Raw genomic sequence first — 141,376 nt, 5'->3', positions numbered from 1 at the left:
AGGATCATGGGTAGGACCTGCTTCTACCCTCCAAAAGTTAGAATCCACTGGAAGTGATAATAAGGTATTCAGAACTATCGGTGGCAGATGGATGAGAAGGGGTGGAAATAAGGGAACCAGTGCCCTCTGCTGTTAAAATTGTCATCCCTGAACCCAGAAACAATACTTCTTTCAGATTTCCTAGTTTAAAAAATAGGAACAGTTACTGAGGGCCAGAGCCCAGGGACCAGCACATTTTCTAGCCTTTTCTGGCTCATACATTATGTGATGCTTAGGCTTGTCCTTGTCCAGGATTCTCCCATGGAGAATGAGTATAGAAAGCTAGTCAGTATACAGCATGGCCCAGGCAGGGAATAACTATTCATTTCCTATACAGAAAAGAATTTTGGGGGGTTACTTTTTAAATTTTAAGTTGCCTCCCTCCCTCCCCACCCTGCACTGAAGAAGGCCACTTTTGACACAGATATATAAAACTGAAGTACTACGCACTACTTGGCAGTTCTTTCTTCGGAGATGGATAGCATCTTCCTTCATAGCTATGTATAGTTGATTTGCATATCTATAATACTCACAATAGCTTAGATATTCAGTTATTGTTCAAACAATATTGCTGTTACTCTGACATGCTTTCTCTTGGTTCTACTTGTTTCACTCATTTCATGCAAATCATTCCATGTTTTTCTGAAATCAACCTGCTCATTATTTCTGACAGCACAGTAGTATTCCATCATAATTATGTACCATATAGCCATTCCCAAACTGGTGTACATCTCCTCAATTTCCACTTCCTTGCCACCACAAAGAGCTGCTATAACTATTCTAGAACATAACGGTTCTTTTCCTTCTTCCCTGAAAATGTTGAGAAAAAGACCTAATAGTAGAATTGCTGGGTCAAAGAGTACACGCAGTTTTAGAACTCTTTGGGCATAATTCCAGATTGCTCTTCAAAATAATTGGATCAGTTCACAGTTCCACCTACAATTTATTAGAAAAGTCTAGTATCTACTTCTTAGCCAGTACCAGATAGTTTTGATAATTACTGCCTGGTTTTAGCTAGATGTTTCTTATCATTTTAAGGAAAAATCCATTTATACCTATGCTTTAAAGTGATTTTAATAGGAGTGAGCACTGTATTTTGTCAAAAGCTTTTTCTGCATCTGTGAAAATATTTATGATTGTTGTTACTTTTCTTATTGCTACTATAATCAATTGTATCAATAGTTTTCCTTACATTAAACCATTCCTACATTTCTGGCTATAAGTCCCTCTTGGTGACAATATTACAATATTTGTGCCATATTGTTTTAGTTGGGATTTTATTGAGGTTTTTCACATGCTTCATTAGTGAAATTGGTCTATAATTTTCTGGGTTTTTTGCACTTTCTTGTTTAGTATCAACATCATATTTATTTCATAAAAAGTTCGGTAGGACTCCTTTGCCTATTATTCCAAATAATTTATTTGATATTGGAATTAATTAATCTTTAAATGTTAGGAAGAATTCACTTGTAAATCCATCTGATCCTGATGCCTTTTTCTTATGAAGCCACTATTTGACCTGTTCAATTTCTTTTTCCAAGATAGGTTTATTTAGATATTCTATTTCCTCTTCCAATAATCTAAGCAGTTTATAGTTTTGTAAGTATTCTTCCATTTCATTTAAATTATTAAACTTATTGGCATATAATTGGGCAGAATAACTCCTAAAAATTTATTTCATCTTCATTAGTGATATATTCACCCTTTTTCAATGTTGATCCTACTGTTTTGGATTTCTTTTCTTTTTTTCAGCATTTATTTTTTTGATTTTTTAATAAAACCAACTTGTATTATTTTTAATTTAGTGGTTTTCTTACACTCATTTTTATTAATCTCACCGTAATTTTTAGAATTTGATGTTTAATTGTGAATTTTTAATTTGTTCTTTTCCTAGATTTTTAATTGCTACCCAATTAATCATCTGTTCCTTTATTTTATTGATGGAAGCAGATAAACATTTTCCTTGGATTACTGCTTTTGCTGCATTCCATAGGTTTTGATATATTATCTCATTTTCTTTAATAAAATTGTTTTATTATTCTGTGGTGTCCTATGAAGTTTCTCCTTGCCCAATTCCAATTTTTACAGTTATTTTCTTCCATAAGTTTTTGGATTTATTTTTCCAATTGATTGACTTTTTTCATAATTTTGTTGCATTACTCTCATTTTTTCTAATTTTTTTAAATCAACCTCTCTAACTTTATTGTTAAACTTCTTTTTAAGCTCTTAATTCTTTTTGGCCTTGTGACCATTTTACATTTTCTTTGATGCTTTTTAAACAAGTAGCTGTTTTGACTTCATTATCTTTTTCTAAGTTTAAATCCTTATCTTTTCTATCATCAGAGTAACTTTTTGTGGTAAAGCCCTTGCTCTTTTGCTTACTCTTTTTTTTTCTCGAGGCAGCTAGGTGGCATAGTAGAAAGAACACTATACCTGGCACAAGTAAATCTGAGTTAAAATCTGGCTTCAGACACTAGCTGAGTGACCCTGGGCAAGTCACTTAATCCTTTGTGAAAAAAGGATTGGAATAGTACCCAGGCTTGTTTTAAGGATCAAAAGAGATAATTTTAGAACATGCTTTGCAAACCTTAAAGTGCTATATAAATAAATGCTAGTTATTCTCATCAATGATGTCACATCTTAAATGTGTGCTCAAGAAAGACCACCTGCATGTACCTGTCACCTCCATCTAAGGCTGACCCAGGGTCCCCTTTCTCCTTTGGACCAGCACTGAGCAGCCTTTCTCTTGGCAGCCCATGTGGATTCTTAACATTCCACAAGGAAAATGGAACCAGAAGCAACAAAGGGAAGTCGAGAGAGAGCAAGATATAGGGCTTCTGAGAGCTGGAAGAATTTTATCCCTGACTATCTCAAGTTCTGTCCTAGGACAGGTCATTTACCTGCTTTCAGGAGCAATTTCCTCATCTGTAAAATGAGAATAATAATACTTGGCTCCCCTGCCTCTCAGAGTGGTAGAATTTAAAAAGAAACAATGGTAAGGAAAATGTATCATTTTATTTAATTCCTTCCAGAAGTAGTTTTAAAGAAACTGCCCTTGGTTATGTTGGAGTTGTGTCTTGGGCTAAAACACCTTACTGGGCACATATTTGCCTCTTTCTCCTCTGTTTGGACAAATAAGACAGCTTCTATACCTCTGCCTTTCATCTTTGCTGTCACAGTCTTTTCCAAAATCATAAGGCTTCCACTTCTTATTTAGATCAAAATACTCAGCAGAGATAAAGTGAACATAGTCTGGAGCCCACTAGTTTTTCTTTGTCCTTATGTGTGGACACTTCCTAATTCAAAAAGTCCTAAGAGCTTCATTTGATGAAACATTTCTTCCCTATGGAAGAATCTTAGAGCAGAAAAAGGATCTCAGAAGCTATCTCTTCCTGATCCTGCAATCTCTGGGTGATAGAGACCCTCCTCTACCACTCCACCTTTTTGAGGCTGCCCCATCTGTTTTGGGTCTGCTCAGATCAGCAGGAAGTTTTCCTTTATATTGAGCCTAAGACTACTTCTTGGTCTCTACCCCTTGCATCTGGTTCTGCCTTCTCATGTCAAACAGAACAAAGCTAATTAGTCTCTGGTATTGCGGCTCTTGTGTTGTATTGCAGTCTTTGGTTGTATAATGCTAGACTATCAGACGCATACCAAAGAGTGTAAAGTGGAAAAAATAACTTTGTATTTAACATATATATCATAAAAGTGGCTGCTTCAAATGAGAGTCCTTTTCCCATTAAGATTTTTTTATTTCTTTTTCTTCTCTAATTGCTACTGCGAGTATTTCTAGTACAATGTTAAATAATAGAGGTGATAATGGGCATCTTTGTTTTACTTCTGATCTTATTGGGAAGGCTTCTAGTTTATCCCCATTGCAGATGATGTTTGCTGATGGTTTTAGATATATACTGTTTATTATTTTTAGGAAAGTCCCTTCTATTCCTATGCTTTCTAGTGTTTTCAATAGGAATGGGTGTTGTATTTTATCAAAGGCTTTTTCTGCATCTATTGAGATAATCATGTGATTTTTGTCGGTTTGCTTGTTAATAATGGTCAATTATGTGGATGGTTTTCCTAATATTTAACCATCCTTGCATTCCTGATATAAATCCTACTTGGTCATAGTGAATAACCCTCGTGATCACTTGCTGGAGTCTTTTGGCTAGTATCCTATTTAAGATTCTTGCATCTATATTCATTAAGGAGATTGGTCTATAGTTTTCTTTCTCTGTTTTTGACCTGCCTGGCTTTGGGATTAGTACCATGTTTGTGTCGTAAAATGAATTTGGTAGAACTCCTTCTTGGCTTATTCTGTCAAATAGTTTGTTTAATATTGGGATTAGTTGTTCTTTGAATGTTTGATAGAATTCATTTGTGAACCATCTGGACCTGGGGATTTTTTCTTCGGGAGTTCTTTGATGGCTTGTTCAATTTCTTTTTCTGATATGGGGTTGTTAAGGTAATTTATTTCTTCCTCTTTTAGTCTAGGCAATTTATATTTTTGTAAGTATTCATCCATATCACCTAGATTGCCATATTTGTTGCCATATAATTGGGCATAGTAGTTTTTAATGATTGCCTTAATTTCCTCTTCATTAGAGGTGAGGTCTCCTTTTTCATCTTGGATACCGTCAATTTGGTTTATTTCTTTTCTTTTCTTAATTAGATTGACTAGTACTTTGTCTATTTTATTTGTTTTTTCAAAGTACCAGCTTCTAGTCTTATTTATTAAATCAATAGTTCTTTGACTTTCAATTTTATTAATTTCTCCTTTGAGTTTTAGGATCTCTAATTTAGGCTTCACCTGAGGATTTTTAATTTGTTCGCTTTCTAATTTTTTAATTTGCATGCCCAATTCATTGACCTCTGCCCTTCTTAATTTGTTAATATATGAACTCAAGGATATAAATTTCCCCCTGAGTACTGCTTTGGCTGCATCCCATAGGTTTTGAAAAGATGTCTCATCATTGTCATTTTCTTCAATGAAGTTATTAATTGTTTCTATGATTTGTTCTTTAACTGGTTTTGGAGAATCATATTGTTTAATTTCCAATTAATTTTCTATTTACCTCTCCACATTAAGATTTTTGAAAAGAAAGTTTGGACCTAGAACTGCTTTCCCCCCCCTCCTTTACAAAAAACTTTTCTGTGTGTATACAGGTCTGTAAAGTTCTACTTTTCTAAAGTCTATTTTTTTTTCAGGTTACAAAGCTTGTGAAGAACTACAGGTCCCATTCTGCATTGCTCTCATTGCCATCTAAGCTCTTTTACTATAAAGAACTGGAGTTCTGTGCTGATACTGAAGTGGTCAACTCCTTGTTGGGTTGGGAAAAACTACCCAAGAAAGGCTTCCCTCTCATTTTCCATGGCATGAGGGTAGGTTTAAAAAAAGAAAAAAAAAGATTTCTAACCTACAGTGAGAATAGCTGAGGGGGCAGAAAGGAAAGAAGCTGGATTTTGCTACCATGTCTTTATGGGTATAGATATTATCTGAATGTCTGATGACATTCAGTTAATCAAAATTTATTTCATCAAACATATTAAAACCATGCTGTGTTTATAGCCATATAATGTGTAAGATGTCCAGTGCTGTAGCCAGTTTAGACTTTGAGGACCAAAGTCAGCCCTCCTATAAAGTACCAATTGTGATTATTTTGCTAGTGTTGGTCATAGGAAGTCTTCCAATAAAGGCTCATAGATTCTTGCCCCCCACCCCCAAGGATATTGTGGAAGGGTTTCTTTCCTACATGGAACTGTGAACCTCCAAGACCCTTTCTGACTTCAGATTTCATGTGCTATGAGTTTGGAGAGGTAAGATAAGACTAAATTCTACTCCAAAAATTTCTTAAGTATTGTTGTATACTGGGGGCAGCTGGGTAGCACAGTGGATTGAGAACCAGTCCTAGAGACGGGAGGTCCTAGGTTCAAATCTGGCTTCAGCCACTTCCCAGCTGTGTGACCCTGGGCAAGTCACTTGACCTCCATTGCCTAGCCCTTACCACTCTTCTGCCTTGGAGCCAATACACAGTATTGACTCCAAGACGGAAGGTAAGGGTTTAAAAAAAAAAAGTATTGTTGTATACTAGATACAATGGTAGATACAATGGAAAGACAAACTGAAAAAAATAGCCTCCTCCCTCAAAGAACTTAAATTATACTCAAGAAGAAAACATGTAGAAACAGGTTAAATGTCTTTATGATCATTTGATAAGGGAAGGAGTACTAATAACAGAGGAGATCAGGAAAGACCTCTTGTTCCAAACCTATTTATTGATGGGGAAACTGAGGCCGAGAGGTTTTGACTTGTTTAATGTCATATAAATGGCAAAGCTGAGTCATGAATTAAGCCAGAGATTCTGAAAAAAGTGGGGCAAGGAAGGAGAATATTCCAGGCATGGGGATGGCCTGGGCGAAGAAGCCCCTCAGAGGCATCTGTTGTGGAGAAAGTGCCCACCATGTCCACTTCTATTGATGCCATCTGCCAGTGTTGGGGCAAGCAAACCAGCCTGCCCCTTCTGAGGTCAAGAGACTGCTTGGGCCAGACTGACTAGTCTATTTCCCTCTGTCTCACCTTCCAACATGGTGAATGGATCAGGACCCTGAGCCCAAGAGCCCTGGGGAAAACAGTCTCCTTCATACCTCCTTCCAGCTCAGCCCTTGCAAAGCTGTCTTCAAGGGAAAAAACTTGTGGAAAAGCTCTACCATCAGAGCTCACCCCTCAGGTCCAGGGCTCTTCATTTTCTTAAGTTCTGGCCCATTAATGCCTTTCACAATTGCAGATCATCCCCCCAGGCTGAATATCTCTTCTGGTTTTGCAGCAACAGATAACAGCATGGTGGCTGGATCTCTGAAATTGGGTGCAGTAACAGAGAGGCTGGAGACAGCTTGGTCTTTGAAGATTAGCTTCCAGCCATTGGAGTGACTCCAGTCTTCAAATAAGAATGGGACAGAAGGACCTGGACAGAGCTGTGGGTCAGGGCAGGCTCTGGATGGTGAGAGCTGTGGAGTGACAGCAGAAGTGATTTATAAAACAACTGATCTGGCTGCCATGACAACTATATTACAGGACCAGTCTGAAATACTGGCTGGGGTTTATTGGCACTAAGAAACCCGGGGTTTGATTAATGCCAACAGCTCTACAGACGACTCAGGGACATGCTTCATCCAGGAGACCATTCTTCAAATCTTTGGAATTTTGAAGACCCCTCTTTAATCACCCATTTTGATTCCCCAGATTGAGAAAACATTAAAGATTTTTCTAAACCAGGATTAACTCATGACTTTCCTAAATATCACATAGCAAGAAAGAAGGAATCCTGGATGTCATTCGGAGTATTTGTGATGTTCTCATTCACAATCATTTTTCTCTCTTTCTACTCTTACCTTTAACGTAGGGTAGTGAAACACGAGAAGGAAGAAGTCCATCCTGGTTCAATCCGGCTGAAGCAGTTCAAGTGATGCGTTACTGCTGCCTCCTCACAAAACACATTTCCAGTGTAGTGTCAGTGATGGACATTGGAGTGATCACCCCCTACAGAAAGCAGGTAGGATCTGCCTTTCAAAGACTCCCTCACACGCTGAGTCTTCACCTTCTATCTTCTTTGATTTGGTCCCTTCTGCTTTTTGGGCCCTTCCAACATGGTGTCTCCTGGACCACTGACTTCCCTCTTTGGTTCCACTTGAGCCATATGGAGGGATGGTCAGTCACACATAGATTTGACTCTTCCTCACAAGTTGTTTGAGTTCTCTAATTAGAATAAAACCTCATATGGCCGCAACTTCCCTGTTCTTCCTCCTCTCTGTAAGCTTCCTCTGACCTGGTCCCTCAGGACTTTTTGAGGCCATTACCTTGTTGTGGCTTCCCTCTGCTTCCTCTTCAGCTTTCTCTCTCTTAGATTCTTTGCCCTTTTGTCTATGTTGCCCAACCTCAGCCCTGAATCATTTCCACCATTCATCTCTTCTGCTGCACACACAGCTGTGCTGGTATATCACAGATCCATAGTGTTTAGCCTTATCTTTTTATTCCCAATTCTGTGCCTCCATTTCTCTCAGCAGAGGACCTAACCTCTTTATTGAAAATATTCAGAAAAAAAATTCAGGTCATTAGGTGTGAGCTGCTACACGTAAAATGAGGAATATGGAAAATGGAATATATGTATTAGAACTCCTAGGAATAAGATAGAAAATCATATTCTTAAGCATGATATAGGCAGCTAGGTGGCACAGTGGATAGAGAGCCAGGCTTTGAATCCTGAGGAAGAGTTTAAATCTGGCCTCAGATACTTACTAGCTATGTAACCCTGGGCAAGTCACTTAACCCTTTTTACCTCAGTCTCCTCAGCTATAAAAATAAACTGGAGAAGGAAATGACAAATCACTCCAGGATGTTTCCCAAAAAAAACCATAAATGGGGTCACAAATAATCAGAAACAACTAAAACAATTGAAGAACAAAAGGCCATAGGAACAGAGATTAAAAATCAATTGAAAGCTAAATCTAATCCTAAAGAACAAGTGGATCAGAGAACAAATCATAGAAACAATCATTTCATTAAAGAAAAAGACGTTATGTCAAAATCTATGGGACATCACCAAAATACCACTTAGGGGAAAGTGTTTGTCTCTAAATGCTTACCTCAGTTAAAGAGAGAAAGAACAGATCATTGAGTTGGGCATTGCGATCTTTAAAACAAGAAAAAAAGAACAAATTTTCAATCTCTAATTAAAAGCCAAATTGGAAATCCTAAAAAATGAAGGAGAAATTAATAAAATTGAAAGAGCTAATAAATAAAATGAGCTAGTTTTATTTTTAAAAATAAAGAAATCATTGGTTAATTTGATTTTTTTAAAAAGAAAACCAAATTCCTAAAAATAATAAACAGTATATATCTAAGACCATCAGCTAATATCATCTGCAATGGGAATAAACTAGAAGCCTTCCCAATAAGATCAGGAGTGAAACAAGGATGCCCATTATTACCTCTATTATTTGACATTGTACTAGAAACACTAGCAGTAGCAATTAGAGAAGAAAAAGGAATTGAAGGCATTAAAATAGGCAAGGAGGAGACCAAGTTATCACTCTTTGCAGATGACATGATGGTCTACTTAAAGAATCCTAGAGATTCAACCAAAAAGCTAATTGAAATAATCAACAACTTTAGCAAAGTTGCAGGATACAAAATAAACCCACATAAGTCATCAGCTTTTCTATATATCTCCAACACAGCTCAGCAGCAAAAACTAGAAAGAGAAATCCCATTCAAAATCACCTTAGACAAAATAAAATACCTAGGAATCTACCTCCCGAGACAAACACAGGAACTATATGAACATAACTACAAAACACTCGCCACACAACTAAAACTAGACTTGAGCAATTGGAAAAACATTAACTGCTCATGGGTAGGACGAGCCAATATAATAAAAATGACCATCCTACCCAAACTTATTTATCTATTTAGTGCCATACCCATGGAACTCCCAAAAAATTTCTTTACTGATTTGGAAAAAACCATAACAAAGTTCATTTGGAATAAAAAAAGATCAAGGATATCCAGGGAAATAATGAAAAAAAAAACACAAATGAGGGGGGCCTTGCAGTCCCAGACCTCAAACTATATTACAAAGCAGCAGTCATCAAAACAATTTGGTACTGGCTAAGAGACAGAAAGGAGGATCAGGGGAATAGACTGGGGGCAAGTGACCTCAGCCAGACAGTATATGATAAACCCAAAGATCCCAGCTTTTGGGACAAAAATCCACTATTCGATAAAAACTGCTGGGAAAATTGGAACACAGTGTGGGAGAGATTAGGAATTGATCAACACCTGACACCCTACACCAAGATAAATTCAAAATGGGTGAAAGACTTAAACATAAAGAAGGAAACCATAAGTAAATTGAGTAAACACAGAATAGTATACATGTCAGACCTTTGGGAGGGGAAAGACTTCAAAACCAAGCAAGACATAGAAAGAATCACAAAATGTAAAATAAATAATTTCGACTACATCAAATTAAAAGGCTTTTGTACAAACAAAACCAATGTAACTAAAATCAGAAGGAAAACAACAAATTGGGAAAAAATCTTCATAAAAACCTCTGACAAAGGTTTAATTACTCAAATTTATAAAGAGCTAAATCTATTGTACAAAAAATCAAGCCATTCCCCAATTGATAAATGGGCAAGGGATATGGATAGGCAGTTTTCAGATAAAGAAATCAAAACTATTAATAAGCACATGAAGAAGTGTTCTAAATCTCTCATAATCAGAGAGATGCAAATCAAAACAACTCTGAGGTATCACCTCACACCTAGCAGATTGGCTAACATGACAGTTATGGAAAGTAATGAATGCTGGAGGGGATGTGGCAAAGTGGGGACATTAATTCATTGCTGGTGGAGTTGTGAATTGATCCAACCATTCTGGAGGGCAATTTGGAACTATGCCCAAAGGGCGATAAAAGAATGTCTACCCTTTGATCCAGCCATAGCACTGCTGGGTCTGTACCCCAAAGAGATAATAAGGAAAAAGACTTGTACAAGAATATTCATAGCTGCGCTCTTTGTGGTGGCCAAAAATTGGAAAATGAGGGGATGCCCTTCCATTGGGGAATGGCTGAGCAAATTGTGGTATATGTTGGTGATGGAATATTATTGTGCAAAAAGGAATAATAAAGTGGAGGAATTCCATGGAGACTGGAACAACCTCCAGGAAGTGATGCAGAGCGAAAGGAGCAGAACCAGGAGAACATTGTACACAGAGACAAACACACTGTGGTATAATCGAACGTAATGGATTTCTCCATTAGTGGTGGTGTAATGTCCCTGAACAATCTGCAGGGATCTAGGAGAAAAAACATTATCCATAAGCAGAGGACAAACTGAGGGAGTAGAAACAGCGAGGAAAAGCAACTGCCTGACTACAATGGCTGAGGGGACATGACAGAGGAGAGACTCTAAACGAACACTCTAATGCAAATACTAACAATGTGGCAATGGGTTCAAATCAAGAACACATGTGATACCCAGTGGAATCACGCGTTGGCTACGGGGGGTGGGAGGGAGGAAAAGAAAATGATCTTTGTCTTTAATGAATAATGCATGGAAATGATCAAATAAAATACTATAAAATTAAAAAAAAAAAGAAAAGAAAACCAAATTATCAGCATCAAAAATGAAGAGGGCAAATTCACCACCAAAGAAGATGAAATGAAAGAAATTATTAGGATCTATTTTGTCCAGTTACATGCCAGTAAATTTGACAATCTGAGTGAAATGGATAAAAATTTGCACAAATATAAATTGTCCAGATATAACAGAAGAGAAAAGTAGATTACTTAAATGACCCTATCTTAGGAAAAAATAATTGAACAAGCCATCAATGAGTTCCTATGAAAAAATCCTAGGATCAAATGAATTCACAAGTCATTTTCAATTATGACCAACTCTTTGTGATCCCCATGGACCATAGCATGCCAGATCCTTCTTTTCTCCACTATCTCTGAAAATCTGTCCACATTCATACTTGTTGTATCCATGACATGCTCTATCCATTTCTTCCTCTGCTGTCTTCTCCTTTTGCCTTCAATCTTTTCCAACATCAGTCTTTTCCACTGAATGCTCTCTTCTTATGTGGACAAAATATTTAAGCTTACATTTAAAGAACAATTTCATTGTTATGTAAATATTTAGGAAAATGAGCAAAAAAGGAGTCCTACTAAAATTTGTTTTATGATAACAAATATGGTGCCGATACCCAAACCAGAAAGAGCAAAAACAGAAAACCTAAAGACCAATTTCCCTGTTAAATATGGATAAAAAATTTTAGATAAAATACTAACAAAAAGTTATTGCAATGTATCACAAAGATTACGCACTATGACCAGGTAAGATTTATAATCCAGGGCTGATTCAATATTGGGAAAACTATCAGCATAATTGACCATATCAATAACAAAAAAAAAACAAAAATTACGTGATTTATTTCAATAGATGCAGAAAAAAGCTTTTGACAAAATACAACTCATTCCTCTTTAAAAAAAAAAAAACAGTGGAATCTCGCGTTGGCTATGGGGGGGTGGGGGGGAGAAAATGATCTTTGTCTCCAATGAATAATGTTTTGAAATGACCAAATAAAATATTGTTTAAAAAAAAACACTAGAAAACATAAAAAAACACTAGAAAACATAGGAATAAATGAAGCTCTCCTTAAAATAATAAGTAATATTTACCTAAAACCATCAGTAAGCATTATCTATAGTTGAGGATGAACTAGAAGCCCTTCCAGTAAGATCAGAAACAAAGCAAGGGTGCCCATTATCACTATTTAATATTGTCTTAGAAATGGTAGCTATAGCCATAAGAAAAAGAAACGGAAGGAGTTTGAATTGGCAATGAGGAAACAAAATTTGTAAAAGATATGGGAGTATAGAGCATTAGTCAAAAAACTAGGTACAACAATAAACAACTTTTAAGTTTCAGGATATAAAATAAAACCTACATAAGTCATTAATATTTCTTTATATTACCAACAAAGTCCGGCAGGAAAGAGAGAAAAAGAAATTCCATTTAAAATAACTACAGAATATAAAATGTGTGGCATTACTCTCACCAAGACAAACCCAAGAACTCTGTGAACACAGTTACAAAACATGTCCCACAAATAAAGTGAGATCTGAACAACTGGAGAAATATTCATTGTTCATGGGTAGTCTGGGACAATAAAATAAAAATGGTAATTCTGTCTAAAATAATTTATTCAGTGCCATTTATAGCTACCAAGCTACCAGAAAAATCACAGAGCTAGGAAAAAAAGAACAACAGAATTCATCTGAAAAAACAAAAGGTCAAGAATATCAAGGAAATCAATGAAACATGTGAAAGAAGATGATTTCATAGTATCAGAAATCAAAGTATATTACAAAGCAGTAATCATAAAAACATAGTGCTAAGAAATAGAGGGGCACACCATTATCTAGTAATAATGGACCATGGTAATTTAGTGTTTGGGGATAACAAATTTTCAGGGAAAACGGGAAAGCAATTTGGCATAAAGTTAGGTATAGATCCAAATCCTCACACAATACACCAAGATAAGGTCAAAATAGGTACATGATTTGGACAAAAAGGGTGTCATCAATAGCATATAAGGGGAGCATGAAATATTCCACCTGTTAGAACTATGGATAAAGGAAGAATTTATGACCAAACAAGACAGAGAGCATTATGGAATGTGAAATGAATAATTTTGGTCACATAAATTTAGAAGATTTTGTACAAACAAAACCATTATAGCCAAGACTAAAAGACAAGAAGAAGGGGGGTAGAGGAGAAGAATTTTTACAAGTTTCTCAAATTATAGAGAGCTTAGTCAAATTTATAAGAATACATAAATTATTTTCCAATTAGTCAAAGAAATCAAAGCTATAGTCATATGAAAAAATTCTCTAAATCACTATTGATTAGAGAAATGCAATTTAAAACAGGGCAGCTAGGTGGCACAGTGGATAGAATGCTGGGCCTAGAGTCAGGAGGCTTGACTCCAGTTCAAATTTGACCTACACAGGTCATTTAACCCTGTTTGCCTCTATAAAATGAACTAGAGAAAGAAATGGCAAACTGCTCTAATGTCTTTGCCTAGAAAAACACAAATAGGGTCATAAAGAGTCAGAGGCAACTGAAACAACCAAACAACAAAATTAAACCTATCAGATTGGTTAATATATTAGAAAAGGGAAGTGAAAACTTTTGGAGAAAATATCGGGGGGGAGGGGGGGGAAGCACTGATAACTGGTTGGTGAAGTTATGAACTAATCCAACCATTCTTTTTTTTTTTTTAAACCCTGACCTTCTATCTTGGAATCAATACTATGTATTGGCTCCCTAGCAGAAGAGTGATAAGGGCTAGGCAATGGGGGTCAAGTGACTTGCCCAGGGTCTATAATATTTAAATTAGTTGTGGGGCTTAAATTGTTGTAGATAAAAGAGTGGTCGCCATAAACTGTGAGATTTAAAATGTTTGAGGTCTTAAACTGTAGTGATTAAAATAGTGGAAGATATAAATTGTGATAGATATAAGAGAGGGTGAGTAAATTTGACCGCAGAAATATGTTTCACTACAGTGTCTTGGGTTTAAAATCAAATATAAGGTGGTCGCCAGGGAAATATTCCCAATTATTCAAATACCCAAGTTAATTGGGTTTTATAGAGATTTTAATTAACAATACAATGAGTAATCAAAGAAAAAGAGAGTAAGAAAGGAAAAAGAATGAAGGGCCTCAAACCAATATGGCCTAGACCTGAGTCTTAAAAGAGAAATCAGTCAGTTTTTTATAACTCACCATAAGATCTGTCTAAGTAAGGATTTCTAATGACACCAGGCCAGCAGCATCTCAGCTGCTTTCACCAGCTCCCTCCTCCATCTGAATGTTTCAGAATCAGTCTCCTCAGAATGAGTCTCTCCAATCTGAATGTTTCAGAATGACTTCCCAGCTCTTCCCTGAGCTCTTATTTTTAAGGGCAAAATCTCTGTCACCTCCCCTAAGTCCTTACATCTACCAATCACTGTAGATGTTTCTAAAGGACCGCCCATTCTTAGTCCACACCTAAGAAGGTGTGGAATTTTGAGTAATTCACACCAGGAAAGCTCTGAGTAAGTTTTCCAGTTCTTTGTTCCTTGTAAATTCACAAGTTGCTTGACCTTTATAGGTACTTAGCTTAAGAAAAGTATAGGTTTAAGTACTTTTTGTTGTTCAGAAAAGAGTTTACAACTTTATCTTCCCCTAGGGCAGACCTAAGTAGGTAAAGTAGAATTCTCACATTCCTGCTTTAAGTAGAGTTCACTGCCCAAATGGGGAATGGTCTTAATTCAATCTTATAAAGTAGGGTCTGGGAAATTTTAAGGTTTACAGGTCACACAGCTGGGAAGTGTCTGAGACCAGACCTCTAGGCCTGGATCTCAATCCACTGAGCCACTCAGCTGCCCCCCTCCAACCATTCTTGAAAGCAATTTGGAATAGGCCGAAAGGACTTTAAAACTACATACCCTTTGACCCCAAAATAACTATCCTAAAGAAACCAAAGGAAAAGGACCCATACGTACAAAAATATTGATAGTAAGCAGCTCTTTTTGTTCTGACAATCAAGGGGATGTGCATCATGTTAGGGAATGGCTGAATAAACTGTGGTATGTGGTTGTGTTGGAATATTGCTGTGGGACTTCCGGTTAAGATGGCGGCTTAGAGAAAGCTAAAGTTCAGATCTCCGGAAAACCCTTCCCGACCAATCTCAAACTATAAGCTCCTAAGGCGCCGAAATTCAAAACGATCAACAGCACAGACCCTGGGAACCCCCCTCCTGGACCTGGACCCGGATCAAAAGGTACGGCTCCCCTCAAAAGCCAGAACCCGAGATCCCTCGGACCTCAGGGGTAGGAGCGCAGAGTCCAAGGCTCCCGGAAGCCGCAGCCCGGGCTCAGAGAGCAGAGTCCTCCGAACCACAACCCTCAGGGCCTTCTACCCGAGTCCAGGTGAAAGTTACTGCCTGGGGCTTCCGCTGCAGAGAGCTGGACAGCAACCCTCAGGGCGGGCAAGACAGCCTCACGGGCTGGATCCTGCTATCCAAGTCTCAGTGAAAGTCCTTGCCCTCGGAGCTTGGGGAAGCTGCAGCCCATCCCCCCGCAGGCCTGCGAAACAGCCTCACGGCCAGTGATTCTGAAGGCAACTTCCGGAAAGCAACGTGGTCCGACCCTTCCATTCCAGTTCCAGTGAGGCATATTCAGTTTAACCCAGGGAAAGCTCATAGAACCATCTGCCCAGGACTAAAGCCTCTGAACACCAGACAGAGACAAGAAAAGCTAATCCTCCACATTCAGAGATGGCAAACTCCATAGAACCACAGAAGCCCCAGAATACCAAGAAAAATAAGAAGAAAGGGGCGACTTTGGACACATTCTATGGAGCCAAAATACAAAATACAGAGCAGATAGAAGATAATATAAAAGAAAATGCTCCAAAACCTTCCAAAGGAAATGGAAACTCTCCACAAACCTATGAAGAATTTGAATCAGAAATGACCAAAAAGATGGAAGCCTTCTGGGAGGAAAAGTTGGAAATAATGCAAAAGAAATTCACGCATCTACAAAACCGGTATGATGAAACTGAAAAGGAAAACCAGGCTTTAAAGGCCAGAATCAGGCAGCTGGAAGACAACGATCGTGTAAAAGAGCAAGAATTAATAAAGCAAAGCCAAAATACCAAGAAATTAGAAGAGAACATAAAATATCTCACCGACAAGGTGATCTGGAAAATAGAGGGAGAAGGGATAATTTAAGAATAATTGGACTCCCAGAAAAGCCAGAAATAAACACCAAACTGGACATGGTGATACGAGATATAATCAAAGGAATACTGCTGTGCTTTAAGAAATGACCAACAGGACACCTGGAAGACCTGGAAAGACTTACATGAACTGATGCAGAGTGAACCAAGCAGAACCAGAAGAACACTGTACACAGTAAATGCAGTACTATATGGTGATCAACTGTGAACGACTTGGCTACTTTCAGCAATTCAGTGATCAAAGACAATTCCTAAGGACTCATGATTTTAAAAAAATGCCATCTACCTGCAGAGGAAGAACTGATGGAGATCCAAGCTTATTTGTTAACTTTGTTTCCTGTTTTGATCTGGTTTTTTGTTTTGCTTTTGGTCTGTGTTTTCTCTTGCAACTTGTGGAATATGATTTCCTTCTCATGTATTAATACATATCAAATTGCTTACTTCTTAAGGAGGGAAGGACTTCCAGGCCTTGCCATGGCCAGATTAGTTAGGGTCCTTGGCCACATAGTCCTTCCATGTGTGCTTCACTACTATCGAGCTCTCATTTTGTGCCCACTCCTCCTATAGACACTATATGTATTAGTGACAGAATAGGTTTGGAGAAGGTGGAGTGAGGGGGAATCTGTGAATGTTGTGTAACCATCATAGTTAAATGCCTTTGCTAAGATCTAATTGTTAATGGCAGGGACACAGGCAGACCCACAGAGTTATTTCTAGAATTTGTGATAATCATTTCCCTTTTGTTGACCCAAGACTTGAGTATATGAACAAGCTGGGGAAATATCCCAACCAGCGTGTCTAAAAAGAAATTATGTGGAAGACCATAAAGAAAGAGGGCAAATTCTGAGGGGAGGTCTGTTCTGTCCTGCTTGATTCAGTAAGGCTAGACAGAAGGTGTGTGTTCGGATATGTTCTAAAAAGCACTCTCATTTCTTCCTGGTTTCGTTCCTGTTTTGAGGTGGAGAAAATCCGAGTTCTTTTACGCAATGTCGATCTGATGGACATAAAGGTTGGCTCTGTGGAAGAATTTCAAGGACAAGAATACTTGGTTATTATCATCTCAACGGTAGGTGTCCATTCAGGGGGCAAATAACTAGACTTGCAGGTCAGTTCATTCACCAGAGAGGTTGATGTTAGTGCAGGAGGGCAGTTAGTGCTTCTGCCACGAGGGCCCTACAGATACAATGAAGACTTTGCCCCCAGTCCTCACCACCATTGGCAAGCAGTTGCATACCAAGGAAAGTAGAAAACAGCAGGAGGGAAATGTCAGAGAAAGCAGAAGAAAAGGGGAAAGATGGCAGGAGGAAGAAGACCCAAAGAGGAAAAGTGCTGAGCTTCTGGGCAGCCCCTGTAAAGGGAGGACCCAGGAACAATAGAGGATGCTGAGAAAGCACCCCGGAGAACTGGGAATGGAGAGTCAGAGGAGGATACTCAAAATAGTTAAATCCTGACTCCTACAGCCTACCCTGCCAGATGCAGAGATATTACACCATCTCTACAACTGGAGAAAGAAAATGGATTTAAATGTTTGGGGGAAGGGGGTGAACAGGTCTTTTGGACACAAGAGAGTCCCAACTAACCACTCCACTCCTTCCCTTCTCCAATTGGCTTTGCCTTTACGATCAGATCACCTTCACCAGCATTGCACCCTCCAAATGTCTCTCCCAGGCAATGTAACTGAGTATGAGAGGTAGCGAGCCCTGGGCCCACGTGGGGTCAGGAGACAGGATCAGGTCCCAGTCCCACTTGTCCTGGATCAGGCCGCCTCCACCATCACTGAGGGAGAGATACGGCCCTCTGGAGCGTAGCCTTGGCCCTGGGCTGCCTTGTGGCAGTCATGGCACTGTAAAATGACCAGTAAAGGTTCTTCTATCCAGAAAACTCACTGCTGCTCAGGATCAAAAGCTTTTATTTGGAGCTCATGGCTTGATGGTAGGAATCTGTCCCCCGCCCTTTTTTTGGCCCTGACGTTCCCTTTGCACAAGGCATAACTGGTGCTCATCCCTCGTTCATCTTCCTGGATTTTGGGTTGAATTTTAGGTACGGTCAAATGAAGACAAGTTTGAGGATGATCGATTTTTTTTGGGCTTCTTGGCCAACTCGAAAAGATTTAATGTTGCAATCACCAGACCCAAAGCTTTGTTGATTGTGCTGGGAAACCCTCATGTCCTTGTCAAGGTGAGTTTCCAGAGCATGTGGAGTGTCATCTGGCTATTGGAATGGGTAGAGAAGGGGAGGGGGAAGGAGCCAAGTCTGGGGATGGATCTACCTGAAGATACTTATTGCAGACCTCTGGGATAGGGATTTCCCAACCAGTCTAGCCAAGCTCCATCTGATTTGACGGTTGCAAAGTAACTCTCTTAGCCTGGAGACAGCTGAGTAGTGCTGGAGCCTTATTTGTGTTTAAGATTCAACTCTTGTTCGCCAACATTAATCCATGTACTAGTAAGCTCCGTTTGACGGTTGGTGCTGGAAACCTTCTTGCTCGCTCCTTTTAATGACTGGATTCGTGTGCATCTCCACATCGATCTGTTTTCATTTACAACAGGATCCTTGTTTCAGTGCTTTGCTGGAATATAGCTTAACCAATGGGGCCTACATAGGCTGTGATTTACCTCCTGAACTACAGGCCCTCCAAGGGTAAGCATTCCCACAAACAGCTGCCTTGTACCCCGAGACATGGGTGTCCTGTCCGACCCCGAGAGCCACAGACACAACCTCTCCCTTGGTCTCTGCTCGATCTCAGCCAGGACTTGATCAGTCTTCTCTCATTCATGAACTTAGTCGTCAGGCTTCCGTGGCTTCCACTGCCTAAGGCTGGTGAAACAGTCAGCCAGGCTAAGAGGAGCAGGAAAAGGGAGGGACGGCGGAGGCAGGCCCCCATTTATGCTGGGTCCTTTACTCCGGGGGGAGGGGGAAGCATCCATTCCTTTCTCTGCGAAGATTCAGCTGCTCTCCTCTCTTGTCTTTTCTCTGCTGACCTCAGCCAGGACTAGGGCCGAGATGGGCCTGTGCACGCTTTCTCCACTGCCGCTGAGCCTGGCAGCTCGAGCGTGAGACGAATCATGAGTGTCTCCATCGGCAGGAAATGGCAGATGGGCCCCCGGTCTACTGTTCCCCCGTTTATTTCTGCCTCCTCTTGCCGGCCACCAGTTGTGGGCTTTTGGCCTCGTTTTTGTGGCTTCATCCACAGTCAAGTAGCTGGGCCAAGGGCGCCGAGGAGTGTGGCGGGCGCCCCTTCCTCCCGGCCAGCACTGCCACTTGGGCAAGTCGTGTCAGAAATGAGCAGCTGCTCTGAACGGTGCTCTCGTCTCCGAACGCGTTCTGTTCAGCCTTTACAAATAAACACAATCACAGGAGCCTGGTGAGCCCCTTGTGCATTCTGTCTTACCTTCCATCACAGAATCATGTTAGAGAATTAGAGTCAGGGAGACCCATGTTCAAAGGAGGCCTCACACACTGACTAGCTCTGCTTGTCTCAGGTTTCCTCAGCTAGAAAACGGGGGTGAAAACAGCATCTACCCCGTAGGGCTGATGTGACGGTATAGCCACGAAGTGCTTGGCACAGTGCACATAGTGGGTGCTTAAAATGCTTGTTCATGAAGTGACTTGGAGAGGAATACCCAATGCACATTGGATAGCGCCCTGGAGGAAGCTGGCACTAACATTTGTGACCCTAGACATCACCCAGTCTCTTCTCCCTCCCAGGGTGCTTGTGAGGCTGCCAAACAAGAGATTTATCAAGTGCTTTGCCCACCTGGAAGTGCTGCAAATGATCAAGTTTACTCTTTCAATGTGAGGTGGTTGTTATTTACTAAGTATAATTAGTAATGATGTGAGATAAATAAATGAAAAATTAAGAAAGTATTTATTATATAGGATTAAATCATCATAAAGTGAGCAGAGCACAGAGCCAGAGAGACCCACACCTGCCCCACTTTACCAAAAACCCAAGCTCAAAAAGAGCCCCACGGCCTCCGTGTGTAAAATGAGGACTGCGGACGTAACTTAAAAGGATGCTGGGTAAATGTAGTTCAAGTGCAGCAAATTTCTATTTGCACAATGTGAAGCACCGAGTTTATTTTTTAGAATAAGGAAAAATCAGTATTGGACAAACCAGAGAAGAGAAATTACTTAGGAAAGAGCCCAACAGGAAGCTCTTTCCTGAGAAAACTGGAAAAGACCAATCTGGGGTAGATTTAACAAGCACTTGTGTCCCAGTCCCTGTACTGAGTTTCCCAAATATCTCACTGGATCCTCACAAGAACCCTGTGACAGGCAGGTGCTGTTATGACCCCCATTTTAGAGGTGAGGAAACAGAGGCCAAGATGAAGTGACCTGTACTATGGTCAGGTAGCTAGGAAATGTTGGGTCACATTTGAATCTGGGTCTTCCTGATTCTAACCCCAAGGTTCTACCACCCTGTGTCCTCTGAGCTTCCTCTGCACTACATAAATGATCCATGCCAAGGGATGTTAGCCACAACTGGTGCTGGGGGAGAATTGGGGGCACACCCTTCTCAGACACTCATTGGCTCTGGGATGCTGGGCAAGTTTCCTCACCTTCCTGAGCTTTGGTTTCCTCATCTGTAAAATGGGAATGATAATAGCAACCTAACTGAGGCTTTTGAAGGAAACACAAAGAGCCTCATGAACCTTTCCTCTAACTGACCATTTTGATGATCTGATGTTACAAAATTGAGATGAACAAAATTAACTATGAATAAGAAGGGGAAAAGATAATGGGGACCATGTTCTCACCGCCTGTGTCTCGAGTCCAATACCCAAAATAAGGCAACATCCCCCATGTGGCAGCATTAGGTGGCCAAGTAGATGGAGAGCCAGGCCTAGAGATGGGAAGTCCTGGGTCAAATCTGGCCTCAGACACTTCCCAGCTAGGTTAACCTGGGCAAGTCACTTCACCGTCATCACCTACCCCTTGCCACTCTTCTGCCTTGGAACCAATGTACAGTAGTGACTGAGACAGAAGATGAGGGTTAAAAAAAAATTGTGAACCTAACACTGACGTTCTACCTCACCCCCACTCACAAGCTTGGTGGGGAAGGTGCCAAGGGGGCTGCAGAGGAAGCTCTTCGTGAATGCCCTGCTGCAGTTGGGAGCTGGTCCAGCCATTTGGGAAGCAAGAGAATTCTACGAAAGGCATCCCAAATGCCCATACCCGGGGACCCAGAGATGCCGCTGTTAGAGGTTAGCGAAATGAAGGCATTCTATCAGGAACTTCCTCACTCAGCCTGCTGGTCACCCAGGATGCCCCTCTGAGCACTGGTCTAGCTTTTTAGCTTGGCCCTAGCCTGCCAGAGCTATGAGAAGCAAGGAAGAAGAGCCCTCCTATCCCAGCACCAAGTGTCAGCTTGTAAGAGCAGGGTGGAAACCACTGCCATTGCCACCTCGAATCCCCAGACGAAGACAGCCCCGGAAGCTGCTTCCAGGCCATCAGATCTGAGTCATCTGTAGCTCTGCATAAAGTGATTAGTGTTCCAGGCACTGGGCCAAGCACGGAAAATACAAGCCAGAGAGAGTCCCTGCCTTCAGGGAACTTGCATTCTCACAGAAAAGGGAACAAAAACTGGAGAGGGAGAATGGTGGTTAAGGCCAGTCCCCCACTGGGATGACCCATTTAGGCCTTCTTCAAAATGGGGGGTAGGGGAGGTTCTAGAAGTCCCCAATGGGAGGAGGGACCCACAGGGGGAGGACAAGATTCATAAAGAAGGAAGGTGGGTGCCCCATAGAGATGATGAATTAAGGCAGAGGCGAGAGGACAAGAATCCAGAGGCCTGTTCTAAAGGGCCAGTAAAGGCTCCATACCTCTGAGCAGAGCCCATTGGCTTGGTGACGAGAGCATCTTCCCAAGTGGCCTTAGGGGAGGTGATATATAGATGAGCCTATCGGTAGGGTCCAGGGAAAGGGTTTTCTGACTCAGGTTGAACATGAAGCTAAAAGGGGTGAGGTTAGAGGCTTTGTGGCAGGGGCTTGGACAAGCCTGTGCTCCCAACAGGCCAGGGGGTGACTGGACCATCACAGTAAGTAGGTGCATTCGCCTCCATTCCTGAAAAGCCTATATGACAGGCTGCCTCAGGGTGCACACACAGGCCCGATTTACTTAGTCGTGGTCTCTTCCTAACATGGTAGCCCCCCGAAAGCCAAGATGCCTTCCCTACATTGGGATGCTCACATTCCTCCATTCACAGTTCACTGGGAGCAAAAGGATCGTCAGCCTTCCCTTGTCTGGCACAAAGGAAGCACTCCTCATGCCTGGTTGGTGGCATTTCCAGAAGCTTTGGAATGAAGGATGCTGGGGATGGCACTAGACCAAGGCTCTGGGCGAGGGCAGAGTTCCTGGTGATGTCTAGGCAGCTGTCAGAACTTTGCCTTTGTGCCCACTCCCAGCTGTCCCCTTAGATGGGGAGGGGCCTCTCCACCCCAAAGACTGCAGCCACGTCATCACTGCCACAGAAGATTAGGGGCACACACACACCTGTCCCAGGGGTTTCTCCCTCATCTAGGCCTAGACAGCCCCCTGTGATATTCCCTGTCCAGTCCCCCCTCCCCACCGGTTGGGCAGGATCCCTCCTTCCAAACCACTTGAAGGGTATTTGGGTTTATTCACTTGTGGCGCATCCATCAGCTCTGAGCAGGGACATCTCCATACCGCAGGTGCTTAATAAATGCATGACTGATTGAAAGAAAAACTTTATTTCCAAATCAAAGGATTCCATTTGCAGGGGCAGAGCCTGGCATTGCCAGACTCCTCCAAAGGGATTTGTCTCCCAAAGAGGCATTTATAAAAATAAGTCAATCTCCCTGCAAGACTGGGCCCAGAGAAGCCGGCCAATGGGAGAAGGCTGCCCCAGGGCAGCATCCTGCGCCTGTCTGAGGTAAGGTTGTACATCGTGCTCAGCTCTTGCTAAATGGAAGCCTGGTGATGAGGCCCAAGTGAGGCTAATCTGTAGGCACCAATCCCACCCTTGGTGGGTGGCTCCCTGCCAGCTCAGGCACTGTCCTGCAGCCCCATGAGGCAGGGGTGGTACGAACAGGTCTCTCCCTTCATCGTTGCTGCCCCAGAGCCAAAAGGGACCCATCCGTGCCCACCCTCTGAGGCGCCACCACCCCTAGGGGAGATGGGCTGCCCTCATCCTGACTGCCGAGATCCTATGGGTGCCAACAGCATTTCTGGCTGCCTGCGGCCCAGCCGGCCTCCAGGATAGAACCAAGTCAAGCCGCCTCTCCCTTGCCACAATTGAGACTCAGACTAACACGTGGTGCCCACCATCACTCCCAAGCCCTCATGTACCAGTGCCCCCAAACAGGAAAAAGCCCAAATACGGTTCTTATCCAGCTGAGCCAGTAAAATCTCATGGAACCACTGAAGAGAGCAACTGCTCCAGGCTGGCCTACCCTGGGCAGTGGTGTTCCACGCTCCTCCCAAATGACCTTTCCAGCCAGGGCTGAGCCGTGGAGGGAGGGAGGGCGGGCATGCATCTGTCTGTCCGTCTATCCAGCCAGGGCACCCCTCACCGGGAAGCAGGCACGTGGGGTGCAGCATGTGCCTCCTGGACCTCCCGGACCATGAGGATTCGGGTAAGCATCTGCTCCATCAGCTCCACGCCCACCGGCTGGCCCGAGTACCAGATGGGGCTGTTGGGGGCCACAACGAGCTCCGGAACCAAGTAGAAGGCGTCACTGGGCCCTTTGGCACTCTGCGGGCTAGAAGGCAGGAGAGTGAGTGCAAAGCCCACCCCTCCCCCATCCCAGCCCAGCATCAGGACGGGCCACCTCCGGGCTTACCATTTAAAGCGGTAGAAGTCGTAGAGCTTGATGGGGCACTGCAGAGGGTTCTCGGGGTTCTCCAGCTGTTCTCCATACATCTCTTCTGTCACAAAAGGGGAGAGAGGAACCCCAAGGGTCAGTCAGAGGAAGCCCACTCCTGAGGCCTAGGAAGGCACGTGTGATCCCCCCTCGGGAAGCTTCTGGAAGCAGAAGGCCTGCGGCAGCAGCCCAGCTCCAGGCACTCGTGCCAAGGAGAAGCCCTGTGCCAGCCCGGAGGTGGCCTCTCTGGCCCAGGCAGGCTGGCCGGCAGAGCGTCCGCCCATCTCCCTTGAGCGGCGGCAGGGCAGGGGGCGGGTCCGCACACGCGGTCAGTCGCCTCCCTCCCCCAGGTGCACACGCACAACTCCCTGGGACGGCCAGCCAGGCCGCTGCTTGGCTTCAGCCCGCTGTGCCAGGGAGAAGGAAGACTGGCCGCCGGGAGTGGCACCGCAGCCCAGGATCGGCCCCTTCAGAAATGGGCACACGAACAGGGTCCCCACCTTTCAGGCCACCCAGAATCTGTCCATAGAGCCGAAGGAATCTGACGGTGGGGCTCTTGTCTTTGCCCACGCCGGCATTCTTCCGGGTTTGCTTGAGCACTTTGGAGAAGGCCAGCTGGGAGTGCTGCTCCACCGTCTTCAAGATGAAGTACCTGCAGGGGCAGAAGTCGCTGGCGCCCGGGGCAGGCCGGCTCCCCGCACCCACTTCTCCCACCTGGCAGCACAAGAATGTGCCCTGACGTTCCCCAGCACTAGATGTCAGCCACATAAACAGAAGCTCTTTGGGGCCCTCGATAATTCTGATGCGAATAGAGACCGGCTTGGGCGGTCTCGGGTCCCTCCCAGCTCTGACAGCTGCCCCCGAGTCTGTCCCCGTGTGAATAAGGGAAGCACAAAGGCAGGGAGGACGGATAAAGTCCTGGAGGGCAGAAGGAAGGCCGGACAGCTTCTCCTGGGGCTCCTCCCCCCCCCATACCCAGGCAGCAGTGGAGGCCTTACTTGGTGTTGAAGTACATCAGGGTGAACAGGAGTGTGCTGGGCGAATGAGCTCCCAGCTGCCGGCAGTCCCACAGCATCTGCTCCATGATGCAGCTGGACAGGACGCGCCCTGTGAGAGACCCCGGCCAGTGAGGGGGGGCACCTGGGCGCCGCCCCCCGCCCCGCCCCGCCAGCCCTGCAGCCACAGACACTGACCCAGGGGGCTGACGCGAGGGCTCCATCCTTTCATCACCTGGTGAAGCCTTTCCAGAAACTTCAGGTAGTAAAGGTCCGTGAAGATGTTGTCGATGCGGTTGTTGTCAAACATGTACTGCGAAGGAAAGCAAAGAAGGCCCTTCCCGGGTCAGTGACAGACTGGCCTCCGGGACGACATCATCGCCGGCCCATCTCGGGAATGCCGCCGCTGGGACACGTGGCCAGGCTCACCTCCTCCAGGCAGGCACTGCGCACACAGCTCCTGCACTGCTGGGGGCGGGCGTGTGTGTGTGTGTGCGTGACCGTGTGACTGATGTGTGCACACACGTGTGGATCAGGTGACATGTGCGACTGCATCCCCAAACACTCCATCATCTCCTCTTCCCAACCAGGCTGGGAGCCCTCTGTGGATGGCGAGTCTAACTCGGCTGTGGGAACGGACGTCCATCCAAGGATGCTGGATGCAGGAAGGCATGGAGAGTCCAGGCTGGCATCACTGTGTACACCTACTGACTTCCTAGATGGGAGACCCCAACCCCGGAGAACCAGAGACGTTGCACAGGAAGCCCTCGCAGGGCACAAGCATCTGGTTTCCAGTGGAGTACAATGGGAAACGGGTTAGGTTCGCAGCTGGAAGACCAGGGTTCTTACTCCCTGTGTGACCTAGTCCCTTGCCTTGCTGGACTCTGGGGTCTCTAAGGTTCCCCCAGTTCTAGATCAAGAATGCTGGGTGCTCCATGAGCTGAGGAATTGCCCCAGTTTCTGCAGGAAGAAAGAGAATTCCTATATGAGGCTGGGCCAGGCCAGACACTCATCATGTTCCAAAGCTTCCCAACCAACACCAAGTGCATTATGGGAAAAGATGAGTACAGGCTGTATCCAGACCTTTAAGCAGCAGCCTTGTGCCCAGGGTCCAGGCTTCTGGCACAAGGTGGACTCTAGATGTCAAGGCTGCTCTCCTTTGCTGGGTCCCAGACTGTAGCTGAGCCTCCCAGAGTACAAGCCATGCACAAGGGCCAGCAGAGCAAACCACATGGGAAGAATGCCCAACACGGGCACTGAGGCTCCCCTGAAAGAAAGCAGCCTGTTCAAAAAGTCCTCTTTTCAACTGGGACCAGGAAAAGCTTGGCATCCACTACCTAGCAAGGATCCAGCATTCAAGTATCCAGGGAACCAACAGAAACCTCTAAGACACAGTCACTGCCAGTGAACAAATGGTCAAAGGATATGAACAGACTATCAGCAACCACGGGAAGCATGGCGAGGCACTGGGCTGAGTGCTTTGCCATTATTTCATTACAATAATTATCTTACTGACTGGAGCCAGAGTCAGGATGGCGGCTTAGGAGCGGCAAAAGCCAAAACCTCTCTCTTTCCAAACCAGTCTTTAAAAAGTGCTTCAAAAAGACAGGAACCCAAACCCAACAACAAGACACTGCGGAACACAACTTGAAAGGTAGGCAGAGAGAGTCCATTTTCATGGAATAAGGTGAGGGACCAGAAACAAAACTGCCCACAGAAAAGTCCAGGTCGGCCACCCCACCCACCACTCTGGGTTCTGCCATTAGAGGTAGGCTGATTTGGGGATCCCGGGACAGAGATTGTGGAGGAGCACCTCAGACACAACCTTTGAAGTCCTATGCCCTAACAACAGCTGGTAAAGAGGACCAGAGGTCTATCTCACTGGGAACCTTTGAGCCTCAGCAGCTGGCTACATAACAACAGCCCCAGGGCAGATTCCCTCAACCAGCATAATCCGGTAAACCAGCAGAGGAGAGTTTACAGCCCACAAGCAAAAAAAAGAAAAGAAAAAAAGAAAAAAAATTGTAAATAAAAGGGGCAGCTGGGTGGCTCAATGGATTGAGAGCCAGCCAGGGTTCAAATCTGACCTCTTCCTAGACATTTCCTCGCTGTGTGATGCAGGGCAAGTCACTTAACCCCCATTGCCTAATCTTTACCACTCTTCTGCCTTGGAACCAATACATAATATTGATTCTAAGGCAGAAGGGTAATTTTTTAAAAAATGTTAATAAAATAACAAAAGCCTGAGAAAATGAGTAAACAACAGAAAAAGAAGGTAACTATCAAAAGCTTCTAGGGGGAAAAGGCCAGAGAGCAGAACCAGAGGATGACAGAATACAAGGAACTACAAAAGCAAAACCTCAAAAAACATGGAAATTGTGCTCACACTCTGGAAGAGCTAAAAAAGGAATTCAGAAATCAAATAAGACAGGTTGAAGAAAACTGGGGGAAAACTGCTTAAAAAGCAAAATTGCTCAACTGGCAAAGCACAAAAATCAAACGAAGAAAACAGTGTCCTAAAAATCAGAAATGAACTGCTGGAAAAAGAGGCAAAAAAATCAAAAAAAGTGACATGAAAATATGAACCAAATGGAAAAGGAGAATCAAAAGATCATGAAAGAATTCAGGCTTTAAAAATTAGAATTGATGCCCAAAGGGCTTTAAAAGAATGTATACCCTTTGACCCAGCAATACCTCTACTAGGTTGGTACCCTAAAGAGATAATAATGAAAAATGTTTGTACAAAAATATTCATAACCTCATTCTCTTTGGTGGCAAAAAATTGGAAAATGAAGGGGAGTCCCTCAACTGAGGAATGGCTGAACAAATTTAGGTATATAATAATAGTGAAGGAATACTATTGTGCTATAAGGAATAATGAACTGGAGGATTTCTATATAAACTGGAAGAAACTCCAGATGCAAAGTGAAATGAGCAGAATCAAGAGACCATTGTACACAGGAAGTGAAATACTGTGGAACAATCCAATGTAGTGGACTTTGCTACTGCAAGGTAATCCCAAAGGATTTATGAGAAAGAATCTACATTAAGAGGAAAAACTGTAGGAGTAGAAACAGAAAAAAAAATATGACATATCATATGTTTACATGGATATGTGTTTGGGGTTTTGGTTTTAAAAGATTGCTTTATTGAAAAAATGAATATGGAAATAGATATATGTGATAATATTTGAATAACCCTGCAGAAGGGCTTATTGGCTCTGGGAGTGGGGAGAGAAGAGAGGAGGGAAAGAAGATGAATCATGTAAACATGGAAAAAATTTTTTTAATTAGAATTGGACAAATAGAAGCTAATGAATTCACAAGACATCAAGAAATAATTTTTTAAAAGAATGAAATAGAGGAAAATGTGAAATACCTCATTTAAAAAACTGACCTGGAAAATAGATTCAGGAGAGACAATTAAAGAATTATTGGACTACCCTAAAGTCATGACAAAAAAAAAAAAGCCTAGACATATTACAAGAAATTATCCAAGAAAACTGCCCTGACATTCTTGAACAAGAGATTAAAATAGAGATTGAAAGATCCATAGATCACCTCCTGCAGTAAATCCCCAAAAGACAACTCCCAAGAATGTTATAGCCAAGTTCAAGAGCTACCAGGCCAAGGAGAAAATAATGCAAACAACCAGAAAGAAACAATTCAGATACCATGGAGCTTCAATCAGGATTTACATAGGACCAGAAGGCATGGAATATAATATTCCAGAAGGCAAGGGAACTGGGTTTACAACCAAGAATCACCTACCCATCAAAACTGATAATATTCTTTCAGAGGATAGTATGGTCATTTAATAAAATAGAAGATTTCCAAGCATTCCTGAAGAAAAGACCAAACAGAAAATTTGATGTCCAAATACAAAATTCAATAGTATATTCAAGTATAAAAAGGTAAATAAGAGAAAAAAAATTAAGAGCTTCAATAAGTACAAATTGTTTACATTCCTATAAGGAAAGATGATATCTGTAACTCTTAAAAATTGTTATCTTTATCATAGTAGTTAAAAGTATACATAAAGTAAATTGTTTAAGATATGTTAAAAGAAAAATAAAACTAGGGGGAAAAGAAAAAAATGGGAAGACAAAGTAAATTATATACTATAAGAACTAGATAAATCAAACCAAAAAAAATTAGAAAGAGAAGTGAATGAAATTTTAGAAAAATTAAGAGTTTATATATATATATATATATATCTGGAGAAAAGTAAATAGGGATAAAAAGGAATATACCTTCTTTTTAGCAGCACATGGTACATATACAAAGATGGACCATTATAATAGGGCATAAAAACATCACAACCAAATGCAGAAATAATAAATGCAACCTTCTCAGATCATAATGAGATAAAAATTATAATCAATAAAGGTACATGGAGAGGCAAATTAAAATTTAATTGGAAACTAAACAATCTAATTCTTCAAAACTGGTAGGTCAAATAACAAATCACAGAAACAATCACTGATTTCACTGAAGAGAATGACAATGAGGAAAACAACGTATCAAAATTTATTGGATAAAGCCAAAGTAGTACTTGGGAAAATTTATATCCCCAAGTGCTTATATCAACAAAATAGAGAAAAGGGAGATCAATGAATTGAGCATGCAACTAAAAGAACTAGAAAAATAACAAATTAAAAATCCCCAGATAAAGACTAAATTGGAAATCCTAAAAATCAAAGGATAAATTAATAAAATTTGAAAGATAAGACTAGGAGCTGGTTCTATAAAAAAAAATTTAATTTGATTTAAAAAAGAAAGAAGAGAATTAAATTATCGGTATCAAAAATGAAAGGGGGGATTTCACCTCTAATGAAAAGGAAATTAAGGCAATTATTAGGAGCTATTTTGCCCAATTATATGTCAATCTAGGTGAAATGGATGAATACTTTTTAAATTATAAATTGCCTAGATTAACAAAAAAGGAAATAGAATTAAATAACCCCATCTCAGAAAAAAAGAAATTGAACAAGTCATCAAGGAACTTCCTAAGAAAAAGTCCCCAAGGTCAGATGGATTCACAAGTGAATTCTATCAAACATTTAAAGAACAACTAATCCCAATACTATAAAACTACTTGACAAAATAAGCAAAGGAGGATTAGGAGTCTTACAAAATTCATTTCATGACAGATAAAATACTGATAATCAAGCCAGGAAGACCAAAAGCAGAGAAAGAAAACTACAGACCAATCTCCTTAATGAATATAGAAATCTTAAATAAAAGACTAGCAAAAGGACTACAGCAATATATCACAAGGATTATTCACTATGATCAGGTGGGATTTGTGCCAGGAATGGAAAACTTTGGTTTAAAGAAAAACCATCCACATAATTGACCATATCAATAATCAAGCTAACAGAAATCACATGATTCTCTCAATAGATGCAGAAAAGGCTTTTGACAGAATGCAACACCCATTCCTATTGAAAACACTAGAAAGCATAGGAATAAAAGGGCCTTTCCTCAATAATTTTCTTATTGGGTCTCCCACATCAACCCGGGGGGAGGGGGAGGGGGAAGTACTGTATAGTTGTTAATCCTATTTTATAGATGAGGAAACTGAAGCAAATAGCAATGAAGTCGAGGTATCACCTGGCTAGAAATGTCTAAGGCCTGCCTTATACTTGGCTCTTCACTTGTACTTGTATCTTGAACTTGACTCCAGGCCTAGTGGTCTATCCACTGTGATGCCCCCAAAGGTCCCAAATGACCAATAACAGGATAAATGCACATATGCATAACTCATACCTAGCAAATTGGCAGAGGGGAAGAACAGCTGGCATTGGGGGCTGGGGCAAATCCAGTTGTGACCCAGGCCCTAAGGAGAAGACCACACAGGGCCACAAGACATGAACAAAGCAAAGAATGGGAAGGCCTGTGCGCCCCAATACAAAGGGATGTTGGCAAGACCAGGAAAACACAAGGCCTATGACCATAATTGTGGACGCCAAAAAGGCTATGACAGCCAAACCCTCTAAAGCAAACGTTGTGAAATCAGAATGCAAGAGCTTGGCCCCAAAGAGGAAACATAGTAGAGTTCCTCATCCTTCTTTGTGGACAAAGTGGGTGGCACTGGTGGTGAGACCTGGAAGAAAATGGCGGTTTGGTCAAGATGGTTAGTTTGAATGAACTGGGATTTTTTTCTTGTTATTCTTTGCCATGAGGGATTGCTACCTGTGAAGGGAATAGGAGGACTTCTCAGGATACATAGAGAATGAAGAAACAAGATATCCTTATTTGCAAATTTAAAGATCTGTTTAAAAAAAAATCAGTAAAAAGAGGTTCCCCAGTGACTTGAACCCTAGTAGGAGTTTGGGGAACAAAAGCAGACAATTTACCTACAAATATAACTGAGTCGAATGTTTGGGCCCATCAGATGCGATTGCTCTCTCAGCACCTGGGGCTCTCCGACCTGTGGCACCCTCTGAAGAATTGTCAGACTCGGCGTTGGAGGGGTCATCCCCTCAGAGGCCAACAAACTGCCCTGCCAGGTGTGTGCCAGGCATGGGGGATGCAAAGCCAAAAAGGCAGAGTTCTGTCTAGAAAAACCAAGAGTCAAGTTGGCAAACACTGATAAATGCCTGTGAGCCAGGCCCTGGTCAACAGAGTGCCCCAGCCTCAAGGAGCTCCCAGGCTAATGGGGTGCCAAGTAGCACAGGGGCTGATCCCTCCCTTCACAGCCGCCTTCACAGGCCACTTCTCTCCCTCTCAGATGTCCCCATTTCAAAGGCCTTCACCCTGAGTTACTCTATAGCCCCTCAAATGCGGTGCCCAACCCAGAAACAGAACTCCAGCTGACTAGGCACAGGTCTGGATGGGGGCCGGCGACAAAGCATCACTTGCCTCTCTAGGCCTGGTTTTGCTTCCTCGGAGGGACAGGATGGGTTGGATTTTGTGCCTTCTATTTTAAATGTTTAATTGATTGCTATTGTTGACTCAAGTCTAACAATTGAAAAAATCTTTTTTCCATTTTTGAAGTTCAAAATCAAATCAAGTCCTAATTCTCCAACTTCACTAGATCGAAATCTGTGCCTTTGATTATAACCTCTGGTGAGTTAATGTGGCCAAAGGAGCCAGATGCCACATTACCTCTGAAGGAGGCATCTGGGGACCTTGTAGTGGCTATCTGGCTCACACTAGCAGGGAACACCCAGCTGTCCCATCCATCCCTGCCCCGAACTCCATGTAGCTTTTTCGTAATCCACATCTGCCTGCCCAAAGGAACAGTTGGACTTGCTTCTGTCATAGGAATTTGGAAGAACAACGCTTTCCCTTCCAAGACTCCAAATGGCATTGGGGCACTTGCTCAGACCCTCAGCTTGGTGTAGGAGACGACGCATCCTCATCCCCACCCCTGGCAGTTCAGAGTCTGGCCATCCAACGCTCCCTCCTTGGCCATGTTATTGTTCACATCATTAATGTCAACAAAAATGGCAGCAGTTCCTCAGACGGGGGGAAGACTGGGTCAGGATGACAGAAGCCCCTCCATATCTAGCCCATCTATACCATAGCAGGATAGGGACCACAGGCTGGGTCTGCCAGGGTGGGTTCCAGCCCCTCCAGTCAAGCCAGCCTGAGCCCCCCCTTCCCACCCTCAGAGAGCCCACCTCCTCACCTTCTGAATGCAGAGGAATAAGTAATAGAGTACGTCTGCCTCATAACTGGAGCCATCTGGCCTCCTGGCCTCCCGAGTCATCAGGCAGAGGCCTTGGTTGAGCTCGGCTATTGGCACAGAAAGGACGTCTTCCTGGAAAAGGGCAGGTTTCCTTCCTAGAACACCAGAGAGCACCTTTCAGTCAACCTGAGCCTTCCTTGCTGACTCCCTCGCTTCAGTAAAGCGATGCTTCACTGTGTGGAGTGGATCTACTCCACCCACAGCTCTGATCTCTTCCTACTGAAAATGGACCAAACCCACTGCCAGCTCCAGGCCCTGCCCCCATAGTAGGTAAATCTGAGTCCAACTGGCCAGGAAACTAGAGCCCTTTGCCCAGTACCCAGCACACAATAGGTGCCTAATAAATGCTCATTAACTACCTCCTCCAAAAACAAAGAAGTGCCCTGTCAAACATGGGTGACTGGGCAGAACCCGAGGCAAGGAAGCATCCCTACTTCCCACTCCTTGAGGGTCCTTTTCAGCCTTCTTCAGGATGCCTTCATTTTTGGTTTGGGCCCAGGTCCTCCAGAATGCAGCTCCTTCTTGGGGCTTGAGAGTTGATGGTGGGGCAGAGTCAGTCTCGATCAGGGAGCTTGCCTCAGGGAGACAAGGCAGCTCAGCTGGGGGCTGTATTCAAACAAAGGAACATGCAGTTGGTGAAAGCCCCCAGAGATGGCCCAAAAGGTCATCGACCTTTTGGGAACCCATTTTTAAAATGAAAACCTAGGGAAATTCCGTCCCTAGCGAAGGGAAAATGCATCCCAATGCAAACAACATTCATTTTTAAAGAGTTATAACCATTTCAAGTGTAACATGCTGGGAATCCTGCTCAAGACTCCCAAAAAAAGTAGGACCATGAATCCCAGTTCATTATCCAGCCAGTCGGCTGCTACAGACTGTCTCATTTCCAGAATCATCTTCCACCTCGGCACTGACCCTTCCAAGGACTCCAAGGTGGCCCCATAGCCCCAGGGTACCTGCCCCCCAAGAGAAGAGTCAAGGAAAGGGTCAGCTTCCAGCTTGTGGCGCTCAAACAAGACAAGTCTCAGGATTCGAATTTTCAACACAATTCCTTTCCTTCCATCACAAAGCCAAGCACTGCTGCTACAAAGAGCTACCATCTAAAGAGTGCCTGAAGGCTTAGTTTCCTCACAATCCCATGAAACAGAGTGTAAGAATTCTATTTTGCAGATAAGGAAACTGAGGCTCAGAGAGATGACATGACCAGTCAGGGCTGTACAGTGAAGCATCGGAGCTGAGACTCATCTCTTAGGCCTCTGGTCCCAGGACTCCTTCCTTCATGCAACCCAGCCTCATCTATCAAGAGAAAACTCATCATCCTCACGGACTGCCCTTCATCCATTCGCCTATTCACCTGCTCAGCACAGGACATCGTACACCACACACTGGTCTTTGAAAGAGCAAAAAGGCAGCCATGGCTAGAGAGACAAGCCCCCCTGCATCATCTACACTGAATATTTGGGGTTATGCTTATGCAAATACAGGTGTCTCCCCCAACACTAGACACACGCCTTGAGGTCAGTTTTATGAAAGCTTAATTTGGGGCATCCTACATAATTACCAGGACTAAGTGCTGGGGTGTGCAGAAATAAAAGCAAAATGGTCCCTGCCCTCAAAGCACCAACACACGTTTCTGCCTGTGGAGGCCAACGACCAGCAGAACCTCAACGCCCAGCCACTTAATGCTTGCTGTTTGACTGAGAGCACCTGTTTTGCTTATTTAAGAGGGGAAAAAGCAGTACTAGAAACTGAATCAGCCCCAGGTGGAGTAGCCTAGAACAAGCATTTTCTTTGCTTATTTGCTGCTTGTTAGTCCATTCGCCTTCTTAAAAGCTAAGGATTTCAGGGGTTGTTTTACTGTTTTGTATATTTATCAGTTCATAATGGAAAGACAGAAAGAAGAAAAAAGAAAGCCAGGTGTGGCACACTGTCTCCGAATGGACCGTGAACAATCCTTACAAAAACATGTGGGGCTGGTAAAAAGGAGGCAGACACAGACAGATGGGCAAAGAAAGGGGGAGACACAGAGAGAGAGAGAAAGAGACAAATGAATGTCTGCTGAACTGAATCAATCAATCAGAGCCCAGAAGCATCGAGCCCAACTTAGAGCTATGCATGTACTCACATACAGATAGAAAAGGTTAGTGTTTAGGAAACCACATTTTTAAAATGCTGGAAAAGGGAAGATCTATTTGGTTTAAAATGGTCTGGCCAAATTGGCTGGCCAGAGCCCAATCTTGGACCTTAGTTGCCCATTTTAATAAATGACCTGAGGTGGTGACGTTTTTTTTTTAAACTAAAAAAAAACAAAAAGGAAATAAGAGACTACTTAGAAAAGGATGAATATTTTTACCAAACAGAAGAAATCACTGCCAACAAAATTCATGGGCTTAATTCTACAAAGACAAAAAGATTTCATATGGCCAAAAAAAAAATCCAAAAATTTTTAAAGGCAGGAAAAATATTTTATTAATTTCTCTGACATCCAAAATCTATAAGGGGACAGCTATCTATCCCCAATAATATCTAATCCCTAAGAATGCAGTTATCAAAAGAATATGCCTTAGCAAACAATTTGCAGAGTGTTTGCAGAAAACAATAAATGTTGTTCACAATCTCTAATCATCTAAGAAAAGGCACCAGAACAGCAAAAAAGTGGCAAAAAGCTATTAAGTCCCAGTGTTGGCAGTGATTGACACATTGTTGGTGGTACTGCAGCACCCAGCAGAAAATGTGAGGCGGGGAAATAAGGAACCAAACCGATCCTATTTTCCAGTTATTGCAGCCAGAGCTTCATTCCAAAATATAAACAAGAAAAAAAGAACCAAAGTGTTTGTGGGTGTTCTCTTTGTAACCACAGAAAAAATGCAAATAACACATCCACCAAAGGGGCAGAACAAGTGGGACATGATGGCACGCTTGTGCCCCTGTCTATGCTGAAGTGACAAATGTGAAACCAATGTGAGGAAGCTTCACAGAAGACCTGTAAGCACAAGAACAGTGGCAGAAGTCAGGCCAAAGCACTTGCTGGCTCATGAAAAGTTGTTCTTCCTCCTTAAATACTGGATTTGTAAGAAATGTTTTGCCCCTAATTTTTTGCACCTTTGTTCACCTGCTGTTGTTGCCAGTTACCTGGGGTAGGTTTTCCACATTTACGCTCATGATACTTTTTTTTAAAAAACCCTTGCCTTCCCCCTTAGAATCATTACCAAGTATTGATTCCAAGAGTGGTCAGAGTGGTAAGGGGTAGGCAATGGGGGTCAAGAGACTTGTCCAGAGTCACCCAGCTAGACATCTGAGGCCAGATTTCAACCCAGGACCTCCCATCTCCAAGCCTGACTCTCAATCCACTGAGCCACCAGCTGCCTACTATGATACATTTTTTAAAAAAGAAAAAGGAGCCACAGGCTCACGGGTTCAGCCATCAGCTCATCCTGAAAGGCTGGCATCCCCCAAGAGCACCTGTGCTGCCACCAATCAGTGCTCCTTCCTGCTCAGCTCTCTTCTGGGGGCTGTTTGACTATAAATACAAAGCCTTCCCTGGGCACCCTGGACTCACCAACCCCAAAACCCAGGGCTTTTCTACCTTTTCTGCAGGGCCAAGCAAGAGGCCTTTTCATCAAGGAAGGATCCCACATGCAAATTCTTTGGGGATAAATCCCCACAAAGGCTCCCCCTGAGAAAAGCACCCTCACAGCCAGGCAGCTCAGTGGATGGAGAGCCAGGCCTAAAGATGGGAGGTCCTGGGTTCAAATCTAACCTCAGACACGTCTAGCTGGGCGACCCCAGGGGCAAGTCATTTGACCCTCATTGCCTAGCCCTTACCACTCTTCTGCCTTGGAACCAGTACACAGCATTTTTAAAAAACCCTTACCTTCTGTCTTAGAAGCAGTTCTCAACATTGGTTTCTTCATCTGTCCCAGGAACTCGCCCCACCAAGTCACACTGCTAGAGTACCGCCGCCCCCCCAGTGAGCCCCCAAACCCCATGGAGGAAATGACCTGAGACAGCAGGTCCTAGCGTTGGCTGAGCCCAGGGGCCGGAGCTAGTGACGAGAAGCCGGTTGTGCCGGTAGGAGCTAAGGTTCAGCTCCTGGCTCTGACAGATACAGCCACTCTACCCCGCCTGGCCCAGAAGCACCAGGTCCAATCAGGGAAACACTTACTAGCATCTGCCCAGGAGCCCAGTATGGAGCTGAGAGGCAGCTCCTTTCTCCCACTTGGCCCAAAATGGGGATGGGAACGCTGGTGTCTACAAACTCCTCTGGGAAGCTTGAGGAAGCGAGGGCAGACGGGGTCTGAATCCTCTTCCTGGACCCTGACCTGTCCGGCAGGTTCTCAAGGCCTCCTTCGAGATCCATCAAGAATCCTTCCCCGGGCAATGCCCTCCCAGGAAGCCCCTCGTAGACAGCGGGAGAAACAGGAGGAAGTGGAATGGCATGGGTCTCTGGGCCAATGCCAAGTGTGGGGAAAGCTGACCAAGAATCCACACTAAGCAGCTGACCCATGGTGGGGCCAGGGTCGAGCCCATGGTCATACAGCTGACTGCTGTCCACCGTCAGCAACTCTGGGAGGAGTGATGCCCCGAGGAGCGGCAGGGGGCTCTGGGACAAAGGGGGCCTCAGCAGGGAAGGGTTGTCCCTGGGCAAGTCGAGCTTCCTTCTCTTCAGAGGCTGGGAAATGTCCTGAGCACCAGGTTCACCATCCTGCTGCATCTGCTTTTCTGAGGGAGGCCAAACAGCCACATGCAGCTGCCCCAGAGTGACCTCCTGGCCGGACGGGAACCACCGAGGTGGCGAGGAGGGCGGACAGACTTCCAAGGAAACTCCCTGGGCCCCTCCTGGATGAGGCAAGGGCAAAGTGACAGATCGAGCCAACTCCAGGAGAGAATCTGCCACGGCCGTGGAATCGATGTACTCGAGGGGTCCTTCTGGATAGAACGAAGCTGAGAGATGGCCAGACTGCTGCCCAGCCTCCGATCCCGGTGCAGAGAAAGTGGCCAGCCACTCAGGGAGGGACTGCTGAGGCATCAGGGGGGCTGTCATCCTGACCGGGTCCTCAGAAAGGACAGAATTCTCCAGGGAATGCCTCATCCTCTGGGCAACTGAAAACAAGCATGGAGAAGAAGAGGCTTAGAATCCCCATGTGGGGACCTCCCACCAAACCCCCTCAAGCATGGGGCATTCATAAACAGAACTGCGTCCCTGCAGAGGCCACTCCCTACTCTAATGGCGGCTCTCCAGATCACAGCCAGCTTCTGCTCCCAACACCCTTTGCTTCCAGATGAATTTGTTACCATGCTTTCTAGTTCTAGAATTCTTCAGTATTTTGACTAGTAGAACCCTGAATAAGTAAGTTAACTTGGTAGAACTGTCATTTTTATTACATCAGCAGAGGTTAAGTGATTTCCTATAGGTCTGAGGCAGACTTGGAACTCAGGTCCTCCAGTACTTGACTTTATCCACTGTGCCACCTAATTGTTCCCAGGGCCCAAGGCCAGGTCCGCTGACTCCAGAGCCAGTGTCCTTTCCTGCCTCTGCAATGTCTTCTGTCCCTAAGATTGAACCATCCTATCCCTCCTTTCTCTAAATGCTTTGAAATCCACACTCTCAAAACAGATGTGCCATGACATCTCTCCCAAGTCCCAGATTTCTTATTCTGAAACAGATTTGGGAGCAACATAATCCCTCCCTCATTTCTCTTTGCAGCTGAGGATCAGAGACAGATGTAGAACTGGTTCTTGGACCTGGAAGGGCAGGCTACCATTAATTCTGAATGTCTGTGGTCTCTTCCAGCTTCTCAGACTAACACGGCAAAGCCCTCTCTCACCCAAAATTCTAAATCCCATTCTCCATTCCTTCCCCTTACTCCCAAGCCTGAACACACACTGACCTCAGACATAAGTCGGCAACGTGTGCCAATCAAGAAACACTTCTGGAGCATCTAAGCCAAGTCTTGAAGTCTAAGAGCCAGTCAGAGCCCCCACGGGAGCTTGCCATCAAGTCTATTGGAGGAGACAACACAGAAAAATAAGAACATCAACCCTGGTTCTCAGGAACAGCAATGGCCAAGCCCTCTGCCACAGAACTTTAAGGTGGGCAAAGCTGTGACCTCACAAACAGTCCTGTGAGGCAGGAGAGGCTGGCTCGCCAATTTGCACACATCACAAAGCACTCTGTGCTGACCTGCCACCAAAGGTATCTGAAGAAAGAAAGAGGCCAGCCTCTGGGTCAAATCAGGAGAGAGAAGATGAGCTCTAAGGCTCTTTTGAGCTTTTGACTTGTGCTGGAACTTGGTTTTCACAGTGTCTAAGGGCGGGACATTATCCTCTCTACAGCATATCAGACCACCGACACTGAGGAGGCACTCACAACTCCTGGACTTTCTAGCCCTGGTTCCAGCCTCATCCTCCTTCACCCTTCCAATTCCCAAAGGCACTGTTTCAGGGTCCCCTAGATCTCCTCCAAGGCAAACAGCCTCCTTCCCTCCTGAGTTGGGTCAGCACATTTATGAAGCACCTACTCTGCACTGGCTCTTTGCTCTGCTGGCTGCCCCCCTTTAAAGAAAGAGCCTCAGTGTCAGAACTGAACCAAAGACTCAAGGTATCACCTGTCTGCCTCAGGGGGGAAACTGGACCTCTCCAGATTCAGTCTGAAATGTCCTGAGTTCTTCTGTCTTGTCTCAGCTGACTCAGTAAACTAGCATAAACACAGAGACCTTTTCCACATGTACTATTATCTGCCAGGCCTGCAAGCAGTTCAAATCTGGCCTCAGCTGCTTCCTGGTGACAGGACTCTGGGAAAGTCGCCAAACCCTGTTTGCCTCAGTTTCCTCATCTATAAAATGAACTGGAAAAGGAAATGGCCAACCACTCCGAGATTGCTACAAGAAAACCCCAAAATGGGATTACAAAGAGTGGGATTAGACTAATTTATTACCCACATTACTTGGCTCCAGCCACCCCTTCCCTGTCTTCTACTGGTGAAGCTAACTTTTGGGAAGCCAAATATTCCATCCTATTAGATCGAGCCTATTGTTCCAGCCCAGCAAGAGCTTTTTGGATCCCACGTGTGACCCTGTGATAAGTCTGGCTCAGCCACCCCTCCCCACTTTGTGCCACCTGCAATGCCAGCAAAATCTTAAGTGAAGTCACTAATAAAGTTTCAGATGGGTTAAATAGCATGAAGCCAAGGGCAAAGAGACTCCTTTAGAGACCAGCCTGGTCTCTAATACCAAGCTGGTATTCAGCTATTTCACTGAGCCCACAGCAGCTCTCCAGCTTGTCCACAGAAGAGCACTGAATAGGGCAGCAAGGGACTCAGTGGGTAGAGCCAGGCCTGGAGATGAGAGGTCCTTGGTCTAAATCTGGCCCCAGACATTTCCTAGCCAAGTGACCCTGGGCAAGTCGCTTTACCCTACTGCCTAGCCCTTACTGCTCTTCTACCTTGGAACTGATACTTAATATTGACCTTAAGACAGAAAATAAGGAAAAAAAGAGAACATTTAACAAATATTTAACAAAGCCAAATATTTCCCCAAAACCTGCAGCACCCAGGAACTCTGTCAGAGAAGGAGAGGAAGTCTGCCTAACCTAACTCTGTTGAGCTCTGCTGGCCCTCTCTCAGAGACCACCACTCTCTTTTCCATCTGCTAAACATAACTTTACTCAGATGTTCTGGAATTTGACCAGAGAAGTTCAAAGGCCACAGTCTGCTAACTCTGTTCACTTGCCTTTAAAAAACCAGAGCAGCAGCCCACTAGTCTTTCTCCAGTCTATGGACCCTTGGCCCTTCCTTCAGGTGTTCAGGAGATGGGAGCTAACTCCAGGGCATGTACTTCTCTTCTATTCCTTGTGACCATGGGAAAGTGGCAAGGGGCCTGACTGATGTACCCTCCATGTGATTTACTAATGAAGGATGGGCAGAGCTGATGGGCCTCAGCCAGAGCGCAGTCAGAAATGAAAGGAAAGGTCAAGGCTGACAATCAAGGTCTGGAAGGAGGCATCCACCCAGAGGGAGATGAGTAGCAGGTGTGGTCCTGGTGTGGTCATAGGGGCTAAGTCATCTCAGCTGGGGCTATGGGCCCAAACTACAGAAGCTGCCCTCTCTAAAAGGCCCTGGAGCTCTGGACTGATTTGTTGTTCCCCTTCAGGGCCTGCTGCCTATAAGATCCCCTCATGGGGCCCCAATGGAAATAACCTGGAGCTGGTAACTTCATTAACTGCCTGCAGTCCCTGAGCCTGTTCCACAGAAAGAGGAACCAGGTTTCCTGGCCCCAGATTGTCCTTGGGGCTTGTTCTCAGCTGCCCTTATTACATCTACCTGGGGGGTGGGATGGGGGTGGCACCGGTAGGGGTGCCTGTGAGGAGAACATCTTCTAAAGCACAAAGGGTCACTGCAACACGAGTTTCATCCGCTGTACAGGCCTTTCCCACCTTCAAGTCCAGGTGCAGGCACCATGAGATGAGCAAAGCCAATAAGCCCCTATGGAAAAATGTTCTTCCTGCACACTTCAACCCAAGGAGTCCTCTTGACAGCCCAAAGGGGACACCCTCCCTGCCATACTCAAAGCTGTTTAAGACATGTGGGGTGTGGAGAGCCAATTGTTCCAGCTCTTGGATGTCCCCTAAAACTTGGTGGTCACAAGGCCAAGGTTCAAAGTCCTCAGATTCCAGGTGCTGTCCAGACAGTGACTCAGCCAGAGTGCCTTCCACACCCACATACGACCAGCATGAACTGGCCCAATTCCCTCAATGCCATCCTGATGCAGCCCAAACCTGAGAGGCGACACCAAAACACTATTATACCTGTGGACAAGTCCCTTGTGACCTCCGTTGGAACACGAGGATGATACTAGAGGACCTTTAAGTTCCCTTCCAGCTCTAATCAATGATCCTAGCACCTTTGATAATGGGGAACTCCCAGCCTGCATTCCACTTGGGGACAATTTGAATTGTCAGAAACCTTGCCCCAACACTACTCTTGAGAATCAGAATCAGACTAATCCCTTTCACAAATAATAGGTCCCTTGGACTAAGGCATCTCTCTCTCTCTCTAGGTGCCAAGGCATACCCCAACATAGCTGCCCTATCTCAATGCTTTCATTCATTTAAAGGGCCCTTCGAAACTCACTTTGCCCAACAACCTGCTGTTTCCTGCCAGGTAAATGAGCATTCAAAAAAAGAAACAGCCCAAACACAAAGAGTAGAACAAAAGAAAAGATTTCATTTGCTCTTCTATAGGAGACTCCCAAGAGTGTTTAAGATCTAAGGCCTCAGAGCAAAAGGCCTTTTCATTTCTGCATAAAACTGCGGGGGGCCTCTGAAAGTTTAGCCTCTTGGCCAGGTTTTACAGAACACAGAATTGCTGAATTTGAGCACTCTAAGAGAGGTTAGAGGTCACCTGGTTCAACCTATGCACTGAGGGAAAGGAATTCCCACTATGACATACCCAACCAGCAGTATGATGAAGAAACAAGTCCAAAAGGGGGAAGGGACTTGATCAAGGTGTCTCCGGAAGTACCAAAGCCAGGAGTCTAATATACATCCTTTATTCCCAAATCCAGTGATATTTCAAACCTGAAATAAATACACATCCCCTGACTGTCAAGAGACTTCCCACCTTACAGGCAATTATAGCTGGAAACAAGTACTTCAGCCCCCACTGTGTACTTGGGGACAAAACTCCTGGGGGACTCCAAAACATGAGTCCCGAAGCACTATTTTAAACCCTTACTAAACCATACTAAGTACTGACAATACAGTAGAACAGTAAAGGTTAGGCAATGAGGATTAAGTGTCTTGCCTTTAAAAAAAATTTTTTTTTTTTAAACCCTTGTCTTCAGGCTTAGAATCGATACTACGCATTGGTTCCAAGGCAGAAGAGTCGTAAGAGCTAGGCAATGGGGGTCAAGTGACTTGTCCATGGTCACAGAGCACTTCCAAACAGGGAGCTTGTCACCACTCATTTGCTGTTCGTTTTATCTGCTTTCTGCATTCAGACTGCTACACTCATGGGACTAGAAAAGCAGAGGCTTCTTTCAAAGGGGGAACATGCTGGTGAGAAGGCATAAAAGCGGGGAGAGGCGACCCGGCGACAGAGGAGATAAAGTGATAGAAAGTGTCAGGGAAAAGGTGACAGCGAGAAAAAAGTGACAAAGGAGGAAAGTCACAAAGAGAAAAAGCGACAAAGGAGGGAAAATAATGGGAGAAGAATGACCCGGGGGCGACAGAAGCTGAGACTTAGAGCAATTCCGCTTCAGGTCAACCCCACCGCCCCATCCGCTCGGGTGCCCGCACCCTCCCCGCACCCCCAGCACCGGCAGGAGGAGGCCGGCAGACGGAGAGACGGACGGCGGAAAGACTGGGGCTGGAGACATATGGAGAGACGGAGACAAGCAAAGACAGGGAGAGAGACGAGCACAGACGCGCCCCGACTGTAGGCCTCTCTGTGGCCCTCAGGGTAGCGGCTTCCTGTGCTCGTGGGGTCTCTGGCTCGCGGGGATTGGGGGGCCAGGGAGGGTCTCAGGGCGTCACCTCAGCTCCGGTCCGACGCCACGGCCACCGCCATCTTGTTCGCCCGCTTCTTCTCGCGGACTCCCACCCCCTCGGCTGCTGACCAATCGGTTGCTCTAAACTGCGCCAATAGGCAGGGCCGGGGAAACTTCCTCAGCCAATCCACATCGCCCGCTCAGAGAGAGGCGGTGGAGGGGCTGGAGCGTAAAAGACTGGGCGGAGACACCATAGCCAATCAGCAATGGATTCAAGAAACGTGCCTGGTCACGCGGAGACGCTTTGCCCAATTAGAAGTGGTCCCCTGGCGCGGGGCAGAGCGAAGGGGTTCTTACATCCAATCACCGGCGACTGGAGGCGGGGCCAGGCCTTTGGCGGGCCGGTGTCCGTGAGCTTCAGACAGTGGGCAAAGGGACTCTCGTCCCGTGGGAGTCGCTTAACATTAGCGGAGTAGCGAATGGAATTCCTTAGGACTCAACTTCGAGTCCTGCCCCTGGCCCAGTGTGGAACCCCCGGCCCGGTGCTGCCCCTCTGTCCAGGTGGACTGATCCCTAACAACGACCAAAAGGGGAGATAAAACCTTGACCTCAATTCCCGACACAACCCCGCGCCATAATCTCCCTTCCCACTCTGTCGACATTGATTAAGATGCTTACTGTGCGGTCGCAAACAAAGACTCCAATCCTAGGACCACCCCTTCCTCAGGGGCCAGCCGAGTTGTGCCCCTCCTCCTACGGAGGGAGAAACTGAGGGAAAAGCCATATCCTAATGGGGGGCCCTTCATCCCCATCGTCTCCCACCGATTTTCTCCTTTCCCTCCTCCACCCAAGATTCCCAGAAGGAGAGCACCCTGACTTGGCCCTTTTGAAGGGATAGCGCTCAAGGGTCCCAAGGAAGCCCCTCCTGAAGTCTGGGTAGCTCTGCTTTAGACCCTACCATCAGGAGCTGAGGAAGAGGAGAAGGGAGGGTCCTCTGAGCATCATTCTGAGGCCCTTCACCCAGACAAAAATAACACAAGGTAGGAATAACAGGAACCAAAGGGAGAGCCCAATAGAGCACCCTGAGAAAACTGGTTGCAGGAAACCAAGAAAGGTTACCCAGAGCTGGTGGAGGCTGAGCTGAGGTAGCATTGCAGGTGGGCTTTAAAAACACAGAGGAAGGAGGAGGCATCCCACTAAAAAGCATTTGTTAACAACCTACTGGATATTAGGACCCAGGACCACAGATAGAATTGCTCCCAACCTTAAGGAGCTTACATTCCTCTGGGGAAAGTCAAAGATTACTCATACTGATAAGATTAGTTTAAAAAGTCATTGGGGGAGGGTGAGTACCACAAACAGAGGACATTAGGAGGGACCTCCTTGAGGTGAGCCTTGAAGGGAGCTTTGGATGACAGGAAGTGGGAGTGGAGAAAGAAGATTATTCAAAGCATAGAGGATAGGTGTGGAGATCAAGGTCAGGGAATGCTTTGAATGTGCTCAGGGCAGGCAGGTGGTGAAATAACTGGCAAAGCAGAGAAGGATCCGATTGGGAATGGGCTTATTGTCAAACTAGGCAATAGTACTTCATTATAGTAAGTGATAGAGAAGTAGATTGGCACAGTGGAGTCCCAATAACTGGTTTCAGGTCCTGCTTATACCTATTGGGTGATGGGCACACCACTTGGCTTCCTAGGCCTCCTCCAAAATGAGGAGTTCAAAATGGGAAAGGACCTGTTTGTACAAAAATATTTATAGCTGCACTTTTTGTGATGGCAAAGAACTGGAAACTATGGGAATAGCAGGACACATTGTGGTATATGATGGTGATGGAATACTGTGGTGCTATTAGGAATGATGAATTGATGTTTTTCTATAAAAACTGAGAAAATCTCCCTGGATTGGTGTAGAGTGAAATAAGCAGAACTAGGAAAACTTTATACACATTAACTGAAATATTGTGGAATGATCAAATGTGATTGACTCTGCTACTAAAAGCAATAAAATCCAGGACAACTCTGAGGGACTTATGAAAAAGAATGGTATCCACAGCTAGAGAAAGAACTGTGGGAGTAGAAATGCAGAAGAAAACATGATTTATCTCTTGTTTATACAGGTATAGTATTTGGGGTTTAGGTTTTATAAGATTACTCACAAAAATGAATAATATGGAAATATGTTTTGCATGAAAATACATGGCTAACCCAGTGGAATTGCTTGTCTTCTCCAGGAGGGGGAGGGAATGAGAGAAGGAGATAACATGAATCATATAACTTTGGAAAACTTATGTGGAAATTTGTTATTAAAATAAAATAAAGATAAAGCTGAAAAAGTAGAATTGGCCAAATGAAAAGGGAAGTAGAAAAACTCACTGAAAAAAATAAATAAAATTAAATTCAGGCAAGTGGTAACTAATGATGCCATGAGACATCAAGAAACAATCAAAGTGGAGGCAGCTAGGTAGCACAGTAGATTGAAAGACAGGCCTAGAAACAGAAAGTCCTAGGTTCATATCTGGCCTCAGACACTTCCTACCTGTGTGACCCTGGGCAAGTCACTTAACCCTCATTGCCTAGCCCTTACCATTTTTCTGCCTTGGCACCAATACACAGTGATTCTAAGGGAGAAGTTAAGAGTTTAAAAAAAAAGAAAGAAAATAAATTATCAAAGTCAAAAGAATGAAAATATAGAAGAAAATGTGAAATATCTCTTTGGAAAAACAATTGACCTGGAAAATAAATTCAGGAGAAATAATCTAAGAATTATTGGACTACCTGAAAGTCATGATCAATAAGAGTTTAAACATAATCTTTCAAAAAATTATCAAGGAAAACTGTCCTAATGTTCTAGAACTTGAAGACAAAATAGAAATTGAAAGAAACTACCAATCACTTCCTTAGAGATCCCAAAAAGATGACCCAAAAAAATATTATAATCAAATTCCAGAACTCCTCGGTCAAGGAGAAAATATTGCAAGCAGCCAAAAAGAATTAAACTATCTTGGAACCATAGTACTGATAACCCGAAATCTAGCAGCTTCTACATAAAGGAATCAGTGGGCCTGGATATGATATTCCAGAGGGGGAGAACTGAGTATAATCCTTCAGGAGGAAAATGGGTATTCTATGAAACAGAGGACTTTCAAACATTCCTGATGAAAAGGACAAAGCTGAATAGAAAATCTGACTCTCAAATACAAGACTCAAGAAAATAATTTTAAAAATCATAAATATGAAAGAGAAATCAAAAAGCATTCATTAAAGTGAAACTGTGTACATCCCAGCATAAAGAGATAATTCTTCTAACTCTTGAAAACTGTCATTATTAGGGTAGTTAAAAGGAGTGTATAGACAGAGGGCCAGAGTGTGAGTTAAATATGATGGGATGATATCTAAAAAAGAAAAATTTGCAGTTGCAGCAGTGGAGACACTCCATAGTTCCCCCTCCCCTTCCCAAGGTTTTGGCCTCAGGGCACATCCAGCAACCCAGCCAGACTTAATTCCATCAAAGCCTTCCGAGGACAAGGAAGCTCAAGCTCCAACACCCCTCCCCCACAAAACTCCAAGGGTGAAGGTGGAAAGAAAATCCCCAAACTACAAAAAAATGAGAGGAGCAAGAGCTCAGGCAACTTCAGGGAGTAAAGAAGGTAAAGAAAGGGTAAATAAGAACAAACAACAGAAAAAGAAAAAAGAAATTACAATCGACAGCTTCTATCCAGGCAATGAACAAAGAGCAAATAGAACAGAGAAGGATGAGGGAACACCAAGCAAAAAAAAACAGAAAACCCAGCCAATTGGATACAGGCTCTGGAAGAACTCAAAATACAATTCAAAACACAATTAAGAGAGGCTGAAGACAACAGGGAAAAGAACTTGAAAACTAAGATGAGTCTTCTGGAAACAGAGGCACTTGAACTAAAACAAGAAAATAGTGTTTTGAAAGCCCAAATCAACCAGCTTGAAAATGAGGCAAAGGAGATGAAAGATGAGGCAAAGGAGATAAAAGATGAGGCAAAGAGGATGAAAGATGACCTCCAAAGAAAATCAGACCAGGAGAAGGATGACCAAAATGCCAGGGATGAAATCCAGTCTTTAAGAACCAGAATACAACAACTAGAATCAAGTGACTTCACAAGGCAGCAGTATTACAGACAAAAGAATGGTTGCCATAAACTGTGACTGAGAAAATGTGGGTTCAAGACTGTGAATTGCCAAACTGTAAAGATAATTTTTAGTGTCTTGATTTAAGTCAAAAATAAGTGGTTACGCCAATTGTAATGGGGAAAATTTTAGCTTTTGGGATTTATGTAATATTGAACAATGGCCACCAAGGAATTTACTTATGAAATTCCTAAAAATGAAACACTCAAGTCAGAATGGAGTTTATGGAGGTTTAATCACACTGGGAGTAGGGAAAAGAGAGGGAGAGAAGGAGAGAAGAGAAAAGGGAAAGGGTCTACTCAACCTCTGACCAAGGCAGAGTGAGTTCTAGGCCCAAAGGGCCAAGGTGGAAAGAATCAGTCCTTAACTCACGTGAGTGATCTGAAGGAAAGCTGTCCTCTCCCTTCAAGCTCCTAACACCAACTCCCATCTAGCTCTCTCCACAGGAAGTGAGCGAAATCCAGAGGCTGTTCCTTACCTCACTTCCTGTCTCTCACAAGTGCCAATGGTTGGCTTTAGCTTAGCTTAGGACAGCCCAGGTGGGCAGTTAGTTATTTCTGATTTGTCATTGACTAGCACATGCCAGTGTAGTGTGGGTGTGCACAATTTTTTGGTGCTATACCAAGATGGAGACTTTTAAAATTCACAGTAGCTCAGTGGATTGAGAGCCAGGACTAGAGACGGGAGGTTCTAGGTTCAAATCTGATCTCAGACACTTCCCAGCTGTGTGACCTTGGGCAAGTCACTTGACCCCCATTGCCTAACCCTTACCATTCTTCTGCCTTGGAGCCAATACACAGTATTGACTCTAAGACGGAAGGTAAGGGTTTTAAATAAACTTAAAAAAAAAAGACTGTAAAGAAAATAAGGAGGAAATAAGAAGGGAGGGGATAGAAAGGAAAGTAAAATAAGGGTGGGAACTAGGGGGACTGATTAAAAAACAAAACATTGGTGTAGAAGGAAATAGTGAAAAAAGAAAAGGCAGGACTAGGAGTAGAAATCAAAATGCTGGGAAATACATAGCTGGTAATCATAACTCTAAATGTGAATGTAATGAACTCACCCATAAAACACAAACAAATAGCAGAGTGGATTAGAAACCAAAATCCTACCATATGCTGTCTCCAAGAAACACGCATGAGGAAGGTAGACATGCATAGGGTAAAAGTAAGAGGATGGAGCCAAATCAATTAATTGGGCATCAACTGATAAAAAGAAGGCAGGAGTCGCAATCATGATATCTGACAAAGCCAAAGTAAAAATAGATCTAGTTAAAAGAGATAGGGAAGGTAATTATATTCTGATAAAAGGCAGTATAGACAATGAGGAAATATCAGTACTCAATATGTATGTTCCAAATGACATAGCATCCAAATTCCTAAAAGAGAAACTAGTGGAGTTCAAGGATGAAATAGAAAAACTATACTAGTGGGAGACCTGAACATTCCTCTATCAGAACTAGATAAATCAAACCAAAAAATAAATAAGAAAAAGGTAAGAGAATTGAACGAAATCTTGGAAAAATTAGAGTTAGTAGATACATGGAGAAAAATAAATAGGGACAAAAAGGAATACACCTTCTTTTCAGCAGCGCATGGTACATTCACAAAGATTGACCATGAATTAGGGCATAAAAACATTGCAAACAAGTGCAAAAGAGAAGAAATAATAAATACAACCTTCTCAGATGACAATGCAATGAAAATAATAGTAAGGGTATATGGAGAGGCAAATCAAAAATTAATTGGAAATTAAACAATATGATTCTCCAAAATCGGTTAAAGAACAAATCATAGAAACAATTAATAACTTCATTGAAGAAAATGACAAGAATGAGACATCCTTTCAAAATCTATGGGATGCAGATGTTCTCAGGTGGAAATTCCCATATCCTTGAGTTCATATATTAACAAATTAGAGAGGGCAAAGGTCAATGAATTGGGCATGCAAATTAAAAAACTAGAAAGTGAACAAATTAAAAATCCTCAGATGAAGACTAAATTAGAGATCCTAAAAGAGTAATAACACAGAGTAGTCATGATGGTGCAGAAAAATTTTACAAGTCTCCCTAATAAAGGCCTTATTTATCAACTACATAAAGAAATGAGTCACGTGTATAAAAATACAAATCATTCTCCAATTGGTAAATCATCAGAGGATATGATTAGACAGGTCTCAAAGTAATTAAAGCTCTCTAAAGTCATGCATAAAATGCTCTAAGTCACTATTAATTAGAGAAATGCAAGTTAAAACAATTCTTGAGATATTTCCCCCACACCTATCAGGTTTGCTATTAGGACAGAAAAGGAAAATGACAAAACTTGGAGGGGACATGGGAAAATTGAGACACTAATGCTCAGTTGTGGGACTTGTGAACTGGTTCAACAATCTGGAGCGCAATTTAGACCTATCCCAAAGAGTTATAAAACAGTACATAACCTTTGACCCACAATACCATAACTAGATTTGCATCCCCAAAGAGACAAAAAAATAACTTGAGAAGACTTACAGTACTGAAGCAGGGTGAAGTAAGCAGAAACAGGAGAGCATTGTACACAGGGACTGAAATACTGTAGGATGAACTATGAATAACTTAGTTATTCTCAGCATATAATAATCCAAAACAATCCCAAAGGTCTGATGCCATCTGCTTCGAGAGAAAGAAGTGATGGAGTCTAACTCCAGAGCAAATTGAAATTTTTCCAATTTCCTTATTAACTGTGTGTGTGTGTGAGTTTCCTTCCACAAAAGGATTAATATGGGAAAATGTTTACATGATTGAACATGTAAAATCTATATTAAATTGCTTGTCATCTCAGTGGATGGGGCAGGAGGAAGGCAGAGATTCAAGACTCAAAATTCTTTTTAAGATGTTGGAAACTTTTTACATGTAATTGTGGGGAAATTAAAATTGTAATTTATTTAATTTAATGGATTAAGCAATATTCTGACATGTCCCCTTGCTTCTCCTTAACTTTGCTTCTTCCCCACCCCTTTACTCTAGAACACTGTAATTAGTAACCAGGAACAGTCTGTCTTTGAGCAGCTGAGACTCTCACTGTTCCCCATACAAGTAAAGTAGGCTCTCACTGTTCTACATGCATGTACTCTCAGAAAATAAACACCTTTTGCCTTCCCAGTAAGATCAGGAGTGCAGAATGAATGCCCATTATCACCACAATTGTTCAATATTATTCTAGAAAGGTTAACTATAGCAGTAAAGGAAGAAGAAATTAAGGAATAAATAATAAGAAAATAAAACTCTTACTTTGCAAATGATATGATGATATACAAGAATCAACAACAAAAAAACAATAAAAAGCAATGAACAATTTTAATCAAGTTGAAAGATATAAAATAAACCCACATAAATTGTCAGCATTTCTCTATACTACAAATAAAATCCAATAGCAAGAGATTCCATTTAAAACTATAGACAATAAAAAATACTTGAGCATCTACTTGAGAGGACAAACCCAGGAACCATATCATCAAAACTACTAAACAATTGGAAAAGCATTAATTGTTCATGGGTAGGCTAAGCTAATTGTCTAGTTAGTGCCATACCAATCAAACTACCCAAAAATTATTTCACAGAGCTAGAAAAGATAATAAAATTCATCTGAAGAACAAAAAGCCAAGAATATCAAGGGAATTAATTTTAACAAAATGAAGGAAGGTGGCTTAGCCGTGCCTGATCTCAAACTATGATAAAGTGGCAATCTTCAAAATGATCTGGTACTGAGCCATAGCACTGCTGGGTGTGTACCCCAAAGAGATAATAAGGAAAAAGACTTGTACAAGAATATTCATAGCTGTGTTCTTTGTGGTGGCAAAAAAATTGGAAAATGAGGGGATGCCCTTCAATTGGGGAATGGCTGAACAAATTGTGGTATATGTTGTTGATGGAATACTATTGTGTTCAAAGGAATAATAAACTGGAGGGATTCCATGTGAACTGGAAAGACCTCCAGGAAGTGATGCAGAGTGAGAGGAGCAGAACCAGGAGAACATTGTACACAGAGACTGACACACTGGCACAATTGAATGTAATGGACTTCTCCATTAGTGGCAATGCAGTGATCCTGAACAACTCGAAGGGATCTACCAGAAAGAACACTATCCACATTCAGAGGAAGAACTGTGGGAGTAAAAACACAGAACAGCTTGATTACATGGGTCGAGAAAATATGTCTGGGGATGTAGACTCTAAATGAACATCCTAATGGAACCAACAACATGGAAATGGGTTCTGATCAAGGACACATGTAAAACCCAATGAAATTGCTCCTCTGCTAAGGGACGGGTGGGGAGAGGGAGGGAAGGAAAGAATATGATTCTTGTAACCAAGGAATAATGTTCTAAATTGACTAGTTTTTAAAAAAAAATAATCTGGTACTGGTTGAAAAAATAGTGGATCGGTGGAATGGATTTGGGACTCAACACAGTAACCTAGTGTCTATAGAAAATTAGTGTTCAACAAACCCAAAGATCCAAGTGTTTGGAAGAAGAACTCACTTCAAAAAAAAAAAGAAACAAACTCTGGTAAAACTAGAAAATGACATGGCAGAAACCACGCATAGACAAACACCTCCCACTATATACTAAGGTATATATCAAATCAAATCAAAATGGATACATGATTTAGAAATAAAGGGTGGAACCATAAACAAATTAGGGCAACTAGTTAACCTGTCAGTTCTATGGATCAGGGAAATTTTTTTGACCAAATAAGATATAATGAAAAAAATATAAAACAGATAACTTTGACTACATTTAATTTAAAAGGTTTTGCACACACACAAACACAAAACCAGTACAACCAATTAGAAGGTAAACAACAAACAGGAAGAAAAAATTTTAGAGCAAATACCTGACAAATATGTCATTTCTCAAATATATAGAAACCTGAGTCAGGTGCATAAGAATACAAGTCATTCACCAATTGCTAAATAGATCGAAGGTTATGAAGAAGCAATTTTCAGTTAAAGAAATCAAGACTATCTTTAATCATATGAAAAATGCTCCAAGTCACTATTAATAAGGAAAATGCAGATTAAAACAACTTTGAGGTACCACTTCACCCCTATTAGACTGACTAATAAAACAAAAAAGGAAAATGACATGTTGAAGATGTGGAAAAAATGGGATCCTAATATATTGTTGGAGCTGTGAACTGATACAGCCATTCTGGAAAGCAATTTGTCACCATACCGAAAGGGCCATCAAACTGTGCATACCCTTTGACCTAGCAATACCACTACTAGGGCTGTATCCCAAAGAGATCAAATATAAAGGGAAAGGACCTACTTGTACAAAAAAATTTATAGCAACTTTTTTTTATGGTGGCAAAGAATTGGAAACTGAGGGAATAGCTAAACAGATTGTGGTATGTGATTGTAATGGAATACATAGTACCATAAGAAATGACGAACAAGACAATCACAAAAAATAAAATAAAAACCCAGCCTGGAAAGACTTATATGAAGTGATGCAAAACGAAATGAGCAGGACCAAGAGAATGTTGTATACAGTAACAACAATAGCATACAATGATCAACTGTGAATGGCTTAACTATCATCTGCAAGGCAAGGATCCAGGACAACTCCAAGAGACTTATAATGAAAAAGGCTATCCATTGCCATAGAAAGAACTGGCAGAATCTGAATGCAGATAGAAACATGCCATTCTTCACTTTATTCCTCCATGAATTTTCCCTCTAGTGCGTGAGGTCTTTTTTCAGAATATGATGATCATGGAAATATGTATTGTATGATAATACATGTACAACCTTTATCATATTACTTTCTGTCTTAGGAAAGTGGAGGGAGAAAACATAGATCACAAAATATCAAAAACTGATTATTAAAAATTATATCAGTGTCTGGAAATTTTAACTTAAAAAAAGAGGATAAGTGCCTTTTCTTTTGCATGAACAGGACTCTGTTTTCCCTCCATTGGCTCTTTGGGGTCAGTCAGACCCATGTTATTTGACAAAGATAATTGAACCTAAGGGAACAAATGGTGTCCCCAAGGGAGGGAAAAGACAAGAACCCAGTAAAGAGCTTTGGAGTGAGCAATTAGATTAATTGGTGGAGAGCCAGAAGAAAGCAGTGGCTCCGAATCTAGTAGGCTGAGGAGTGGTCAATAATGCTAAAAGCTTCAGAACAGTCAAAGGTGACACCTGAAAAAAGGTCATATAATTTAGCAATGAAGAGATTATCGGTTATTTGTGTCAGAACAGTTTCAATAGAGTGATGAGGCCAAAAGCTAAATTGTAAGAAGTAGAAATTAAAACGTTTGTTAAGAAAGTGCATTTAGCCATTGTAAACTACTCTTCCTAGGAGTTCAGTAGTCACAGGAGGAGAAATACAGGATATTTTCTGGACTCCAAAAAGGTAACAACTGTGCTTGAAGATTGAACTACTTTGTAAAAAAAAAAAAAGAGTATGGCTAGGACAGGGGTACTGAATGGACAGGAAGAGATTTGAGGTCACAAGAAGAATTCTGGACAGGCTTTTTATTATCATGCAAAACACAATTCCATATTCGTCATTGTTGTAAGAACACACTCATACATAACCAAATCTCCAAAATAAAACCAAAGGCACATTGATGTGAAAGACCACTCCAGCCTTTCTCTGGAGGTGAAGAGCTTTCTCCATCATAAACCTTTCAGGATTATCTCAGGTCAGTGCAATGCAGAATAGTCAAGTTTTCACAAATAATTCGGGCCCAATATTGCTGTTTTAGGTACCATGTTCTCCCAGTTCTGCTTATTTCGCTCTGCATCAGTTCCTGCAGATCTTTCCAGCTTTTTCTGAAATCATCTTGCTTATATCATTTCTTATAGCACAATAGTATTCCATCACCAGCAGATACCACAATTTGTTCAGCCATTCTTCAAATGATGGACATCCCCTCAATTTCCAATTCTTTGACACCACAGAAAAGCAGTTATAAATATTTTTGTACAAGTAGGTCCTTTCCCCTTATTTATTATCTCTTTGGGATACAGGCCTAGGAGTGATATTACTGGATCAAAGGGTACAGAGTGTTATAGCCCTTTGGGCATAATTCCAAATTGCCCTCAGAATGGTTGGATCAGTTCACAACTCCACCAGCAATGCATTAGTGTCCCAATTTTGCCACATCCCCTCCAACATTTATCATTTTCCTTTACTGCCATATTGGCCAATCTTATAGATGTGAGGTGTTCAGTGTTGTTTTAATTTGTACTTCTCTAATCAAAAGTAATTTCGTATATTTTAATATGATTATTAATGGTTTTGATTTCTTCATCTGAAAATTGCTTGTTCATATCCTTTGACCATTTGTCATTTGGGGAATGGCTTGTATGCATACAAATTTGACTTTTTTTTTATAAATTTGAGAAATCAGACTTTATCAGATGTTTATTATAAATTTTTCCCAGTTTGTTTTTCCCTTCTAACCTTGATTAAATTAGTTTTGTTTGTACTAAAGTTTTTTAATTGAACATAAAGTCAAAATTATTCATTTTGTATCTTATATAATATTTTCTCTCTCTTGTTTGTTTGATCATAAGTTCTTCCCTTCTCCAAAGATCTGCCAGGTCAACTATTCTGTGTTCCCCTAATTTGGTTGTGGTATCATTATATCTAAATCATGTATCCATTTTGACCATATCTTGGTCTAGGGTGGGAGATATTGGTCTACAAGGACAAGTTCAAGAGAGGCTGGGAGAAGTGAAGGACAGCAACTGTTCAGAGTTAAAGCTGTTAGAGGCACAATGATCTCTACTAACAATGAGGTCTAAGGTCTAAGCACCTTTGTGGGTTACTGAGGTTGAACTGGAAAATGGTATTTGAAAGGGCCTAAACATTTATATCCTTCCCTTCAGTGGCCTCAAGATATGAAGGCTGGAGCCACTGAAAGGAAGGGGACGTTATAAATTTGAGGGGGAAGAGTGTGTGGCCTGAAGGCAGATAATCAAAGCAAGAAGACTCTGTCTAGGCCACCTTGAGAGAGGAAATTGACCCCAGAGGAAAAGAAGGTACTGAGTGAGATAGCAGAGAGAGGGTCTCGATGAGAGCAGTGGTGGACCTGGATCTGTGTATCTGATGGCCTGAAGAAGAAGCCAGAGATACTGAGGTGATGTCCCAGGAGGGAGGTGTCTTCAGGATAGCCCCAGGCTTCCATAGGCATCACAAAAGATGGAAAGGGAAGCCTGGAATAGGGTTTTCAGGGGGAAGAAGAAAGAGGGAGAATGAAAGGGAAAAGCCTTTTCATCTCCAAAGTCAATAATTCTGACTGAATTCTGTTGGACTGCAATCCTTGTTACCAGAGAAGTCTTGCTGAATAAGAGAAGAGCTATATTTGAAAACAAAAAAGCATTCATAAAACTTTGAGAGAGAGAGAGAGAGAGAGAGAGAGAGAGAGAGAGAGAGAGAGAGAGAGAGAGAGATTCAGTTTGGGGTCAGCTATGAGGCTCAGTGAATTGAGAGCCAGGTCTAGAGATGACAGGTCCTGGATTCAAATGTGGCCATAAAGATTTCCTAACTGTGTGTGACCTTGGGCAAGTCACTTAACCCTTATTGCCTAGCTCTTAATGCTCTTCTGCTCTGGAACTAATACACAGAATTGATTCTAAGACAGGAGGCAAGGTGTATGGTTTTTTTTGTTGGGGGGCAGTGTGTTTTTTAAGATTCAGTTTGCACAAGTTTGCTCTACATTCAGCTTTTCAATTCAAGAAATGCTTACTAACTACTTTATGCTTAAATAAGAGGCTCTTTCTGCTCTCCTGGGCACACACATAGATAACTAAATATGCAATGAGTTCATCATAAGAGGGATACAAAACAAAGCACTATATGAAGTCCCAGGGGCAAGGAGGATTAGGGAAAACCTCATGGCATTTGAATTGAGCTTTAAAGAATAAGAAGGAATCAAAGAGAAAATGAAGGGCAGGGAAGGCACCCCAAGCTTAGGGAACTGTGAGCAAATGCATAAAGGTAGAAATGAGCCTACTATGTGCAGGGGATACTGAGACACATGGCTTGGAGTAAGGGAAGAAAAGGCAAGAGCCCCTAATAAATTGGAGAAAAAGAGAAACAGAGTCAGAAACAATTGCAATGAGGAAAGGGGACAGATAGAAGTGTTTCAGCAATCCATGTGAAAGCCAAAGAAACTCTTCAGACAAGTTAGCTTTTTAACTTAACAGGATGTAAAGGCATAATAGGACACTTACACAGCAGAGCAAGATGCTGAAAGAAGAGAATCAAATCCTAGAGCCAAGAATAAATTGAGGCTACCAAGGAAGACAGAAACACACACATCAGGCTTTGCCTCCAGGATGGACCATTGGGCCCCAGATCCTTCCTCAACAGTCCGAGCCTTCCATACCTGGAGATCCCAGCCTAAAGGAAGGGCGACAAATAGCATACCCAATGTCCCTTCTACCCTAGTACTTGAAAGAGAATTAACGTTAGTCCTTGCTAGTCTCAAGACTCAAGGCTGGGAGATCCAGTAAAAATGTGTCCTGTTCCCCTCTTAGGGCTAGTGGGTTCCCAGTGCTCATGATGCCAAGTTCCCAACCCTGGTGTTATCTCCCATTTTCTCCTCCCATCTACCTCTGTCATCCTCCTTCCAAATTTCCATTCCATTCTACCCTCTTTCCTTGTGCCCTCAGGAACCCTATTGTACCATTAATGAACTTCCCTTCCACTTAGATGTCTTCTCCCATTGCCTCCATCTTCTGGCACCCCCGACCATCCTTTCTAACTGGAGGCACCTTTTCTCATGCCCACAATAACCTGGTTCAGGAGGTTACATCTCCTAAGGGACTAGTCCTGCTAACTCACCCTTCTTATCCCTTTCTCCTGCCCAAGGAATTCCAAAACTACTCCTTTAAGGTTCACCCCAGACGCATCACCCTGCTCAGTAGCTCATCTTCTGTTTTCTCCCTACCCGAGCTCCCCTGTTGATTGCATCAGCTCCCAAGGTTCACTTATTATCTCTGTCTATATCTCCAGCTGTAATCTCTCTCCTGAGAGATCTCTGGGCCTGCGCCTCCTCTGCCTAGTGGCCATTTTGAGCTGGGTGTTCTGTAGACAGCTGACATCATGTCCAAAGTAGAACTCATTGTCCTGCCCCCAAACCATCCCATCCCATCCCATCTTCTGATGGGGTTCCTGCAAACTGTTAAGGGAACCACCCTCCTCACAGGAGCTCAGATTTGCAAACCTGCCTGTCCTCGACTCCTCCCTCACATTCACCCCCAATATCTATTCTCTGTCAAATATGGTTATTTTGGTCTTCCCAAATTCCCTCTTATATGTCCCTTTCTCTCCATTCATATAGCCACCTCCCTCGTTCAGGCCTTTATCACAGTGGATAGAGAGCCAGGCCTGGAGACAAGAGGTCCTGGGTTCAAATCTAGCCTCAGAAACTTCCAAGCTTTGTGACCCTGGGCAAGTCACTTAACCCCCATGACTTAGTCCTTACCATTCTTCTGCTTTGGAATCAATATACAGTCCGATGGGACTTCTTTGAGAACGCATATTCTTTTATTTTTTATTTTTTAAACTCTTACCTTCTGCCTTAGAATTGATACTGTATGTTTCCAGACAGAAAAGCAGTAAGGTCTAGGTAGATAGGGTTAAGTGACTTGCCCAGGCTCACACAGCTGGTCATGCTTAGCAATTCTAAGACAGAATATATAGGGTCTGGCCTTTTTCCCCAGTCTGTTGTTTATAGAACTTAAAAAAAAAAAACCCTCATTGTAAGAGAGCCCTTCCCAATGGGCTTCCTGGCTTCCAGTTTCTTCCAGGGCCACATTATTTCCAGCAGCACCCATACTTTCTACCAAAAGAAGCTTCTGCAGACAGCACGAGTGGAAGCACATCACTCCCCTGGGTAGCTTCCCACCAGCTTTATAAGATGTGAACCCCTTAAAGCAGGTTTGAAAACCCCCTGACGATCTAGCTCCACCACGACAGTCAGCCTGGTGACTTTGATCCCTGCCTAGCTAGTTCCCAGACCTAATACTCCATTTGTTATCTCTGTGCATCCCCGACACCTAAAAAAGTGTGGCTTCATCATCTCTGCCTCCAGAAGCCTTCTCTCCTCTCTGGGCTTGGCTTATCTGCTGCCCCCTCCCTGAAGCTTTCCTTCATCCCCAGATTGCTTGTTGGTGCTCTCTCCCTCCTGGATTGCTGTGGATCCTAGTTCTCAACTATATGATATAGTACATGCTGTGCCCCCCCCCCCCCGGGAAGGGAAGCTTGGGGGCAAGGTCTTCGTTTTGCCTGCACTTCTGCATCTGGGGGTTCCAACTTGCAGCTTTCAAAGCATGAGAAACTCCCCTTGTGGAAGCTCCCTCTGCAGATACAGATCAGCTGCTACAACTCAGTAACTTAGTCTTAGACAGTGGACTCTTCAAGTCTTTGAAAGGCGGCCTGCCACATGAAAGAGGGATGAGACTTCTATGCAGTCCAGAGAGTAGAACTGAGAGCAGGCTGGGAATGAACGGGATGGCCTAATAATGAGGGGTTCCCCAAAGTGGGCTGCCTCTCCTCTCCTTGCCCCGGCCATACCCTGGAGCTGAGGACTTGGAGGGTGGCTGCCCAATATCGGGGATGTTGTAGCAGGGCTAGTCCCGAAGAGCCCTTGAGCTGCCCTCGGTGCCTTCCATACACATTCCATATAGGTTTTACCCAGCCTTTGCTGGAAGGTAGCCATTGAGAGGGAGCCCACTGCTCCCACTACAGCCCATGCCACACTGGGACCCATCTGATGGCCTTAGTATCAAGTCCAAAGTGGCTGCTTTGCACTTTTCCTCCCTTCCTCCAACTCTGGGGCCCGGCAGAACAAGTCTGATGCCCTGGTACTAGTAGAACACAGCTACAGTGCCCCATTCTCAGTCTTCTCTCCAGGGTCTCCATCCCCTCTTCTTTCTTGAGGCATGATCTCAAAGTACTTTACATTTATGTTCAAACAAGACAGAGAACATTAACAAGATATAAAATCGATAACTGACTACGTTAAATTTAAGAGGTTTTGCCCAAACAAAGTCAACGTGGCCACGATTAGAAGGGAAACAACAAACTGGGAAAAGATCTATAGCCAGTGTCTCTGATAAAAGCTTCAGTTCTCCAAATATATAGAGAACAGAGTCAAATTTATAAGAATATAAAACATTCCCCAACTGACAAGTGGTCAAAGGATACGAACAGGCAATTCCGGGTGAAAAAATGAAAATTATTTTTAATCAGAGGGAAAATGCCCCAAATAGCTATTAGAGAAATGCAACTCTGAGGTACCACCTCCCACGTATCAGACTGGCTAATCTAACAAAAAAGGAAATGATCAGTGTGGGAGGAGATGTGGGAAAACTGGGGTACAAACACACTGTTGGTAAAACTGTGAATTGATCCAACCATTCTGGAAAGCACAACAAGCCATCAAATTGTGCATAACCTTAGACCCAGCAACACAATTCTAGGCTTGTATCCCAGAGATCACAGAGAGGAGGAAAGGACCTACTTTTTCAAAGACATTTTTTTAAACCCTTACCTTCCATATTAGAAACAAAACTGTGTATTGGTGGTTCCAAGGCAGAAGAGCGGTAAGGACTAGACACTCGGAGTTAAGTGACTTGCCCAGGGTCACACAGCTTGGAAGTTTCTGAGGCTAGATTTGAACCCAGGGCCTCTTGTCTCCAGGCCTGGCTCTCAATCCACTGAGCTACCCAGATGCCCCCTTGTTCAAAAATATTTATAGCAGCTCTTTTTTATAGTGGCATAGATGTGGAAACTGATGGAGGAGTGCCCATCAATTGAAGAATGGCTGAACAAGTTGTGGTATGGGATTGTGATGGAATTCTATTGTACCCTAAGAAATAACAAACCAGACAATCACCAAAAAACCTGAAAAGACTCAAGGCACCTGCTTGCTTTACTCTGGACTCTGTCCAGCCAAGCTGATCAATGAACTTCCCGAAGTACATCAAAATTGAGCATGATACTCTGAGGTATATACCAACAGGGACAGACAGCTGCTGCATGGATGCCAAGCCCCTCTGGACAGTCTGAGATCATACTGACTTTCTTGGCTGCCATCTCACAATGATTACTCACATTGAACTTGTAGGTCACCCAAACCCCTAGATCTGGTACAAATTAACTTCAATCTGGGCATTCCTTTCTCATCTTGCATTTGAACCATTAACATTTGGAATTTATAGATAGATTAGATCCTTCATATCCATGGCCTTTCTCCTACAAAGGGACAATCCTACCCTGGGCCATCAGAACCTAAATTTTTGAAAGTCAATTGTATATAAGTGAGTCCTGAGTTAAGAAAACCCAGCCTTTACATTAAATTAAAAAGGATTTGTACAAATAAAACCAATGCAACCAAAATTAGAAGGGAAGCAACAAATTGGGGGAAAAAATCTTTATAACAAAAACCTCTAACAAAGGTCTAATCACTAAGATTTATGAGGATCTAAATCAATTGTACAAAAAACTAAGTCATTCCCCAATTGATAAATGGGGAAGGGACATGAATAGGCAATTTTCAGATGAAGAAATCAAAACTATTAGTAAGCACATGAAAAAGTGCTCTAAATCTCTTATAATCAGAGAGATGCAAATCAAAATGACTCTGAGGTATCATCTCATACCTAGCAGACCATCTAACATCGCAGCAATGGAAAGTAATGAATGCTGGAGGGAATGTGACAAAGTTGGGATATTGATACATTGCTGGTGGAGTTGTGAATGGATCCAACCATTCGGGATGGCAATTTGGAACTATGCCCAAAGGACACTAAAAGACTGTCTGCCCTTTGATCCAGCCATAGCACTGCTGGGTTTGTACCCCAAAGAGATAATAAGGAAAAGGACTTGTACAAGAATATTCATAGCTGTGCTTTTTGTGGTGGCAAAAAATTGGAAAATGAGGGGATGCCCTTCAATTGGGGAATGGCTGAACAAATTGTGGTATATGTTGGTGATGGAATACTATTGTGCTCAAAGGAATAATAACCTGGAGGGATTCCATGTGAACTGGAACAACCTCCAGGAAGTGATGCAGAGTGAAAGGAGCAGAACCAGGAGAACATTGTACCCAGAGACTGATACACTGTGGCACAATCGAATGTAACTGACTTCTCTACTAACAGCTATGCAATGATCAAGGACAATTCTGAGAGGCTTATGAGAAAGATGCTATCCACATTCAGAGGAAGAATTGTGGGAATAGAAACACAGAAGAAAAACAACTCCTTGATCACATGGGTTGATGGGGATATGATTGGGGATGGAGACTCTAAACCAGGAGCCCCCAAACTATGGCCCGAGGGCCACATGCGGCCCCCTGAGGTCATGTATCTGGCCCCCACTGCACTTCTAGAAGGGTCACCTCTTTCATTGATAATTAGTGAAAGGAGCATTGTATGTGGCAGTGCTGCAAAGGGAGGCATCACTCACATTCAGTACTACTTCCAGTGACATAATCCTTTGGCTGTGGTGCCTTGTTCTGAGAGTAACTGAATGAGAACGAGGTGCCATGCAAAGGATTATGTGGCTGCACAATGGAAGACATCAGCATGGTGAGCAGTGATCTGGGGGAGGGGATTCTGCACTGTGTATGCTGCTGCCTGGTATAGTGGTGGTGGTGATGGGCCTGTGCAGGGTGTGACAGACCCATAACAGCCAGTGCTGCAGCCTCTGCTATCCCAGACAGCCATATACAGATTTGTTCATAGTTGTTTTTTTTTTAAATAGTCTGGCCCTCCAATTCTCTGAGGGACAGTGAACTGGCCCCCTGTGTAAAAAGTTTGGGAACCCCTGCTCTAAATGATCATCCTATCAAATAATATGGAAATAGTTCTTGATCCATGACACAAGTAAAATCCAGTGAAATTGGGCATCAGCTATGGGAGGGGGGTGGGGGGAGGGGAGGGAAAGAACAAGAATCTTGTAACCATGGAAAAATATTCAAAATATTAAGTAAAATTTCCCAAATAAATAAATAGATGATCTGACAAAAAAAAAAACCCAACCTTGGAGGTAGGGAAGTAGTAAAGGGGATTGTTCACATTACAAAGACTTGTCCTTTAATTATCAAAGTCTCCTAGGACACTTGAGTATTTGTTTATAAATAATTAACCCCTGGACCCCAAAGGCATTGTGATTTTTTAACCCTTACCTTCCTTCTTAAAACCAATCATGCATATTGGTTCCAAGACAGAAAAAAGGTAAGGGTGAGGCAATGGAGGTTAAGTGACTTGCCCAGGGTCACACAGCTAGGAAACGTCTAAGGCCATATTTGAACCCAGGACCTCCAGGATTTCTGGACCTGGTTCTCAATTCATTGAGCCACCTAGCTGCACCCCTCCCAAGGAAGCCTTTTTTAAAAACTCAAAGATCTTTTATTTTTCCAAGTACATGTAATAACAATTTTCTGAAATTATAATATCAAAGTTGTCTCCCTCTTTCCCTTCCCTCCTCTCAGAGCTGGTAAGCAATTTGATCTGAATTTTACAGGTATTATCACGTAAAACACATTTCTATATTGTTCATTGTAAAAGAATATTAATATAAAGCCAAAAACCCAAAATAAAACCATAAATAAACTAAAGTGAAAGATAGTCTGCTTTGATCTGCATCTGATTCCAACAGTTCTTCCTCTGGAGGTGGAAAGCATTCTTCATCACAAGTTCTTCAGAACTGTCCTGGATCATTGTGTTGTTGAGAGTAACTAAGTCTTTCACAGTTGATCATCATACAGTGTTACTGTTACTGTGTACAATGTTCTTCTATTTCTGATTATTTCGCTCCGCATCAGTTCATGTAGATATTTTCAGTTTTTTCTGAAGTCATCCTTTTCATCATTTCTTATAGCACAATAGTGTTCCATTACCAATATGTAGCATAATTTGTTCAGCCATTCCCCAATCTAGGGACAACCCCTCACTTTCTAATTTTTTGCCACCGCAAAAAAACTGCTTTAAATATTTTCGTATAAGTAGGTTCCTTTCCCTTTTTTATGATCTCTTTCATATACAGACTCAGGAGTGGTATTACAGGATCAAAGAGTATGCAAAGAATACTTCTCCAAAGATATTTTTAACCTTTCTTTAATCCTGGATCCCACTGGGAGCCTGATGAAGCCTATGGTCTCCTCAGAATCATCGTTTTACATTCAACTAATAAAATACATATTATTATAAAGAAAATCAATTAGATTGAAATATCCTTATTAACGTATTAAAAAGTTCTTGAATTCCAGGTTAAGAAACCCCTCCGCAGACACTGAGAGAAACTAACAGAGAATTGAAGTATTGTGCTTGGTACTTTGAGATACAAAGATAAAAAATGAAACAGTCTGGCTGGTGAAAAAGAAGCAGGCTCAGTACTGTTGTTCTTGATTTCTTGTCCCATTTCTCTCCGATTCTTTTTTTTTTAATTGATTAAGAAATTTTTCCATGGTTACATGATTCATGTTCTGTCCCTCCCCTCCTCCCATAGCCCCTGAACAATTCTACTGGGTTTTACATGTCATTGATCAAGACCTATTTACATATTATTGATATTTGCACTAGGATGTTCATTTAGAGTCTATATGCCCAATTATATCCCCATCAACCCATGTGATCAAGCAGTTGTTTTTCTTCTGTTTCTGCTCCCACAGTTCTTTCTCCAGATTTCTCATTGATTCTTATCCTTTTCTTCTATTTTCAAAAATCTACCCTTCTTAGAGTTTCTTTTACTTAAGATTAATCCCTCCTTTAATCTACCCTCTGTCTTATTCTCTCTCTCTTGATTCTTAAGTTTTTTATCCCTGATCTGCTTCCTAGATAAATTGTTATTGCAATGAAATACCTTAAATTTTATTCTATTTTTTCAAACTTTTGACTTTTTAAATGTTTCTTAAGGTCTAGGGGAATCATTAGCTTCTGTTTGTTCAGGGAATTTGTTTCTTGGTTAAAATTGTGTATCTCTTGTTCCAAGTTGTTCTCTTTTCATATCCTTCTTCCATATCTCTCATGACATTTCCCAGTTTTCCTTTAGCACCTTCATTTGATTTTTAAAATCATTTATAAGAGCAGCCAGGTGGCTCAGTGGATAGAGAGCCTGGCCTGGATATGCGAGGTTTGGGGTTCCAATCTAGCCCCAGACATTTCCCAGTTGGGCAAGTCACTTAATCCCAGTTGCCTAGCCCTTATCACACTTCTACCTTGGAATGGACTCTCAGTATTATTTCTAAGATAGAAGGTAAGGGACTTTAAAAAATGAATGAATTCGTGTATAGCACTTTTTTTAAAAAGGCGTTGTTTTCTTTCACTTTACACTTTACACTGAAACATTCTATGAAGCCTTTCTGGGTAGACCCTATCCCCAGGGGTCCACAGACCTCTGTCTCTCTCCCTATCCTGACCTGGTTTAGAAATATGATTTACTCTGATTTGTTGTCTTAGATTTCCTAATTTGGAATACATTTTCTGCACTAGAAAAATATATGATCCACCATGTAGTGCGATAGGGATGTGATGAAGGTTTTGGTGTTGAAAGAATCGCTCTACTGCAAATATGAATAACATGGAAATAGATTTTGAACAATAATACATGTATAACCCAGTGGAACTGCTTGTCGGCTTTGGGAGGAGGGGGGATCATGAATCATGTAATCATGGAAAACTATTCTAAATTTTAAAACAAACAAAAAGGAATGCATTTTCTAGGTCTTTATGGAGGGGTTGCACTGGAGAGCTTGGCTCTTCCTACTCCTCCATTAGCTTGGCCTGAAGTCATTCCTTTCAGGAGATATTTTTCTTAGGGCTCTGATAAGGGCTCTCCCTGCCTTGATTCAGATAGCAACCTATTCATTCTTTCTCATTTTCTGCAACTCTTCTATACTCACTCATAAGTTTTCTACAGAAGATACATCCAAAGGATGAAGGGCTTTCTTTCATACCTCTCAGCATTATCTGGGTACCACTTCATCATGTGGTCTCATCCATTCTTGTTGGTACTCAGCCTGCCTTCTTTTTCTGCCCTACCTCTTTGATGATATCTTTTATGCTCATTTTTGTGTGTGATTCTTCTCCACTGGTGATGTGCTACAGCCTATTTGTGCCCTCTATTGTACCTCTCTCTCTCTCTCTCTCTATTGCCCTTTGGGGGACTTACACTTTTAATTCTTTGGAGTATATAGCATTGAATGGATTGTAACACAGTACTACCATAAGAATATTGGTGAGAAAAAAGAAAGAGACAGAGAGACATAGAGAGAGAGAGACAGACACAGAGACAGAGAGATGGGGAAAGGCAGAGAGAGAGAGGAAGGAAGGAAGGAAGGAAAGAAGGAAGGAAGGAAGGAAGGAAGGAAGGAAGGAAGGAAGGAAGGAAGGAAGGAAGGAAGGAAGGAAGGAAGGAAGGAAGGAAAGAAGGAAGGAAGGAAGGAAGGAAGGAAGGAAGGAAGGAAGGAAGGAAGGAAGGAAGGAAGGAAGGAGGGAGGGAAGGAGGGAGGGAAGGAAAGAAGGAAGGAAGGAAGGAGGGAAGGAAGGAAGGAAGGAGGGAGGGAAGGAAGGAAGGAAGGAGGGAGGGAAGGAAGCAAGGAAGGAGGGAAGGAAGGAAAGAAGGAAGGAGGGAAGGAAGGAAGGAGGGAGGGAAGGAAGGAAGGAAGGAGGGAAGGAAGGAAGGAAGGAGGGAAGGAAGGAAGGAAGGAAGGAAGGAAGGAAGGAAGGAAGGAAGGAAGGAAGGAAGGAAGGAAGGAAGGAAGGAAGGAAGGAAGGAGTGGGGTTTTGTTTTAGGGCAAAGCTTGAGGTCATCAAAAAGCATTTCCCTATGAAATCCAGCCTGCTTCCTTCCTCCGATTCATTGCTTGTCTGCAGGATTCATGTAAGAAATCAATATAAATGGATAAGCTCCATTGACTGTCCATACTATTGCATCTCCCAGCCTAATTAACATGCATTTTTCATCTACTTATTTGTTCCTGTGTAGGTTGTTAGACTGATCTCTTTTAGGTGATTGTGGATTTTGTTTATCAGTATATCTCTGAGAGATGTTCTGAATCTTGCGGCAAATAGCACAATACCAGCTGCAGAGAGCTTCTGGAGGACCTCACCACTTCCAGGGACCCTCTCCTTCTGGTTTGGTCATGATTTTGATTTTTTCTTTAACAAATTCATGGCCTAACTATACAAAGATAATTCTTTCAGAAATGACTTCCAGACCAATAAATAGTCATTTCCTGGCCAGATATAATTAGCTTCATCTTTGTTATAGTATTCAGTGCTCCCATGTTTCAACATTTCCTGATTCTCTTCTTAAGAAAAGGATTTTTGACATCTAAGTGTGAATCTTACATGCAGTCTACAAGTCTTTAGCATCTCCTTTTTCTTGTTTTCATAATGACATTGTCCTTCCCTATGTTCACTCTTGCATTGAAGTCACCAAGTATAAAAATATCTATTGATTTACTTGAACAGTCTTATCAAATTTTTTTCATGGAATTTCTCAGACTCGTCAGCATCTGCTACAGAAGCTGCCGTACAAACTATAGTTTCCTCTATAGTGGTCTTTGGGGGAGTGTCCATCCTGAGCCCCGCAATACAATATGGCCCATGTTTCTTTGCACCTTTGAACAGACAATAAAACTCAGTCAACCAACTCTTTTTTTTTCCTCCAAAGAGAATCTGTGAGACATCCTTCCATTCAGCTGCACTTTCCCTAGAGTTCCCTCTTCTACCTGGTCCTCCTCATGTAATCATCCAAGCACTTTGCTCCCATCACTTCCACTTTCTGCGCATGGTCCATAGGCATCTCAAACTCAATACATTTGAAACAGAACTCATTATCTTCTCCCCAACATCATCCCCTTTTCCTGATCCATCATTACTCGCAAGGATCCACCATCCTCTAAGTCCCCCAGTTTTCCTGGGTGTCATCTTTGATCCCTTCTCACCCTTCCTCACCCTACATGTCCAACCCATTGCTAAATCTCACCATTCCATCTCTACAATATCTCTTGCTTATCCAGTCTCTCCTTACCCATTGGTCTCTCTCCCTAGTCTCCTTGCTGCTCCTTGCACAAGCTCTCCAGTCTCTGGGCCTGTCCCTGTTCCTGGAATGTTCTCCCTCCTAACCTCCCCCTCTTAGAATTCTTGGAATCAGCTCAGATGCCATGGTCTGCCAGAGGCCCATCCTGAAGTTAGTGCCTTCTCCTCTGAGGTTACATTCTGCCTACTCTTTGTGTCTCTTCTTTGTAACCAGTTGTTTTCAGATGGTCCCTCATTTGCTTGAGAAATTCTTAGGGACAGGTTCTTTTTTTCCTGCCTTCCCTGGTACCCCCAAGAAAAATGCTGACCAGATAGTAAGTAGGCTCTTAATACATCACTGGGCAACTGCCCCACAATGAGAATTGTTGTTTTCAATCATGTCCACTCTTTGTGACCCTTTCTGGAGTTTTCTTAGCAAAAATACTTGAGCAGCTTGTCGGATCTTCTCTAACTAATTTTGCAGCCGAGGAAGCTGAAGCAAACAGGGTTAAGTGACTTGTCCAGGATCACACAGCTAATAAGTGTCACATTCAAGCTCAGGAAGATGAGTCATCCTCACTCCAGGCTGCCCTCTATCCACTGCCCCACCGGGCTTCCCCTCACATTTTGAGTCCCAAGAGCCAAGTTAAATTTGATAAAGATCTAAAATTCTCTGCCCTATTTTCTGCCTCTGCCATGGTCACTGCAGACCTGGAAGGGGCTGGGAGACACATTTTAAATTTTTCTTTAGTTTGTGGCCTGCCATGTCCAAAGAATTGATCACCAAGTATCCAGCCTCCTGGCGGTGATCTCTATTCTTGGTTGCTGGGCGGGTCCTCAGAAAGCAGACTCTCCTTGGCGCTGGTGCTAGAACCAGCTCTGTAGAACCTGGCAGAACTTGGGCTTCCGGGGCCCAGAGTCGCCACTGGGAATGCCCCAGGGAATCACCCGCAGGAGGAAATACAAATGAGCAGATGGAATCACATTCCAGAATCTTGGAAATCAGAATAATTGGATCCCTGAGAGCTCACAGAAGACAATCCCTTTTCTTACACTGACCCGGGGCAATGGGGAAGATGCCCATTCCCACGGGCACCCCTGTGATTGTAGCACAACAGTAGAAGGGAAATAGGGCAAGTACAGCAATCCCTGTTTTGTTTTATTTATTTATTTTTATTTTATTGATTAAGTAAGAAAGTTGAATTCCTGTTTTAAAGAGAAGGAAATGGGTTGAGATTTAGTGCAACTCTCCTTTTACAGAGGTTCAGAGACGGAAAGTAACTTGTCTAAGGTCACACAGCTGACAGAGCCCAACAAGACCCCAGACTTTCTGACTTCAAATTCCGAGCTCCTTCCACCTCAGGGGAAGTGCCCAAGGCCAAGAGCTCTTTCCCTTGGGCCATGAGCCTGTCTAGTGTCCCCGGATTCGGCAGGGAGAAAGCTAGCTAAAGGTGACGCCAGGTCCCCCTTTGCCTCCCCTTCTTCCCTCCTTCCGACACAACTCCGTCTCCAGGGGTTTCCCTGCCAGATGCTACTAAGTGGCAGAAGAGCGCTGGAGGAGATAGGCCGAGGGGGAGGGGGCGGGAAGGGGGATGATTGGCAATGGGCAGACAGTGGGAGGGGGAGCTGGAGGGCCTCGGGGAGTGCTGGGGGCAGCTGGTCGAGGAAGCCGAGACCCAGGGTCCCAGATGCGGGGTTGGGAGGGGGGTGGGCTGGGATCCGAGCGCCGAGCGCCGGGCGGGAGAGAGAAGGGATGCGGGGATACAGGAGATGGAGGAGAGCCAGGCAGGGCGTCGGCCACGTGTTGCAGCTGCGGCCAGCCCTCGATCGGCCAGATGTGAGGGCGGACGGGGGCACCTCCCCATGGTCCTCCCCGGCTCCCCCCGTGAATGCCAGTGCCTCTGTCCTCCCCCTCCCGCCCTCCTCTTCCTCCTCCTCTTCCTCCTCCTCCTCCCCGCCGCCGCTTGCGCAGCCCGGCAGCCCGATAGAGACAGACCCACGGAGACCTAGACGCAGCGCGGGGAGCAGCAGGCTGGGAGCCCCCAGCGAGCGGGAGATCCGGAGGGAGGGCCGGCGGGTAGGACGGGGAGGGGCGAGCTCGGAGCTCTTCTCGGCCCTTTCATGTAATTTCTTTTTTGTCAAGTCATCGGCGGCGCCGCAGCTGCCGCGGGGGGCGGTGTGGGGGGACGGGGGCGGGGGCCCGGGCCCAGAGGGAGGGGGCCGCGGAGAGGAGCCGCGCGCGCCGCCAAGTTGCCGGAGGTAAACAGGCCCCGCGCCCCCTCCCCGCTCCCGCGCTCCGGGCTGCCCGGGGCCGGGGGGAGGGGGTGTCCGCAGTGGCCTCCGGGGGGCGCGGGGGCCCGCGGCGGCCCGGGCCGGCCGGACTCGCAGAGCAAGCGAGTGCCGGGGCGGGAGGCGAGGAGAGGCAGGGCGCTGGCCGGGGCTGGGCCTGGAGCGGGGTTCCAAGCGGGGCGCCCCCCAGGCCGGCCGGCCACTGAGCCTTGAACTTGACCGCCGCCATCCGGGCAGCCGCAGCCGCAGCGCCTGACCCGGGCAGGGACAGCCCCGCCGCCACTACCACCGCGGGGCCTCCGCGCCCCCCAGGCCTCCCCTTCCCGGGCCGCCGGCCGGGCTCCGCGCCCCCCCATGCACCACCTGCTGGAGCAGCCCGCGGACATGGCGACGGCGCTGCTGGCGGGCGAGAAGCTGCGGGAGCTCATCCTGCCCGGTGCCCAGGACGACAAGGCGGGCGCGCTGGCCGCGTTGCTGCTGCAGCTCAAGCTGGAGCTGCCCTTCGACCGCGTGGTCACCATCGGCACCGTGCTCGTGCCCATCCTGCTCGTCACGCTCGTCTTCACCAAGAACTTCGCCGGTAAGACCCCGCCCGGCCCTCGGGAGACCCCCAGCCCTCCTCCCTCCGTCCTTTCCTCGAGGGCTGCCAGCCCGCCCGCCCCTGAGCTCATTTATCTCCAGCTCTCTTTGCCTAAGATGGAGAGATGGGGAGGGACAGAGACGGAAAGGGAAGCATAAGGGCTGGGGAAAGACGTGCAGCAGGCGTGTGTGTGCGTGCGTGTGAGTAGGGCACGGGTGCTTTATGGACCCTCCCAGCTTTCACTGACCGAGCCTGGGAGAAGAGGCCGGCTGCGGAGCGCAGGGTGCCGGGGAGAGCAGGAAGTCTGACGCTGGACAGCTCCAAGGGGAGGAAGACTAGAAAGCACAAAGCCGGCTGCCTCGGCCTTCGGGGACCCCAAGGCCTCAGGCATTTCCCCAGAGAAAGGGAAAAAATTGGCCGGACACCCTTCCCTCGGAAGCCTCTAGAAGCCCCGGGTGTCGGGGAGCGTCCGAGGCCTCATGACCAGGAAACTGTTGCCTAGCAAGACCGGTCCCAGAAAGGGGCCCTCCTTCGTAGGACCCTGGGGGAGCCGGGGCCTTCCCGGGGCTCCTCGGTGTCCTTGGGACTTCTTCAGATGACGTTGGGCTCTTCCTTCAAGGAACAGCTCTGCTCTGAGGTCACACCCACCCACCCAGAGGCCACCAGCCCCCCACCCTACCTGGGTTTGCCCTCCTAGACCTCCGCTCTGCCTGCCAGCACACACACACACACACACACACACACACACACACACACACACACACACACACACACACACACACACACACACACACACACACACACACACACACACACACACACACACACACTCTTGCTGGGGTGAATTAGCCCGTTTTAAAGACCCACAGAGCTTCAGTGTGGAAGGGAATGGGGCCTGGCAGTGACATTCCTTGGCCAAGGGAGGAAGTGCCCAGATCAGGGCCAGTGGGCTCGTCCCAACTTCTCAGGAGCCTAGCCAGGAGGCGGCTAGCCTTGGGCACTGGGGCAGAACTACCCATCTGGGACTCTTCCAGGCTGTTGTTGAAGTCCTGAGATAGGGATGTTGAGTCTGGAGAAGGGGAGATTCGGGTGGGGGGTGAGGAGGGAGGTAAATGTCGGACACGGGCTGTTTTCCCATGTTTGAAAGGAAGAGGAATTCGCCTCATTTTGCTAGTCCTGGAAGGCACACCCAGGAGCAGCAATGAAGGGGGAAGGTGCCAAGAGGCCAATGGGCTGGATGGAAGGAGGAGAGCCAGGCTGACTTCTTTAGCAGTGATCTCCCTCACCCCAAATGCTTAAGCAATAGCTAAATGGCGCCCCTGCCCCAACAAGGGTGCTGTGGAGGGCATTCCTGAGCCAAGCAGGAGGCTGGACTGGACAACCTCTGAGGCTCTTCTAAAGATCTCCAACTGGAAGGTCCATTCTTGGCTGTTTCAGTGAGCAATGACTGGGTAATACATGGGAAGCTTTTTGTAAACCTTAATGCCCATATAAAGGAGCCAGTTAGCAGCAGCAGCAGCAGCATTATTTGATGATGTGTCAATTGGCTTTATTTTCAAACTCTCCCCATGGCTCACAGCTGCCAAAATGATCTTGCTGAGACTCCAGCCTGACCAGGTTCAGGTCTGCTCCCTGGCCCTGCTGCTGTCACCTAGTTACGAAGCATTGTCTTTTTTCAGTTAAGGAGTCTTTTTTTGTGTGTCTGTCTCTCTCCCACCCTCCTCCCCTCCCCCATTTTATAAATAACCCTTCTGCTGTGCAGAGTCAAACAAAGCCCATGCCTGAATTGGCCATATTCCCCCAAACTCTGTTCAGTCCCTCCCCTCTCCTCTTTGAGCCTCTGGAATAACATCAATGTTGCACTGACTAGACCTCTCCAAGTTGTTGCAAAGTCTTTCAAAGTTGGTTTTTGTTATAATGATTCTCCTGGTTCTGCTCTCTTCAGGCTGCATAATTCATGCAAGTCCTACCAATTTTTCCTAAAACCTTCCATTTCATCATTTCTTGTGGCATATTTCTTGTCTGTTCCATTCATATGTTGTTCAGCTCTTCCCGAATAGGTGGACACCCCTTTAGTTTCCTTCTTTTTGCTATTAAAAAACTACAAATATTTTGTATGAAAGGTTGCCTCCTTTGATCTCTGTGAGGCAAACTAGTAGTGGTATCACTGAGTCACAGTTTAGTGATTTGGCAGGATAGGGGTTTGGGTCCAAATGCTTTCCAGAATAGCAGGAACAATTAATTCACAGCTCTACCAACAATGCATTGGTGTGCCACATTTGCCATTTTCTTTTTTTGTCATCTTTGCTGATCTGAAAGGTATAAAGTAGAACTCTATAGTTATTCTAGTTTGCATTTCTCTAATTATTAGTGATTTGGTGCATTTCCCTATGGTTATTTCTTGTTTGGATTTCTTCCTCTGAAAATCACTTCTTCATCTCTGACTATCAACTGGAGAATAACTTATTCCTATACTTTCAAACCAGTTCTTTCTATTTTTATGTATTGAAAATAAGATCTTTATCAGAGAAACTTGCTGCAAAGGAATTTTAAGTTTTTATGGTAATTTAATTCCTCTTTAATTTCAACTAAATTGATCTTGTTTGTGCAAGACTTTTACTATCATTTAATCAAATTTATCTATTTTCCCTTCTTGGATCATCTGTGTTCCTTGTTGGTCATCCAACATCTGATAATTTCTTCCTTGGTCCTCTGATTTGATCATGATGTCACCCTGTCTGTCTCAGTCATATATCCATTTGGATCTTATCTTGGCACATGGTGTGGGATGTTGGTCTAGACCTAATTTCTGCCAGGTTGCTTTATGAAGCATTTTCTGGTTCCCCAATTGACATTTCTCATAGATACTGCGGTATCTATGCAAATGTTCCACAGACTTAACTGAAGATAAATTCTGTGAGGGCAAGTATTCTTTCATTTTTACCTTTGTCTATCTAGTGCCTAACCTAGTGCCTTGTTGAACATGAGACAATCATTTTCACTCTAATTTCTTTTTTCCTAAATTTGTTTTTCCTATGTTTGAGACCTGAGAGGAACAGGGCCTTTTATCCTTAAACAAGCCAGTGACCTCTCTCCAAATGATTCAGTACAAGAAAGAAGAAAACTGGATGATGGACCAAGTCCATAGAGATGGGAATGGACCCTATGTTTGATTCTCAGTCCAAAACTTTAGGTATCATGACCCCTCGCCACCCCCAGGCTCAGACTCTGAAGAGGGAGAAAGGGCTTACGATTGAATGGTGGAGTCCCTCATCCCTTCTCTTCTGATGTCCCCAGGCCCTATGTGCAAGAAAAGCAAGGAAGTAACTGAGGATCATTACTTTGATATGGAAGCTTCTCCAGCCCAAAAGAACATTCCTTTTCTCTCTATCATTCTCGGCTTCTCAGAGGCCTTTATGTCCCTTTAAACCTCCCAGCAGCCTAAGGAGGCAGGGAGCAAAGATCAGCAACCCCATTTTGCCAATGAGGAAACTGATATCTCAAGACAGGAAATGACTTGTCCCAAATCATGCACCAATTGTAGATCTGGAGGAGGCCTCAGAGATCACCGAATCCAATGTGTAGCTCAACAGAAAATCCTCCTCCAAGGTCTCCAATAAGCAGTTGTCCGGCTTCCTCTTGAACTTCAGTGATAAGGAAGCTGCTACTTCTGAGGCAGCCCCTTCCACTCTGGGACAGCTCTGGAGGGCAGGGCCTGAGGGAGTTTGCAAAGGGACTAGAGCCACTTAGAAGCTTCCAGACACAGAAGAAGACAGGAGAGTCTCAAGGAGTTCAACCAGGCAAAGGCAAAACCCAGAGAGTCAGGGAGGCAATCCATTCTGAAGGGCTGGCTGCAGGGAGCTCACTACTTCCCAGAGTGATCTATTCCAGCTGAGGACAGAGCTAATGATGAAAGTCTTTCCTAACATCAAACCTAAATTGGCATTTCTGCAGTTTCTCCCCAATGGCTCTAGCTCTTCCCTCCAGGTCCAGCAAAACATATCGAATTCTTCTTCCAAGTGGCCATCCTTTTAATATTGGAAGTCAGCGATCATGTTCCCCTTCCCTTCTCTTTTCCAGGCCTACATTCTCCATTCCCATATCAGCCATCTTCCTCTAGGCATACCCCAGTTTACTAATGCCCTCCCAAATGTGGAATCCAGGACTGGACCCACCACTCCCAATGAAGTTTGATAGGGCAGTGACTCTCTTTAAAAAATAATCATAAATGAAAAAATAAATAAATTCATTTTCTTCTAAAATCCTTATTTTCTATCTTAGAGTTAGTACTACTGTGTATTGGTTCTAAGGCAGAAAAGCAGCTAGAGCTTTGCAAGGAGGGTTAAGTGACTTGTCCACAGTCACACAGCTAGGAAGTGTCTGAGGCCAGATTTTAAATCCAAGACCTCCCGTCTCTGGGCCTGTCTCAATCCACTGAGCCACCCAGCTGGCCCAGGCAATGCCTCTCTTAAAGGTGCCTCGAGGCTGCATTCATTTTTTCAGCTGCTATGTAATTTCTCTGACCACCATTGAACCTACTCGCTCAGCCCATGCATAAGCCCTGTACCTCCTTCTGAGCTTGAGGACCCTCTCATATCTTCTTGTAGCATCTTTGTTGGATTTCACACCTTCTTCATCACCTTTGCCTCACTTCTCAGTCTGTGCTTTCTGTAGACTGGATAGAATCAAGGCTCCCAGGAGAACTCAGCTCCCAAACCATGAGGAGAGAATAGAGCACAGGGAAACCATCCTTGTTCAGCACTGCAGCAGTCTCTGGTGATACTAAAACAAAGAAGAAACCATTCTGACCCCAAGAAACCTACACTTGTATCAGGGGAAATAGCATGGCTACAGTCAGTGAATACGGAGTCCTGGGGGAAGGGAAACCCTTGTAGCTGGGAGATGAAGGAAGACTTCCTGGAAGAGGAAGCCCTGGAGCTGGGCCTTAGTGGGACTTGGGAATTGGAAAGAGATGCAGGTGGTGAGGGAAGGCATTCCAGGCAGGAGAGAGGGAGCAGTCTGTGCAAAGACAAGGAGACTGAACATCCACCATGCTGGAGAAATCTATGCTCAAGGAAACAAAGGATGAGGAGATATGGCTCCCTGAGAAATCAGAGGGGGTTTCCGTCTCCTAGTTTTCATGTAAGGCCTCATATGGATGGGTGAGGGTGTGTTAGTGTGTAGGAGTTTGCACCCATGTGTTCATATCTATGCACATCCATCAAAACTGGCCAGCAAAGTGAGAGCATATTCAACTATCCTCTACCTTCTCTATCTTCTGGTCTTGGCCACATTCTATTATTGTTTTTCTTGCATCATTATGGTCACTGTGTACATTGTTCTCCCCATCCTCCTTCCTTTACAGCACTTCATAGAAGTCTTCCTTCATGTCTCCAAATTTCTCATGTTCATAATTTCTTACAGCACAGCAATATTCCCTAGGTATGTGAATATATCCCATTTGTGTTCCTTGGCCATTCCCCAATTGACAGGGACCCACTTTATTTCCAGTTTTTTACTACCACAGATGTGATGTTAGGAATATTGGTGACTATGGGTCCCTTTTTTCTGCCTTCATCCTCCTTATATTATGTGCCCAGTAGTGGAAGCATGGGTATAAATCACAGTTTAGTGATTTTTCTTGCATAATTTCAAATTGTTTTCCAGAACAATTGGATCAGTTCAGCTTGAACAGCTCTACCAACAATGTATTAGTGCATCTGTCTTCCCACAGCTCCCCCAAATTGACTACTTTTGCCATTTTGTAACTTAAGGCTATGGAGAGAAATCTCAAATTTGAATTCTCTTATTATTGTTGATTTGAATAAATCTCTCCTATGGTTGTTGGTAGTTTGCATTTCTTCTTGTGAAAACTGTCCATATTCCTTTGACCACTTTTCTATGAATAGTTCTCTCACTTTATAGCTTATTCATATTATAGGATTTAGTGTTGGAAGCAGGGATGTTCTTATAAATGTTTAACAACAAGCTATCCAGGGGAAAAATTGTTCATGACACACTTGTAAGCTTAATCTTCATTGTTAACATTTTTGTCTGTCACTTTCTTGAGTTTAAACAGTCAGCAAAGCAATAAATCAAGCCTTGATTTTTAGTGTTTGCTAGTTTCTGAGGTATAAATGCTCCCATTGAAAATTTAACAGTCAGTTCTTAGAAGCTGCTACAAGCTGGCTCCAGCACCCCTTAGAAATGATCTAATACAATTTATTTAATTTACAAGTGAAGAGACTAAAGCCTAGAGAGACTTGGATGAATCATACAGCAAAGGCAGAACTAAACTCAGATGTCCCAACTTCCAGTGTGGGGATCTGTCCATTATAGTGGTGCTTAAGCCCCATCCTACAGCCAGCTGAGCCTTGCTCTCCAAGCTTAGCTGCTTAAGCCCCCAATGAAGTCCCAAGGGGGTGGCCAAGAGAAGCAGAGAGGTAAGGAGAGTTCCAAACTCAGTGCCACAGTTCAGACAGGCTTGGTTCCACTTGGTTCTGAGTCTTCTCTCTACCTTCACTTTCTGCCTCTAGCTAGACAGAACAAAACAGCCTTCAGAGCCCTTTGGGCAGGACTCAGCCCATCCATCTGCCATGCCTAGAGAACCAGCCCTTGTTTGGTTTTCAGGGCACTTTTCTCCCTTAACCCATCTAGACCAGGAGAGACATCCAGGGTCCAATCTGCACTTTGCCTTTGACTTGCTTCATGATCTTGGATGAAACCCTTAACTTTCCTGGGCCTCAGTTTCCTTAAGCTCCCTGGATAATGGTAAAAGCATAGAACCTTAGACCTGAAAGAGTCATCAGAAGCCATCTAGTCCAACCCCTCCTTCCCATTAAAAACATCCATACTATCTCCAAAAATGATCATCCATCCAGCTTCTATTTGGAGGCCTCTTATGAGGCTCCCTCCTGAGGCAGCCCACTCCACTTTGGGACAGCTCTCCTTGTAAGGAAGTTCTTGCTTCCATCAAGGCTAAATTTATATCTCTGCAATTGCCACCCACTGTTCCTAATCCTGCTTTTTGGGACCAACTAGAGCAAGACCAGATCCGCTTTTAAGTGACATCACTTCACTACTTCAAAGGACTCATCACGTCCTCCCAATGTCTTCCTTTGATCCCTTCAATCCAGCCTCTTAGAACAGGATCTCCAGTTCCCATCACCATCCAGCTGGGATATCCATAGCATATCAGTGCCTTTCTAAAGGGGAGGGCCCCAAACTGCCTCAGATGTAGTCCTTTGGGGCAGAGGATGGCAGGATTCTCTTCAGGCTCCCCAACATCATGAACCTGGCTGCTACATGACAGTGGTGACTTGTATCAAGCCGAAGGCTCCTTAAAAGCCCTCAGCCTCTTTTTCAGGTGAGCTACTGAACAAGCCACCCTTTCCCCACTTTGTACCTGTGAAGTTGATGTTTTTGAAACCAATAAGAGGATTTTATATTCATCCTTCCTCGTTTTTTATCTCTAATTTGAGTGGCTTAAGCCCAAGCTTTAAACCAATCGAGAATGTCTTGATTCTGTCACCCAGTATGTTCACTGTGCCTCTGAGATTTGTCATCTATAGACTTAGTAAGCCTACAGCTTTTTATACGTCATTGATTTAAAAAAAAAAAAAGGAAATAGCCCCAGATCCGAAGAGCACTCCAGTAAAGACCTCTTTAGCAGTTAACATCAACCAGTAACGAATCCTCCTCATTACACTTCATTTACCACTATATATATAAAATATATATTAATAAATATATATATATTTATATATAAATATAATATAATATATAATACATATTATATATATAACATATATATAATTTTTTAAAAAACCTTACCTTCTATCTTAGAATCAATACTGTGTTTTGGTTTCAAGGCTGATGAGAGATAAGGGACAGATAGGCAGGATTAAGTGACTTGCCCAGGGTCACACAGCTAGGAAGTGTCTGAGGTCAGATTTGAACCCAGGATCCCCAGTCTCCAGGCCTGGCTCTCTATCCACTGAGCCATCCAGCTGCCCCCTACCCTACATTTTTTCATTTTGTCTGCAATGATAGCATGACAGACTGCCAGACGCTTTGCTGAAATCTCAGTTAACTCTAGCTACAGCATTTCCCCAGTCTACTAATCCAGTCATCCTGACCCCACCACCAAGAAAAAGGAAAAGAGGTTGCTGTTGTGTGACTTGTTCTTGGTGAAGTCATGCCGGTACTTGGTGGCCATTGCTTCCCTTTTGATACCACGTTTGACAATTTTACTCCAATCCAAGTCAGGCTCCCCAGTTTGTCTCTTCCGGACTCTCCTCCCCCCGTTTGGGAAGTTAGGAATTGTCCCTTCTCCACGCGTGCCCTTCTTAAGATCGTTCAGCCACTCGCTTCTACATCTCTCACAGGGAACCATCCGAGGCTTATACTGGAAAGCGGGATGCATTTTTAGAGCCCAGCCAGTGTCATGGAGGGGGCTGAGAGCCTGGGGAAAGGATGGCCGTGCTACTTAGGGCCAAAGGCTCCTCGGTCTGGAGCTGGAAGAGGCCTCAGGGGCCATCCAAACCACCCACCACCCCATCTTACAGATTTGGAAACAGGCACTGAGTGACTGACTCAGGACCACCCAGGTACGAGCCATTGGAACAGGTACAGGCTCGGAACGGAGGTCCTTTGACTCCAAATCCAGTGGGTTTTTTACTGCCTGCTATCCATGTGACTCGGGGCAAGTCTACACCTCGATGGACTTCACTGACTTCATCTGTAAAATGAGTGGGTTAGACTGGGGAGAGCCAGGCCCAGAGGCTTCCAGGGTTCCAATCTGGCCTCAGACACTTCCCAGATGAGTGACCCTGGGTGAGTCACTTGACCCCCATGGCCTAGCCCTGACTACTCTTCTGCCTTGGAACCAATGCACAGTATGGATTCTGAGATGGAAGGTGAGGGTTTTATATTAGTAATAATAATAATAATGGTGAGGTACCTTCCAACTTTCCGGCCTTGTTTCAGAAAGCTCATGACTATAAGGGCCTGGTATTAGTTTAGGAGGACATTTCAGGGAAATGTGTAGTTTGGGGCATTTGTTGTTGACGTCTCGTGTGTTCCCTGGAAGAGGCAGGAGCAGCAGGGGAAGGGCAGAGCTCGCCAGTCCGTAGGATGGCGGGTCCCCGAGGCTTCCTCCCAGCGTCCTCCTGGCCTCCCTGGAATCGCTCTCTGGGTTCCTCGGTAACTTCTACACCCCCAGGGCAGGGGGGTGGGAATAAAGGGTCCCCTTCTTGGATAGCACTACCAGTTGGATGGTTTTTCCAGTGCCCGCCCCAATGTGTGCCCTGCCTTTCCCAGGAGGGGTGAGCTCTGTGGCGCCTCCCTCCGTGCCCTGACCCTGAGCCGTGTCTCTCCTCTCTGCCCTCCAGAGGAACCCATCTACTGCTATACCCCTCACAACTTCACCCGTGACCAGGCCCTCTATGCACGCGGCTACTGTTGGACAGAGCTTAGGGATGCCCTGCCAGGGGTGGACTCCAGCCACTGGCCCTCCCTCTTCGAGCACAAGTTCCTGCCTTACGCCCTGCTGGCCTTTGCCGGCATCATGTACGTCCCTGCCCTGGGCTGGGAGTTCCTGGCCTCCACCCGCCTCACCTCCGAGCTCAACTTCCTCCTCCAGGAGATCGATAACTGCTACCACCGCGCGGCCGAGGGCCGGGCCCCCAAGATCGAGAAGCAGATCCAGTCCAAGGGCCCCGGCATCACGGAGCGGGAGAAGAGGGAGATCATCGAGAACGCCGAGAAGGAGAAGAGCCCCGAGCAGAACCTGTTCGAGAAGTACCTGGAGCGCCGCGGCCGCAGCAACTTCCTGGCCAAGCTGTACCTGGCGCGGCACGTGCTCATCCTCCTGCTCAGCGTGGTCCCCATCAGCTACCTGTGCACCTACTACGCCACGCAGAAGCAGAATGAGTTCACGTGCGCGCTGGGCGAGCCCCCCGACGGCCCCCGGGGCTCCGTGCGCGTCAGCTGCAAGCTCCCCTCGGTGCAGCTGCAGCGCATCATCGCCGGCGTCGACATCGTCCTGCTGTGCTTCATGAACCTCATCATCCTCGTCAACCTCATCCACCTCTTCATCTTCCGCAAGAGCAACTTCATCTTCGACAAGCTGCACAAGGTGGGCATCCGGACCCGCCGCCAGTGGCGCCGCTCGCAGTTCTGCGACATCAACATCCTGGCCATGTTCTGCAACGAGAACCGCGACCACATCAAGTCGCTCAACCGCCTGGACTTCATCACCAACGAGAGCGACCTCATGTACGACAACGTGGTGCGGCAGCTGCTGGCCGCGCTGGCCCAGTCCAACCACGACGCCACCCCCACCGTCCGGGACTCGGGCATCCAGACGGTGGACCCCAGCGCCAACCCCGCCGAGGGCGACTCGGGGGAGCCCCCCGTCGTCAAGCGCCCCCGGAAGAAGATGAAGTGGATCCCCACCAGCAACCCCCTGCCCCAGCCCTTCAAGGAGCAGCTGGCCATCATGAAGGTGGAGAATCACAAGGCCGACAAGCCCAAGCCCGTGAGGAGGAAGACGGCCACCGACACCCTCATCGCCCCCCTCCTGGACGCCGGGGCCCGGGCCGCTCACCCCAAGGGGGCCGGGAGCGGAGACCCCGCGGCCCCCGGCTCCAGCTCCGCCCCGCCGTCCGCGAGCAGCGAGAAGAAGCACGCCAGACATTTCTCCCTGGACGTCCACCCTTACATCCTCAGCGGCAAGAAGCCCAAGCCCGAGCTCCCTCCCATTGCTGCGCTGCCAGCCTCCAAGAGCCAAGAGGGAGCCTTCCTCACCCAGGGGGAGGACCACAGAGGGACCCGAAACATGGCGCCTGCCAAAGGTAGGGGGGCAGGGCGGGGGGGGGGGCGGGAGAGCCGCTCCAAGCCGCACACCGTGGGAGAGGGAAGGTGAGGAGAGCCAAGAGCTGCTCGGCATTAGCCAAAGAGTGAGAGGGAAGAGCCCTGCTGCCCACACCCTGGACTTGCAGAGGCCTCTGCCCTTTCCATGGTAGCCACGAAGTGAGAACCGGGGCCTCAGCCACAAAGCACAGCTGCCCTTCGGCCCGGCCTTCCTCGGTGCCGCCAGTGCTAGACAGCCCTCAGAGCCCCCAGCCAGAGATGGAGGAGCAGCCCAGAGTTAGGCTTGGGGGGATTTCTGTTTAGCGTACAGCTCAGCAGGAGAGCGTGGGCTGGCGAGGCAGAACCACTGACCAAACCCCTGGCAAGGAGTGATCCGAGAGCAGCTTTGGACTCTGGAAGCCTGTGTGGTGCCACGGGCCTGTGACAGGCCCCAACCTGGGTCCTGGAGGGCGGCGGGGAGCCCGTGCACAGCAAGGGGGGCAGACGCTTGAGACGTGGTAGCAAGGTTTCATTCGGAGGGCTCGGTCCATAAGCGCTTGACGTGTTTGAACCGTTTAAAGGGAGGAGTAGCTCTGGAGGGAAGGCTCATCTGTGAGCGACCACTCATTCTCCGATGATGCTTGTCCAATAAGGTAGGACAGTCATTTTCATTTTGGCGTGGCTCCTCCTCTTCTGGCAGCCCGATAAACAGAGCCCCCAAAGCCCTCAGAGACCCTCAGTCACTTATTTGAGAGTTTAAATTTCATTCAGAGTCCCCTCGGCGACACTGTCTTTCAGGGAGGATGATTTAGCCTGCAGATGGCAGAAGAAGCAAAATGTAGGGAGAGCATTTCCAATGCCTGACCAGAAATCAAAGCCAAAATGAGAAAGGAAAAGGGAAGAGGTGGCCGGGAGTCTCAGAGCCTCCAAGGCCTTTCTTCTTTGGGCAGCTATTATTGGCCATCGAGCTCCTACAGACCTCGGCTAATTACAGAGCAAAGGTTCCTGACTAAGAGGCAGGAGACAAGGTGGACCAGCTACAAGCTGGTTCCCTGAAACAGTCACAATAGTAAACCAGTGAGTCAACAAGCATCTATTGAGTGCCTACTATGTGCCAGACCCTGGCAATTGGAGACCTGAAACTTTCACTGCCAACAAGAATGGCTTCTGCTGAGTTTGTGCGTCTGCTCAGGGTGGATCACAGCTGTGGATGTGCAAGGTCCAAATTCTCCTCCCTCCTAGAGAAGGAGATGAAAGGGCTGGAGGAAGATATCTTTACTTCTCAGTTTATTGCAGAGAATAAAGTATTCCTTGAAATAATGGAAGAAGCATTCCAAAGGGAAAAGAAAAAGGAAGATGACCTCTGTGATTCCTTCGAACTTGAGCTAGGATCCTTTGATTCTTGAGAAATTCTTTCCTCTCTCAGGAGGGTGGAAGATTATAACATGGAGGATGAAGGGAAGGACCTTCGAACAGTTTGGGGACATTAGTAGGAATAAGGATCGCCCCAAAGAGGGTGGACCTCGATCCCTGAAGAAGAAGCTATGATTGCCAAGGAATGATCATGATTCCCTCAGGGCCACAAGGACTGGTCAGAGGAAGAAAAGATAAACATTGGTGGTTGGTGAGTCTTTCTTAACAGGATATTCAAAAGAGAAGCTCTCTTTCCGGGGCACGTCCCAGGATGTGACACATTCTCAAGGTTTGCCAAGCCTCCAAGCCTGGTGATCACTCTCTGTGATTCATGTGGAGACAAATAATGCCCCCCAAAAACACCTACAAAGCATTTCTGGGGATTATGAAATCCTGGGGCAGAAACCAAAGAATTAAGGGAGACAAGTAGGGTTTTGTTTTGTTTTTTTTACTGCTGTTGATTGAAGGTGGAAGCTTAAGAACAGAAAGAGATCCATTGTCAGAGGGTGAAATTTGGCTTCACAGGACATACTCGAGTGGTTAGGCTCTTGGCCAGGGGTAAGGATATCTCATTAAAGTCCATTAAAATTGATTTCTTTAGATACTTGCAGATCAAATATAATGGATTTTAAACTTAAAATGGAAAGGGAAAACCTTCCTATATAGATCTGCCAAGTTGGAAACTAAAGGAATGCACAGGGGTGTCCAAGAAGAGAGCCACCACTAAGACCCACATTTCCATGTGGGAAAGCACACAGACTTTAGAAGAAATGCAAGGAGAGACAAGACGGTGTTGCACTATATTCATGGGAAGAGATCCATGAAGAAGTGGAAGAGCATGGGAAAGAGGTTTTGTGTGAAGGAGGAGATCAGAAGTGATGCCTCCACTAAAAATCACTTGGTCACAATGAAGAAATGAAAGTTGAGCTCTAGGAAGTGATCCAAAAGCTTGATATAGAAGGGATGGGAGACATCAACTCTCTCCAGACTTCTACTTGTGCTCAGTGACCAGAGTCACACTGCTCACTTCTTGGTTTGGCTTTAACAATCATGGAACTTGGAAGAGAAAGTGACTGAGGGGAACGACCACTCTGGAGCTAATTCTGACTAGCAAAGATGGACTAACTGGTGCTCAAGGAGGAATGATGGGAGCCCTGGAAAGGAGTCCTGTGTTCAAGTTTGTGATAAATGGGGGTATGAGGAAGAAAGCTAGCCAACTTCTAACACTCATCTGAGATTTTTGGAAAGCGAACCTCAAAGACTTTATAGAAACGATAGTCAGGAACTCATGGCCTGAAACTCTCCAGGGAAGCTGACCTAAGAAGAACATGTTGCTCTTCTAAAGCATGGCATTCTAACAATGTAAAACTTGTACAAATGGGGGAAGATCACTAAATTGACCAATGTAGATATAGGGAACTCATTGGTTAACTCAGTGGACAGAAAATAGAAGCAAGGGCATGATTGAAGATGACTATAAAAAGGCAGCAACAAAGAACTCAAGGTCAGAAGGAGCTGAGGCCAATAGAGAAAGAGGGTTTTCCAGTGTTAGGGATGAAAGGACGATTTGAAGAAGAGATAGGAGTGCTGTCCAAGGTGAAGGGGATAATGATCAAAGAAAGGAAGACAAAACTACTTGATTCGTTACCCAAAAAAAGTATGTTTTTCTGACTGGGAATAGAAAAGCAAAACTGGGGAACAATCAATCAAAATCCACGATAAATGTGGAAATAGCAAGAAAGGAGAACCAATAAGTCCCTCAGTGAAGCCAAGTCCTCAGACCCAAATAAGCTACATACTCAGGGATAGAGGAAATGGACAGATGTGATTGCTAAATTGCTGTTGGTAATCTGTGGGAAAATAGGGAGAATGGAAAAGAAACCCAGGTCCTCGAGAAGGATAAATGTTATCCTAATATTCATAAAGGAGGAAAAGATGGTTTCTTCACATGATAAGTCAGCGAACTTAACTTTAGGATGCTATCAGAAGGCTAGAAGATACAGTGAAAGGAGTGGTAGGTCAAGTTAGAAAGGGAAACAGCCATCACTGAGAGCCAACCTTGCTTCATCCAGAACAAGTCATGACAGACTAACTCCATTTCCTGTTTTGTCAAGGATAATAGACTGGTCAATTAGAGAAATGCCCTAGATGTACTTTCACTAGATTTCAGCAAAGCGTTTAACCACGATTCTTGTGCCCTCCTTGGACAAGATGAACAGATATGCAGTTAGATGGATTCAGAACTCTGTTGGATGCCTGGATCCAAAGAATCGTCATTAATGACTTGTGTTGGGTGAGAGGCTTCTGGTGGAGTCTCCCAATACAAGGCCCCATCCAATCCACGATACTTTCCAATGACTTTCATATTGGTCCAAATTGCACAAATGCCAAATCTGGGAGGAAGAGCTAATATGGTGGACAGTGATAGGACAAGAGTTTTTTTTAATTTTTGCTAGATGTGCTAGGATGATAGGCTGAATCTAATCAACGAAAACATAGTGCAGAGAAGGGCATGAAGTTTAACACCCGTGTTCAATATCTTGTCTGTGCCTGCACAGGATTGGTGAAATGCAGCTACCCCAAACTTCTTATGAAAAGTGCTGGGCGTTTGAATGAGAGCTCACTAGGAATCGACGGTGTGATGTGGTGGGATCTTTGGCTGCCCAAAGGAGGTACTCAGGGCTAAGGAAGGGGCAGTCCTGGTCTGACCACATCCACAGTTTTGTGTGTCCAGAACCTGGGACTCCAAGAGAAGCACAGACAAGCCACGAGGCAGCGGTGTCCAATCCAAATAGAAAAGGGCCCGCATGGACTATAAAAGCCCCAAATTAGCCCCGAGTACATTGTGTTGTGCTTTGGTTGATTTTGTTAAACATTTCCCAATAACATTTTAATCTGGTCAATCAGGCCCAGCTGGAGAGTTTTGAGGATCACCCGGAAGCTTGGGACAAGAGTTGGACACTTCTGCTGATGAGTAGATATCTAGATCAGGGCAGTGATCGGGGAAGAAAGCTAGTGAGGATTGCTTGAAAACACTGGGGATTGTGAGCCTACAGAGCAGACTCAGGGTCTCTTCAAGCTTAGCAGTCCTCATGTTGCCACCCTTTCCCAACATTTACAAAAACCTTAAAGACATGATCTCATTTTTGCCTCACAGTAACTCTGCAAGGTAAGTCCTCTGGGTGTCATTATCCCCACTATATAGATGAGGAGGCTGAGGCTCAGAGAAAAAGAAGGGCCTGGTCCAGAGAGAAACCACAAGTAAGTATCTACAGCACAATTCCAGCTCTCATCTCCCTTGGCTTCACACCTAGCTCTCTCTTCTGAGAAAGAAGTGTTGGCCTCACTCTGCTTGGTTTCACCAGACAGAGCCGAGAGCTAGGAAGGTGTCGAAGTTCAGAAAAGCAGAGATGAGGGAGAAATCCAAACGTGGAACGGGTGGCCTCATGGCGTCGAGAGGCCTTTGTCACCAGAAGCCTTAGGGCACGGGCCGAGTGTCCAAGAGGGGCCCTCTAATGGCCCAGAATTCACCTGTTCCTAACCACAAGCTCCCCCTCGGACCTCTCCTCAGAGGAAGGGGCTGCCTTGGGAGAAAGTGAATTCCCTCTGACTCCAGGGTCCAAACAGAGGGAAGCAGGATGCAGCCTCCACACTTCCCCCTGGCTCTCTCTGTTCGCACCTTCCGAACGTATTCCCAGGCTCCTCCTGGCTCAAAAAGAAGGGCAAGCACAAGCTCTCTGAGTGTCCCAGAAGACACTGGGGGCAAATGATTGAGAGCTGACTGTCTTACTGGGTGCCCTTCGGCGAGTTATTTCCCAGAGCCATAACTAGGATGGGGTGACCAGGACAAGCATCTAGAGAGTAAAAAAAGAAGGAAGCTCCCCACGCCCACCCACTTCCTTGGTCACTGCCTGGATGAGCTCTAGCCTGCCTAGTGGAACCTTCCCCTACCCTGCCTTGCTTCCTTTTCCTAAGAGCAACCTTGCTGTTGGTGGCCCTGAATCTTTGCTTCTCCAGCATCTCTCTCCACCTCCCCTACCCAAGTTAGTGGAGGAAACATTGCACAGAGCTTACATCGGGCACCCCCACTTACGGCAACAGCTCTGACCCAGGGTTGTGCCCACCGAGAGCCCCCGGCCCGGGGGAGAAGGCAGCTTGCAAAGCTCCATCGGGCCTGCTCAGGGGCAGTTCTCGTCTCTCAGGAACCTGATGTGCTCCAGAGACCAGTTGGGCTCCTTTCTCCTGCCATGGAAAGGACTCCAGGCTCCCGAGGCCTTTGCCAGGGTCCCTGCTGCGCCAGGAGCCGGGAAGCCAAGACTCCCTGCCCTGAGGCCTGAGTGTGCAGCCCTTGAGCAGCAGGCTCTCAGGAAGGGTCTTCTTGGGGTACCCCATTCTTCGGAGCTCTGCAGCAAAGTGAGAAGGGGGCAGCCAGCCTTCCCAGCACAAGAAGGCCCCATGCAGAGCTTCAGCCTCGCTCATCTCTAGGAGGGCCCAGTTTTGCCCCTAGGCTTGTTCGCCATATTGGTTCCTAGCCTGCCTCTTGGCTTCCCCATGTAGAAGGTGGGATTTGGAAATCAGAAGAGCTGCATTATCTGCCACTCTGGTGAACTCAGGCAAGTCACTGGACCTCCTTGAGCCTCAGTCTCTTCATCTGTAAAATTAGGGGTGGGACTGAATGATTCCCAGGGGTGGTGTTTGGGGCTTCCCTCTCCCTGCCAAACCATACTGCCCATCTGCTTTCCAAAGCCCTTTGTGCACCCCAGCCCCGTGCCGTGGGGCGTGAGGGGATGAGGGCTCTTGGTCCCAGGGGAATGGGGTGACAGAACGGGGCGGTCTGGGTGCAGCACCTCCCCCTACGAGGGGTTCCTCTGGGAGTCGGGTGTGAGGGGTCGACGGGCTGAAGGAAAGAGGAGACCGTCGGATAAGGGTGTCTTTGGTCCCGTTTTCAGATCCCCCCGGCCCAGAAAAGGAAATCCTGTACCCAGCGGAGCCGTGCCGGGCCATCCCACCCCCTCCGGGACCCTTCCACGCCTGCCCTCCCACCACGACCGCTGGGGTCCCCGGGCCCCCAGCTGGTGTCACCCCCGGCCTCGGGAAGCCCGAATCCATGGCTGTCCTGAGCCACAACTCCAGCCACCCCCTGCTGCACATCAACACCTTGTATGAGGACCACCGGGCGGAGGAGGAGGAGGAGGCCCCGCCTCGAGCCTCCCCTGACATGACTGACCTCATCGGCATCCCCCCTCCGAAGCAGATCCTCATCGCCACCTTCGAGGAGCCCCGGACAGTTGTGAGTACTGTGGAGTTCTAGAGACGGCCGCCGGGCTCCGCCCTCGGCCCCCCCGCGCTCACAGACCCCCCCCTGCCTCTGGCCCGAACCCCCCCCCCCCCGCCGGACAGGAACCCGGCCACTGCATGACCCGGCCAAGATCCCCGAAGCCCCAGACCCAAGCACGAGTGTCCCACTGCCAGAGCCCTCGGGCGACCAGGGATCCCCTCCCCACACCGCCGCAGCCCCCCGCTTAGCCACGGCTGCCTTGGCTCCCCGGGGGGCGGCCTCCGTGGCCACTGTGGTTCTCCACGTGCACTTTAGCCAAGATCCCCTCCCGTCCTGGCCACCACGGCCCGGAGCCACCTCCCGGGCCTCGCCTGACCCTGCCTGGCCAGCCTGCGCTTCCGCCCAGTCTCTGAGACCCCGGGCCGGCCCAAGCTTCCCGTCCCCGTGCTTCCTGTCAGCCCCGAGGGGCCTCCCGAACACCAGATATGCAATAGCGTTCCGGGGGGCCGGGACAAGGGCGCTCCGGTCCTCGCGGCTCTGGGACCAGGACGGGGTGCGGCCCGGGGCCCGGGAGGGGCCAGATGAAGAGTTTATTTTTTTAATCTATTTTGTCATTAACCTGGGTGCTGGGTGCTCACTCCAAGGGTGGCGTCTCCTCCCTGAGTGTGCAAGGGCGGGAGGAAGCTCGTTTGAGGAGCCAACAGGGGGAGCGAGAGGGGGGGACACTCAGGAGGTGCCCACAATGGCCCGTCCGAGCCCAGCAGCTCCCCTCCGCCTAGGGCTGCCCCCACATGGTGCAGTGCTCCACCCAAAGGCATCCCCCCTGGGGAAGGTTCAGTCTTCCTTCTAAGGACCCCCATGGCCCTGGAGCCCCGCCCCCCGGCCTCAGTACCTCTGGGGTGATGCTCCCACCCTCCCAGAGCTCAGGCCGTCCCTCCCTGCCCCTCTCCCCAGTGCCTGGGCTCAGGGGCCCCCCGGGGCCTTTTCAATCGCACTTTCTCTTTACCGGTCGACATCCATGTTTTTATTTTGTTATTAATGCTGTCATCGATCATACACTATTTGGGATCGGAAACTCGGAGCCGAGTTTTCACCAGAATGAGCGAGAGGAGGAAGGGTGTGGAGAATGTACAAAAATGTATCTTGCAATAACGCCCGTCAATCGGAACCCCGCAGCTCCCAGAGTCCCTCTGGGCAGGCGCTCCAGGGCCGGGCTGGCCAGGGCGGGGGGAAGGGGTTGGGGGGCTGCCCTGGAAGGGGGAGGAAGGCTGACCTGGCTCTAGCATCTATTACCTCAGACACGGCGACGGACAGCAGTGTTGAACAAAAATAGCACTAAATAGACAAATAAATATTATTCTGACAACAGGTCTGCATCGTGTCCTCAGCCATGCGGCCTGGAGAGAGCAAGGCAGTGGGAAATCAAGGGGGGCTTCCTGGAGATGGCGGGGTAGCTGGCTCTGGAGGAAAGCGTACGAGGGAGGATAAGCCCCAAAGAAGCCAAAGCAGGGGCCGTGGCTGGAGCTTCCCATCCAGCTTGGGGTCCTGGAAGCTATCCTGCGTCAGGAGTCAAATCCCCACGTGTTAGCCGCGTGACTGAACCTGCGGCTTCCCGATCTGCAAGATGGAGGCTTTGTGGGCGGCTTTGGGGAAAGGGCTTTGAGCATCTCTGCCGGTTGTTACCCTTGCTGGGGCCTGAGATTTCTTCGACTAAGCTGCAGTCAGGCAGACGATGGTTAGTGGCTTTTGCAGTGTAGAGTGACGTCTGAGCAATAGGCCTGGGGTTGGGGAGCACAGAGGGAAGGACCCCAGAGGGTCAAGGGGAGCGCCTTGGACCCTGGGGCCTGGGGAGCCCAAACACCTGTGCCCATGGAGCCGGGAATGGGCCGTGTGCCTCTCTTTGGAGCCGAAGTCTGGCCCACTGAGCCCCAGCGGGCATCCCCTTTGCTGCCAGCAATGCCCCGGGCCAGGAAAGAGGGAAGACGAGGTGGGAGCCACCATTCCTGTGGCCTGTGGGGAGCCCCTGGAGATTCTGAGGGATATGCGGGAGGGGAAGGCAGGGCCTTTCATGGCCCCTAAGCAAGACTGGCTGAGTCCATGGCCAGCCGAGCAGCCTCTTTCTTACGCAAGGCCGTGGCCTCCTCCTCCTCTCCATCCCAGTCCCTAACCCTAACCCTAACCCCAGCAGGAGGAGGTCTGAAGTCGGCTCGTCCCCTAGAAGGAAGTGAAGGGTTGTGACCGAGGAGGCCAGAAATCATTTTGCATTATCTCTGTGTCAGCGTTTCCACCTCACCCCCTCACCTTCCCAGAGCTTAGGGTTTAGGGTTGGTGACAGAAGGGGACCCTGAGAATAAGGTCCCAGGCTTGAACTCCTCCCTGCTCCCCTCAGCACCTCGGGGCTGCCTAGGATTAAGCCCCTCCAACTCCCCCTCTTCCTTCTTGAGGAGTTCAGTGGGAAATCTCTTGGAGGCTTGGTGTGGGGCACAGTAACCAAGCTGGGAGGGGGGGTGAGCTTCCAGGCGCTCAATGTGTGACCTTGGCCAAGTCCTTTTTCCTTTTCCTAGGCTCCAGTGTCATTGACACTTTGCAAATGAGAGGATTGGACAGGGCGATCCTTCTCGTCCAGGTTGGCTCTAAATCCTATGATTCTATGTAATGAGAATGAACTAATCTGCCTCCTTCCTTCTCCTTTCACAATGGGCTCCTTCAGGAGTCTAATCCCAGTGGTGCCTTCACAGGAAGGACTCTGCCTCAGAGGACCAGAGCCTTGCCAAGTGGGTGGCCCTGGCAGGGTCTACTTGGGGCTCTGCGTCAAGAGATTCTCTAAGGAAAGCGAGGGGGGGATCTATCCTGGCCTTCAGGGCTGGTCCTCACCTTCCTTTTGCCCCCTCACCCTCGTTGAGGATGAGGCTTCCTAAATGAGCTCTCCAGGGTGATCTGGTTAGGGGCTCCTAGACCCTAATCCCTGATCACCAAGATCTCCTAGGCTCCAGGACCCAAAGAGGACTGCCTGGAGCTGGGGTGACCACCATTGCTATACATCTTCATTCAGAGGCTTGGATTGGATGGTTTCCAATGACCCACCTTGGAGATTCTGGAAGAACTTAATCCTATCTCTGCCATTCCCTGGGCCACAATCTGAGTCCGGCCATCACAGGGGCATCAAGTCTTTGACCAGCCTTCAATCCCACCCTCTACCAGCCCTCTGTTCCCTAATCTGGTTCCCCTGCCCACCTCGGGACCTCTAGGTCCAATGCCCTCTGCCCAAGCCCCCATATCATCCAGCGAGAACAGGCAGGAGTTCATTTATAGGAAACCCAGACTTGGGTTTTCCCTCAAACTGGGAAAGAAAGGTCAAAGTCATAGGGAGAAGCCCCAGAATGCTAGGAAATTCACTCTTAACAATTAGCCATAATGAAAATGAGCCACCTCAGGAAGCACCAAAGAATCTCCAAGTGGGAGGGACCTTGGTGGTCACCACTGCTGACCAAGCCCTCTAGAATATTCCCATGTAGTTGCCTCAACTCTACTCAGAGACCTCCAGCCATAGGGAGCTCACTACCTCTCCAGGCAGCTCGTTTTTCTCTTCTCCAGGATGTGTCCTCGGTTACTTTTGTTGCAGTCTCTAGTTCCCCACTCTTCTCCCTCTCTCTTCTGGATAATCTCCTCCTTGCCAATGTCATTCCCAAAATGTACAACTTAGAACAGAACACAGAAGTCCAGATGTGGTCGACAGCCAAACTCAATTCCCCTCCTTGGACCTTCCACCTCTCTTTACATGCTAAGAGTGATATTCATGCTCTTGGCTCTTTTATCATGCTATTGGCTCCCATCAAGCTTGTGGTCCACTCCAGCCCCCAGGTTTTCCTTTCACACATTATTGAACTGCATTTCCCTGATTGTGAAATTGAGTTCTTTAGCCCAAGTTTGAGACTGCATTTCATTTTAAAATTTCATCTTATTGGATCAGTCCCGTCACTCAACTTTAAGTCTTTGTAGATCCTGGTTAACTGATCCAACCAGTTATCTCCATGTCATCTGATATCTAACCAAAATCCCGTCTATGCCCTTAAAATAATATTTGTAAAGCATTTAGGCCAGTGCCTAGCACAGAAGAGGTGCCCTCTGAATGATAGTTTTTCTTATTCTTATTATTTTATACAACTCATTGATAAAAATGTTGACCCGAATAGGACAAGAGAATGAGACATCTCTAATAATCTCTAGACACTAGACATCTCCCTCCCATTATTAATGGACTATTTTAAAATATTTTAATTAATAATTTAGTATTTAATTGATTAATTAAGATAATTTTTCTGTGGTTACATGATTCATGTTTTCTTCCCCTCCTCACACCCCCCCTCCCATAGCCAACTAGCAATCCCACTGGGTTTTATATGTGTCATTGATCAAGACCTATTTCCATATTATTGAGATTTGCACCAGGGCTATCATTTAGAGTCTCCATCCCCAATCCTATCCCCATCGATCCATGTGATCCAGCAGTTATTTTTCTTCTGTGTTTCTGCTCCCACAGTTCTTCCTCTGGATGTGGATACATTCTTTCTTATCAGTCCCTCAGATTGTCCTGGATCATAGCATTGCTGCTAGTAGAGAAGTCAGTTACATTCGATTGTGCTACAATGTATTAGTCTCTGTGTACAATGTTCTCCTGGTTTTGCTCCTCTTCATTCTGCATCCATTCCTGGAGGTTGTTCCAGTTCACATGGAATCCCTCCAGTTCATTATTGCTTTGAGCACTATAGTATTCCATCACCAACATATACCACAATTTGTTCAGACATTCCCCGATTGAAGGGCATCCCCTCATTTTCCAATTTTTGGCCACCACAAAGAGCGCAGCTATGAATATTCTTGTACAAGTCTTTTTCCTTATTATCTCTTTGGGGTACAAACCCAGCAGTGCTATGGCTGGATCAAAGGGCAGACAGTCTTTTATTGCCCTTTGGGCATAGTTAGTGGACTATTAGAATCAATATTAGCCATTGGTTCCAAGGCAAAAGAATGAATGGTAAGGGCTCAGTGATGGGAGTTAAGTGATTAGCCCAGGGTCACACAGCTGAGAAGGATCTAAGGTCAGATTTGATTCCAGGACCTCCTGTCTCTAGGGCTGGCTCTCAATCTACTGAGCTACCTAGCTACTCCCCATTAAGGGATTATTAATACCTCTCCCCTCTCCTCCTTTTCTGGCTGTCTCTGGGGTCTCCAAAGACACCCCTTCCAACCCACCCAGGTCTCTGTTGGAAGGGCTTGGAGGAAATAGCCTGGAACTCTGAATGACTAATATTTGGGGGTGTCATTCAGCCAGTTTCCAGAACACCTCTTTGGCTCCTCTCTCTCCACGACGATGTCAAAGAATCCAACAAGTATTTCTCACAGACCTCATATGTGTCCGTATGTATTGGGGCCCTACCATGTGCAGGACCCTCTCTGCTGTGGTGAAACGAAGTATCCTGTGTCTACAGCACACCAGGCTCTTAGTGCGAGCAGAAAGAGAAGCGACGTCAGTGAGGCAGGATCTGGTCTTGAACCCAGCCTAGTGCCGGGTCGTCCTCTTTCCTGGAGAGCTTCCATCTGGCGTGGACCACGAGGCTGGAGGGGATGGCCAGAGGGCCCTCGCAGCTCTGGGGCGCTCATTTTCTGATCTGTCACAATATGAGTGGGACCAGCAGCCAGAGGTCCGGCTGAAGCGTGGTGCTCCCTGAGGGCAGAGGCAGAGGCAACAGTCATCATGTAGCTGACATTGTGGGCTTGAAGGTTGCCAAAGCACATCCTTAGCATCACCTCCTTTGAGCCTGCCAACCACCCTGTAGGGAGAGGTGGTGCCGAGTCCCGACAGAATCACAGGCACCAGAGGAAGCCAAGGATCCTTTTGGCTACATTCGTAGGTCGGACTCACATCCTTGAAGGACACCCACTTAGGATGAGGACCTTCACTTTCTCATGCACTCGAAGGAACACAAAACACTTCCAATGAACCTGGGAAGGATGGACTGCAGCAAGTGTATTATCCCCGTTTTACAGATGAGAAAATGGATTTACCCAGGGTCATGGGTAGGACTTGAATCCAAGACCTGAGACTGATGGAAGGGGCTGTCCCCTGGGAGGAGGATCAGTCTCATTCTGCTTGGTTCTGGGAATCCAGAGCCAGGAGCAATGGAAGAAGTCAGGACCCCCTTCCTCACGAGGCTGAATGTTAGGGTTCTGTGGTCCGGGTTCCAGTCCCTCCACAGCACCCATCACTGGAGACATGGATCGGACATCCAGATAAGAAACCAGATTGGGGGGAGCCTTGGAGTTCAGACCGGAGTGTGAGTTCCAGATCCAGTCCTGCCCCAGGCCCGAGTTACTTCCCCTCTCCCCACCTTGCTGCTCTCGTCCATAGAAGGGTGTGTGGCCGTGCTTGGTCTCCAGGCCTGCGTACCTCCTAAATATGAGTCGCCCACGGTGAGCTATGACTTTATCCTTGCCGCAGTTGACTTTGTGACCCTGAGAAAGTCACTGAACTTCTTTGACTGTCTGTATTCCCATCTGCTCAATGAGATAGTAAGGCTAGGCTTGTTCTTGGTCTTTCCCAAAGTAGCTGCTCTTTTTATCCCCATTTTATAGATGAGGAAACTGAGGCTGAGAGTATTAGCCCAAATGAAGTCAGAGGATGGAGATGGGTAGAGGAGGAGGATGCACTTTGGGGAGACCCTGCAAAAAGGATGGGGGGAGGGCTGTTAGGTGGCTCAGTGTATTGAGAGCCAGACCCAGCATTCCTGGCCGTGTGTCCCTGGGCAAGGCACTTAACCCCCATTGCCAAGCCCTGTCCTGAAAACATACATAGTATTGATAAAAAGAAAGGATGGTTGAGATCAGTTTCAGGAGGTGCTTGAACCCACTGGCTGAGTACTTGAGCACATGGATGGCCAGGTCTTTGGGGAAGTTGGGGTCACTTCCAGCTCAGACTAGGTAAATAAAGAAGGAAGTCTGGGGGGTGAGGAGAAGGGGGGAGAGCATCCAGGCATCCCAAGCCAGCAAAGGGCAGAAGCCACCTGGCTTATTGAAGGAGCAAGGAAATTGGAATCAGAGGACCTGGGTTCAAATTCTGACTGAACTGCTAAAGTCACTTGTGACCTTAGGCAAGTTCCCTGCCCCTTGGAGCCCTGGTCCCCATCTGTGGAGGAGACACGCCAAAATCTCTCCGGCCCATGATTGGATCTGATCAGGAGGAGCACAAGGAAACGGGACAAAAGCCTCCCAGGGAGCCCCCCTTTCTATCTCCCCCCACCCCAACGGTGCCTTCGGAGGCCCTGACCGGCTGGCATCTGGCAGGAGCCTCCGGGCCAGCAAGGAAGGGACTCAGGGAGAGGCCCCCGCCGGCCCGGCAGCCAGAGGACCGGGTCTGGATGTGCCCCTGGACGGAGCGGCTCCTCCCCTGTCGGGTCTGGGAGGTTTGCAGCTAGCTCAGGGCTCCTCTCCCAAGCCCTGGCAAGGGGAGTCCCGGCCGGCCGGGAGGCAGGAGGAGAGGGGAAAGCCGAGCTTCTTCCCACAGAGGCTTTCGCCTGCTGGGCCCTGGGTGTCCCCCGTGCCACGAGTGTGCCCTTGTCGGCCATCCCCGGGTTCTAGCTCTCTCTCTGCCCCCCGTCTTCCTTAGACCCACAGCCACTCACCGAGAAACAGAGCCGGGCGGTGCCTGGGGGTCCCTCGGGGGTGGGCAGGGCTGGGCCACAGGAGGGGGTCTTGGGAGCTGCCGTGAATGGGGGCCTTTCCTGGGGGAGGGGATCCTGAAAAGGAGACGGGCCCCGGGGAGGAAGGGGGTGGCAGGGGGGCCTCAGGGCCCCGGGGGGACCGCAGGGACGTCGGGGATTCCGTTCTCCAGGGAACAGCGCGGTGGAGCCTCGGCAGAGGTCTGGAGCCCAGGGGCCATTCGGGCAGCCAGAAGGCAGGCCAGCACCACCCCTACTACCTGCAGGGCCCCCAGGCCCAGAGCAGCCACTACAATGAAGGCCATGTTGTCTGCCACGAAGTCGCTGGCCTTGGAGAAGCAGCCATCGGAAGCCACAAGCCTGGCCCCTTCCTGGCAGTCCGGCTGGCCTTGGCAGCAGCTGGGGGGCAGAGAACCATTCCCCTGGGCCCGGGGACTCCGGGCCCAGGGGGTGTCCAGCCAGTCACGGTAAGTGTCCACCCCACAGCACCCGAGTCCCCTCTGCAGGGCATCCAGACTGGCATCTTCCCTCCCTCCAGCCCCATAACCCCACAGGGCCTGCCACAGCCCTGCCCGGAAGCCTTGGGCTAGCTCGTTCTGATAGCACAGTCCTGACAGGCCAGCGGCGAGGCCAGCTCCCAGGGCGGTCAGCTGGATGGCCGCAGATGCCCGGAGCAGGCCCCGGTGCTCACTGGCCGCCCCACCTCCGGCCAGCCCTCCCCAGAGCAGCCCTGCAGCCCCGGCAGCAAGCAGGAGGGAAGGTGCGCTGGGAGCCCCTTGGGCAGACAGGGCCAGGTACCTGCCCAGCGCCATCTCAGCCCACAGCCCGAGGGTCAGCATCGTTAGGCCAGCTGCCCCAAAGACGAAGCTGAAGGCCAGCACGGAGAGCTTCAAGAGGGCCATGGCCCCGGCCGACAAGCTCACTCCCAGGGCCCCTCGGGCTCCCCAGAGCCCCAGCCCTGTCTTCTCCTTCGAGTCGCTCTCAGGACAGGAATCACAGGGGCAGCAGCAGATACATGTAGGCGACTGGGGTGGGGCTAGTGTTAGGGCCAGGCTGGGAGCTGGCAGGAGGTGGGGCGCAGGGGAGAGCAACGACCAGTCTTGTGCCTTGTTCTTGCTTCCTCGCCTCCTGCTCCCACCTTCCCCTCTCTCCCTCTCCCGCCTCCCTCGTCGAGATAAGGTGCTCTTGCCTCCTAAGGCAAAGGAACAGCTTCAACTGGTTCTGCTAGTCCCCGAGCAAAGAATGGAGGGCAATTGGGGGCAGAAGCATTGGAGGAACATTTCCCAGACATCCCCCTGGCCTGTGTGGGGCCCCCAGAAGACTTCCTCAGGCTCCACTGGCTCTGCCCCAGCCATTCCCCAAATCCCCAGCAGCCACCAGAATAGCTCCAAACAAAGGCATTTATTGATGGAGCCTGAACGGGGAATCCTAGAGCATTTCCCACCAAAGGGAGACCCTTCCCATAGATAAACAGCCCCAGGGAGAAGAGGGGACACCCTGGGAAGCCTGGGGTTCCTGGGGATTGTGTATGGTCTGGCCAGCACAGGGTCACTTTAGTGTATTCTGAGGATGCTCCTGTGTTCTCTCTGCTCTCTCTCTGCTCCCGTGGCCTCCTGGGTATGCAGACAAGGTGCCGGCAGCTACTAGCTGCTGGGGGGCGGGTCCTCCCCAACGAAATCACTAATTTTACGTGTTTTGTGGTTTGCAAAGTATTTTCTTCATGGAGTAATTCATGTAAATCTTACTGTGTCCATTTTACAGATGGGGAAACAGAGTGAGGGAAGTCCATTGGATGGGATCAGGATCATATAGTCTTTGAGTCCAGGACCTCTGACCTAATTTGTGAAGAAGGTTGTGGCCATCTGTCTGGTGCTTTGTCATTCTCTCTTCTCCATGATTGAGAACTTCTTGGCCCTCACTCATTCCCTCCTTTCCTTGGGTCTTCCTTTGCCTTCTCTTTGCCAAGACTAGCTCCTCTCCTTGGGCCCCTTATCCAATCTTTTCCTTCATGAGTTTATTCCCTTAATCTCTCCCTCTCAATCCTTCCTTGTCTGCTGACTCTTTTCCCACTCCCTACTAGATGTCCCCTAGCTCTAGATCTCCCCATACTCAAAACCAAGATCAGGAGCCTCCTATTGGGAGACCCCTCAAACAATTGTCCCCTAAGCCACCACTGAGCCCCCCCCCTTCATTTGGCCCTTGCCCAGTTTCCCCTGGGAACCTCAGATTACAGTTTATACCAAGGCTCCTCTACTATGGGAGAAAGTGTCCTCGTTGCTATGTGGGAGAGCCTTGATTTCACCGCATAAAAGGCAGAAAACACAAAGAGCTAGTGGTGGTCCATTAAAAATCCAGATACAGATTCCCTTCCACACCATGACTTTCCCCATTGTAGAGGGGTTGGCATCAGAAATCAAATGGGAATTTTATATAGAAGCTGCAGACAACACGCAAAGGCCAGCAGAAGACACAGAAATGCATGAATGTGTGTATAGAATTGTATCATATTAACAGAGTATCCATAGTTTCTTTTTAAAATTTAAAGTAAGTAAAAAGTTAAGTTTGGGGAAAGACACAGCAGCCAGCTAGCTAAACACAAAGGCTAGACACAGAGAGAAAGCTTAAAAACTTTAGTATCTCAGAAATGCATAAGTAAAGTACTGTAAATGCCCCATTAAAAAAAAAAACAAAGAAAACACTCAGACTTCTTCTCTAGTACGAAAGGAGAGCCAAAGAATTGTCCTGTGGATTTTCCAGATTGGGGCAGGGCACACCCCTACCTAATCTCCCTGATATGGAAGAGATACCTATAATTATAAATTCACTTAAAAAGAGAGAGAGATCCCGAGAGAAGGGAGCAGTTATTGTTGTTGTCTTTTCTTTCTTTCTTTTTTTTGGCCTTTCTCTGCATCCCTAACATAGGGATCTCTGTGGGCCTGGCACACAGGAGGTGTTGAAAAAATGATTATTGATTTGACCTCCTCCCTTTTCTCTGACCCAGGAGTCTAGGCCGGTCTCCTGCCTTAAGGACTTCTCTGTGAAGCTGAATTCTGGTGGAAAGGGAAATGAGTTAGAAGCTTCCAGAGAAGCACGCCCAGACATCCAAGCAAGCCAGGTTTCCATCCCAGAGGGCCATCCAGGGTGACATTTTTAGGGTGCTCAAGGTACTTCCTTGAAAGGCTGTGAACTTGGGGTTGCTAGAGTCAGTCATTTTCCCACTGAGCAGCAGAAGACCAAAGTTCCTTGGGTTCTTCCAGCTCAGAGACTGTTCCCATGATCCTCTTCTTGGCAAAGCCCAGGACTGCCCAGAAATGCTTCTTTTCCTGTGTAGAAGGCTGGGGCCTGGGAGCTTGGGGGCCCAGACCTCTCCAGGAACTCAGCTTTGTCCAGACTATGTTTCCCTTCTCCATCCTGGGGGCTCAGTGTGGCTTGAGTTTCTTGGAGTTCAGGTGGATGCCTTTTTTGCAGCTGCTGGGGAATGGGAGGGTTGGGGAGAGATGGGCAGTCTATGATTTCTGAGAAGATCCCAGAGTGCTGGTGGTGAGACCCTGTTGGGGTGGACCAAAGGGCCTGAAAGAGGAGAGCTTGTGGGGTTCAGGGGGTGCATCGAAGGTGGGTTCATCCTGGGGGCTTAAGGAATGCTTCCGAGGAAGAGCTGGGGGCCAGAGTGTCATGGAGAAGAAAGACAGCCCTGAGAGAGATCTGGGGGTGGAAGAGAGGAAAGCCCAGAGCCCTGGCTGAAGTACAGGGAGTCAGGAAAGAGAGGAGCAGATGTCGGACCCCAGCCTTCGGATATGAGGGGTGGGGGCAGTTGATGCTGCCATCGGTGGCCCGGAAGCCCTTGTCTTCGTAGCTCCAGGTGTCTGGATCCCAGGGCAGTGAGCATGTTGGCCACGGGGTGACTTTGGACTAGTAGGGATGGCCTTCTGGGGATGGAGGGAAAGAAGACACGAGCACAATTGCGGGGTAAGACAGAACTTCGTGAGCAGGTCCGACTTTAGAGGTGGATGGGTGGGGATGAGTCTGGCCTCAGGATTCGAATCCATCTGCAACATTCCTCCTACATACCAAGGCAATATGATCCTGAGCAAGTCTGCCTGCCTCAGTTTCCGCAATTGTAAAATTGGGATCGTAATGGCAAATACCTCTGAAAAAGCCCTTAGCACACTGCCTGGCACACAGTAGCTGCTTCATACATGCCAATTCTTTCCTATATTGCTTTCCCCAGGTTCCTTCCAGGAGCGACTCCTCCCTTCCTCCCTTGCCCTACTTTTCTTCTCTCTCCTCCTTCCTCCTCTTTCCCTTCTCCCTCCCTCTCATACGGAGCCCCGCCCCCTTCGCGGTGCCGGATGACGTTCATGCGCATGCGTTCAGACACCAGTGGCGCACTGCTTCTTGGGAGTTGTAGTCCTCTCTCCAATGTCCGGAACGGCCGCCCGGGGAAGGACTGAAGGCCCGGACTCCCCTTCCCGGCGTGCCCCGCGATCCCGCGGTTCCCCCCCTCCCCTCCTTCCCGTGCGACCCGACCGGAGAGAGCAGCGAGCTAGTGAGCGTTCGAGGTGAGGGAGCAGCGGGGTGGCGGGGTCTGCCCCACCCTGGTCTGGCCTGGGTCCGAGTTTCAGAGGAGCAGACGGCCCAGGTGCTGTCAGGGGAGCGCGCGAGGGGACCTCTTGTCTTTTGGAAGCTCTCGGGGCCGGCCGGGCAGCACCTCCTGCGGCCTCTCTCCGGCGCCTAGGGGAAATTCCCCAGAGCCTCATGGGGGAGGGAGAGGGCTAGGCGGCCCATTCCTCCGTTCGCTCCGCGTGTCCTGTCCAGCCGGACCTGCCGGGAGGAAGGGCCCCCCTGGTCCTCCTGGGGCGCTCCCGGACCTCCCCTCCTTTTCTGCCCCTCCCCTTGGCTTCTCTCTGGTCCCCTCCACCTTCGGTCCCCTTCCACCTTCCCCCCTGTGCCCCTCCCCCGACCTCGTCCTCTTCCCTCCCCTCTGTCCCTCTTTCTGACTTCCTCCTCTCCTCCGCCGTCTCCCCTCCCCCTTACTTCCTTCTCTGTCCATTCCTGCACACACCCCTGATCCCTCCCCTCTGTTGAGGATTGAAGCCCAGCGGGGCCCAAGTAGGAGCCTGAGCCCCAGTTGCGGCCTTCGGGGACCCCCTTGATCCCGATGTCCCTCTTCCCCATGTGGATTACTTCTCGTTTTTCCTGCTTGGAGCGTCCCCAGATTGTAAGCTCCTCCAGGGCAGGGCTTACCTTGGACTTATTTGTATGGGGTGGGGACTGAGCCCAGAGCCTGGTATACATACAGCAGGTGCTTCAGAAGTGTTTCTTGAAGCTTGACCCTTCTGGGCCCGGGGGAAGAAGAGCTAGTTTCAAGGGTCTTGGTGTGGGTGAAAGGCCTGAAAGAGGGAGGGAGGGGAGGAGTGCCCACTGTGGGCCTGGCCCTGGAGAGTCAAGAGAGTCCTGAAGAAAGAGGGAATGTGGGCTCCGGTGTAAATGGTCTGGCATCCTCCAGTGCTGGGAATCCTGGGCAGAAGTGGGGGGGGGGGGGGAGGAATGACAGCTGAGTATTAACAGACAGGCAGAGCATAGCAGGCATTGGAGGGTCTGTGAGGGGGAGCAGCAGGGTCCTAGAGTGATTTGAGGGGATCAGAGTAGATGAGGGCTGAGCTCAGGAGAAAGGTTGGGGCTGGAAATGGCCTGCCCCACCTCCCTGAACAGCTTATACTGGGCTGACCCAGAGCCTGGGCTCCAGGAGCCCTTTGGTTGGTGGGACCCTGGCTGAGAACTACCCTCCTTCCTCCCAGGCTTCCTCATTTGCTTCCAGCTCCCAAGAGGACTGAGTCTTCATTTCTTCACCTCTAGAGTGGCCTAGTCTGGAGGCCACTCAGATCCAAGATGGCTGGCATGGGGGTTGAGGGGTGGTTTGGGAGTCAGGCCTGGGTTCCAAGGCCTGTTTCCTCATGGGGCAGTCCAAAGGAGATAATGGGTGAAGAGTGGCTGTCATCCCTGGTGCTTTAGGTCAGTAGAGTTGGGACACAGTGGCAATTTCCTTGGGGAAGTGGCAGCTTCCACGGGCCTCTTGACAGTGATGACCAGCCTTCCAAGTTACCAACAAGGGGCTCTGAAACAGTCCTCCCCATCCCTCAGCCAGACCAGCAAGGAGAAAGTGTTAGTTGGCTCCAATATGTCCCAGGGCCTACAGCCCCCCTGTGCTTCCCTGTCTCAAGGCAGTGGAGTGTTCTTTAGGAGCTTCCTTCCTATAAGGCTATGGGCCCAGTGCCTGGAGCCCCAGGTACCTCATGGATGTCCCCTCCAAGGCTCAAGTCCCTTTGTTACTCTGCTGGTGAGGGATGGGAGAGCAGGAGGGATAGGTTTCTGGGGCACTTCCTTTGGGTGTGAAGGAGACTCCCTCACAGTAAGGAACTTGAGAATTGACTGGCCCCTTGGAGCTTTCTAACAGGTGCCTGCCTGCCTCCTTCCATTCCAGGGGTAATGGGTAGTGTTTCTAAGGGGTTACTTTACCTGAGTTCAGGATGGCCCTTTCCCTCCACCCAAGCCCCCAATCCTGGCCAGGAGGGACCCAGGGCCTGCTGCTTTCTGCCTGGGCAAAGAGAAGTTTCATCTAAGTCTGTATGTAGAAGAGAGGGAATAAGGAGACTGCCCATAGACTGCCCTGTGGGACTGCCCTTGGAGAAGGAATTGTGGAGAAAATGAAAACCAGTCCTTTGCCAGGCGTTACACCTTTCCCATTTAGCCTCCCAACCCCTCTGTGAAGTCACTGAGTATCCCAGGTGCTCATCTTCATTTTACAAGGCCCAGAGGGCTGAATTAGTCTGTCTCCAGTTTGACAGATCAGAAATGGCAGAGGAATGGTTTGAAGCTGAGCTCTCCTCAGCCCATGGCTGGAATTTCTTTATGCACCCTTACTTCTCTGTATGAGAGAGATCTAAAGGAGGGGAACGGTGGTGGCCAGGAGCTCCATTCCTGGTTGTCTTGAAGAATTTTCCTGTCAGAGCCCTCTGACATTTTCCCTAGAAGAATTCACAAGGAAGGAGGGAGAGCTCTGTGGCCATGGTGGGACAATCCTAGTTTTTCCCAGAGTCAAGCAGCAAGTGCAGGAGAGCTTTTGAAGGGCTCTCCATGCCCCTGCATCATCCCTGCCTCATAATTGGTGGAGTGAGCTGCCTTATTCCGTAGTGAGTTATATGCCTCCAGGGAAATTCCCATCCATTGAATCCTAGGCCAAGCTTGGGTCCCAAGCTCCCTCAGGCTGAAGACCAGTCTGGGTTGCTGGGTTCTGTTTGGGTGTTTGGGGGAGCTTCCCAAAGATGCTGGTATTCTCCTGAAGCCTTTGTCCTTAGCAGTTGTTCTCTGCCCCCAGAAGGACTCAGACACAGAGATACAACACTTCAGGCTGGCCTGGATGCCAGAAGCAGGTTCCCCTCAGTGTGATTTGGCTTATTTCTCCATAAAGTGTTCTTCAAACCCTCTGGGGATGGGGCTGTCTATCCTTAGGTTTTGTGGGCTCAGCAGGTCTGAGGAGGGCGCACCTGAAGCCAACCCCTAAAGTTGGCCTAAGCTTCCTGGAAGACACTGCTAGTGAGGATATCTCAGCTACAGGATGAGCCCCAGTATTCTAGGCTCCCTAGGCCTGCTTCGCTCTTTACTACAGGTCCAGAGCTTGACACTGGCCCCTTGGGCTACTGGCCTTAAGAGGTGGCTGGGCCCTCCAGGGGCTGCACCAACCACCAGCAGTGACTGGGCAGGTAGAACACCTGGGTGCTGGAAGGGGGGGGAGGGAGGAGACTAGGAGCAAGTGTAGCTTTGTGACACGTATGTGTGTCTCATTTGTGGGAGGCCAGCCAGCCAGGTTGCAGGGAGCCCAATGGATCCCTCCCTTCCCCTTGACAAAGGATGCAGGATGTTTCCCTCCCACCTTGTTAAAGATTTTAATCTGTTTGGGTGTGTTGGCAGCAAATCTCCTGCAATCTCTGCTTGGAAGCAGCAGCTGTTGGTTACTTTCTGTCAAAAAACAGGGACTGAAAACATGCTTTCAAGCTGATTGTCTGCCAGGCAGGCCCTGGCAAGCCTTTCTGGTTGCTGTGTGTGTGTGCCAGGCAGGGAGGGAAGGGGGGTACTACGATCTGAGGCTGGGGTTGGGAGTTTGAGGCTAGAGAAGAGTTTGTGTTTCATTGACTTTGGGGATCTCTCATGGCACAGATCAGGAGAGGAAGGCCTAGGAAGAGGAGGTAGCCCCCTTGGGTTGTCCGGTGTGTAGAGTGGGGATCCCTGTTCTGTGGCTGTATTCTGACCTCTCACCATTCTGTCACCTAGACTGGGGCTAAGCACTCATTAACCTACCCTTCTGTCTACAGAGCCTTTCTGAGGAAGCTTAGGTAAGAGAAAGCCTGTGCCTTTGGGGCTCCTAGCCCTGGGGGCAGAAGAGCCTAACATTGATAACTTAATGTACTTCATGTAGGGGCCCCTGGGAAAAGGGACTTGGAGATGGATAGGAATTCAGTAGGATAGTAACAGGGGGACGATGGCATTCCAGGTAAAGGGAACAGTGCAAAGTGGAGGTCGGAGAACATCGTGTGCCATTTTTGGATCAGACTAGTCACAGTTGGCTGCAGGCCCCTCTAAATATTAAAGGACTGACTTAGCTTGGTCTTTGTGAAATGCAGGAGGCTATGATTTAGTTGGGCTCTCCCTGACACAGGATTTCAAAAGGAAGGCAAGAAAGCTTTGGCTAATAGTGGCACTCTAAACAAGCACCTTTAAAAAGCCACCGTGTCACTGAGCAGGTGATGTCCCTCTTTGGGCCTTGGGTTTCTCAGTTCGTGAACCAGTTAAACCAGATGGTCAGTGAGATCCCTTTCAAGATTAGATTTGCTAATTGATTTTTCCTGCTAGGATCCTTGATAGATACTTAACCTGCGCACATTCTTTCTCTCACTCTTACCCCTCATTCTCTCTCCGTCTCTGTCTTTCTTTCTCCCCTCCTTCTGTTTCTCCCTGCTCCTCTTTCTGTCCTCAACCAGCCCCACAAGAACAAGAGGCTGAAGAATTAACTCTTGCCCAGGTCATGACTTTCAGTTGAATGGACAACAAGTTGAGCCCAGAATTTCAAAGGATGAGGAGAATAGGCTGGATTGCTTTCAGGAACTGCAACGCTTGCTTAATGACCCAAGTTTTTACTGCCAGCATTCTGTACCTCTTGTGTGGATGGATGCAAGCCATGGGACAGAACAGTCTCTGAAGAAGCCCAAATGCCTCTCCTCCCAGGGATAGCAATGGCAATGCTATCCCAGGGATAGCAGTATACAGTGGGTGTGAGGAGGCTTCGTCCCCAAGCCATTGTGGAGCTTCCAGGAAGAGCAGGAATACAAGATGTCACCAAGGAACTGGATGCTGGCCAGAGTATGAAAAGTGGACAGCGGAATGCCCACCATTTCCTTTCTTGGGCTTGACTTTGGCCGACAGATACTGGGAGGAGGCGGGCAGGCGAGGGGACAGCTTCCTAGGTGACTATCTGGATTATTGGTTCCAGGAGGTCCAAATCCTTTGGAGTATTGATTGTATTAGTCATTTTTTATTGGATTTTTTCCAGTTTTAATCAGAATATTTCAAAACTGCTAACATCAGAAAGCTTTCTTTTGCAGAAACATGCCTTATATTTGACTGCTCTTTACTTTGCCCAAGAGAACTGTCATTGCTAAGGAAACAAAACCCCAGAAATCACCCGTTTAGTATCAAAACAAACAGTGGTGATGAGTGACTGACTGGGGAAACATGAGATTATTTTCATAGAAGTTTGAATGTAATGAGTAATTAGACAAAATGAAGTGTTTTCTGAAATCTGTTTGAATTATAATTCGGATGGAGCCAACTTCTAGTTTTCCATTCAGTTGGTATATGTGAAATGAAGAACATGGCCATTATTCTTCAGAAGCTTTCTTTTTAATACCTCTGCAACAGAGTAAATGGGTAAAATTAGTTTTCTCTTTTGGCGTCCTTCCTGTTTTCAGGGTTTACCTGAAACAGTTTCTCACGTCCCGTTTGTCATATGCCAAGGGTTGAGTAGTCTGGGAGAAGTAGAAGGGAAGAAGCCCATCTCTCAGATTCCTCCCAGTTCTGAAAGCCTGTGACCACGGAGTACGGATGCCTTGGAATGGAGATGGCCTCCTCTGTGAAGTGAGGTTAATCAGAGACCTGCCTTGCAGGCTTGTTCTTGGGTTCAAATGTGACAGACAAAGTGCTTTGCAGACTTGAGGCTATACACACGCGTGTGCTCCGCTGGCCATGGAAGAGACACGAGGGGAGTCTCGGAGGTGTGTGGTCCTGCCATCTGGCCTTCATCGTGGATCAAGATCTCTGTCCTGTCCAAAGAGGCCTTCTGACAGGAGGGAGGAAAGAGAAAAGCAGTAGAGGCACTGAGCCAAGTGCAGAGGACATTGGCATAGTGGGAATTCTGTTGCCTTTTTTTCCCTTGGATTCGGATTGGTCATTGCAATCGGTCTGAGTTTAGCAGCCCTTATGTGGCCTTCATAGGCTTTAACCGATCCCACACACAGGTAGAGTGACTGGTGCCAGGAATATGCTGTTACAGGTGGGGGTCTTCTTTTCTTTTCTTTGGCCTTGGGGGGGGGTATTCTCACTCACTGAAAGAAAGGAAAGGGATCTTTTAGGTTTTGTGCATCATCCCAAGCTGCTTTGGAACAGTTGGACCAATTTTGCAGCTCCACCAACAGTGTATTAGTGCGCTTCTCCTCCTTGCACACACCTTTCCAGCATTATTATTGTCCAGTTTTCTCTTTGCCAAATGACATTTGCTGCTGCTTTCTGTTTTATTTGTCTTTGTGTTTTCAGCACCCAGGATAGGGTTTGGGGCATCATGGATCTTTGTAAATGCCTGTGGATTGATTCACAGTAACCAGGCCTTAGACCCTTAGAGATATCTGGTCCAGTCTCTTCACCTTAGGAATGGAGGAGCTAAGGCCCAGAGGTGGGAAAGGACTTGGCCCTGAAGTTCTCATTGTCTTTAAAGCTGCCTGGCTTTGAATTGTGTGTTGGGAAGTTTGTTCGTTCGGCATCCCTTGCTATTGTGTAGAGCGAGCGTCCTCAGTAGTGTCTTCCCCTCCTCCAAGGGTGCTCAGACCATGGCTCGTGCCTCCCTCTGCCTCTCTGTGTCACAGAGGCCTATCCCACTGGGCTCCGAGGACAGCGTTATCAGGGACTGTAGACGTGGCTGCACTCAGAATCATTGCTCCGAGTTCTTTCAGGGCAGCTGGGATGGTTGGCCTCCGGGTAAAGTGTCCTTGGACCTTCACATCTTTCTGTCTCTTTGTGTGTCGTTCCACAGGCTAGCCTTCTTCAAAGACCTATTCAGCTCCCTAGGAATGCAGGAGGAACAGCCCCAGGAGGTGAGTGTGTGTCCGGAACTAAGGAAACTGCCCTGTGGCCACAGATGAGCCAGAATGCCATGACAAGGACATTTCACCATGGTAGTATGACTCCCTCTCACTCCCCGAAGCAGACACAGGCGCTAACCTACATCCAGGTTCCTCCACCTAGAACCCTCACAGTCCTTTAACTGAGGAGCCCTCGGTTAGCCAGGGCTGTCCTATGCCCAGGGAAAACTTACTACCTCCCCTCCAGAATGGGGGGTGGCCAGGAATAGAGCACACAGCCGTCTCCTACAGTGTAGCATGTGAGGGGACAAAGGAAGGCAGGGGGAGCCCGGCCGGTGCTTGGAAGAAGTGGGCAGGATCTTTTTGGTCAGTGGGGAGTGCTTGAAGTAGGCAGGGAGGCCAGTTGGGCCTGGATCAGCCAGAAGGCCCCCTCAGACTTTGTGTGTCCTCCTTGAGGAGATAGGGAATCACGGGAAGGACATTTTTGAACGGGAGCAGTGACTTAGAGCCAGCTAGAAACAGAGATCCCTCCGACCAGGCTAGCCCCAGGGCAGTGACAGTAGAAGAGAAAGGCCGAGTGTGTGTGAAGAAGTAGCACTAGAAGGGGAGGCCAGGGTGGAGGAGTGATAGGCTGGAGGGTGGAGAGGGATATCGGCTTAAAGGGGATTGAAGTGTGGGGGCTACAAATCGCAGTGAAGCAAAACCAAGCTACCACTATGGGGGTAATGTCGAGGAGGAGTTCAGCCTATTTAGAGACAGTATTCTTGGAACACCAAATATTGTCCCCTCAGCTATGTGTTCTCTATGGTCCTGGAGTCCGGCCCATCTGTAACATCCACCCGTGTTTAAGCTCCCAAGGGCTCCTTAGGCCTGAGCGTGGAGCCTTGTGCAGAGGTGCTACCCAATAAATGTGGGGAGTGTTTACAAAGACTGGCCTGTGGAACTGCCCAGGAGCCTTTTCAATTGTGGGAGGGGATCGGTCAGCATCGGTGGGGCTTCAGTTCCCATCAGGCCTGAGTTTTCTCCATTCAGGGCCTCTCATCTGACAGAAGCTTAAGAAGTCAATATCCATTGAATAAAGTTTGGAACTTGGATAAAAAGCCTGATTAGAATCCGTGAGAGTCTTGAGCAGAAGTGGAGGGATCCCAGCCTGGCGGCAGCTGACTGGCTGCTGGCTCTTTGTACTGTTCCACGTCCACAGGGGCAGACGGGGCTTTTTTCAAGAGCTTGCTGCATTTGGTCAAGATGATTTGACTTTTGGGAAGGAAGGTCTCTTGCTCCCTGGCAGAGACACTGCTGTAGGAAGAAGGAGTATCAGTGTAACGGAGAACCAAGGCCTAGCCATGTCTCCCCTTGCATTCTCTGTGCTTGCGGCCTTGAGCTATTCAGCATCGCCAACCCCACAAGACCCTGCTGTGGAGCACTTGGGGGCAAGGGCAGTTCTTAGACCAAAGCCAGTCAGAGTGCCTGACCCCTGCCTCTCTGGGATGATGCCCTGGCAGCTCTCCACATAGCCTCCAAGGGGCCTATTTCTGCAGTCTTAGGGAGGGCTGACTTAGAAATTGGGTGGGGGGCTACTTAGGGACCTCCTAGAAAATGGTGCATGTCCTGGAGCTGCCTTAGTTTAGCACACAGTGGTGTGTGCCAAATGATCACATCACCCAGTCTGCTCTCAAAACAGGCAGGAGACAGTGAGGCTGATGAATCCAGCAGGTCAGGTCTCACCAGCTTTGGCTTAATCTCTGTGACCTCTCCTGAAACCCCGCTGTCATGATTTTGTTTTGCAGGCTGCCGAGGAGCCAGCCCCTCCCACCGGGGCTTCGGACTGTGGCCCTGGGGTGGTCTCCAGTGATTCTCAGAATCTTTGTATGTTCATTCTTTTTTCTTAATGGACATTTTTTTATTTGGTCAATTTCAAACATTATTCCTTGGTTACAAAAATCATTTTCTATCCCCCTCCTCCCCCCCCCCCCCATAGCCAACACACAATTCCACTGGGTATTACTTGTGTCCTTGATCAGAACCTATTTCCATGTTGTTGGTGTTTGCATTAGGATGTTCATTTAGAGTCTATATCCCCAGCCATATCCCCTTGACCCATGTATTCTAGCAGTTGTTTTTCTTCTGTGTTTCTACTCCCTCAGTTTGTTCTCTGCTTATGAATAGTGTTTTTTCTCCTAGATCCCTGCAGATTGTTCAGGGACATTACACCGCCACTAATGGAGAAGTCCATTACGTTCTATTGTACCACAGTGTATCAGTCTTTGTACAATGTTCTCCTGGTTCTGCTCCTCTCGCTCTGCATCACTTCCTGGAGGTTGTTCCAGTCTCCATGGAATCCCTCCACTTTATTATTCCTTTTAGCACAATACTATTCCATCACCAACATATACCACAGTTTGCTCAGCCATTCCCCAATGGAAGGGCATCCCCTCATTTTCCAGTTTTTGGCCACCACAAAGAGCGCAGCTATGAATATTCTTGTACCAGTCTTTTTGTCCATTATCTCTTTGGGGTACAAGCCCAGCAGTGCTATATTTCACTCTTTAGAACCTTAATAATTGCCTTTTCCTGATGGTAGGAAGCCAGTACTGATGATCCTCTAGGCCCAGGAAAAAGCCCAGTTTGTCCCAAAGTTGGCCAGACCCTATGGCCAAAGGGAAATTGTTGTACAAAACCAAGCTTCTCTTGCCTGAATTTGTCTGACCAACAAGGCTTGGGAGAAGGCCACCCCCTGAAACATAGACCTCCAAATCCGTGCAGGCAAAAAGGCCTCAGGGGAGTAGGAAATTGACCCCCAAATCTCTGTTCAGGTAGCCAAAGGCCTGTGATTTCTACTATGGCAGGGATGGCCCATTGTAGGTCTAGTCCAGTGCTTCTTAAACCTTTTGGCCTGAAGACCTTTCACTCTTTTCTTTAAACCCTTACCTTCTGTCTCCGAATCGATTCCAAGGCAGAGGATCAGTAGGCTAGGCAATTGGGGTTAAGTGATTTATCCAGGGTCACCCAGGAAGGAAGTATCTGAGGGAATTTTTAAACCCAGGACCTCCAGACTCCAGTCCAGGCTCACTATCCATTGAGCCGTCCAGTCATCCATCTTAAAAAGAATGGAATCCCTCTCCTGAAGAGCTTTGGTTGACGTGGGTGATCTCAATTGATATTGTTAGAAACAGAAACATCTTAGTGTGATTATGACCTCAGGGATCCCTAGCCCCTATTTAGAGAACTGCTGATCTTGGGGAAAGAGCCTTGGATTGGGACTCTGGGGAGCTGGGGTCAAATTCTGCCTCTACTACTTATTCCCTGTGTGACCTTGGGTAAGTCACTCAGCTTTTCACTGTATTTTCTCATCTATTAAATGGCTCAATGATCTCAAAACTCATCCAGACCTGAATCCCTCCCAGGGCTGCTTCTCTGGCCCAGGAGCTTTGAAAGACATTGGGACTAGTTATTGTCCAGTTTTCACAGAGACTCAAGCAGAGTCTTGCTGATGGTGCAGGTGTTGTCAGCAGTTCTCACTGGCTCTTCTAGGTTCAGCCTTTAGTCTAAATGAACCTCGTGGTGACAGCTAGGTGACTCAGTGTTTTGAGAACCAAGCCTAGAGATGGGAGGTCCTGGGTTCAAATTTGGCCTCAGACACTTCCTAGCTATATGACCTTGGTCAGTCACTTAATCCCCATTGCCTAGCCCTTAGCACTCTCCTGCCTTGGAAACAATACATAAAATGGATTCTAAGACAAAAGATAAGTGGTTTTTGTTTTGTTTTTTAAAGGAAGGAAGAACAAATGATTTGAGGTCTGGGGGAGGGGGAGGGGGGAGGATGGAGCTGGAAATGATCTCTGTCTTGGTGATTTGCATGCCCTGCACCCTCCTACAGAGGGCCTGGACTGCCCAGGCAGCAGCTTGTTGCCCAGGGTCTGCCCCTTCAAGCTGGGTGCTTCTGCTCTGTGAAAGGCCTGGGGAAACTCCAAAGAGGCTGCCCTGCCCACAGATCACCTCAGTACTGATAGGATGGGATTTTGTCCCTAAGTTGGTTGGTTTTGATGTGTGGTGTCTTGGAGGGCATCCATTCTGTAGCCTCATCTGTCCAAGCTCATGGTGGCACCCTGGCTGTGTTTGCAGTAAGGAACATCAGTCCCAAATGTGTGAGTTGGGGTTCTGTTGGCTTTTACTAGCAAGGCTGATGGTCAAGCAGGGGATTGAGTGTGTCCCATGTAAAGGGCTGTTGACTTCTTGGCGATTTTAAGCCAGGAGCCGTGCTCGGATCCAAGCAGACTCTTAGCCTGTCTAAGAGAAGCCCAGTGTGGGGATTTGCTGACTTCCTTCATGGGGAGGGAAGGGGCTCCCAATGATCCTCTGACACCAATATTTATACCCATGAATACACGTAGGAGGATGGTTCTGTCATGGGGCATCCTTTACTGTGTTTGCAGCTGACGTAGATGCTTTTAAGATCCTCTTGGAGATGAAAATGAAGAAGAGGCAAAAGCAGCCCAGTCTGCCGGGCACTGTCACTGAATTGGTCACAGAAGAAGGCAGTAAGGTGTATGTGGTCGGCACTGCTCACTTCAGTGATGACAGCAAGAGAGACGTTGTGAAGGTACAGTGGGGGTATTATAGGGGAGGGAGCCATGCCAGAAACGGGCTCTGGAGGAGAGGGATCTTTGAGAAGCCTTCAGGCATGGAGGATCTCTGGCACCTGGAAGGGAGGGGGCAGGCTGGCTGCCTCCTCTATGATTGGGTCATCCAGGAACTAACTGGAAGGGGTCCCGGAGATTGTCTGGTTTGCACCCGAAGCCTTGAAACCAGGCCTAGTTGCTGGGGAGTGCAGGACCTGGGGATTCTGACTGATTGTGTTCAGTCTTTTCCCATAGCCCGGCACGGAGCTGGAGAGGCATCTCTTCCCCTGGCTGCCTTGTGGCTATCTAACTGAAGTTCGGATGCATGCATCAGGCTGGGGGCTCAGGCTGGCAGCCTCTGCGGTCCTTTCCTGGCCTGAGACTCCATGCCTCTGAGGTCTGTGGAGTTCTGAAGGTCTCTTCAGCTGGAGTTACCATTGACCATATGTCAATTGATGAGAGCTCCTCTGGGGACTCAAAAGGAGACCCTTGCCTTTCTCAGCTTAGTTCTTCCTTTGGTTTCCTGCTGAGGAGGAGAAGGGGAAAGAAAAGAAGAGATTTACACCCCCTATTCTCTTGCAGATTCTTCTCTTCTGGAAATAGCCCCCCACCCCCCACCCCCAGCCAATTAACAGTATCATTTGAGAGAACTTTGATTTGTATTCCCAAAGAACATGAAAGGAATGAGAAAATTGGGAAGTGATAGGAATGTTGGAGAAGGCAGGCCTGACTGAGGCAGAGGACAGTGAAAGGCCATTCTGAAGATAGTTTCCTCAGTGGGAGACAGAAGATGTGAGTGGGGCAAGGTGGGAGATACTGAAAAAAATCTGCTTTGTTTGTGCTTATTCCTGCTATTTTTTTGTCTTCTGCTACTGTTAGTAATTCCAGCCCTGCTGGATAAAAGCAGAGGCAGTGGACTCAGCATCTTTATCCTTGATCTGACTGGGAAAGCTTCCCGAGTTCCATCATCCCCTAGCCATTAAGGGTTGGTGGTCAGGGATCCATCCAGGCCCCCTTCCTGTCTGGGCCCATGCCCAGGTTGTGGATGCTCATGGTGTTCATGGGTCCAGGGAAATGTGGGAAATCCCATGGAACGTACTTCTTAGCACAGTGCCTAGGACAGAGAAAGTGGGTGTTTAATAAATGCCCATCCCCGTTCCTACTCTGAATAGCAGCCATGGCTGGCTTAATTAATATTCCAGCACTCCGTGGCCTCCGTGTTCTCTGGTTTGGTCCTTCTGAGGCTGAGCTGTGGCAGACCAAGGGGGCTCCCTGAGGCACTCTAATCTGAAAGCATCAGTGTAGGCAGCCTGTTGTGAGAAGGAACCCGCATGGCCCTCTGGCTAGTCACCTTGAAAATTCTACCAGAGGCAGGGTTTGCCTCTCTTTGGAAAGGAGGGATGAGGTCAAACAAAAGCCACCCTTCAGGAAAGGAAGGCAGCCATTGGCAAGGGAGAAGCCTGTCCTTGAGCTCTGGGGCAGATTGCAAGGGTCTGTCTCGGTAAGACTCATTTGAGGGGTTCAGTGCTATGCTGACCGGCTCTTGTCATCTGCTGGTGCTCAGGCCAGGGGTGCAGCAGGCAGACTTAGCACCAAATCAGCCTACTTTGAGAGCATTGATAGCTGGCAGGTCCCCAGGCTGAACTGCCCCTTAGAGCCTAAAATAACACACCTTCACCTCCCCCAAAATAGCACAGTGCTAGTCCGAACCTCCCCTCCAGCCCCAACATGCATTGCTAATCACAAAGTAGGCTGGAAAAATGAGCAGACAAAGAATCCTTCCCCACCCCTCCACCGCCGAAAAGAGATTTTAAATCTTTTTTTTTTTTGGTAAATGAATGCTGAGTGCTAGAGGGGAAAATTTTGGAAAAGAAAGATGGAAGAAATGATTGGGACGGAAATTACTAGAATGCACCAAATAGAAACCTATGGCAATAGAAACCACAGGTCAGCCTATTAAAACAAAGTCAAAAGCCTCAAGGACATTGGAATGTTGACCACTTAGCAGCCCCTTTTGCTTTTTTTTTTAAACCCTTACCTTCCTTCAGAATCAGTGCTGTGTATTGGTTCCAAGGCTGCAAAGCAGTAAGGGCTAGGCAATGGGGCATAAGTGTTCTGCCCCGGGGTCACCCAGCTAAGTATCAGAGGCCACATTTGAAGCCAGACTTGCTGTCTTCGGGTCTGGCTCTTAGCACGGAGCCTCCTAACTGCCCCCCTTTTTGCTGCTGACCAGGGTCTTGTCATGTGCTAGACGTGCCGGTGTCCATCCTTTCTTGGAGGTGTGCCCCTGGGTAGAGGTTGTTCCTTGGCTCATCTTTTAAATGTCTCAGAGAAAAGAAGGCCCTTAACAGCAAGGGCATGTTGTTTGTGTCTTGACAGACCATTCAGGAGGTGCAGCCCGACGTGGTTGTGGTGGAGCTTTGTCAGTACAGAGTTTCCATGTTGAAGATGGATGAGAAGACGCTGCTGAAGGAGGCCAAGGAAATCAACCTCGAAAAGCTCCAGCAAGCAGTCAAGCAGGTAGGAGCTCTCCCTTTGCCCTTCCTGGGGAAGAAGCTGGGCTGCAGCACTCCATGTGGTGATCCACTGGGCAGTCATCTTGGACACTTCCACGAGGCTGTCCCCAGCCTTTCCAGTAAACCTTCTCTTTGTGAGTTAGCATGCTTGTGACCTTGGTGTTCTCCCTTGGAGCCAGCCAGCAACAGGCCTGTGGTGTGGGCTCACTGTGGGCTGAGAGCAGCATGGCTGAGGACCCTTGAGTGCTGGCTGGACAGAGCACTGCCGGCCACACAGAAGGGCCCGTCTGTACTGCCTCATCCTTTGTGTCCTTTCCACTGATGACTCGTAGCTGTTTCTCGTTTTGAACCATTAGACAGAACCAGGGACATGATGACAGACCCTTTGGAGAGATGAGATTATCATCAAGCATGTCTTTACAATTGACCATGGGGTAGCAAGAGAGGACGTCCAACTATTTTCTGAGATCTAGGTAGACTGTGGCCACCAACAAGAGTAGTTTGGCTCAGCTTATTCTTACTGAAGCCAGGCCTACCCTTCGTAATCACCGCTTCTCTTAACAAATGTACATGCACCATCCTTTAATGCCAGTCCAGAATTTCTGTATAAACAAACTCCAGCCTCTTCTCAAGACTTCATTTGCTTTTCTTGGGTCCTGCAGTACCCCTGCTCTCCATGACTGTCAGATTGCTGAGAGCAGCTTAGCAGTCTCCCAGTGCTTTGAAAGCCACAGAATGTGGGGCCCTTATCTTGAGTTCAGTGAGAACAGTGAGTGGGCTCTCCTACCATCTGCTGCCATTTCTTTGGGCCTCTCTTTTGGCCGTTTCTTTCTTCACTATGCTCCTTTAGTTTTGGCCGAGTCACTCTCCTTCAAGCAGAGGTAGAGGCAAAGGGCTATTGTCCCAGCAGTTTATCTTCTTCCTCTCCCCTTGAATGGTCTCCGTGTCCCCTCCATCCCTTGGCTGCCTGTCCACTTTGGCTCTCCTTGCTGACCCTTCCTTCATTCACATTTTCTGTTTTTCTATCCCCTGCCCCTCCCAGCCCAAGCCTTTACACTTAAAAGGAAAGCGGGTTTAGGAAGGGGGAAAGGTTGGTGTGTCAGTGGTCACTCACAATCATGCACTGTGTCAGTTTTTCCTCCTCAGCCTGTCCCCAGGCAGAGGAGGGTGGGCAGATCTTCCCATGCCTCTGGGGCCAGACTTCATTCCGAATTCCAGTTCTCTCCTTGTATCTCATGGAAGACATTGTGCACATTGTAGGCTCTTTTGCATTGTCGTGGCTAACATTTATGGGGTGCCTACTATGTGTTGGACCCTGTCCTAAGGGCTTTCCAGTTATTGTCTCATTTGATCCTCATTCACAATAACCCTTGGAGAAAAGGAAATAGAAGTAAAGTGATGGACCCAGATGTCACACAGCTGGCAGTGTCTGTGGTCTTCCTGACTGCAGGCCCAGTGCCCCCTAGTGGCCATCAGTTCATGTCTTCCCTTGCTCACCTTATCACACAGTAATATTCCATTTTACCTATGGACCATGGCTTGTTTAGCCATCCTCTCCCCCTCTGTCAATGGGCATCCTGCTCTGTTCTCTGGTATTGGTCGAAACTAAAGGTGATACCATGAAGATGATGCCATACATTGGGTCTTTTTCTGACCTCTAGCAGTGACGTCCCTGTTTGCCTCACTCCAGAATGGTGGGACTGGAGTAAGTCTCCCATGATAACTTCCCTCTGTCTTTGGCCATCATTTCTGGTTTGCTGGGGCTGAGACAGTCTGAGATTTCTTGATATTCATTTCTCTTAAGATCAGTGGGAATCTTGCCTGTGGTGCTTCATGTTTTTATCTGTTTGGTGAGGTCTGTATAGCCACACTAACTGGCTTTGTTCCCCTGCACCCATCTGATGAGTCTCTAATGGCTTCTATTCAGAGCCAGATAAAAGGAACTGAAGAGCAGACCCTAGGCTGCTGACAAAAGCTTCCCTCAATTGTAAAAATTAAATTTATATCTCTAATAATAAAAATATTATATTTTAAGAGATTTATTAAGGATCATTAGAAATCAAGGAATGAAAAGGATACAAAATAAAAACCATGTGCCCATGGCTGGTTAGCCATTTTCAAATTTTCCCCGCCTTACCACCATCATTGCTAATGCTGCATCATGCAAGAATAGAGAACGTGGGAGGCAGTACTGCCAGTTAAATACCAATAACGTGATCTCACCAACATGGAGACATATAGCTTATAATCATTGACACACTGTCAGCTAAGGAAATGTAGAATACAAAGATTTCTCACCAAAAACTTTGAAATTATAATAATTTGGGGATAAAAGGAAAAGAGAACAAAACCAATGATTGCTAGGCGCATTGACAAAAAGCCAGTTAGGGGGCAGTCCCATTGGGCATAAGAATATACATACAAAACAAATGCATTTAAACCCCACACAGCTCAAATCACCACATCCCAAAGTTCACTCTGGATCTTTTGGTGCAAGCGTGTGGTCTGTGGAGGCATCTTCATGGTGCCTTCTCCAAATAATTCATTTTCTGGATTCAGAGAGGTAGCATGTTTCTTAACCTAAAATTATTCTCAAAAGGAATTTAAACTTTGCAATTTAAAATAATAATTATACATCCTCCCCCCTCCCCCCCAGAGGGTGATTGAAAAACACAGGGATCACTTAGGGATGCATGACTGAGTTGTGAGTTATATGAATCAATTGGCAAGAGAAAATAAAAAATATTTTAAAATGTCCAAATTAAAAAGAAATAACTTCTGGATGAAATATAGACTATCAAAGTCTTTTGTGTAAAAATTCTAAGTAAAGAAAAAACAAATCTATAACAGGTCCTTGAATTAGGGCCCAATTAAAATGATTTAAGCAATTATGCATTTACCCAGTCAGTAGCCAGGACTATAGAAAGTTTGCCATACCACAAAAGAGAAAAAGAACTAAATTATAGGAGCCAGGTAGGAGCCAAATTTGAGATACTTGGTAGAATGTGGGAGAAGGAAAACCTGCCTTTAACACATGTTAAACAGCTGCAACCTTGAACCCCAAACAAGTTCAAGTCCTTTTGTCATGGCTCAAAATTTTCATCAATCCCATCGGGATTGGTTGGTCTCTTTAACCTTGTACTCGATTGGCACTATGCAGTTTAGCTTTGTGCTTCTTTGGCACTGTGCAGTGGCTATTTTTATCTTTTCTTGTCCTGGAATCAGACAGAATCATTAAGCAAAGTCCCATAATTTTAAACAATCAATGGCATCATTTTTATAGTCTAAAGCTTTTTGGGTATGCATTGACATTATAGGAAATATTACTGCAAATCAAAAAAGTCAAAGAAAATCTTAATACTGGTGACATGTGCTTCAAATACAAAAAGGAGAGACAAAATTAAAAAAATCTGAAATAGTATATTGCACATGCAAGCAAAAACAATAATAAAAGAGTTTTAAAAATAAAAAATATAGCTTATAATCATTGACACACTGTGTCAGTTAAGGAAATGTAGAATACAAAGGTTCCTCACCAAAAATGAGATCTTATTTCCTTTTTCAAACCTGGCCACGATCCACTATGAGTACAAGCAAATGATTTTCACAAAGTAACAGTTTTTTATAAAGAACAGTAAGACAACATGTAATGCACATTCAAGAAGTATCAAAATCCCCAAAGTTATAATAGCCCATTTAATGACAATAGCAAATAAACCCACTATCATATTTTACATGAGTCTGCTGTATGACATTTAAAGAAAAAAAAAAAACCTTAGAAGCTAATGGATACTTGTCACAAGTTTTCAGGTGTTAGTAATGTTTCAACTTTGGCTGAGATATTTTTAAAAAGCGATTACTGCCATTATTATAAAAATGTGGCAGAGGAGTCTAGAAAAGACCAAACCTCTGTACTGTTGATGTTGGGTCTAAAAATGTCACCAAGAATCTAGAGATCATTCTGGTGAAAGGGGGGGTAAAGTGAGCTGAGGAGTTACAAATGAGAGATGCCCTTCTTTTGGGAACCATCCAGGGGTACCATGCCCTGGGATCAACTTCCCAGCTCCTTTGGTATGAGACTGTAATGTCCCATCGGGAGGTGGGGATTATAATTATACTTCACTTCAGCTACTAAAATGGACCTTACCTCCTGTTGGAGGCAGGCAAAATAATCAGTTGTTGAAAAAAAAATCTAAAAATCATGTCTAAAGACCCCTTTAAATCAATTTGAGATTTTTAGCTCATTAAATTTTCCAAACATTATACAATTGTAATCAGTTTTGATGAAGTCCATCTATCCACATGTGACAATTTACAAAGCCAAAATGGAAAAAAGGCTATTTTTTAAAAATATGGGCTTATTCAATAATATTTGTTCAGTATAGTTATAGAGGAAAGGTAACAATATAACAGTAGTTAAAACTCAGCACATTAAAATGATTCAGTGTAACAGAATAATATTGAATACATTAATATTTGAATTTAAAACCACAAAATTAAATCTTAAAACAATCAGCAAAATACAATAAAATACAGAGGCTTTTATATAGTCAAGCTTTCAGAGCTCCTTAGTTGGCCAAGGAGTGAGAATGGAGTGCTCTTTTAGGGGGCATGCCTGCATTTTCCTGTAGTCCCTTGGGTACAGGAATGCATGTTCATTTTTGCCCTGGTATTGAGACTGGCTATCATTCATACAGAAGTTTGCATGTGCTGACCTCTTATTGAAACTGGCCAGATCACGCTGGAGCCTTTCTGACCATTTTGAAATGCTTTGCCTTGGGCTATGTCCTCTCAGTGGGTAGAGAGAAGTGCCCGGTAGTGATGAAGGCATACTGCAATATACCTACCAGGTTGTTGGGTGTTAAAGCTGGCATATTTTTTTTAAAAAGCTACTACTGTACCTCCCATCAGCTGGAGGAGGTAGACAGCCAATTGGCCGGTAATCTGATTGGATCAATGAATGATGGAGATGTTCCCAAAGGGACCCGGAGAAATTACATCCCAGAATGGCAAAGGTGGAAGGGCCTGCAGAGGCCTCTGGTCCAACCAGAGCCTGAAAGATGGTCTAGCCTGCTTGAAAGCCTTCACAGTGAGGTCCCTGTCTCCCATTGGTGGCAACCCTTGTCACCTCAGGAAAGCAATTGGTTTGACTTGATGTCCAGAAGGGCTTGCAGAGTTTGACTCTTGGCCCACATTGCTCCTGGCTTTGCCTTTGGGCCAAACCAAACAAGGCTAATCCTTCCTTCCACATGACATCAGATTCCAAAAGACAGCTGTGGTATTTCCTTTGAGTCTTTTCTTCACGTCTTTGGGTATATCTTCCAAGGCCCTTCACTGCACTGTTGGTTGCCTTCCTTTGGATTGTCTACAACATATCATTTTCCTTCTTGAACATTGGTGTCCAGAACCAGACTCAGTTACTCTGGGCAGAGAACAGTGGGACCTCTTCCTGGTACCCTCACCCCTCTTCATGCAGTCCAAGAGGGTGGGGGCTGCTTTGGTGGCCACATCCCACTGAGGCTGACTCAGATGGCCTTGGGTGTGGTCCATTAAAATTCCTAGATTTCTTTGAGATGCTTCCAAGATTCTTCCCACATCTCTTGGGTACTTGGGAATTGGCATGTAAGACTTTCCCTACATTCCTACTGTATGTCATCTTCCTAAATTCAGCTCATCAAGGACCTTTGTGGATCCTGGCTCTCTTGCCTCTCCTAGCTAGAGACCCTAGAAACCTCCTGCTGTGTTGACATTGAAGTGCTGACATTCTAGGAATTCTCCTGTTCTACTAGCTTGGCTGATGAAGTTTTCGTCTGACCCATACTTCTCCATCTTCTCTACGAGACTTTATTGTCATTCAGTTGTTTTTCAGTCGTTTCTGACTCTTCGTGACCCCTTTTGGGGTTTTCTTGGCAGATATACAGGAGTGGTTTGCTATTTCTTTCTCCAGCTCATTTTACAGATGAGGAAACTGAGGCCAATTGAGTTAAGTGACTTGCCCAGGCTCACACAATTACTAAGTATCTGAGGCCAGATTTGAACTCCAAAGGATGAGTCTTCCTGACTCCAGGCCAAGTGTTCTATCCTCTGGGCCAACTGGTTGCTCTCCAGGAAGAGAGTGTAAGGGAATTAATCAAAGACAATCCCTGTGATCCTATCCTGGTTTAGTAATCCCTTCAAAAATCACAGTGAGGTTAAGTTGGCCAGTGGCCCATTCTAGACAGAACTGAGCTGGGCTCATTGGCCTTTTGGTCCTTAAGCTGTGAGCAGAGACAAAGCTTTCATTTTTCCACCCCTACAATTGGGCTTTACTGTCTACATCACCAAGCAGTTGGAGTTCTGTTTGGCCTCTCTTGCTTCTCTTTGGGGAATGATTAGCCCCTCACTTCAGTGTCTGTCCCCAGTCCCTCCTGAGAACTTCCCTGTCTACCAGGACAGACTTAGGGGCCACCCTGCACCCTAGGGCCACTCTTCCTTTCTCGAAGGACTCCTGAGTCTTCTCAGGCCTGTGGTGTCACTGTGCCATGGTTGACTGTGTTGGGCTACATGTGGTGGGAGTGGGGTTTCATTTGCATTGTGGTTGGGGTGACTTCCCTTGGGGTTCCTTCTTTACTCTGGATTCAGAGGTGACCAGCATGAGGGGGCCTCTGGGAAAGGATGAGAGATGAGATAGATGTCAGAGCATGTCTATCTCTAACTGCTCCTAGGGTAGGGGGCCAACATTGCCTGAGGTCTGCATACTGGCCTTGTGAAGCTCTCTCAGGCCTAGTATCCCCCCGCCCCCACTTCCCCCTAGTGGCACTGGCATTGGCATTCCAGAAATTCCAGGCAAGCCTGTCTATGCCACAGGCCTTGCCTCAGTCTGTAACATCAATAGATTTGCTCCCAGGGCTTTGATACAGGAGTTGAAGATTAGCAGGCTAAGGGGGGCCGAGTTTATCCTAGGCCCTGGCACACAGGAGCAGGACAGGCTTGGCATGGGCAGCGTGAGACAAGGTGGTCAGTACAGGGTTCAGAGGTCTGTGTTGAAGACGCGACGATTCAAGCCTGCCAGCCTTGTGGCCCTTGACTGCTCTAAGCCTTGGCTACCTCATCTATGCCATGGGTGAAAGAATCCTTGCCCTCCCTCTCTCCGAGAGACCGTCAGGGAAACCTGTGGGTTTTAGAGAATGAGATGAGTAGGAGGTGGAGAGGGCAGGAAGGCGGCATTGAGTGGCTTGGGACGCCAGGCAGGTTGATAAAGCCCCCTGCTAGCTGGAGGACCCCTGGGACCACCTTTTGGGCCTCTTGTCTGACCATTGCCTCTCCTCTGTGTCAGCAAGGTTTTCCACAAGCCAACCACAGTGCTAGGAGAATCGCTTGCCCTCCGGATGCTGTCAGGGCCTCAGGGGAGTCCTCGGGTAGAAGGTGCTGCTTGAGTGTCAGTTCCTGTGGCTAGCCCAGTGGCTCCCTAAGGGCCATCAACACTGTCCATCACCAGACCCATATCTGAAGCCTTCCCAACCTTGGATAACCCTTAAGGAGGGGGAAAGTGGGTAACATAGGTGGCTATAGGCAAGATACCATGAAAGGGCTGGATTGGAGCCTCTGGAAGGGCAGAATGATCTCTGGGTCCTGAACAGTGGAGCCGCCACCCATGATGTTCCTGGCACCTGGCCCTAAGGGTGAGCCCTCCAACATCCTGGTGTCGCTGCCAGCGCCCCATGACCCCGTGTTTGAACAGGCCTCCCCCTTAAACCCCGTTTCAGCTGCATGGGGATTAGTTGTGACTTGGCCCCATCGGATGTGTGCTTTTCAAAATGTCATTGAAGCTTTGAGCTAGTTTGTGGAAGCCTGCCCTGTACACCTTCTGCAGGGGGGTGCAAGGGCAGCCTGGAGCATCTCTGTCCCCTCCCTCTCATCCTGCCATGGGAAAAATCCATCCTAAGCCTATATGTCTTTGAAAAGGCCTCAGTCTGGCGGTGCTGTCATGGTACTATTGTTGAAAACCCTCTTTCTCTGGCACCTCCTCAGGAACCTGGTGGTGGTGTTTGCAAATTAAATTTAGGTTTTGTTGTTCTGGTCGACTAGCAAACATGGACGTTTCTGTGTATGAAGAACAAAAACAGAATCCCATAAAACTGAATCCACTGGTTTCCTTTTTTAAGACTGTAAGAATTTTAACACATTTATTTCAAAGTTATGCTGTTTGGTGCTCTCTGAACCACCTTCTATTCTTTTCTGGGCTTTTTTCCCCCAGTTTCATTCACAAACCTTTCTTTTCCCTCCCTTTTTTTGATAGGACTGTCCCTGGTTCCCTCTTCCCTGAAATTCTCTTCACACCACAGAATGGTTCCAAATTTTCCCTTATCAGTGTAATAGAGCAGAAAAGCCCACGTGTCTGCCATGGTTATCTCATTCTGCCCCTCTGGGTTAGGAGGTAGGGAGCAGGCTTTATCAGGGGTCAGTGCACACACAGAGGTCTTGAGCCTTGCTGTTTTCTCTCCACTGTGCTCTCTCACATCAGCTCAGACAGGATCTCCCAGGTTTCTCAGAAACCACCCTTTCATCATTTCCCAGAGCCCAGTGCTTGGATCTGTCTGACTGTCTCCTGATTGACAGGCACCCTCTTCCTCTCTGGTTCTCTGTTATGAAGAAAGCTGCAGCTGATGCTTTTTGTACATGTGGCTACAGCAATGTCCTCTTTCTTTCCCCTGGCCATCCTCTTTGAGAATGGGCCTCATAGCAGCACTGCCCAGTTGAGTGGCGTGGGCCCTCCGTTCAATTGCCTACCAGAATGGCTGAACCCATTCACAGTGCCACCAAAAATGCAGCAATGTTTCTTTTGGCTCACAGCCCCACCATTAATTGGCATTTCCCCTTTTTTTAGTTAACTTTTCCAATCCAGTGAGTGGAATTGCACTTGAATTTGCACTTCTCTTTAGTGATTTGAAGCATTTTTCATATGGTTGTTGATAACCTGGATTTCTTCCTTTGAAAACTGCTTATTTAGATCTTTTGACCTTTTTCTCCACTGGAGAATGGCTCTTGTTTTGTAAGTATGTCTCGAATATCAGACATAAGCAGAGGCACTTACTGCAAAAGTTGTTTGACTATTTCCTTTCTGATTTTTTTTTAAAACACTTACCTTCCATCTTGGAGTCAATACCTGTATATTGGCTCCAAGGCAGAAGAGTGGTAAGGGCTAGGCAATGGGGGTCAAGTGACTTGCCCAGGGTCACAGCTGGGAAGTGTCTGAGGCCAGATTTGAACATAGGACCTCCCGTCTCTAGGCCTGGCTCTCAATCCAGCTGCCCCCTTCCTTTCTGATTTTTGTTGGCTTTTGTGCAAAATTTGATGTAGTCTGAATTTTCTGTTTTATCTCCTGTGATCTTCTCTGTGTCCTTCTTTGGCCTGTCTCTCTCTGTCTCTGTCTCTCTCTCTTTCTCTCTGTCTCTCTCTCGTTATGTGGCCCCCACTTCTGTCATTAACAAATTCCTGTCCTTCTGGGGATCTTCCTATCACATTCTTTTCATCTTCTCAAACCCAACCGAAACCTGGCTCTTTGCAGAAGACCTGGGCCACTCTCTCCTCAGGAGAAGGAGGAGGAGAGCATGCATGCCCTTTCCTGCTGCTGGTCCCTTTGCCACTGTCACTCAGAGCCTTCTTCCTCATCTTTTCCCCCACTTTCATTCTTAGGTGCTTAGCCAATATGGATTCCCCTAGCCACCCAGCCCATTAACTGCCATGGTATCCCTAATCTATACCCTCAGCTCACCTGTCATCCCCAGAGATTGTCACATTTTAACTCTCACTCCCACCTGTAATTGGCCTTGCTCTCTTGTCAGAGCCCTCTGCTTCTTTCTCTCCCCTTTTGCCTGCTTTGTTCCTCCCAGCCTATCATCTCTGCCCTGATCTCCCTTTCCTCCTTGCTGTTCTAATATTGAAATTGGTTGGGACAGCTGTACACTATCTTCTCCTTTGGAATAGTTCTCCTGCCAGGGGTATCTTGCTAAACCCTCTTAGAGAGAATGAAGAACCAGCCCTGTTGTCAGGCCCATTTTCTTTTTGCTTCTTTTTTTGAAAATCTTTATTTAATTAATTAATTTAGAATATTTTTCTATGGTTACATGATTCATGTTCTTTCCCACCCTTCCCCCCACCCCTCTCCCATAGCTAATTCCTCTGGGTTTTACATGTGTCATTCATTGATCAAGACTTATTTCCATATTCTTAGCATTTGGACTAGGATGATCATTTAGAGTCTTACCAGTCAATCCCCATTGACCCATGTGATCAAGCAGTTGTTTTTCTTCTGTGTTTCTGCTCCCACAGTTCTTACTCTGGATGTGGTTAGTGTTATTTTTTCTCCTCAGTCTCTCAGAATTGTCCTGGATCATTACATTGTTGCTAGTAGAGAAGTCCATTATATTCTATTGTGCTACAATGTATCTTTCTCTGTGTTCTCTTGGTTCTGCTCCTCTCACTCTGCATCAATCCCTGGAGGTCATTCTAGTTCACATGGAATTCCTCCAGTTCATTATTCCTTTGAGCACAATAGTATTCCATCACCAACATAGACCACAATGTGTGTAGCCATTCGCCAATCAAAGGGCATCCTCTCATTTTCCAATTTTTTGTCTGGCCCATTTTCTAATCACACTTGGGTCCTCTGGGACATTCAGTAATTGATATTTTATCTGACATTGCCAGTTGTTGGGCCCCTTCAGCAAAGCCCTTCACGCCTACTTTACTGATAAGTAGAGATCTACCCCTGCGGGGTGGGGGGTTCTTTTCCCGAATGTTACATGGGGAGCCCAAAAGGACATCCTCTTAAGGCAGTTCTCATCCAAATAGACTGCCTTTTTCCTGGCCAAATTTCTCAGCACCTGCCTCATGCTGCTTGCTGATTGTCATTCTATAAGACCAGCAGACCCTCAGTCCTACACCTGGACTCTGTCAGCTCTTACCATGGAAAATTGAATAGACAGACCTTCTCAACTGGCCAGGGGCCTTCTCACCTCAATTTTGACATGAGACCTTGTCAAGGCATCCCTCTGTTTCATAATCTTTCCTGCCTTTCATGCCATCAGTTAACCAGCCCTTATTAGCCCTGTGCTAGGTGCTGGGGAGGCAGTCTCTTCCCTCAAGAAGCTGAGATACTGTTAAGACAATATATATGCAGATGAGGAGACACAAGTGTTTGGGGTGTGGAGTGGAGACTTCAGTCAGGAAACTTGCTTGTGGCTACCCCCCACTGAACCCTCTTCAAACTGAGCTTGAGAGAGAGGAAGACTACTTGGGGGCCTGGGTCCCTGAGGAAGGCCCTTCTCTACCCCAGGGTGTTAGTGATGATGGGAGTAGGAGTAGAAGAAGGCAGAGCAATGGAAGAACCCTAAGACTGGGGCTGGTGACATGCCTCTGTGAGCAGGCGCCGGCCTGAAGCCAAGGTGCAATTGTGAAGTCTGTGCAGGTGTCCATGGCTGGGTTTAAGTTTTGATGGCAAACGTGTCATCATCCTCCTGAGTCAATATTTGAGGGCCTTTAGGGTACGTGGCTGCTGGGCATGGTGTGATGGCACTAGCATCCTCCCGGAGTCTGCTCAGCCTCGGCCCAACACTCCCATCATTGCTGCCTGCCCTCCTTCCTGGGCTGTGGGTGGCACCTCCAGTCTGGCCCTAGCCTGTTTTCTGGATGTTTTCCCAATAGTGGTCTCACCCTCCCTTGTCCTTGACCCGATTGAGGGATCCCCCTCCTCATTCCCACAGCCATATTCTTCTGTCTCCCATAAAACCCTAACCCCTTGTCTCTGCCCTTCCTGGAAAATGGTCCTCTCCCCTGACCTTCCAGGGTCTGCCTGTCAACCACCCTCCTCCTTCCCAGTCATGCTATAGTTACACCTGCCTTGTCACTGCCCTCAGGGGACTCAAGGCTGAACAGAGGGCCCCCCATCTCTCAGAGAGCCTGTATCAAGGGGCACCTAAGCAGCACAGTAGATAGAGCACCAAGCCTAGAGAGAGAAAGTCCTGGGTTCAAATGTGGCCTCAGACACTTCCTAGCTATGTGACCCTTAGCAAATCACCTAACCCCCATTGCCTAGCCCTTACCATTTTTGAAAACACTGCATTGATTCCAAGATAAAGAGTAAAGAACGAGAAGATGCTGGCAGCAGCCTTTCAGCTGAGTCCTGTCCCCTTCCCCTGGCCAGGGGACCAGTTCTTTGCCCTCTAACAGACTCTCCTTCCCCTTGCCTCCAGAATGGAGTCATGTCGGGCCTGATGCAGATGCTCCTTCTGAAGGTGTCTGCACACATCACGGAGCAGCTGGGGATGGCCCCTGGTGGCGAGTTCAGAGAGGCCTTCAAGGAGGTAAGAGGAGCCTCCCCCGAGGCCCTACTTGGAGGCACCCAGGTGACCCTCCATACTGTGATCTGGGGCAGACACCCTCGCGTAGTCTAGAAGCCAATGCAGGACAGGAGGGCAGCTAGGAGTCCCTGCCTCATCTGGGGAGGGAAGGGAAACATTCCTGAGACTGTCAAGGACAGTTTCCTGATGGCTTGGGGCCTCTTCCTGGAAGCCCCTCCTGCACTCCAGCCAGCCTTCCTTTCTCTGAAGAGCCGACACTTCCATTCTGATCCCTGCCCCAACCACCTGCTTCCAGACTTTTTTGTGAAGTTGAGAATTTGGGAGGACAAGAGGGTGGTGGTTGTTTCCTTCACTCAAGAAAGAGGGACTCTTAAGCCCCGTTTGGGGGGATAGGGTCTCAGCACTGTGCATGGACGACAGTACTGCAAGGCCAGCCGCCAGGGCTTCGGGGGCATCGGGGCCCCTGGCTCTCCAGCCTCCGTTACAGCATGGATCTTCCCTGTTTTCAGGAGGTAAATCGTGCAGTTCTGGATTTTGTTTCTCTTCACCCCAAAAATCCCACCCCAGAGTTCAGTTATGCAGGGCATCATGCAGCACGCCCAGCTCTCCTGAAGGAGCGTGTCTCGCTCCCAGCCTCCCATCAGCCCAGGGAGCCCTCGGAGGCCTGTTAACAGTCACAGAGTGAGCGGTCATGGATGCCCTGTGTTCCAGGGACTGTGGCGGCGTTGTTTGAGGCCCATCCAGGTGGCCTTATCTGACCCTGAAGGACCCACAGTGTCCCCTAGGCCTTTGGTGTCCTGATCTTGTTGGAGAAGGGGCAGAGGGGGGACGTAGGGACCTGTCCCCAGTGAGGAGAGTGAGCTTCCCCTGGTCCAGGATGCTGAGAAATCGGGTGTTGTGTCCATCCTGCCCAGGCCGAGGGGCTGGCCCTTCTTGTCCCGTCTCCATCCTTCCCCTCCCCTGCTGTTTCGTGGTGAATAGAGCTCTGCTTTTTTAAGTAAGACCTCAGGAAGGAGAATATCGTTTACGTGCCTAGTCTAAAGTGCCCGCCTTGATTTTCAATAGCTGGCACAAAGCGGCCGCCTGTGCCTCTGGGGTCGCCAGGCGCCGGCCCTTATCCCGCACCCTCTTCTGTTGCAGGCCAGTAAGGTGCCTTTCTGCAAGTTCCACCTTGGCGACAGGCCGATCCCAGTGACCTTCAAGAGAGCCATTGCGGCCCTGTCCTTCTGGCAGAAGGTGAAGCTGGCCTGGGGCTTGTGTTTCCTCTCCGACCCCATCAGGTACGAGCGGCCCGGCCAGGTCCTCGGGCTGTCCACTGCCCCGGCCAAAGCCGCCCAGAGCATTGTGCCCTCGCTGGACAGCCTGAAGCAGGGCCAGGCCAGGCCATGTGTGCCCCCCGCACCTGCATGAACATATACACGCACGTGCACATACTCACACGGGGCCCGAGTGTGGCGCCGAGCTTCCTGTCACTGGAAGGATCCTAGCTTGGGACTGTCAGAGGGAGGCCCTAACTCCGTGGTCTGAGAGGCTACACTCGATGAGCTCCTTGTCTTGTACCCGGAAGGAGGCCCCAAGGCTGCCATCAGTCCGGGCTCCCAGGTTCCTGGGCTCTGGCCGGCCTGGCCTGAGAGGAGCTTGGGAAGGGCTCTCACGCCCACCCAGGAGTCATGGGATTCCAGCCCCTTTGAGGCCACAGGCCACACCTGACCCTCCATGTGGCCTGGGCTGGGCACACCCAACAACTGGCCTCCCAACTTTCCCTTGAGTTCTGGCAGGGATGGGAAGCCCACTACCTGCCTGGATGTGCCACTTTAGAGAGCTCGGGCACAAGGAAGGGTATCGACCTCCAGCCTAGTTTTCCATTTTCCTCACCCCACTGCTCTGGGTTCTACCTTCTGGGACCAAGGACTAGGCTGGTCCTCTATTGCCAGATGGATGGTCAGATTCCCTCCTTCCTTGAGGCCCTTCTCTGGCTAGTTCCTTCCAATGCGCACTGCAGGGTGACCCAGGGAGGAAGACCGAGGGATTCCCTCATTCCAGGAAGCTCGGCCTCCCTCGTTTGCTGCCATATCACTCTGGTGACTGGGCTCGTGCTTGCAGTCCACTCAGACCCCCAGATCTTGAGCAGTGGTGTATCAGCAGACTGTTAGTGCAGAGAGTGTGGCCTGCTGGGCCAGATCCCACCTGGGCACTTGCCAGCTTTGTGGCCGGACAGGAGAGGCCTGGATGTCTCCGTTCCTCGGCTACAGAATGGGAGGGATCCTCTCCACGGCCAGGGTTGTTGTAATGAAAGTTCTCTGGGCACCTGAGGCCTGCGTGAGGGAGACGCCGTGGCAGACGGGACGGCTTCCTCTGGTCTGAGGCCTTTGGGCTTTCCAGCTGCTGTGAGGAGGGTGGATGGAGGTCAAGGAGTCCTGGCCGCTGGGCCGCCCCTGCAGCAGGGGCCCCTCTGGGAAGGGATGAGGCAGGGAGGGGGCTGCCAGGAGAGGGGCCTCCGGGGCCTGTCTGCTGTGGGTCCGAGCGCTGATGGGTAATTTCCATGTAATTGTCTCCCCAGAAAATATCCCCTAGTGGAGAGCAGAGCCGCCGGGCTCTGGTGACCCGGGCACACTGTGCCCACATGCCTTTCCTCCTTCCTCTCCCAGCCAGTGCCCTTGTGGGCCGGGAGAGAAGAGGTGGCGTGTGCAGCCCCATCCCTGGGCCCCCGCTTGTCTCCCTGCCTGACCCGAGCGAGTGACCGCCTGGACTCGGTGGCTTTGGCTTGGCTTTGTTAGGGTCGAGGTCGAGTCACAAACCAAGGTGGCACCTCGGGCCCTCTCGGCCTCTTGGGACCCGGAGGAGGAGGTGGGGGGACCTGGGGGCCTGCTTGGGAGCCCTCTAGCCCTTGGGTGATAGAAGGAAGGAAGATAGCAGGGTAAGGCCTGAGACATGGATAGAAGAAAGCTCTCTGGGCCGTGTTTGGGCCGTGTTGGCAAAGACTTGCTCCCAGGCGTTGGACGGAGCGTGCCTTTGTACGGCATGGCCTGCCCCTTCCCCTTCCACTGCGGGCTCGAGATGCCCGGCCTTGTGCCCCCCGGCGAGCCCCCGTCTCTGTCTCTCTCGGGTCCCTCAGTAAGGACGACGTAGAGAAGTGTAAGCAGAAGGACCTGTTGGAGCAGATGATGGCAGAGATGATCGGAGAGTTTCCTGATCTCCATCGCACCATCGTCTCCGAAAGAGACATCTACCTGACCTACATGCTGCGCCAGGCGGCCAAGCGGCTGGAGCTGCCTCGGGCTTCCGAAGGTGAGGGCGCACCTGGCCCCCCTCCTTACGAGGAGGGGGTCATTCCCGCTTCTCCTTTCTGTGTGGGAAAGTGCCCATGGCTCGGGCCCCCTCCCCTCCCCCGCCCTCTTTGCACGCCGGCACGTAGTAGGGGCTAAGAATGGCCCTGGGCTAGGGGGTACCAGGGAGGAGCTGCCTCTTGATGGTGGGCCCTTTGCCAGCCTCAGCCCCCTCTCACCCACCCCGCAGCGGAGCCCAGGAAGAGCATCCCTTCTGTAGTGGTTGGAGTGGTAGGCATGGGCCACGTGCCTGGCATCGAGAAGAACTGGACCACCGACCTGAACATCCAGGAGATCATGAGGTAGGCCCCTCGCCCGGGCTCTGCCCTCTGCGATGGCCCCCAGGTGACCCCGGCGCTGCTGCCCGCCCCCCCCCCCCCCCAGGGTGCTTACCCGGCCTCCGGCCTGAGTGGGTGGTGAGGGCCGGCTGGCAAGGCCCGAGTCCAACGCGCTCATCCCAGAACAGGAAACGGAGGGAAAGCATGTGGGAAGGTCCTCTTGAGGCCTGACCTGGGCCTGGAGAGGTAGACAGGACGGAGCAAGGCCTGAGCCTGAAGGCCCCCCCGGGCTGCACAGAGGGCTTGTGCTGGCGGGAGAAGGGCGAGAGGGCCTTGAATGCCAGGCTCAGGAGAGCCTCTGGCATGGAAGATCCTTGGAGGGTTTTGACTCTGGGCACGTGCACGAGGGGTTCGAGGATGAGAATCTGCAGGGAATAAAGGAGAAGGTCAGTGAATTTGGAACCTGCCCATTCTGGCCTTTGTCTTCCAGCGTCCCGCCCCCGTCCATCTCGAGCAAAGTGTCCAGGTTTGTCGTGAAAGCGGCCTTCTTTGGACTGATGTGCTACGGCTTCTACCGGGTGGGCAAACGGACGGTCAGCGTAATCCTTTCCATGTCAGCTACCCAGTCGTGTCTCCAGAGACTGGCTGAGATCAGACCTCAGAAATAAGGCGGTGGCGGCGCCGGCAGCTGCGGAGAAAGCCAGGCGGGCAGCAACCAAAAACCAGAATGGGTGCTAAGAGCCACACACACACGGGGCCGGCGGGAGCCGGGCAGCGCTGGGGGCCGAGGCCTGGCCAGCCGCCCTTCCGGACTCCTGTTCGGGCAGCCTGGAGAGTCTCTTCTGGCTCGGGTTCCTTCCCCAAAGGTCCCCTGGTGGTGGGTTCCTGCCAAGGGGTGCGGGGACAGCTGTGGACCACGTTGGTATCATGATACCATGTTAGTTCTTGGTGCCAAGCACCTATAGGATAGACGATTTAATCATCTTGGTACGGGGAGAATTTTATATCCATCCTCAGCGTCTGTGTGTGTGTTGGGGGAGGGGACGGCTTCTCAGACCCGACTGTCCCGTGCCCATCCGAGCCCCCTTGGCACCCCCTCCGCAGTTGCCTTCAGCCTGGCCCCGAAGCTCCTCGTCCCCATTGCCGGCGGCCGGGCTGTCAGCAGGACCCACCTCTGTTTACAAGGGCCGGCCGGGAGGGCTCAAGCAGGGCTTCCTTAGGAGCCACCCCAGGGAGGCTGCGACCGGCTCCTTTCTGGAAGTCCGCGCTGCTGGGACGGCCCTGCCGGCTTGGCGCTCCCTGCCCCCAGCCCCTCGCCAACCCTGATTTCTCCCTGTGCGTCTTTTCAGGGCCGGGGCTTTATTTAATGACAATATCCTTTCCAGATGGGGGGGGGGGGCGCCTTCTCGCCAGGCCTCTGCTCTGTCCCTCCCTGCTTCGCTCTGCCCTCTGCCCCGCGCCTGCCTCTTCTTTCCAAATCATGCTCTGAAATGCGAGGACCCTCTTGAGACTGCTTAGAAGCGAAGGCTCTGGCTGGCACCTCTGGGCGAGGCTGCTTCCTCAGGGTCTGTGCCACCCACTTACCTTGATGTTGGGAGGGACCTCAGACGTGCTCAGTCATCTTTTGCCATTAAGAAGCCACCCAGCCTGCGTGGGCAGGTGTGCCTTTGGCCCCCCTCCCCACCTCATGGGGCCAGTTGCTGAGGAGCAGGGGTGTAGGCCTTTGCCCTCCTCGGCTTTAGGGGCCCAGCCAAGAAGTCCTGCTTTGCCTTCTCGGGATTTGGGGGGGTCTGCCCCCTTTTTCCTGAAAGATATTTCTAGCTTGTATAGTTCTGTGTGTTCTGCTTTAAAAAAATCTGATAAAACCTCTGCTCAGGTAATTTTAATTAAAAAGAAAAAGAGTTCCATGTCAGACAAGCCTTAAGTTGGATTTGGGCAGGCTTGTCTCCAAGCCTGTGACCCGGGAGTAGGGAAAGCTCGGTCCAAGGGTAGCCCTGCCCACTTCGTCTTCCCGGAAACCCGGCCCAGGTGGGGAGTTGGAGAAGGAATGGTCTGATAGCCAAGCGCAGCAGGGCAGGGGCTTCTCACTCAGCTTAGGAGGCCCCCTGGGCTTCCCCTGTCCAGTCCCCGGCCATCCATCCTCCCTCCCTCCCTGGCTTCCTGCGTGAGAGCCCGCAAAGCCGTACTGTGTGGGAGGCACCGAGCTCTTGGGGCACCCGCTCCCATTCTGTGCCCCTCTCCAGCCTGTCTTTCCTGGGCTTGGCTCCACGTGGGAAGGGGGGGCCCTTGCCTTGGGGTGCAGGCTGGGGAACAAGGCCAGACGGGTCTGGCCAAGCCCCAGAGGGGTATCTGTGCCCTGCCCAGGATTTGGCACGGTCAGGAGACGGTACGTCATCTAGAGCCAGGCTTGGAAGATGGTCTTTTTGTACACCCTCTGCTTCCCCCCAGCCTCCTGAAGTTGTCGCCCCACCCTTGGCTCTGGGACCAAAAGCATATTGTCTTGTATGCCCTGGGCCCGAGGAGACTGCCGATGAAGGCCACGCTGCTGCCGTGGGGTGGGAGAGGGAGGAGAAACTCATCTCTCCCTGTTCCATCGACATTGATCAAGTACCTAGTGTATGCCAGGAGCAAAGAACTAGTCCCAGCTGCCCTGGAGCTTCCCTCCCGTCGCTCCGCCCGGGCTGCCAGCCCCCGCCTGCCCGGCCTGCTTTTAGAACTCGTTTACAGACAAATTCCTCTTTTCACGGCGATGGGCCACTCTCTGGCTTGTGGACCCATTTCTTATCCTGCTCAGTATTGAACCAAATCAGATGAAATGTGACCTGTTGGAGACCATTTCCCCAAAGTGTCATAGGACTGGGCCTGCCCGGTGGCCAGAGCCAGAAGGGTTGCCCTGGCAGCTCTGACCCAAGGCAAATCGCAAACGGTTCTTAAGTGCCAGTGCCAGGCTGTAGTCCGAGGCTGCAGTTCTCTCAATCATGTCTTCATGTAATTCAGAGATTTGTGGTTTCCTTGTGAAATTAAAATAAACTTTAATTTTAGAAGATGGTGTTTCATTGAATTTATTTAAACAGGACCTAATGTAGGGGTTTCGGGGCCGAGACACCAATTTGTGGGATGGGACAGGAGGGAAAGACAGTCCCTGATTTCAGGGCACTGAGCATTTGGGGACCAGAGAGGAGACACGTGGAATAATTGAGAACTCTGTTGTGTCCTACAGGAGTGTCCAGCCCCTGGGAGGAGACAGGCCGTGAGCGGGGCCAGGTTTAGATGGATGGAGAGGACAAAGGAGGGCTCTTCAGGTAGGTGAGAACAGGGGGTCCTCTCCAGGTGGGAGTGAGCATGGGGTATGCTGATGGGAATGAGAGGAGGGGAGTGCCCTGGACAGAGAGGAGTTAGCCACTGGGGATGGTGGGAGGGCTCCTGGGGCCACCTCCAGATTCAAGGACAGTCTCCAAGTAGCCAAAAAGGAACAAGGAGAGAGGAGTATCTTCCAAAAACTGCAAGGCTCCCCCAGTTCAATGAATAAATGACTGAATTGAATTCAACAACCCGTCTGATTTTGTGCCTGCATTATCCCCAGACCCAGCAGTCCCCTTTCTGGTCCTCCAGCCACAGGGCTACTACCCTGAGCCTCTCACTTCTAACTTCCTAATTGCTCTAATTGACTCTGTTTAGTGCCTTCCTTTCTCCAGAATATTTTCCCATTGCCTTCTTCATATGCCTACCCCATCACACCATCTGTTGTTGACTGAAGCTATCTGCCCCCTACCTTCCATACTTCCCTCTTGGCCTTACTTCAGGGTAAAATGCAAACCCCTTAGCTTGCTACTTAAGACTCTCCAAGGCTTGGATTCATGGCAGAATTTTAATTGGAAGGAACTAAAGAGGCCTCAGCCTCACACTGCCTACATGAGTTAGTCCAATGAAAGTCATGAGGAGTCGCTCACCTGACCACTAATGAAAGGAAACCTCTGAAGGAGGCAGCTCCATTTGCCAGGAAGCTGTTGCCTAAGCTGCCCAGTTACAGCCCCACTTTCCCCTCAAGTCTCTTCTTTTCCATCTCATGAAGTATTTGACAATAGCTAGTCTGTTTATTTTCCCTCCCTACCAAATCCTTGGCCAAATGCCCCTGATTCTTTTAACTGGCTGGACCTCCCATACTTGAGGCTTCTGGCCCCTTCACCTTCCTGGTTGATGGAGCATGAATGTTCCTAGAACATGGCACCCAGACTTGAATATGATGGGGAAATGGGGGTCTGACTGGGACTGGTGGTGTGCAGGACTGTCATCTCCAGCCTCGTAGGCACTATCTCTTCAGTGGAAGGTGACCCAACTTCTGAAAAACCATTGGGAGTTATGCTAGACAGATTAGCGCGATTCCAGTGTTGGGCACATGCCCATTAGAAGGCTGCGGCCAAGGGAAGGTCCCATATACTCCAAGGTGTTTATAGCAACATGTTTTGTGATGGGGAAAAACCAGACCCTTGATGCCCATTGTTCGGGAACTAGCATGTGAACGTGAAGAATTGGACGTGTGGAGCCCAGGGAGCAGAACCCAGCACAGTGATGGCAACTACAATAGTGCTCACGTTTGTAAAGCACCAACAAATACTGCCTCATGGGATCTTCACAACAGCCATGCCACTATGGATTCCTGGAACTATGATTCCTGTTTTACAGAGGAAGAAACTGAGGCAGACAGGTCAAGTGGCTTGCCCAGGATCACAGCAGGAATTGCCCGGATTTGCCATCCTCTGTGTTGACCCCTAGCTACTACTGGAATGAGACCACTGTGTGTCCTGTGTGCCTGGTGGGCTACTGAGTTTTTAACAACTCTGCTTTATTGCCAGGTGGTTCTGTTGGGAAGGAAGGGGACAGTGAGAAGTGAAGGACACAAAAGCCATTGATAAAACTTTCAAAAAGACCACAGGAGGCAAAATTGGAACATTAGTGCATTGCTGGTGGAGTTGTGAATTGATCCAACCATTCTGGAGGGCAATTTGGAACTGTCCAAAGGGCTATAAAAGACTGTCCGCCCTTTGATCCAGCCACAGCACTGCTGGGCTTGTACCCCAAAGAGAGAATAAGGGAAAAGGCCTGTACAAGAATATTCCTAGCGGCGCTCTTTGTGGTGGCAAAAAAAAATGGAAAATGAGGGGATGCCCTTCGATTGGGGAACAGCTGAACAAATTGTGGTACATGTTGGTGAGGGAATACTATTGTGCTCAAAGGAATGATGAACTGGAGGGATTCCATGTGAACTGGACCGACCTCCAGGGATTGGTGCAGAGTGAATGGAGCAGAACCAGGAGAACATTGTACACGGAGACGGATTCACTGTGGTACAATTGAATGTAATGGATTTTTCTACTAGCAGCAATGCAATGATCCAGGACAGTTCTGAGGGACTTGTGAGAAAGATGCTAACCACATCCAGAGGAAGAACTGTGGGAGCAAAACCAGAAGAAAAACAACTGCTGGATCACATGGGTTAATGGGGATATGATTGGAGGATGTAGACTCTAATAAATGATTACTCTAATGCAATTATCAATAATAGGGAAATAGGTCTTGATCAATGATACATAAAAAGCCCAGTGGAATTGCTTGTCAGGGGGGGAGGAGAGAAAGAGCATGAATCATTTAAACATGGAAAAATATTCTAAATTAATTAAAATTTTTCAATTTAAAAAAAGGGGGGGGGCTACAGGAGAATGTTACAGAATGGCATGAGGAGGCTGCATCTGGTTCGCGCTCTCACAGCCATTGCAGCACATTGAGCTCCAAAGGTACAGTGCCGGGGCAAGTAAGAACTGGACGGGCACCAGGTGAGGTGCTGAGGGAAAATAATCAAAAATGGATAAAGGTGATCCTAAGAAGCTGAGAGGGAAAATGTCTTCATGCCTTCTTTGTGCAAACTTGCTGGGAGGAACACACGAAGAAGCACCTAGATGCTTCTGTGAACTCAGAATTTTCTAAAAAATTCTCAGAAAGGTGGAAGACAATGTCAGCCAAAGAGAAAGAAAAATTTGAAGACGTGGCAAAAGCTAAAGTTCATTCTGAAAGATAAATGAAAATCTACATACCACCTAAAGGAGAAACAAAAAAAGAAGTTTAAGGATCCCAATGCACCTTCAGCATTTTTCATATTCTGTTCTGAGTATTGTTCAAAAATCAAAGTGGAGCATCCTGGTCTTTTATTGGAGATGTGGCCAAAAAATTCTGCTGCAGATGACAAACAACCTTATGAAAAGAAGGCAGCTAAGCTGAAGGAAAAGTATGAAAAGGATATTGCTGTGTACCAAGCTAAAGGAAAACCTGATGTGGGTAAAAAGGGAGGAGTTGCCAAAGCTGAGAAGAACAAGAAAAAGAAGGAAAAGGAAGAAAGTGAGGAATATGAAGATGAGGAGGGATGATGATGAAGATGAATAAGTTGGTTCTAGAGCAGTTTTTTTCTTGTCTATAAAGCATTTAACCCCCCTATACATAATTTACTCCTTTTAAAGAAAAAAAAGTTGAATTGTAAGACTGTATAAGACTTGTTTTTAAACTGTACAGAATTTTTTTTTTTGGTATAGTTAACACACTACTGAATGTGTCTTTAGATAGCCCTTGTCCTTTAGTGGTATTTTCAATAGCCACTAACCTTGCCTGTTACAATATGGGGGTTGTAAAATTGGCATGGAAATTTAAAGCAAGTTCTTGTTGGTGCATAGCACAAATTAGTTACATATGGGGATGGTAGTTCATTTTCATCTTCAATTATCTTTGATGCAGCATATGAAATAATTGTTGTTCTGTTAACTGAATACCACTCTGTAATTGAAAAAAAAAGTTGCAGCTGTTTTGTTGACATTCCAAATGCTTCTAAGTAAATGCAATTTTTAAAATGAATATCGTTGCCTTTTTCATAGGTGCCCTTAAATCATAACTTCTTTTTGAGGTGTAATAATTAAAATTTTGTGGCCAAAATGTAATAGTTAAAAATTTGGTTTGAAAAAATAATAATGGTTAAAAAAGAATCGTTGTGGTTGTCATTTATAAAAGTTAAACTATGAGTCAGTAGACTTTTAGTAGCTCTTAATAATTTAATTTAATATAAAATATAGTAAATGGAGGGAAATGTATAAGGGAAGTAGAAAATATTTCCTAGCCATTGTATTAGAAATAGGATACTGTGGAGATATTCTAGTTGTGATGACTGAGATACTCTGGCAGTGACTAGATATTTCTGAGAGAGAGAGATACTACTAGAGGGGATACTCTGGTTTGCCTATTGATCACTACCGATGGCTAATAGATCAAGATATTTCCTACCATCCACCCTTCACCTCCCAGTTTTCCACCCACGCCCTCCTGCCTCCCTCCCCTCCCCCCGTTAGTCGGCCACCCTTCTAATTCTAAGTAATTCAAAAGTGAACTGTGAGGTTTAGAGAAGAAAAATTCCTTTCTCTTCCTTTCTCAAGTAAGGGGGTTTATTAGGAAAAACAGGACAAGGATGGAAATTGAGGTGAGAGGGATGAGGTTTTCCCTAATCTATCATGAAAGTTAGGAGGATTTAGAAAATGTCAGTCCTGTCACAACTGAGACAAAAATCTGTCAGGGAGATGGGAGGATAACTGTTTAATCTTCTTTCTTCCTTCAAACTCAAATCTCAAATATACAATCAGTTCTTCACACTCTAAGCCACCAACAAAAGTTAATTTCTTCTCACACTAGCTCAAGAAGCCCTCTCAAGGGTTCTTCAGCCTAGAACAGAAACTAAGAGGGGTCCAGTTCCCAGCTTCTTCCCCCTTCTGCCTGGCTTGACTCTCCAACTGTCTTTCCTGGGAACATTCCGTTTGGAATATTCTCTCTTCCTTCATGCCTCTTCCACACCTGCCACCCTAGAGCTTCTATCCAAAGAAATTCAGCTCACTCCCCAACAAAGTTCCAGTCTCCATGTTGAAGTCTGGTAGCCTCTTCAACAAGGTGTAATAAATAGAAAATCTGTGGAGCTATATCTAGTTGCAGTAAATGTATACTCTGGCTTGACTAAAGAGACACTAGGGGAACCTGAGGGTGCCTAGTTATAATGGAGATAGAAGTGCTTCTGAGAGATAGAGAGATGCTACTAGAGAGGTACTCTGGGGTTGCCTATTGATCACTATTGATGGTTAGTAGAGCAAGATATTTCCTATCCTTCCTCCTCCCTTCACCTCCCAGTTTCCACCCATACCCTTCTGCCTCCCTTTTCCCTCCCCCGGTCTTAGTCAGCCACCTTCTAAGTAACTCAGGGGAACTATGAGATTTCAGAGAAATATTCTTTACTCTTTTCGTAAGTAAAGGGGTTTATTGGGAACAACAGGATGGAGAACTGGGGTAAGGGGAGGTGAGAGGGATGAGGGTTTCCCTAATCTATAATGAGGGATAGGAGGATTTTAGGAAATGTCAGTCCTGTCACAACTGTGACTTGGGGACAGTCAGAGTGTGGAGGACAAGTATTTTTCTTTTTTCTTTTCTTCTTTAAACCAGTCCGATAATCTTTGCTTGAATAATTCAAGTCTGACTCTGTCTGAAGCCACAAAGGTCTCTCTCTGGCTCGGTCAGAAAAGCCAGTCCTTCCTTTGGTCAGAAACCCCAGAGAAGTCTCTCAGTTCATCTCCTCTGACCAGGCTCCAACTGCCTTTCCTGGGAACATTCTGGTTGGAATCTGCACCTTGATTGGCAGATCAGGTCCCCAGCTTTCTATCTTGCATGCCTGAGATTCTCTCTTCCTTCATGCCTCTAACACATTCCCCCCTTTTCTTCTTTAAAAAAAAAATGCACCTTGCATTTTAATGACACTTATGCATGCATGTGAGAGTGGAATTTACATGTGCATGAAAGTAAGATGAAATCTTCATGAATGTTTGTTAGAATTTATCAATAATTCTTCATGTTTGAAAGTAAGCCTTACATGTGTTCTCTTCATGCATGTGTACGTCTTTGTGAATGCAAGTAAGCTGTACGTGTGTTTTTCATGGATGGGTGTGAGCATTATGCATATTATGCACAGGTTCTCAAGATTTTGTTAAAAATAGTGATTTGACGTTTCTAATCTTTTTCTGTGTGACTTTTACAAGGAGATGCATTATATGATTACTGTAATTGTTTCTTGTATAGTTACTGTACTTATTTCTTGGAGATAGAATCTAAGCAATTATGTATTCATTTGTTTATTTATTTATTCATTGTTTCTGTCTGTTCAGTTATTGTGTAGCTGGCTTGGCAGAGACTTCATATAAAATATATATATTTATTGTGGCTGCTACTCTAAAGGCATAGTTTTTTTTCTGTGTTGTTGGCTGCATATCTTACTAGAACTGTACTATTTACTTCAGGGGTGCTATCCTTTTATCATTTCAACATGTGCAATGCTCTCTTGTCTGTATTCTGGTGGCAAGTACTCTCATGTGCTTTCCTGTGTTTTCAGTAGGGACTGTTATTGCCTGTCAGTTATTTTCCATGGGTTACTCAATATTATGGGTGTGATGCAATTTCACATGTGAAGCATGGAACCATGGATCTCTATGATCAACCTTTATAGACGTTGGGTTGTCATTACGACTGTAGTTGGTCCGATGTAACAATTAAATTTAGTCTCTAGTAATAGAAATATTATATTTTAAGAGGTTTATTAAAGATGATTAGAAATCAAGGAATAAAGAAATTACAAAATAGAAAAACCACATGCCTAGGGCTGATTAGCCCATTCAAAACCCCTGCACTTAGCTTACCCACTACATCATTGCAGTGGAAGAGGGCAAAGTAGGCATTGCTGCCAGTTAAATACTCCTTGTGATCTCGCCCAGGTGGAGACTCGGGTGAGATTATAGGGAATTCTGGGAAGTACCTAGGACTTCTAGGGTTCAGATCTCCATTTTACATGATCCATCTTAATTCTATAGGAGATTCTCTATTAAAAGTTCTTAACATATACCTTATCACCTGGTTTTATCTTATGCAACGAAAAATCTAGTGGTATTCTTTGCACAAGCAAACTCAGTTTCCTTAGTTCTTCAATCCTACGTTGTATCTATTTCAAGTATTCATGAAGAACACATTCCCCTCTTAACATGGACAAGTAAGGTGGCTTTACTGTCCTACCATGCCAAAGAGGCTGACCATGTAGCATTTCAAAAGGTGATATGTGCAGGTCAGTCCTAGGCCTGGTTCTAATGTTGAACAAAGCAAGAGGCAAAACATCTGTCCATTTTAAGTGTGTTTCTGAACAGTTTACCTATTTGTGTTTTCAATTCTTTGTTCATACGCTCGACCTGCCCAGAACTTTGGGGCCAATAAACTAAATGATAATTGCACTTAATCCCCAAGTTCTTGTAGATTTCTTGTAGAATCTGGGAAGTGAGGTGGGACCCCTTGTCCAAATCTATGGTATCGGGAATGCCATGCCTAGGTATAATCTCTTTTAATAGAAATCTCACTACTGTTGCTGTGTCATTTTTCTTGGATGGACATGCTTCAACCCATCTAGTCAGTCTACCCACAATCACCAATGCAAATTTGTATCCCTTGTCTTTAGGCATGTTGATATAATCAATTTGAATACACTGGAAAGGCATATAGCTGAGTGGTCTGCCTCCCAATGCAACACTCTTAAAATGTCCTTGATTATATCTCCTACATGTCTCACATGCCTGACAAGTTCTAATGGCATTTGTAGTTATTCCTGGTGCTGTCCAATATCTCTGTATGGTATCCAGAATCCCTTGCACTCTGTAATGTCCCTTTGCATGAATTATGGTGCGTAGATGTTGATACAACTTTTTAGGGAGAATAGGTTTACCCCCCTTGAGCAATCCAAATGCCTTTGATCAGTTTAGTGCCTAGCTGCTCTTTCCATGACTGTATCTCTTCTCTGTTGTAGACTTCAGTGAGATTGTGCCTTTCAATCAGAGAGAAATTCAGCACATGGTGGAGACCAAACCTAGTAGCATATTTTGATGTTATTATGTCTGCTGTCGTTCCCCGGGGATGTTCTGTCCTTTCCATGACTGTGTGCCTTACAATGGATTATGGCCACCTCTTTAGGAAAGTCTACAGCACTTATGATATGATCTATTAGATTGCCATATGCAATTGGTTTCCCAGGTGAAGTTTTATAACCTCTGTTTTTCCATATGTATGATGACCAAT

The 141,376-nt window shown here is 46.9% G+C and overlaps 5 protein-coding genes and 1 pseudogene across 28 annotated transcripts in view; 4 read left to right on the top strand and 2 right to left on the bottom strand.

The window, feature by feature from the left end:
• The window catches only part of MOV10L1 (Mov10 like RISC complex RNA helicase 1), a 77,794-nt gene extending 55,817 nt beyond the window's left edge, over nt 1-21,977 (top strand). Inside the window, exons 22-27 of the mRNA XM_056797573.1 lie at nt 5,245-5,418; nt 7,437-7,586; nt 17,344-17,451; nt 18,426-18,563; nt 18,934-19,025; nt 19,372-21,977. Coding sequence (XP_056653551.1) covers nt 5,245-5,418; nt 7,437-7,586; nt 17,344-17,451; nt 18,426-18,563; nt 18,934-19,025; nt 19,372-19,381 — 672 coding nt within the window. The 3' untranslated portion in view covers nt 19,382-21,977. The remainder of the gene's footprint in view (nt 1-5,244; nt 5,419-7,436; nt 7,587-17,343; nt 17,452-18,425; nt 18,564-18,933; nt 19,026-19,371) is intronic.
• A 1,102-nt stretch (nt 21,978-23,079) lies between these two features.
• On the bottom strand, nt 23,080-43,552 carry LOC103096308 (transcriptional regulator QRICH1-like). 10 transcript variants are annotated; one of them, XM_016425571.2, is made up of 11 exons: nt 43,438-43,500; nt 42,353-42,480; nt 38,796-38,907; nt 37,070-38,007; nt 33,264-33,510; nt 32,845-32,999; nt 25,405-25,519; nt 25,210-25,318; nt 24,712-24,863; nt 24,191-24,275; nt 23,080-24,109 (listed from the first exon to the last, which is right to left on the bottom strand). In XM_016425571.2, exons 4-11 carry the CDS (start codon nt 37,994-37,996, stop codon nt 23,917-23,919), a joined length of 1,983 nt encoding a protein of 660 aa, XP_016281057.1. In that variant the 5' UTR covers nt 37,997-38,007; nt 38,796-38,907; nt 42,353-42,480; nt 43,438-43,500; the 3' UTR covers nt 23,080-23,916. The 10 variants fall into 10 exon arrangements, with proteins under 10 accessions (XP_016281057.1, XP_016281056.1, XP_016281060.1 ...); XM_016425570.2 differs by lacking the exon at nt 42,353-42,480 and having other exon boundaries at nt 43,438-43,552; XM_016425574.2 differs by lacking the exon at nt 42,353-42,480 and having other exon boundaries at nt 24,191-24,272; nt 43,438-43,552.
• A 26,474-nt stretch (nt 43,553-70,026) lies between these two features.
• Nucleotides 70,027-89,366, top strand: PANX2 (pannexin 2). Its single transcript, XM_001363232.5, has 3 exons — nt 70,027-70,453; nt 79,846-81,309; nt 87,670-89,366. The coding sequence occupies exons 1-3, from the start codon at nt 70,228-70,230 to the stop codon at nt 88,029-88,031; spliced, it is 2,052 nt and encodes a 683-aa protein (XP_001363269.2). The 5' UTR covers nt 70,027-70,227; the 3' UTR covers nt 88,032-89,366.
• Nucleotides 89,367-92,320: 2,954 nt separating this feature from the next.
• On the bottom strand, nt 92,321-96,975 carry LOC107650030 (tetraspanin-7-like). The gene has a single exon (XM_016425575.2). It carries the CDS (start codon nt 96,613-96,615, stop codon nt 95,839-95,841), a length of 777 nt encoding a protein of 258 aa, XP_016281061.1. The 5' UTR covers nt 96,616-96,975; the 3' UTR covers nt 92,321-95,838.
• Nucleotides 96,976-100,103: 3,128 nt separating this feature from the next.
• Nucleotides 100,104-137,095, top strand: TRABD (TraB domain containing). 15 transcript variants are annotated; one of them, XM_056797567.1, is made up of 12 exons: nt 100,118-100,272; nt 107,070-107,130; nt 108,906-108,984; nt 111,552-111,718; nt 114,117-114,257; nt 126,487-126,597; nt 127,735-127,874; nt 129,710-129,882; nt 130,111-130,222; nt 130,689-130,776; nt 133,419-133,500; nt 135,052-137,095. In XM_056797567.1, the coding sequence occupies exons 1-12, from the start codon at nt 100,133-100,135 to the stop codon at nt 135,087-135,089; spliced, it is 1,332 nt and encodes a 443-aa protein (XP_056653545.1). In that variant the 5' UTR covers nt 100,118-100,132; the 3' UTR covers nt 135,090-137,095. The 15 variants fall into 15 exon arrangements, with proteins under 15 accessions (XP_056653546.1, XP_056653545.1, XP_056653535.1 ...); XM_056797557.1 differs by having other exon boundaries at nt 134,711-137,095; XM_056797569.1 differs by having other exon boundaries at nt 134,682-137,095.
• On the top strand, nt 136,058-137,095 carry LOC100010523 (putative high mobility group protein B1-like 1; annotated as a pseudogene).
• Nucleotides 137,096-141,376: the final 4,281 nt, after the last annotated feature.

The sequence above is a fragment of the Monodelphis domestica genome, chromosome 5 (assembly GCF_027887165.1).
Source record: "Monodelphis domestica isolate mMonDom1 chromosome 5, mMonDom1.pri, whole genome shotgun sequence".
Taxonomy (NCBI): Eukaryota; Metazoa; Chordata; class Mammalia; order Didelphimorphia; family Didelphidae; genus Monodelphis; species Monodelphis domestica.
The sequence above is the reverse complement of the archived record's forward strand: the minus strand, read 5'-3'. Positions and strand labels throughout refer to the sequence as shown.

Excerpts from the sequence above, each read along its gene's own strand:
- LOC103096308 (XM_016425570.2), bottom strand. The coding sequence starts at position 37,996 with ATGAGGCATTCCCTGGAGAATTCTGTCCTTTCTGAGGACCCGGTCAGG. Across the intron at positions 33,000-33,263 it reads CTTCTTTGTTTTTGGAGGAG|GAAGGAAACCTGCCCTTTTC; the intron begins GTAGTTAATGAG and ends CTGGTGTTCTAG. Across the intron at positions 24,864-25,209 it reads CTGATGTACTTCAACACCAA|GTACTTCATCTTGAAGACGG; the intron begins GTAAGGCCTCCA and ends CTGCCCCTGCAG.
- PANX2 (XM_001363232.5), top strand. The coding sequence starts at position 70,228 with ATGCACCACCTGCTGGAGCAGCCCGCGGACATGGCGACGGCGCTGCTG. Across the intron at positions 70,454-79,845 it reads CTTCACCAAGAACTTCGCCG|AGGAACCCATCTACTGCTAT; the intron begins GTAAGACCCCGC and ends TCTGCCCTCCAG. Across the intron at positions 81,310-87,669 it reads AAACATGGCGCCTGCCAAAG|ATCCCCCCGGCCCAGAAAAG; the intron begins GTAGGGGGGCAG and ends TCCCGTTTTCAG.
- LOC107650030 (XM_016425575.2), bottom strand. The coding sequence starts at position 96,615 with ATGGCCCTCTTGAAGCTCTCCGTGCTGGCCTTCAGCTTCGTCTTTGGG.
- TRABD (XM_056797557.1), top strand. The coding sequence starts at position 100,133 with ATGTCCGGAACGGCCGCCCGGGGAAGGACTGAAGGCCCGGACTCCCCT. Across the intron at positions 100,273-107,069 it reads CGAGCTAGTGAGCGTTCGAG|GCTAGCCTTCTTCAAAGACC; the intron begins GTGAGGGAGCAG and ends GTCGTTCCACAG. Across the intron at positions 127,875-129,709 it reads TTCCTCTCCGACCCCATCAG|TAAGGACGACGTAGAGAAGT; the intron begins GTACGAGCGGCC and ends CGGGTCCCTCAG.